The sequence below is a fragment of the Phyllobates terribilis genome, unplaced genomic scaffold, assembly GCF_046119375.1.
Source record: "Phyllobates terribilis strain yellow unplaced genomic scaffold, ASM4611937v1 Scaffold_11__3_contigs__length_659146591, whole genome shotgun sequence".
Taxonomy (NCBI): Eukaryota; Metazoa; Chordata; class Amphibia; order Anura; family Dendrobatidae; genus Phyllobates; species Phyllobates terribilis.
Window position 1 is genome coordinate 629,408,331 of NW_027362771.1, and position 121,366 is coordinate 629,529,696.

Consider the following 121,366-nt stretch of genomic DNA (forward strand, 5'->3'; position numbering starts at 1 on the left):
ACACTTTTCTTAGCCTGGCCTGCTTTAGAGCAGCATTGGATGAGCCCACCAGACAACCAGAGACTCCTCCGGTGGGCCCTGGTTTCTCCTTCAGGGGAGTTAAGAGTGCCAAGGTGAGGAGCATGATGATGATGATAGAAGTTAGCATCTGCTTTGATTTCTTGGAATGCAAGTGTAATTGTGCAGCCTGCCACCCACCCACCCCCAGACTGCAATACCATACTGCTAGCTTGCACTTGAAATGTGGCCTTTTAGTTTGGAGGAGGCCAAAGCTGGCCAATACCTCATGGCTGCGTCGGCAGCGAGATCTCAATACTCAGTCCCCAGCCGCCACTATTTGTCCTGGTAACCTTCCCCACACTTTTCTTAGCCTGTCGTGATTTAGGGCAGCATTGGATGAGCCCACCAGACAACCAGAATTCTCCGGTGGGCCCTGGCTTCTCCATCAGGGGAGTTGAGAGTGCCAAGGTGAGGAGCATGATGATGGTGATAGAAGTTAGCATCTGCTTTGTTTTCTTGGAAAGCAAGCGTAAGGATGCAGCCTGCCTCCCACCCACCCCCTGGCTGCAATACCATACTGCTAGCTTGCTTGCACTTGAAATGAGGCCTTTTAGGCTTGTGGAGGCAGACACTGGCCATCATGTCATGGCTGCGTCGGCAGCCTGGTATCCATACTCAGTCCCCAGGTGCCCGGCGGCAGGGTGTCCACACTCGGTCCCCAGCCACCATGGGCGGCCGGGTGTCCATACTCGATCCCCAGCCGCCCCTATTTGTCCCGCTGTGCCTGATACAGAAGCGCGCATACCAAAACATTAACTGTGCCCTCCCCAGTGCATTTAGTGGGAAGGACAGCCTAACCACAAACACGTGGACAAGTGAATGTGGCCAGGGATGGTCCATCTCACTGACGCCTTCACACTGGGTTAATATTGTGGAAACCGAGACACAGTTGGACACTGGGATGCGACAAGTCCTCCAGACATAGAGGATTGCGGGTCCTGGGTCAATTAGGCTTCAAACACAAAGTTCAGAAGGTAGACAGCAGCAGTGGTTGGCCTCCTACACAACGAGTAAATTATTCATGATCTTGAGGCCATCCATCTCCTTAGCTTTCTGTGCCTTGGAATGCAAGCGCATGTATGTAGTAGCGGCTAGACCTGAGGTGGTCAGCGTTTTGGCGCATATCCTACCTCCTCCGAGAATTGCTGGATGTTTTCCTGCTACTATACCAGTTGTATGACTCCCATTAAAACAAAGCTTCAGTTGATGAATATTGGATGAGGTGGTGGCAAAGGAGAAAGAGCAGGAGGAACAGGGACCGTACACTTCAATATCAGGCCAGTCAACCACACATGTCTTGTAGGATATGTTTCTGTACCAAAAGGAGCGGTTCGGCTAAAAAGTTATAGGGCATACAGTGAGTGCAATGCCTACCAAAAATTTTGAGGCACTCCAATGCCCCCTGGAAGTGACATGGAGGTCAGCAGGCCTTAACTAAACCGTTTTTTCCATTTATAGCAACTGGGTCTCCGGTACACTGTTGGCCTAAGGAGTGAATGGAAGGCTTTCCAAAAATTATGAGGAACTGCAATGCCCCTTGAAACAGACGTGGAATACAGCGTACTAAAAACCTTCTACCCATTATTGGGGAGTGGGTCTCCCTTAGTGTTCACCTATGCATTGAAAAGCAAAAGCTGACTAAAATTAGGAGGAAATGCAATGCCCGTTGGATGAGTCGTGGAGGTTAGAGGTAATTAAAAACAATATTTCAATGCCCCTTGGAAGAGCTGTGGAGTTCAGAGTGGTTTAACAAGACGGTTTTAATGCCCCTTGGAAAAGACGTGGAGGTCACAGTAGCTTAACAAGACGGTTTTAATACCCCTTGGAAGAGACGTGAAGTTCAGAGTGGTCTAACAAGACAGTTTTAATGCCCCTTGGAAGAGATGTGGAGGTCCCACTGGAATAAAGAGACAATATTAATGCCCCTTGGAAGAGTGGTGGAGGTCCCAGTGGAATAAAAAGACAAAATCAATGCCCCTTGGAAGAGTGGTGGTGGTTACAGTGGACTAAAAAGACAATATCAATGCCCCTTGGAAGAGTGGTGGAGGTCGCAGTGGAAAAAAAAGACAATATCAATGTCCCTTGGAAGTGTGGTGAAGGTCACAGTGGAATAAAAAGACAATATCAATTAGTGTTGAGCCACCCCCGTAGTGTTCGAGTTCGGTTCGGTTCGTCGAACACCCGTGTGTTCGCCGAACTGTTCGTCGAACTGTTCGTCAAACACCTTCGAACACCGTTAAAACCAATGGCAGGCAAACAAAAACACATAGAAACACATAGAAAACACGTTCAAAGGTGTCCAAAAGCTGACAAACTGCTCAGAAGACATAACTAACACATAGAAAAGTGACAAGTACATATAGTCATGCGAAAATAAAAGAGGTGGAGGAGTAAAAGGAGGGGGAGACACAGATATAGGCATGTCATGCCCTTCTAAAATCCAAAAAGTGAGAAGCCGACACGGCCAGTCCGCTCCTGCCCGTGCCACCTCCGTGTCGCCGGGTTTGTGCCAGAGCCGCGGTGAACCCTGATGGCCAGCCCCCCTCTCCCAATACTGGTGCCTGTCCGCTGGTGGGTCGAGCGAGCCCCCCTGTGGTGGAGGCAGCTCTAAGATTTTTAATTTAAATTGTCTCTCTAATTTGAATGAATACACTTTAAATCCATTTACAAGGATCTATTGGAGGGCAAGTCTCATGCCAGCAGCCGCGTAATTCCAGCTCCAGTAGCGTCCACTAAAGCTGCTGCAGTTAAAAAGCTTTTATAAGGATCAAGCTCGGCTGTCCACCGCAAGGCATCCTACTGCCAGTCCCAGCCCCTATGCCTTGGGGTGCCTCCTGATGCTCTTCACTGAGTATCCCGTGGTCCCGAAGCATTTCCTTTGAAGAAATGAAGTGTCCAAACTACAGGTGGTGTAGCTTGCTTAACAGCCGGGATAATCCGCTGACTAGCAGACACTGCTACTAGGCACAAAATATTTCCTGGGCTATATGCAGTTAAAAATTTGTAATTAGATACTATCGTTGGATGCTGAGAAAGCATTCCATAGAGTCTCCTGGCACGCCATATATGATTCTCTTAAAAATCTTGGGGTAGGGGTCTAGGGGACCCTTTTATAGCCAAAATCACAGCCCTGTATCACAATACGTCACCTAGGCTGAAGATAAATGGAACTGTAGCACCCTGAGGGCTCGGTTGCTACAGAGGTATTGCACCTCACCCAGAGGTGTGATATCTCACTCTCAGGTAAGGATGTAGTGTGGATCAGGACCCGACACCTGCATGCATTACACCACATTGCCGTGGGGCAGGGCGACCAATATGCCCCTGAGATGGGCACGACAGTCCCTGTCCCTGGCTGGAGTGGGGGGAGGGAACACTGAGGAAGGGGAACCCTGTAGTGCAGGAGCAGGGAGGAAGCAGTTCCTGGGTGCATTGAGAAGGGAGTATAAAAGGTGGGCACCATCTTAGTTCAGTGCAGAGAAGTCTGAGCAGAAGTGGCAGGGAGCAGGGGCTCTGCATGAGCTCTGCTCCGGAGGCGGGCCTAGTAACAGAGGCCCAGGCCTGAAAGAGGGAGAAGGAAGGAAGAGGATCGGAGAAGGCTCCAGGAACGAGGAACGAAGGGATCTCAGGGGTGCGGACGGGCGAGTCGCCACCGCACGCCAGAATCCACCTGCGTGGAGGGGTCAGGCCAAAGGGGGAGACCGGTCCCCGAAACTAGTGGAGGCAGGAAACTACCCTCAGCTAGAAACAGGAGGCTGTGACATTTTATGTGGCGCAGCCTCTCGCTACACCCGCTAGGAAGGCACCACATAGGGTCAGGGAAACTGGCGCCAAGTTTACCAAGAGGAGGCCCGAGGCAGCCGGACAGAAGGGTTGGTAAGAAAGGCCAGACAAAGGACACACAAAGGGGGACCTGTGAAGCACTCCAAAGTTATCTGGGAGTTGTCTGAGCCCCTCACCTGGTGAGCACAGTACAACGTGGGCAGCCGTTACCTGCAGACGTGGTCTGGATAATAAGAACTGTGAGTAAAGGCCCTGGACTGCATCACTGACTCTGTGTCATTACTGCTGCTGCCCTGCACCATCACCCCCATCCTCCGCATACACTGCTCTGAGGCTATACTCCTCCCGTGGGGAGTTATGCTACGCTCTGCTGCACCCACAACACCAGCTTCAGCGGTCTGCCCTGGAGCGGCGGTTCACTCTGACCACAATCCACGGGTGGCGTAGTCGGACATTTAAACATCAAAACCACATAAATAGTTCCGCCACTGGTTTGACCGCCCTGAGCCACGGAACTGGGTTGCCGCCACGGAGACTACAAACATTTTTCCCCTTCCCAACACGCCTATTCCCCTTTCCACCAGCAGCAGGCCTTTTTCCACTCATTTTGGTGGTTAACTAATTCACAACTCTGGAGTTGTTTGCACAAAAAAACAATGGATGGTAACCGAGCAGAGCTGAGTGGCCAAACTGTGGTATTAGGCCAAAACTATTGGCTGGGTTAGATGCAGAAAAAAATATATTCAGTTTGCAACCTGATGGAGGTCAGTATAGATGGACTAATACAACAAGTCCCACACACAGCTAGAAACCCAAATATTTTTTCAGAGGTACTGTAGATGCAGATAAAAATTAGTTTTAATTTGCAACCTGATGGAGGTCAGTATAGATGGACTAATAGAGAAAGTCCGACACACTGCTAGAAGGCCAAATATTTTTTCAGAGCTAGATGCAGAAAAAAATATATTTAGTTTGCAACCTGATGGAGGTCAGTATAGATGGACTAATACAACAAGTCCCACACACAGCTAGAAGCCCAATATTTTTTCAGAGGTAGATGCAGAAAAAAATATATTCAGTTTGCAACCTGATGGAGGTCAGTATAGATGGACTAATACAACAAGTCCCACACACAGCTAGAAGCCCAATATTTTTTCAGAGGTAGATGCAGAAAAAAATATATTCAGTTTGCAACCTGATGGAGGTCAGTATAGATGGACTAATACAACAAGTCCCACACACAGCTAGAAGCCCAAATATTTATTCAGAGGTAGATGCAGAAAAAAATATATTCAGTTTGCAACCTGATGGAGGTCAGTATAGATGGACTAATACAACAAGTCCCACACACAGCTAGAAGCCCAAATATTTTTTCAGAGGTACTGTAGATGCAGATAAAAATTTGTTTTAATTTGCAACCTGATGGAGGTCAGTATAGATGGACTAATAGAGAAAGTCCGACACACTGCTAGAAGGCCAAATATTTTTTCAGAGCTAGATGCAGAAAAAAATTATATTCAGTTTGCAACCTGATGGAGGTCAGTATAGATGGATTAATAGAACAAGACCCACACACAGCTAGAAGCCCAATATTTTTTCAGAGGTAGATGCAGAAAAAAATATATTCAGTTTGCAACCTGATGGAGGTCAGTATAGATGGACTAATACAACAAGTCCCACACACAGCTAGAAGCCCAATATTTTTTCAGAGGTAGATGCAGAAAAAAATATATTCAGTTTGCAACCTGATGGAGGTCAGTATAGATGGACTAATACAGCAAGTCCCACACACAGCTAGAAGTCCAATATTTTTTCAGAGGTAGATGCAGAAAAAAATATATTCAGTTTGCAACCTGATGGAGGTCAGTATAGATGGACTAATACAACAAGTCCCACACACAGCTAGAAGCCCAAATATTTTTTCAGAGGTAGATGCAGAAAAAAATATATTAAGTTTGAAACCTGATGGAGGTCAGTATAGATGGACTATTACAACAAGTCCCACACACAGCTAGAAGCCCAAATATTTTTTCAGAGGTACTGTAGATGCAGATAAAAATTAGTTTTAATTTGCAACCTGATGGAGGTCAGTATACATGGACTAATAGAGAAAGTCTGACACACTCCTAGAAGGCCAAATATTTTTTCAGAGCTAGATGCAGAAAAAAATTATATTCAGTTTGCAACCTGATGGAGGTCAGTATAGATGGATTAATAGAACAAGACCCACACACAGCTAGAAGCCCAATATTTTTTCAGAGGTAGATGCAGAAAAAAATATATTCAGTTTGCAACCTGATGGAGGTCAGTATAGATGGACTAATACAACAAGTCCCACACACAGCTAGAAGCCCAATATTTTTTCAGAGGTAGATGCAGAAAAAAATATATTCAGTTTGCAACCTGATGGAGGTCAGTATAGATGGACTAATACAATAAGTCCCACACACAGCTAGAAGCACAAATATTTTTTCAGAGCTAGATGCAGAAAAAAATTATATTCAGTTTGCAACCTGATGGAGGTCAGTATAGATAGATTAATAGAACAAGACCCACACACAGCTAGAAGCCCAATATTTTTTCAGAGGTAGATGGAGAAAAAAATATATTCAGTTTGCAACCTGATGGAGGTCAGTATAGATGGACTAATACAACAAGTCCCACACACAGCTAGAAGCCCAAATATTTTTTCAGAGGTAGATGCAGAAAAAAATATATTCAGTTTGCAACCTGATGGAGGTCAGTATAGATGAACTAATACAACAAGTCCCACACACAGCTAGAAGCCCAAAAATTTTTTCAGAGGTAGATGCAGAAAAAAATATATTCAGTTTGCAACCTGATGGAGGTCAGTATAGATGGACTAATACAACAAGTCCCACACACAGCTAGAAGCCCAATATTTTTTCAGAGGTAGATGCAGAAAAAAATATATTCAGTTTGCAACCTGATGGAGGTCAGTATAGATGGACTAATACAACAAGTCCCACACACAGCTAGAAGTCCAATAATTTTTCAGAGGTAGATGCAGAAAAAAATATATTCAGTTTGCAACCTGATGGAGGTCAGTATAGATGGACTAATACAACAAGTCCCACACAGAGCTAGAAGCCCAAATATTTTTTCAGAGGTAGATGCAGAAAAAAATATATTCAGTTTGCAACCTGATGGAGGTCAGTATAGATGGACTAATACAACAAGTCCCACACACAGCTAGAAGCCCAAATATTTTTTCAGAGGTACTGTAGATGCAGATAAAAATTAGTTTTAATTTGCAACCTGATGGAGGTCAGTATAGATGGACTAATACAACAAGTCCCACACACAGCTAGAAGCCCAAATATTTTTTCAGAGGTACTGTAGATGCAGATAAAAATTAGTTTTAATTTGCAACCTGATGGAGGTCAGTATAGATGGACTAATAGAATGATGCTATGCCCAAAAGATTTTACTTCACTAGGTGCAGTAAAAAAATTGGTATTCTATACACAGGTGGTATATCTTGCAACACAGATAGGCTACTCCACTGACTAACACACTCTGCAATAGGCCAAAAAGGATTAGCTTTGCTAGATTCAGCCAAATGCTGTGAAAAAAACTTGCACAGCACTGGCACAGACCTGCCTGGCAAAAACTGATAGGAACTGATGTAACCTAGTCCTGAAAAGGACTCCAATTACAATTAGCCTTTACTCCCACAACCTATTTATTTAAGAGCACAGACCTCCCTGGAAAAAAGTCGTAGGAAATGCTGTAACCTAGTCCTTAAAAGGACTGCAATCACAACTATTCCCTACTCCCAAGCTATCTGTATATTTGTGCGAAAATTGGCTTGAAATTAACAAGGTATAGCGCACACAGCAACAGCGGTGCCGTCTAACATGCAGCTGCAGCAGTGAGAAAATGGTGGCGACGGGGAAAATGGCTTGGTCTTATAGGGCAAGGACATGTGACATACACTGCCAATGACACATGCCCTTGCTTGTGTGAAAAAAAGCACTTCGCTCCGTGTGTGCGCTGCTGATAGGCTGACAGATTGCACCTCCCCACTGCAAATGCGGGAAAGAGAAAAAAAAATGGAGATCTTCATTGTTCCTGCAGAGATCCATCCCCTGCCCCTCCCCCCACCCCGCTGTACACTCAAACTGCGTATTAACATTAATTTTCATCATTACTGAGAAAAAATCCAGTTATGATTTTGGTGCACGAACAGTTATCGAACATAACCTCGAACAGCCGAATTTTTATCAAGTTGTTCGTGCTCGCCGAACGGCTCGAACACCGCCCAAAACAGCTCGAATTTGAGATTGGCGAACAGTTCGAGTAGAACAACGCTCATCTCTAATATCAATGCCCCTTGGAATAGTGGTGGCAATTGTGTATCGTCATCGTCCATGTCTTGTGACAAATTGCCAGCGTCACCTTCCTGTGGCCGTGGCTGTTCAAATATTTGGCCATCGCTACATGGGATCTCCTCTTCCACCACTTCAAGTAGAGCACGCGAGGGACCCAAGTATCGAAATGGACCAGTGAACAGCTCTTTAGAGTATCCAACTGTGGGATCAGTTGCTGTCTGACGACACTCAGCATGGTGGGAGGAAGGAGCATCAGGGTGAGGAGGAGTATGCAGTCGAGACTCATGGCTACTAAGACTTGACCATGTGGAAGACAGACCGGAGGTGGTGGTGCCTAGGAGACTGGAAGTATTATCTGCTATCCAATTAATGACCTGTTCACACTGGTCAGTTGCCTATAGTGGTGTTGTTGTGTGCTTCCCTAGTAGTGTTGAGCCACCCCCGTAGTGTTCGTGTTCGGTTCGGTTCGTCGAACACCCGTGTGTTCGCCGAACTGTTCATCGAACTGTTCGTCGAACACCTTCGAACACCGTTAAAACCAATGGCAGGCAAACAAAAACACATAGAAACACATAGAAAACACCTTCAAAGGTGTCCAAAAGCTGACAAACTGCTCAGAAGACACAACTAACACATGGAAAAGTGACAAGTACATATAGTCATGCGAAAAGAAAAGAGGTGGAGGAGTAAAAGGAGGGGGAGACACAGATATAGGCATGTCATGCCCTTCTAAAATCCAAAAAGTGAGAAGCCGACACGTTCAGTCCGCTCCTGCCCGTGCCACCTCCGCGTCGCCGGGTTTGTGCCAGAGCCGCGGTGAACCCTGACGGCCAGCCCCCCTCTCCCAATACTGGTGCCTGTCCGCTGGTGGGTCGAGTGAGCCCCCCTGTGGTTGAGGCAGCTCTAAGCTTTTTAATTTAAATTGTCTCTCTAATTTGAATGAATACACTTTAAATCCATTTACAAGGATCTATTGGAGGGCAAGTCTCATGCCAGCAGCCGCGTAATTCCAGCTCCAGTAGCGTCCACTAAAGCTGCTGCAGTTAAAAAGCTTTTATAAGGATCGAGCTCGGCTGTCCACCGCAAGGCATCCTACTGCCAGTCCCAGCCCCTATGCCTTGGGGTGCCTCCTGATGCTCTTTACTGAGTATCCCGTGGTCCCGAAGCATTTCCTTTGAAAAAATTAAGTGTCCAAACTACAGGTGGTGTAGCTTGCTTAACAGTCGGGATAATCCGCTGACTAGCAGACACTGCTACTAGGCACAAAGTATTTCCTGGGCTAGATGCAGTTAAAAATTTGTAATTAGATACTCTCGTTGGATGCTGAGAAAGCATTCCATAGAGTCTCCTGGCACGCCGTACATGATTCTCTTAAAAAGCTTGGGGAAGGGGTCTAGGGGACCCTTTTATAGCCAAAATCACGGCCCTATATCGCAATACGTCACCTAGGCTGAAGATAAATGGAACAGTAGCACCCTGAGGGCTCGGTTGCTACAGAGGTATTGCACCTCACCCAGAGGTGTGATATCTCACTCTCAGGTAAGGATGTAGTGTGGATCAGGACCCGACACCTGCATGCATTACACCACATTGCTGTGGGACAGGGCGACCAATATGCCCCTGAGATGGGCACGACAGTCCCTGTCCCTGGCTGGAGTGGGGGGAGGGAACACTGAGGAAGGGGAACCCTGTAGTGCAGGAGCAGGGAGGAAGCAGTTCCTGGGTGCATTGAGAAGGGAGAATAAAAGGTGGGCACCATCTTAGTTCAGTGCAGAGAAGTCTGAGCAGAAGTGGCAGGGAGCAGGGGCTCTGCATGAGCTCTGCTCCGGAGTCGGGCCTAGTAACAGAGGCCCAGGCCTGGAAGAGGGAGAAGGAAGGAAGAGGAGCAGAGAAGGCTCCAGGAATGAGGAACGAAGGGATCCCAGGGGTGCGGACGGGCGAGTCGCCACCGCACGCCCGAATCCACCTGCGTGGAGGGGTCAGGCCAAAGGGGGAGACCAGTCCCCGAAACTAGTGGAGGCAGGAAACGACCCTCAGCTAGAAACAGGAGGCTGTGACATTTTATGTGGCGCAGCCCCTCGCTACACGCGCTAGGAAGGCACCACATAGGGTCAGGGAAACTGGCACCAAGTTTACCAAGAGGAGGCCCGAGGCAGCCGGACAGAAGGGTTGGTAAGAAAGGCCAGACAAAGGACACACAAAGGGGGTCCTGTGAAGCGCTCCAAAGTTATCTGGGAGTTGTCTGAGCCCCTCACCTGGTGAGCACAGTACGACGTGGGCAGCCGTTACCTGCAGACGTGGTCTGGATAATAAGAACTGTGAGTAAAGGCCCTGGACTTCATCACTGACTCCGTGTCGTTACTGCTGCTGCCCTGCACCATCACCCCCATCCTCCGCATACACTGCCCTGAGGCTATACTCCTCCCGTGGGGAGTTATGCTACGCTCTGCTGCACCCACAACACCAGCCTCAGCGGTCTGCCCTGGAGCGGCGGTTCACTCTGACCGCGATCCACGGGTGGAGTAGTCGGACATTTAAACATCAAAACCACATAAATAGTTCCGCCACTGGTTTGACCGCCCTGAGCCACGGAACAGGGTCGCCGCCACGAAGACTACAACCACCAGCATCCACCAAAAAGGGTCCGGCTCCGGGTGTCCCAAGGCCCAGGGGGTGCATCAGAACATTTTCTTCACCTTTCACAATCACCAATGGGACAAGGCAGGGATGTCCTCTGTCCCCTCTCTTATACATCCTAGTGACGGAGCACCTGCTCTCATCAATTCGCCATAACCCCAATATTAGGTGGATTGAGGTGGGAGGCACCGAGGACAAGTGCTCTCTATTTGCTGATGATGTCCTAGTATATATCACTCAATCACATATATCCATCCATGCTGTTATGGCTGAAATAGATCACTTTGTTACATGGTCAAATTTTAAAATCAATGCAGCTAAGTCTGAGGCCCTCGATGTCTCCCTCCCCAAATCCATATAGGATTCCATCCAGTCCAACTTTCCCTTTGCCTGGCCCTCACAGGGTATCAAATACTTAGGAATTCCTATTCATAGAGACCTCTCCCATCTATGTTTTCTTAATTTTGGGCCCTTTATTGAACAACTCCATACAGACCACGGTTGGCAAGTTAGAACTGTAAGATTCACTACGTGAACCACTGGTGTTTTGTGGAAAAGCACATGTACACTGTGTTCCAAATTATTATGCAAAAAGTGTTTAGTAGTGATAAGGGAAGAATTTGTTTGTTTGTCAGTTAAACTCATTGATGGTGATGTGTGTCAGGGCTCTTTATATCACTGTAAGCAATTGCAGACACCTGTGCTAATTAGTTTGGCAGGTGTGTCCAATGAAAGGCAAGACTACTTAAGAATTCTGTCTCACATTATTAAGCAGCCTACATTTTCTGCCAAAATGGGAAAGAAAAAGGATTTGTCGGCTGCTGAGAAGCAACAAATTGTGGAGTGTTTAGGTCAAGGCATGACTACAATCAACATTGTGCGATGATCAGGATGAAGTGTCTTGGCAATCAAGAAGTATGTAGCTGATTCACAGTACACACGTGTGCGTGCTGATAAGGGCAAATTGAGGACTCTTTCCTACAGGCAATTACGTCAGGTTGAAAGAGCAGCGGCAAAAAAGCCTTGTCATAGCAGCAGACAAGTTTTTGAAGCTGCTGGTGCCTCCAACGTCCCCCAAACAACAAGATGCAGGGTCCTTCAGAGGTTTGCAGCTGTGCATACGCCATCCTGTCGACCTCCTCTATCCACTTCACACAAGAAGAAACGGCTCCAGTGGGCCAAGCATTACATGAAGACTGATTTCAAAACTGTTTTATTCACGGATGAGTGCCGTGCAGCGCTCGATGGTCCAGATGGATGGAGTGGAGGATGGCTGGTTGATGGACACCCCACGCAAACACGGCTTCAGCGCCAACAAGGAGGAGGTGGAGTAATGTTTTGGGCTGGAATCATGGGGAGAGAGATTGTCGGCCCCTTTAGGATCCCTGAAGGCGCTAAAGATGAACTCCATAATGTATGTGGATTTTCTCAAACAGCACTTCCTGCCATGGTTCAAGAAGAAGAACCGTGTATTTCACAGCAAGATCATTTTTTTGCATGATAATGCACCATCTCATGCTGCACATAAAACATCTGCATCTCTGGCTGATATGGGCATAAAAGGGGACAAACTTATGGTGTGACCCCCATGCTCCGCTGACCTCTACCCCATTCAGAACCTTTGGAGCATCATTAAAAGGAGTGTCTATGATGGCGGGAGGCAGTTCACATCTAAGCAACAGCTCTGGGAGGGTATTCTGTCCTCATGCAAAACAATTGAAGCAGAAACCATCCAAAACCTGACAAATTCAATGGACGAGAGAGTTCAGAAGCTCCATTCGAACAAGGGGTCCTATGTGAAAATGTAACATCACCTAGAATAACGTTTTGAGTTGAAAACTGTTTGATTTCAGTTTCTAACAACCTGCTAATGCTTATAATTTCAAAAATGACCATTTTTTTGGTCTTTATTAAAATGAAAAGGTTGATCGAAAAGTTTGGGGGATCTAAGAGTGTGGCAACCCAGTAGTCATGATTACTTCGAATTCTGACAATATGAGGGTCATGCTGCAGGTAGTGCAGCAAGAAGGCACTTATGTGTCTTGCGCATCTCGGAGCCCCAAAATTATTATCCGGGCTAGATGCAGCTAAAAATTATTATTAATTTTAAATCTGGTGAAGCTTTAGTATAGATGGCCTAATAGGATCAGTGCTGCACACTGCTACAAAGCCCAAATTATTTTCCAGTCAAGATACAGATAAACATGTTTAGTAATTTTAAATCTGGTGGAGCTTATTATAGATGGCCTAATAGAATCAGTGCTGCACACTGCTACAAAGCCCAAATTATTTTCCAGCCAAGATACAGATAAACATGATTCGTAATTTGAAAGCTTAAAACGGTTGGTAGGGTGATTTTAACCAATCATCAAGCTTTTACTCTCCCCAAGATGACACAGGGGTAGAAAAGTCGTTTCGGATCCATGATTTGTTCATCTTTATGAACGTGAGTCTGTCTACATTATCAGTGGAGAGCCGCGTGCGCTTATCTGTCAGCACACCACCAGCAGCGCTGAACACACGTTCAGACAGAACGCTGGCTGCGGGGCATGACAAGATCTCCAAGGCGTAAGTGGCTAGCTCCGGCCATTTATCCAGATTGGAAGCCCAAAAAGAGCAAGCGTCCAGTGACACAGTCATGGCTTCAATGTTTACTTGGAGATACTCCTGTACCATCGTCTCTAGGCGTTGACTATGTGTCAGACTTCTTGTCTCCTGTGGCCTTGCAAAGGATGGGCTAAAAAAGTGGTGAAATGATTCCACAAAATTGATGTTACCAGCAGATACTGTGGTTCTGTTACGGTTTGAGTGCTGAACACTTGACGGTCCCACGGTTGGCAAGTTGGAACTGTGAGATTCACTACGTGCACCACTGGTATTTTGTGGAAAAGCACATGTAAGATTCTGCAACAGTCTCTGCTGATACTCCTGCATGCGTGCATCCCTTTCTATGGCAGGAATAATTTCTGGAAATTTACTTTTGTACTGGGGATCTAACAGTGTGGCAACCCAGTAGTCAGGATTATTTCTAATTCTCACAATTCGAGGGTCATGTTGCAGGTAGTGCAGCAAGAAGGCACTCATGTGTCTTGCGCATCCAGGAGCACCAAGTCCCTGTTGTGTTGGTGGTGAGGTAACAATCATGCTTCCTTCCTCTGTCCTCTCCCCCCAACCTCGCACAACAGAAATGTGATCAAGGTCTCCCTCATCTGATGAGTCTTCCATCAGTTCTTCCTCCACTTCTTCCTGGGCTCCTGCACCTTCCTCACTAGTTTGGCTGCTACCATGCGCCCTGGTAAAACCATCTCCCCCACCCTCACATGCCTGCCGCCTTGGTGCTGCCGACCGTCTGGACCTTACAGATGTTAGCCCTTCCGCATACAACTCCTCCTCCTCTACTTCCTCCACCTCCTCTTGTGCCACCACCTGACTCCGAATTCTGTTTAACATGTGCTCCAGCATGTAAATCACCGGAATAGTCATGCTGATAATGGCATCGTCAGCACTAAACATCTTCGTCGCCATTTCAAAACTGTGCAGAAGGGTGCATAGGTCCCTGATCTGAGACCACTCCTCCAGCGTGATTTGCCCCACCTCTGGATCTCGTTGGCCCAGGCTATACGTCAGAACGTATTGCACCAGGGCTTGTCGGTGCTGCCACAGTCGCTGCAACATGTGCAGAGTTGAATTCCACCGGGTAGGCACATCGCATTTTAGCCGGTGAAGTGGCAGGCCCAACGACTTCTGTAGAGATGTAAGTCGCTGAGCTGCAGGATGCGAACGGCGGAAGTGAGCACACGGCGACCGTGCCCTCTGCAGAATACCATCTAGTCTGGGATAGTGGGCTAAAAATTGCTGGACAACCAGGTTCAACACGTGAGCCATACAAGGCACGTGTGTGACATTGCCCCGGCGAAGGGCCGCACCCAGGTTTGCAGCATTGTCGCACACGGCCTTCCCTGGTTTCAGGTCCAGTGGAGACAACCATTCATGAAATTGGTTCTCCAGAGCTGACCACAACTCCTCAGCTGTGTGACTCACATTTCCCAGACATTTCAATGTAAAAACCGCCTGATGACGTTGAGCCCTACTGCCAGCATAGTAAGGAGGTGTGCAGGATCCCTTCTGCGCAGTTAGAAAGCTTGTGGCATGACCAGACAGGCTTTGGGTGCAGGTGGAAGACCGAGAGGAGGTTGAGGAGGCAGAAGCAGTGGAGGAACTTTGACATAAAGAGGATTGACGCACAACTCGTGGGGACGGCAAGACTTGGACAGCAGCCCCTTGTCCTGCTGTCACCATAGTTACCCAGTGCCCAGTCAGCGACATGTAACGCCCCTGTCCATGCCTACTCGTCCAAGTGTCTGTGGTGAAATGCACCCTGTCACACACAGAGTTTCTCAAAGAAGCGGTGATGTTGTGTGCGACATGCTGGTGGAGCGCAGGCACACCTTTCTTTGAGAAGTAGTGCCGACTGGGCATCTGGTACTGGGGCACTGCGACGGACATAAGGTCTCGAAAATCCTCTGTGTCCACCAGGCGGAAAGGCAGCATTTCTGTAGCCAAGAGCTTGCAGATGGTGAAATTCAACCTCTTAGCTTTCTCATGGCTAGGAGGAAATGGTCTTTTACTTGTCCACATCTGAGGGACCGAGGGCTGGCTATTGTGCTTAGACGGGGTTGATAAGGGTGTCCCCGGCAAACTACCGGTCTGTGAGGAAGATGCAGACGGACATGTTAGGTTGCCTTGATCCAAAGGTGGTGCTATCGATGTCGGACAGCGCTCAACACCAGCTGGTGTTACCACCTCCAAAGAAAATGATGACCTGCCAATCACGCTGGCTGTTGCGGGTAAAGAGGTGGCAGGTCTGCGCCCCAAAACAGGTGTGACTACTGTCCCCCCAGTCACAGAGGATGAAGAGGCCGCGGATGCACAAGATACGGCAGACGGTGGTTGGCCCGGCCGGCTAGGCCGCATTGTAGCACACTGAGCTTCCCACTGCAACTTATGCTTCATGTCCATGTGACGGTTCATACATGAAGTACTCAAACTATGTATTTTTTGGCCTCTACTTAGCTTTTGCTGACAAATGTTACAGATAACACGAGTTGGGTCATCTTTATCTATCTGAAAAAATGCCCAGGCTATGCAAGGCTTAGCACCCATGCGACCTGAAGAGCCACCACGACTTGTGGTGAGAGGCAGAGTTGTGTTTGAGGATGCAGTTGTTGACGTGCTTCCAGTACTACGTCTCTGTCCAGGAAGGCGCAACCTGACCTCGTCGTCACTAGCATCTTCCTCCACCTCCTCTGCTGACCTCATCTCTTGGCTGACTGTGGGTTGACAGTAAGTGGGATCTCCATCCTCATCATCATCACCCTGTGCGTTATCACACCCGTCGTCCTCAGAGCCAACCTGTTCCTGCCCTGACAAAAAACTAAAGTTGTTGCTCCAATCAGGTATTTGAGTCTTATCATCGTCTTCCTCATTGTCTCCACCAACAGGAGTTACAGTTTGGGAATGAGGGTCTACATTATGGTCAGAACCTTCTGCGTCTGGTCCTGGATCTGACTCATAAAGATTCTGGGCATCAGTGCAGATCATTTCCTCGTCTGGATTCACAGAAGTGCTGGAGTCGACCTCTGATTCCCAGGCTATAGTATGAGTTAACAGCTCAGCAGACTCAACCATCTGTTCTACCTCATACTCAGACGGGCAGCTGGAGATTTGGGAGCTGTGAGGAAGCAAGTGCGATTGGGGTGACACCTTTGAGGACTGGAGTATTTGTGATGTTGAAGTTGATGTGGAGGAGAGCCCACTTAAAGGAGCACTTGATATCTGTTGAAGCACCTGCTGTTTTTGTGCCTCATCTGGAATTTTTAGCGATTGGCGTGGCCGTAAGAAAGGGATCTTATCACATTGTCCGCTAAAAGAAGTAGACATTTTAGTTTGGCTGGAATATAGTCTTTCTTCTGCAGATGTTTCTGTTGCTTAAACACCTACCCCACGGACACAACCTTTTTTCCCCTTCCCAACACGCCTATTCCCCTTTCCACCAGCAGCAGGCCTTTTTCCACTCATTTTGGTGGTTAACTAATTCACAACTCTGGAGTTGTTTGCACAAAAAAACAAGAGATGGGAACCGAGCAGAGCTGAGTGGCCAAACTGTGGTATTAGGCCAAAACTATTGGCTGGGTTAGATGCAGAAAAAAATTATATTCAATTTGCAACCTGATGGAGGTCAGTATAGATGGACTAATAGAACAAGTCCCACACACAGCTAGAAGCCCAAATATTTTTTCAGAGGTAGATGCAGAAAAAATTTTTTTTCAGTTTGCAACCTGATGGAGGTCTGTATAGATGGAATAATAGAACAAGTCCCACACACAGCTACAAGCCCAATATTTTTTCAGAGGTAGATGCAGAAAAAAAATATATTCAGTTTGCAACCTGATGGAGGTCAGTATAGATGGACTAATAGAGAAAGTCCCACACACTGCTAGAAGGCCAAATATTTTTTCAGAGCTAGATGCAGACAAAAAATTATTTTGAATTTGCAACCTGATGGAGGTCAGTATAGGTGGACTAATAGAACAAGTCCCACACACTGCTAGAAGGCCAAATATTTTTTCAGAGTTAGATGCAGAAAAAAATTATATTCAGTTTGCAACCTGATGGAGGTCTGTATAGATGGATTAATAGAACAAGTCCCACACACAGCTAGAAGCCCAAATATTTTTTCAGAGGTAGATGCAGATAAAAATTATTTTTAATTTGCAACCTGATGGAGGTCAGTATAGATGGACTAATAGAGAAAGTCCCACACACTGCTAGAAGGCCAAATATTTTTTCAGAGCTAGATGCAGATAAAAATTATTTTTAATTTGCAACCTGATGGAGGTCAGTATAGATGGACTAATAGAACAAGTCCCACACACAGCTAGAAGCCCAAGTATTTTTTCATAGGTACTATAGATGCAGGTAAAAATTATTTTTAATTTGCAACCTGATGGAGGTCAGTATAGATGGACTAATAGAGAAAGTCCCACACACTGCTACAAGGCCAAATATTTTTTCAGAGCTAGATGCAGATAAAAATTATATTCAATTTGCAACCTGATGGAGGTCAGTATAGATGGACTAATAGAACAAGTCCCACACACAGCTAGAAGGCCAAATATTTTTTCAGAGGTACTGTAGATGCAGATAAAAATTATTTTTAATTTGCAACCTGATGGAGGTCAGTATAGATGGACTAACAGAGAAAGTCCCACACACTGCTACAAGGCCAAATATTTTTTCAGAGCTAGATGCAGAAAAAAATTATATTCAGTTTGCAACCTGATGGAGGTCAGTATAGATGGACTAATAGAACAAGTCCCACACACAGCTAGAAGCCCAAATATTTTTTCAGAGGTACTGTAGATGCAGATAAAAATTATTTTTAATTTGCAACCTGATGGAGGTCAGTATAGATGGACTAACAGAGAAAGTCCCACACACTGCTACAAGGCCAAATATTTTTTCAGAGCTAGATGCAGAAAAAAATTATATTCAGTTTGCAACCTGATGGAGGTCAGTATAGATGGACTAATAGAACAAGTCCCACACACAGCTAGAAGCCCAAATATTTTTTCAGAGGTACTGTAGATGCAGATAAAAATTATTTTTAATTTGCAACCTGATGGAGGTCAGTATAGATGGACTAATAGAGAAAGTCCCACACACTGCTAGAAGGCCACATATTTTTTCAGAGGTAGGTGCAGAAAAAAATATATTCAGTTTGCAACCTGATGGAGGTCTGTATAGATGGATTAATAGAACAAGTCCCACACACAGCTAGAAGCCCAATATTTTTTCAGAGGTAGATGCAGAAAAAATTATATTCAGTTTGCAACCTGATGGAGGTCAGTATAGATGAACTAATACAACAAGTCCCACACACAGCTAGAAGCCCAATATTTTTTCAGAGCTAGATGCAGAAAAAAATTATATTCAATTTGCAACCTGATGGAGGTCAGTATAGATGGACTAATAGAATGATGCTATGCCCAAAAGATTTTACTTCACTAGGTGCAGTAAAAAAATTGGTATTCTATACACAGGTGGTATATCTTGCAACACATATAGGCTACTCCACTGACTAACACACTCTGCAATAGGCCAAAAAGGATTAGCTTTGCTAGATTCAGCCAAATGCTGTGAAAAAAACTTGCACAGCACTGGCACAGACCTGCCTGGCAAAAACTGATAGGAACTGATGTAACCTAGTCCTGAAAAGGACTCTAATTACAATTAGTCTTTACTCCCACAATCTATCTATTTAAGAGCACAGACCTGCCTGATAAAAGTCGTAGGAAATGCTGTAACCTAGTCCTTAAAAGGACTGCAATCACAACTATTCCCTACTCCCAAGCTATCTGTAGATTTGTGCGAAAATTGGCTTGAAATTAACAAGGTATAGCGCACACAGCAACAGCGGTGCCGTCTAACACGCAGCTGCAGCAGTGAGAAAATGGTGGCGACGGGGAAAATGGCTTGGTCTTATAGGGCAAGGACATGTGACATACACTGCCAATGACACATGCCCTTGCTTGTGTGAAAAAAAGCACTTCGCTCCATGTGTGCGCTGCTGATAGGCTGACAGATTGCACCTCCCCACTGTAAATGCGGGAAAGAGAAAAAAAAAATGGAGATCTTCATTGTTCCTGCAGAGATCCATCCCCTGCCCCTCCCCCCACCCCGCTGTACACTCAAACTGCGTATTAACATTAATTTTCATCATTACTGAGAAAAAATCCAGTTATGATTTTGGTGCACGAACAGTTATCGAACATAACCTCGAACAGCCGAATTTTTCTCAAATTGTTCGTGTTCGCCGAACGGCTCGAACACCGCCCAAAACAGCTCGAATTTGAGATTGGCGAACAGTTCGAGTAGAACAACGCTCATCTCTATTCCCTAGTAATTCGGTCAAGAACTGGGAGCGAGAAGTTGTGGCTGTTGGTTGTGGCACATTTTCACCTTGGCCACGGCCCCGTCCTTTGCAAGCAACATCACCAGAACATTCAGTTCCACGTCCCTTGCCACGCGCCTTGCCCATTGTAAATGAAGTAAAATAGCTTACACTCGCACTTTCAATGGCAAAAGGGTAAAAGAAAGGAGATTCGAACCGTGAAAGAGGAAAACCACAGTTCTAGTTCTCTGGCCTACACCAGAATCTTTTAAACAGATATATTTGTGTCTGAACAGTCAGCGAGACACTCAAACTGTTTTTTTTTATGGAAAAAAGGCAAAAAGGTGGATAACACCCAGATTTGAAACGTGGAAGAGGAAAACCACAGTTCTAATTTCCTGGCATACACCAGACTTTTTTAAACAGATATATTTGTGTCTGAACAGTCAGCGAGACACTCAAACTGTTTTTTTTTTATGTTAAAAAGGCAAAAAAGTGGATAATACCGAGATTTGAACCGTGGAACTGCAAAACCACAGTTCTAGTTATTTGGCCTACACCAGACTCTTTTAAACAGATATATTGTGTCTGAACACTCACAGACACCCTCAATTTTTTTTTTTTGGGGGGGGGGGATACCAAAAGGTTAATAAGACGGGCATTTGTCCAGTCTGACTGAGAGAAAAAAAGAGGATTTAGATGAAAAAAAAGGATTTTTCCTGGCCCCTGAGACTTGGAGCTAAGTCTAGCAATTTGAGCAGCAGCAGCAGACAGGACTGTAATGCAATGTTTGTTGGTATAACTTTTGCATCTCCTAAACAGCCTGCCTGCCTGCCTGATATCTGGGATGGATATTAGTCCTCAGAAGGACTGTTTGTTTGATTTTGCAGGCTTTAGAGACCCTAAACTACCTATCTTGCAGTATAATTCTCTCCCTAGCTCAGCAGCACTCTCCCATACACTGTCTGATCCAGAGCGACTGTGTCCTAGATAGCGGCGCCCGATTTTAAATACTCGAGGTTACTCTGTGCGGCCAGCCAATCACTGTAATGCCCACAACCAACATGGCTGTGGCATTACAGTGACTGGCTGGCAATCCCTGCATGTTCATTGGCTCTGTAAAGAGCGGCAAACATGCAGGGCGGAGACCCAATGTTAGGAGGGCGGTTGCAGACAACTTTATTAAAATGGAACGCAACCGACCCCGGGGTCCGCGATGCAGCCTGGAGGGCTGCTGTCGTACACTTTCCGGGTAGAAAGTAAAGTAACCAACTTTAATGTTAAACCCTTCCGTGTTTCAGCACACAGGAACGTGTATAGCGGTTCGCTCTAACTCCGCTAACTTCACGGGAGAAGAGTGACCGGGATAGCACCTACTTAACTGAAGAACCACTCTGAGTTAATGCACACGGAGTGGGATTCAGCGGTTCACACAATCTCCAAGAACCACAGGGAGACGTGCGACCGGAGGGAAAGCAGTTGCCCTGTCTTCGATACAGGCGCTACGCTGTAGGGATTGGCGCTAAGATGCGTGTGTGACTACGTGACGGGTACACATGCCTCCAGCCGGCGTGCCACCGGACTGAAGGTTACTACTCCACGTAGCTGACAGGCGATAGCCGTGGACAGGGTGTCAGCAGGCTGCTCGAGGTGTTAGGCGACCCCTTTGGCTGAGCCAGGCTGCAAGACGTAGCTACGTGCCTAAGCAAATCTAAGCCTGCCTGAGTGACCTGTGCTAATCAGTCGAGCTAACTCTGGCATCGGCAGATCACGGAGAGAGCAGCTAGAGAGCACGTGGAATACACTCGTCCACACAACAGCACACTTGCAAAATGATCTGAGCGCGTCGCCATGTTTGTGGGCGGGCCTTTTAAAGACTAAGCCCTGCCCACCGACTCGCCATTGGTGATGCTACCCGTGAACCAATCAGGCGGTGCCAGGTCTCCGTGTCAGGTAGGTGCCAACCCACCAATCATGATCCGCCAGGTCACGGACACGCTCAGTTCGGCAAATCCTGGACTTAGATTCCACAAGCTCTGTCTCCTTCTGCAACCCAGGCTTAACATTGCAAGGCACAGCTACCTGGGAGATAAACAGTGCTCGCGGACCAGCTAGGCATTAAGGCTGACGGTGATGCTGAGCAGCATCAGCCTTGGCTGGACTGAAATGGGAGACTACAGAAGATCCTGGACCCATTTTGAATCCAGCACCAGACCTACGCCTAACATTACCCCCCCCCCTCTAACATCCCCCTCCACTTGACGCTCATTTTCCTCCATGAGCCGGGAGGCAAGGATGTGGTCCAACAGGTCACAGAGAGGATTCACGAAACAGTGACCCCTCCAGTTTACAGGGTACCCTCTTTAGGACGGAAAGCAGAATGGCAAGAGGTGACAACTGGTTCTCTATGTGTGGGATCCTTCATGGGTGACAGGGAAAAAGGACCCGCTGGTCTCTGGCGAAAAGATTTATCTCTCGCACAGATGGGACACGCGAGAACAAAGTCCTTGATGTCCTGGAGCCACAGGGGCCACCAGTAGGACAGTTGAAGGGACTTAGTGGTACGTTTGACCCCCAGGTGTGCTCCGGACTTAGGGGCATGAGCCCAGGAGAGCACAATACTTCGTAGATTAGGGGAAACAAACGTCCTCCCCGATGGAACCGGGTTGAAGGACACTGCAGCCACCCTCTCCTCCTGAGAGTTCTTTGCGACATAATCTGACAAGATCCGGGTCCTGGAAACAGACAAGGAATCTGTACCGGATGTCGCAAGGAAAGGAGGATCAGAGACTACCCTCCGGGTGACTTTGACCAAACACTGAGATGCACAATTCTCACTCCAGGAAGAAATTCTCCCCATCTTCCAGTCAATGTGTGGAGTATGACAACGTAACCAGGGGAGACCCAGTAACACCTCATCTAATCCACCGGGAATAATAAGAAATTAGATAACCTCCCGGGGGCCCTGAGGGAATGACATGGAGAGAGGGATTGACTGATGGGTGATTTGCACATCCAGGAGTGAACCATTGACAACACTAATGTTCATTGGACTAGAGAGTAGCTCAATGGGGATGGCATGCCTCTGGGAAAATGTAGATGATAAAAAATTGCCATCAACACCAGAGTCCACCCACGCCTTGGCAGTAACTGTAGATCTACCAAAGGACAATGTCACATTGTATGCTAATTTGGAGAAAGAAGCCCCGGACTCTAATAAACCTCCTCCAAAGGTGGTAAGGCCTACTCGTTTCACTGACTGCTTTAACCCCTTATTTACGGGGTGCTCCAAGAGATGTGCGGGTCGGGAGCGAGAGAGACTAGACTCAGTCCAGGATATATCCATAGCCTCAGGCTCCGGGTCTAAAGACGCCTGGTGCCAACAGATGCTGAGGTCTCCATGTTTGTGGGCGGGCCTTTTAAAGACTAAGCCCTGCCCACCGACGCACCATTGGTGACGCTACCCGTGAACCAATCAGGCGATGCCAGGTCACCGGGTCAGGTGGGTGCCAACCCACCAATCATGATCCGCCAGGTCACGGACATGCTCAGTTCAGCAAATCCTGGACTTAGATTCCACAAGCCCTGTCTCCTTCTGCAACCCAGGCTTAACATTGCTAGGCATAACTACCTGGGAGATAAACAGTGCTCGCGGACCAGCTAGGCGTTGAGGCTGATGTCGATGCTGAGCAGCATCAGCCCCAGCTGGACTGAAATGGGAGACCCCAGAAGGTCCTGGACTTATTTCGAATCCAGCACCAGACCGACACCTAACACCCGAGCTCCTGCCTGAGTAACCCAAAAATGCTCAGTGCTCGCCAAACATCCCGAGTAGTGAGATGCTCGGGCAAGTACCGAGCACTGTCAAGCATGCTCGCTCAACACTAATAATGATCACAAATCGACTCCCTTATATTGATGCTCTAAAGCCCCATTTATGCAAGAAAATGGCAACCATAGGCACCCATACACAGTATGATGGCCCCCACAGATCCCCACACAATAAAAAAGTCTCCATACCACTCCATACACATTATGATGAACTCTACAGCTCCCCTATACACAGTATGATGGCCCCCACAACTGCCAGCACAGTAAGATGGCCCCACATACATAGTATAATGTATCATAGCCTCCTTATACATAGTTAGTTGCTCAATAGCCCCATGGTAACACCTTTCTTGCCTTTATTGACATTGAAATATTAAAAGCAGCATCCTTCATTATGTGGGGACTAGTGCAATGTCCTTTTTTTTAACTTTGCGTCAGGTGCAATAGGCCTGACCGGCAAAGCCCACACATTTTTGTTTCCCCCTTCTCTCCAAGGCAGCAGGGGATCTTGTCCCATCCAGTACCTCCCTATCTTTAGGTGCTACTTGAACCTCCCCTACACACTCAATTTTACCTTCGTCTTTGTAGAGAGCAGTTGTGACCTCCATGGCCTCTCAGGCTCATTGTGCCTGAAGGTTCTCAAGTTTGAAGGTTTGTACTTTTTGGCGGTTTTTCATCACAATTGTTTATTTTGCTCATTTTATGAATGAATAATGCAAAGTTTGTGGATATTTCACAGAAATAAGTAGGGTTTTCTTACAAATAAGTGGGTTTTGGTAGAAATGGCCTCTCAGGTACAATGTGCCCGAACACATAATACTAATCTCTAATATGATATGATATGATCTGCCAATCTTGCTTTTCTCTCTGCCAATGTGTTTCTTCTGCTGAACATTTAACATCTCAATCTGTGTGCATGTGACTCCAGTAGCTTCTAAGTGCCTTACAATTAATTTTTTTTCCTAATTTTAATGTTTAGTAATAGTTATGTCGTAAAAACTGGAGACTATTTTATGGTAGTTATGAAATGTGAGAACTTTTTGTTTTATTACGTTTGCTTATTAAATGTTTTTTTTTTGCATCTGATTTTGTATACTCTCTTAATACATTTTTATGAAGGTCACTGGTTACTTTTAGTGCCCAGAAATTAAGATAATTAGATATTATAGGTAGTTTTCTAACCTGTGCCTGTCAGACGCTCTGCTCCTGAACTCAGAAGTGCAAGCGATGCGCCTGACCCAGGGTTAAACTAATGATATTTAACTTGATTCACACAACTCCTTTACACTTAGACTTTTGGACTTCATTTTGACTTATCCATATTTATTCTTTAATAAAAGTTCTTCTAGCAGCTCAGGGTCACTGTGATGAGGATCTCCAGTGCTCCATTGTATAACAATTTGCTCCAGTGATGACAGAACGACACCGTGGAATTTTCTGACAATTATTCTGTAGTGCCATAAAAAAAATTTTTGGGGGTGCTACATCAACAACATTTTTTTTTTGGTCTGTTCAAAAGTCAGAATTTTGGGATTTTGTCTCCAATTTTAATATTAAATTGATTGGTTTCAGGTTTACGTTTGAGATCTTGAATAGCATTACCCAGAAGGGTCAAAATTGCAAATTACATATTGTTACATAACATAAGCCTACAGCATCTACACATGTTTTACGATGAGAAAGTTACCATCAATTTCCCCTCAGAAAGGGGTATCCCTGCACATTAGATGCAATTGTTCCTCTAATGATGACTTTCATTCTCAAGCAAAAGATCTTCAAAAATATTCTGCGAAAAAGGTTACCCTGCACCAGTTTAGAAAAAAAGCTTTTAATATAGCCAGGTAAAAACAACTTTCTGACCTCCTTACAACAAATACTTGACATTCAACTGAACATTCAACTTAGTATTGGTACTTTTGATAATCAAATACAAAGAGTCATTAAAATTCTAAAAAAAATTGGGCGATCCATTTCATGGATCCTGACCTTGGGGGATATACTTTCCCATTATCTAGCAATGACTTATCGCAGGGGTAGATCACCGCCTGATTGCCATATGCATAGGCATTTTACTGACCCTAAAAAAATTGGATACCTGATAGGATAGAGAAGAAAAGGGCCATATTAGATGTGGTGACTCTAGGTTTTGCACTTGTATAGAGCTGTAATAGTCCAAGGGGCTTGAATTCTTTGGTTTTGCTTAGTGACATTGACTCTAAATAGGTCAAATCCATTGTTTATCTTAATAGTAACACAATTTACTTATGTCACTTATATATGTCTTCCATTGTTGCACATATTTAATCTTAAAAAAAATTCCTCTTGTGATCTGGTTTTAAGTGATTTCCATCAAGAAAATAATATTGGCATGACATTAGGTCATTTTATCTTAATATACTGTGAATGGCAGTATAGACTGTCTATGATTTTGACTTCTGATTGAATGCTAATGTAACTGTGTAGAGAGAATCCAGCTCTGTTTTTTATACTTCCATATTCAGTACTAGCGTCAGCGCTGCCAACTACATTACCTGCCACAGACTGCAGGAGGGAGCTTAGGAAACATAGCTGTCACGCACAGTATAGAAAAGTCTAATTGAAACATGAAGGGATGAGGGGAAGGGAGCCCACACACTAGGGAAAGGGGGAGTGGGAACCCCCAGGCAGATCCAATAACACCCTGCCTCCCCTAAAGTCCCTATATTGGTTCCACACCAATTGCCGAGCAGGAAACCTAAGCCCTGTATATCTCCAGAGCTAGGCCCAGTATAGGAAGGGGGAGGGGAAGAGCACTGGTCAGTCCCAACTATAAACTAAAGACAACAAGGGAGACAAACAAAGTGGGAGAAACTTAGCTTGAGCAGACTCCAGAGAGATAACACCAAATGTCCTCCAACCACAGCACGGAGGAAGTAAGCAGAAAGCTATAGCTCCAAGCCTTCACAAGGGAACATGTGAATATTACCGGTGATCTCTTGCAGCAAATTGACAGTTGTTAACTCCCATGCATGGGTGTGTCAATTTACTACAGGAGGGAAGTAGCTACTGGGTCCTAAAGGCAGAAAGGTTAAGAAGGCTTTCACAATGCCATGGGCAGCGACCGTCTACAGACAGATCCAGAGCGACTGTCTGTTACACCTCACACACCCGTAAAAATAGCATGATATAGAGTTAAGAGCTGAACAATAATCGTTATCTTTATATTGACCTAAGAGCTAACATTTCTTCATTAGAAAGTGACATGCCTAGACTTGCATGCCAATGTGAGGAGGCTTATAAGCCATGCAATACTCCTCTGGGAAAAAAATATGCATATTGCCTCCACAGAGAGGAAGAGGATTTGAACTCTAGTGCCACCTATTGGAAGTAGTCGCTATAGACCATTTGACAAAACTTGTCAAATGACTTAATATAAAAGCCAGACCAGAACTTAATGTCTTCAACTTGTGATTTTGGTTTGGCTTTTATCCTAAGTCATATGGCAAGGCTCGTTAAAGGTCTATAGTGACTCATAGGATTGCATATGACTTTATGCTAAAACCCTGTACTAGGCAACAAGAGACATTTAAGATGCCTCTGAAAAAAAAGTATTTCATAAATAGGTGACAAAAAGCAAAAAGATGGCAAATATTTACAACTTTTCATTTACCCCTTAATTTTCTGATGTTATCATATTTCCTCCTCTTCTTCCAAGAGCCATAATGTTTTAATTTTTCCATCAACTTAGTATAAGTTTTTTTTTGGAAGAACATCTCTAGTTTTAAAATCAGAAATGTCTGATAGAACACCACCTGATTTGTGATGCCACAGCCAGCTGGAATTTAATTTCTGAATATGTTGGAGTGTCTACTCAGCAGACTCCATTCCCAACAGCCAAACAGCACAGCACAGCATCGATTCCACACACAGCCCTCATTTTTTTAGTTCATGCAAGGTAAAGTGCTGCAAGTTTTACTGCTTAAAAGCAGTCTGGTCTAATGTCACCCTATCTCAACTATCATCCCTATATTAACTCCCCAGCAATCGCCGCAAGCATGCCTCACCCTACTCTCCCTGGCGTAAGGCTACGGATAGGGATGGAAGGAGATGAGCACTAGTCAACCTCAACTAAACTCTATAGATAACAAGGGTGGACAAAACAGGGGAAACAGCTTAGCTATAGATGAACTCCAAATAAGCACATGGCCTCAAGCTCCAGAAAGGACGAAGTACTGCTCCTGCTAAGCTTCACAAGTAGAAATGGATGTAGTCGGCGAATCCCTATCAGACACACCAGGTATATATACACCCAGGCCAGAGAGCTAATTAGCAAGAGAGAGGTAGCTACTCGGTCCTAAACACAGCCTCTTATCTAAGAAGCTGTCTGCAATGCCAAACGTAGAAAACTCCTGCAACCCACTGCAGGGCAACTGTCTGTCACCTCTGACACACTCGTGACATGGGGTTGGGGTTCATGTCAGCCTTGTATTGGTGGCTGATGTTAAATCTAGGTTAGTAATGGAGGGCGTCTATAAGATGCCCCCATTCCTAACTGCGTAGTAAAGTGGTAGGCTCTTTTTCAATAAAGAATTTTAATGAACTAAAACACCCACGGTTCTACAATTTTTTTTATCACCCTCCGTTCGTGAAGCCCTCGATCTCCTGAAAAAAACTTAAAAAACAAACAACCATTTTCCTCCACTGTCCTCCGTCAATGACACAGTCCACGATTACGCCGTGTGTCCCGCTACGAACTGGGTCACTTCTACAGCAGTGACATCAGCAATCATTGATGTCACTGCTGTAGAAGACAGCAATGTACATTGACAGGCGTGCAAAATTACTCCCTGTCTGTGTACATTGCTGCAGGAGGTCACTGGGCTTGATCAGCTAAAGATCAGCTGATCAGCCACGGTGAACGTAACACCCTGGGAACATTCTTGTGAATGTTCCTAGGGTGAGCATCAGCTGATCGGTCACGTGACCGATTAGCTTTTCAGTGTCAGCATTGATCAGCTGATAGTCACGTGACTATCAGCTGATCGCTGTCAACACCGAACAGTAGATAGTCAGGTGACCGATCAGCTGTTCAATACCGGCAGCGATTAGCTGATGGTCACGTGACCATCAGCTGATCAGTGATGTCACTGCAGGACCTGGCAGCTCGGTACATAGCAGGGCGCGAGCCCATGCCCCGCAGTGTACCGCTGGCTTCTTGGGAGATAGCATCGCCGCCGGGGACCAGGAGGACTCCGGGGGCCACCGGACAGGTGAGTATAAAGGTTTATTTTTTTATTTTAACTTTTTTTTTCTTTTTATTACTGCGGGCATGCGGGATGGGCAGAAAAGACTGGAGCTACTCCCATCCACATCGCTCCCGCTGTTATCAGTGTGAACGGTGGTCTGATGAGAGGAGTAGCAGTCTATTCTCATGACCTGGGTACCACCCGCACCGTTAATCCAGCGCGATTTCGCGTCTATTGATTTTCATTGAAACCCAGCAAATCCGCATATATAGATATTCTACCTGCAGGTTTGCTGAGATTCAGTGCAAGTCAATGGGCACAAATTCGCTGCGGAATCACGCTAGAAATGGTCTTGCTGCATTTTTTACCGCAATGGTAATCCGGAGCAGAAATTTCCCCATCATGTGCACAGCACATCCGGATTACCATTGCTATACATGGCAGACCTATTAACAAGTGTTTTTGTCCGTGGTGGAAAATCCGCCACGGAAATGCATTAAAAATGCATCGTTTGCACATAGCCTCAGTGAACATGGTAAATAAAAAAAAATAAAAAACAATTGTGGAATTGCACTATTTTTGCAATTTCACCGCACATAGAATTTTTTTCCAGCACAATATATGGTAAAATGTATTGTGTCATTCAAAAATACAACTCATCCCGCAAAAAACAATCCCTCATATGGCATAATTGACAGAAAAATAAAAAAAAGTTATTGCTCTGGGAAGATGGGGAGCAAACACAAAAATTGCAAGGTGTTGAAGGGGTTAAAGTAGGGGTAATGTCAGGAGAGGAGGTGTATGACTTGGTATTATCAGCATAGAGATGATACTGGAAGCCAAATCTGCTGATGGTTTGTCAAATAGGTGCAGTGTATAGAGAAAAGAGAGGGGAGCCTAGGACTGAACCCTAATTAACCCCAATCATAAGGGTCAAAGGAAGGGAAGAGGAAACAGCAAATGATGCAGTGAAGGAGCAGTAAGATAGGTAGGAGAAAAACCAGGAGAGAACGGTGTCCTTAAGGCTGATAGAGAGGAATATAGTGCGAAGGAGCTGGTGATCTACACTGTTGAACGCTGCACACAGATCCAGGGGAATCCGAAGGGAGTAATGACCATTAGATTTCACAGTTAGTAGAACGTTAGAGACTTTAGTGAGGCTAGTTTCAGTAGAGTTTAAAGAGCGGTAACCAGATTGCAAAAGGTCAAGAAGAGAGTGGGCTGAGAGATAGCAGATTGAATGAGAGGGAACCAAGTGTTCCAGAAGTTTAGAAATCAAGGGATGATTGGAGACCGGTCTATAGTTAGCAGTGCAGTTTTGAATAATGGATGTTGTTTTAAGTATAGGGGTTATGACTAGTGTTGAGCGAGCATGCTCGACACTGCTCGGTACTCGCCCGAGCATCTCACTACTTGGGATGTTCGGTGAGCCCCGAGCATTTCCGGGTTACTTGGGTGGGAGCTCGGGTCTCCGCTCTGCACGTTTGCCGCTCTTTACAGAGCCAATGAACATGCAGGGATTGCCAGCCAGTCACTGTAATGCCACAGCCATGTTGTTTGTGGGCATTACAGTGATTGGCTGGCCGCACAGCGTCACCTCGAGTATTTTAATCCGGGTGCCGCCATCTTGGACACAGTCTCTCCGGATCAGACAGTGTAGGGTCAGTGCTGCTGAGCTAGGGAGAGATTTATACTGCAAAATAGTTAGTGTAGGGTCTCTAAAGCCCGCCAAATCAAACAAACAGTCCTTCTCAGGACTAATATCCATCCCAGATATCAGGCTGGCAGGCAGGCTGTATAGGAGACGCAATGGTTATACCATCAAACTCTGCATTACAGTCCTGTGTGATCCTGCTGGTCAAATTCCTAGACTTAGTCTCAGGGGCCAGGAAAAATCCTTTTTTTCATCTAAATCCTGTTTTGTTTTGTTTTTCCTCTGTCAGACTGTACAAATACCCGTCTTATTAACCTTTTGGTTCCCCCCCCCCAAAAAAAAATAATTGTGTTTGTCTGTGACTGTTCAGACACAAATATATCTGTTTAAAAGAGTCTGGTGTAGGCCAGAGAGCTAGAACTGTGTTTTCCTCTTCCACGGCTCAAATCTGGGTGTTATCCACCTTTTTGCCCTTTTTCCATAAAAAAAAACAGTTTGAGTGTCTCGCTGACTGTTCAGACACAAATATATCTATTTTAACAAGTCTGGTATACACCAGGAAATTATAACTGTGGTTTTGCAATTCCACTGTTCAAATCTCTGTATTATCCACTTTTTGTTTTTTTTTTATAAAAAAAAAACATTTTCAGTGTCTCGCTGACTGTTCAGACACCAATATATCTGTTTAAAAGAGTCAGGTGTAGGCCAGAAAACTAGAACTGTGGTTTTCCTCTTCCGCGGTTCAAATCTTGGTGTTATCAACCTGCTTGCCTTTTTTCCATAAAAAAAACAGTTTGAGTGTGTTTGCTGACTGTTCAGACACAAATATATCCATTTTAACAAGTCTGGTATACACCAGGAAATTATAACTGTGGTTTTGCAGTTCCACAGTTCAATTCTCTGTATTATCCTCTTTTTTTTTTGCATAAAAAAAACATTTTCAGTGTCTCGCTGACTTTTCATACACCAATATATCTGTTTAAAAGAGTCTGGTGTAGGCCAGAGAACTAGAACTGTGGTTTCCTCTTACACGGTTCATATCTCCTTTTTATTACCCTTTTGCCAGTGATAGTGCGAGTGTAAGCTATTTTCCTTCATTTACAATGGGCAAGGCGCATGGCAAGGGACGTGGAACTGGACGTTCTGGTGATGGTGCATGCAGAGGATGGGGCCGTGGCCAAGGTGAAAATGTTCCACAACCAACAGCCACATCTTCTCGCTCCCAGTTCTTGAGCGAATTACTAGGAAAGCACACAACAGCACCACTATTGCGAACTGATCAGTGTGAACAGATTATTAATTAGATAGCAGATAATACTTCCAGTCAGCTGGGCACCAGCACCTCCGGTCTGTCTTCCACACTGTCAAGAGTTAGTAGTCATGAGTCCCGTGATGCTCCTTCCTCCCACCATGCCGAGTGTCGTCAGACAGCAACTGATCCCACACTTGGACACGCTGAAGAGCTGTTCACTGGTCCGTTTCCATATTTCTGCCCCTCGCCTGCTCTGCTTGAAGTGGTGGAAGAGGAGGATCCCATGTAGTGTTGAGCCTCCCCCGTAGAGTTCGAGTTCGGTTCGGTTCGTCGAACACCCGTGTGTTTGCCGAACTGTTCGTCGAACTGTTCGTCGAATACCGTCGAACACCATTAAAACCAATGGCAGGCAAACAAAAACACATAGAAGCACATAGAAAACACCTTCAAAGGTGTCCAAAAGCTGACAAACTGCTCAGAAGACATAACTAACACATAGAAAAGTGACAAGTACATATAGTCATGCGAAAAGAAAAGAGGTGGAGGAGTAAAAGGAGGGGGAGACACAGATATAGGCATGTCATGCCCTTCTAAAACCCAAAAAGTGAGAAGCCGACACGGCCAGTCCGTTCCTGCCCATGTTACCTCCGTGTTGCCGGGTTTGTGCCAGAGCCGCGGTGGACCATGACGGCCAGCCCCCCTCTCCCAATACTGGTGCATGTCCGCTGGTGGGTCGAGCGAGCCCCCCTGTGGTGGAGGCAGGTCTAAGCTTTTTAATTTAAATTGTCTCTCTAATTTGAATGAATACACTTTAAATCCTTTTACAAGGATCTATTGGAGGGCTAGTCTCATGCCAGCAGCCACGCCATTCCAGCTCCAGTAGCGTCCTCTAAAGCTGCTGCAGTTAAAAAGCTTTTATAAGGATCGAGCTCGGCGGTCCACCACAAGGCGTCCTACCGCCTGATGCTCTTCACTGAGTATCCCGGGGTCTCGAAGCATTTCCTTTGAAAAAATTAAGTGTCCAAACTACAGGTGGTATAGCTTGCTTAACAGCTGGGATAATCCGCTGACTAGCAGACACTGCTCCTAGGCACAAAGTATTTCCTGGGCTAGATGCAGTTAAAAATTTGTAATTATATACTCTCATTGGATGCTGAGAAAGCATTCCATAGAGTCTCCTGGCACGCCATATATTATTCTCTTAAAATGCTTGCGGTAGGGGTCTAGGGGACCCTTTTATAGCCAAAATCACGGCCCTGTATCGCAATACGTCATCTAGGCAGAAGATAAATGGAACTGTAGCACCCCGGGGGCTCGGTTGCTACAGAGGTATTGCACCCCACACAGAGGTGTGATATCTCACTCTCAGGTAAGGATGGAGTATGGATCAGGACCCCGTCACCTGCATGTATTACACCACATTGCCATGGGGCAGGGCGACCAATATGCCCCTGAGATGGGCACGACAGTCCCTGTCCCTGGCTGGAGTGGGGGGAGGGAACACCGAGGAAGGGGAACCCTGTAGTGCAGGAGCAGGGAGGAAGCAGTTCCTGGGTGCATTGAGAAGGGAGTATAGAAGGTGGGCACCATCTTAGTTCAGTGCAGAGAATTCTGAGCAGAAGTGACAGGGAGCAGGGGCTCTGCATGAGCTCTGCTCCGGAGGCGGGCCTAGTAACAGAGGCCCAGGCCTGGAAGAGGGAGAAGGAAGGAAGAGGAGCGGAGAAGGCTCCAGGAACGAGGAATGAAGGGATCCCAGGGGTGCGGACGGGTGAGTCGCCACAGCACGCCCGAATCCACCTGCGTGGAGGGGTGAGGCCAAAGGGGGAGACCGGTCCCCGAAACTAGTGGAGGTGGGAAACGACCCTCAGCTACAAACCGGAGGCTGTGACATTTTATGTGGCGCAGCCCCTCGCTACACCCGCTACGAAGGCACCACATAGGGTCAGGGAAACTGGTGCCAAGTTTACCAAGAGGAGGCCCGAGGCAGCCCGACAGTAGTGTTGGTAAGAAAGGCCAGACAAAGGACACACTAAGGGGGTCCTCTGAAGCGCTCCAAAGTTATCTGGGAGTTGTCTGAGCCCCTCACCTGGTGAGCACAGTACGACGTGGGCAGCCGTTACCTGCAGAAGTGGTCTGGATAATAAGAACTGTGAGTAAAGGCCCTGGACTGCATCACTGACTCCGTGTCGTTACTGTTGCTGCCCTGCATCATCACCCCCATCCTCCGCATACACTGCCCTGAGGCTATACTCCTCCCGTGGGGAGTTATACTACGCTCTGCTGCACCCACAACACCAGCCTCAGCGGTCTGCCCTCCAGCGGCGGTTCACTCTGACCGCAATCCACGGGTGGCGTAGTGGGACATTTAAACATCAAAACCACATAAATAGTTCCGCCACTGGTTTGACTGCCCTGAGCCACGGAACCGGGTCGCCGCCACGGAGACTACAACCACCAGCATCCACCAAAAAGGGTCCGGCTCCGGGTGTCCCAAGGCCCAGGGGGCGCGTCAGAACATTTTCATCACCTTTCATAATCACCAATGGGACAAGGCAGGGATGTCCTCTGTCCCCTCTCTTATACATCCTAGTGACGGAGCACCTGCTCTCATCAATTTGCCATAACCCCAATATTAGGTGGATTGAGGTGGGAGGCACCGAGTACAAGTGCTCTCTATTTGCTGATGATGTCCTAGTATATATCACTCAATCACATATATCCATCCCTGCTGTTATGGCTGAAATAGATCACTTTGTTACATGGTCAAATTTTAAAATCAATGCAGCGAAGTCTGAGGCCCTCGATGTCTCCCTCCCCAAATCAATACAGGATTCCATCCAGTCCAACTTTCCCTTTGCCTGGCCCTTACAGGGTATCAAATACTTAGGAATTCCTGTTCATAGAGACCTCTCCCGTCTATGTTATCTTAATTTTTGGCCCTTTATTGAACAACTCCATACAGACCATGGTTGGCAAGTTAGAACTGTAAGATTCACTACGTGAACCAATGGTGTTTTGTGGAAAAGCACATGTACACTGTGTTCCAAATTATTATGCAAAAAGTGTTTGGGAGTAATAAGTAGTGTTGAGCATTCCGATACTGAAATATCGGGTATCGGCCGATATTCGCGGTATCGGAATTCCGATACTTAATTCCGATACTTTTGCAATATCGTATACTGGAATCGGAAGTTCCCATAATGCAATGAGCCATTTTCATTTTATTCAGCCAATGAGGATCCTAATAAGTGTGGGCACATCCTGTTAGGCATGTAGGCATCTTAACTAATGGCATGGCTGTGATTGGCTGCTGAAATGATGTCATGATGCACTATAAAAGCCGCCGCTGCCATTTTGAGCTCACTCTGCTGTGAATTCAGTTAGGGATAGGATGCTGTTGTTCTGAGGGACAGTTTTAGCTACCTATTTGGTCTATTCTGCTTTAACCAAGCTACTTTATAAATCGCTGTGCCTTGCAGTGCTAGTGCACAGTTCTCTGTGCTGTTCACCACTTTCTGCAAGGTCTCTGTGTGTGAGTGCAGCTCACCCTGTAGTGTGTGCTTCAGCGACGTCTGGTTATAGTTCACTCAGTGTGTGTCACTGCCTCATACATTGTCCTTTTTTGCCAATTCATAATTTTTCCTGATATCTCCTATTAGTGTGGTGGTTCCATCCGTATTCAGCTAAATTTGTTCCAAACACACTATATAGGAGTAGATAGAGAAATTTTTTTGGTCTTGCAGCGCTAGTGCACAGTGCTCTGCATCTGTACTGTTCACCGCTGTCTGCAAGGTCTGGTGTGTGAGTGCAGCTCACCCTGTAGTGTGTGCTTCAACCACGTCTGGTTGTAGTGCACTCAGTGTGTGTCACTGGCTCATACATTGTCCTTTTTTGCCAATTCATAATTTTTCCTGATATCTCCTATTAGTGTGGTGGTTCCATCCGTATTCAGCTAAATTGGTTCCAAACACACTATATAGGAGTAGATAGAGAAATTTTTTTGGTCTTGCAGCGCTAGTGCACAGTGCTCTGCATCTGTACTGTTCACCGCTGTCTGCAAGGTCTGGTGTGTGAGTGCAGCTCACCCTGTAGTGTGTGCTTCAACCACGTCTGGTTGTAGTGCACTCAGTGTGTGTCACTGCCTCATACATTGTCCTTTTTTGCCAATTCATAATTTTTCCTGATTTCTCCTATTAGTGTGGTGGTTCCATCCGTATTCAGCTAAATTGGTTCCAAACACACTATATAGGAGTAGTTAGAGGAGCCTTTCTGCAGCATTGGGCCCTGCAGCCATAGCCAGATTAGTATTAGCCTATTTTTTGCAGCCTCATCTATTGCATTGTAGGTTGCCTTCCTACATTGTAATAGCTACAAAAAGTTTGTGATACTATCGTTATTACATCTTTAGGCACATCCAGTGTCTTTTTGTGACAAAAAAAACCTAAATAAAGTTCACCAAACACTCCACTTTACAGTTGTGTTGGCCACATTAGCTCATATTAAAGTCTAGTCCACACTTTATAAAATTAGTGTTTCTTATACCTGTTAGCAGCTGTTCAGGAATAAGCACACTAAACCCTTAGTACTTTTCTGCCTATCTTTATCAGTCTACCAAGATGAAGAAGGCAGGGAGTAAGGCATGTGGTCGTGGGCGTGGGCGTAGGTGTGGAGTTTCTGCCGGGAGAGGAAGTGAGGATTCTGTGCCTGCAGGGAGAGGACGTGGGGATTCTGTGCCTGCTGCGGGCACCAGTGACTCAGCATCCCCCAGTTTTACCAGGGAACAGTCCTTTATGCGCAGCTTTGTAGGAGCTAGCCGTACCCCACTGCTGCGGGAGGACCAAATTGAAGCCATTGTCGGATGGATGGCAGCTAACGCATCGACTTCAATTAGTTCCAGATCCTCTCAGGTCCTGAGCACTGAAGAGCACCCATCTGTCTCTTCACCACCTGCCAAATTGCCCAGGCAGTCAGAGAGCCCTGGACAGGAGCCATCTCTACTTCTGTTCTCTGAATCTCTTGGCTTGGAAAGAGGGGGCCAGCCAAGCAGAATTCGAGAATTTGAAGAAGAGGTAGTATGCAGTGATGCGCAACCGTTTTGTCTCTCTGAATCTGAAGAGGCGGGTGGGCCAGTGCCTATGGTCAGCAGCACACCTCAGTACGCATCTGATGATGAGACTCAGGTGCCACTTTCTGGTGCGTACTGTGCTGTCGAGACTACCCAGTAGAAGCAGTTGTTTGAAGAGGGTGGTGTAGATGATGAGGCCCTTGACCCATCATGGCGTGAGGGACAGGAAGGTGGTGGGAGCAGCTCTGAGGAAGAGATTCCCCGAACAGCCCAAAAAGGAGGGAGAGGGAGGGGGCAGACTTGGTTGCCTGTAGCCTCCACTTCGGCACCCATTAGGAGCATGGCTCTTCCAAAATCCAAAGCGGGCGCTCCCAAGACTTGCAGTGCCTGGTCCTTTTTGGACACAGTTACAGATGACATTTGCTTTGTCAAATGCAAGCTGTGTAATCAGAAGGTGAAAAGAGGGAAAAGCGTCAGCAACCTCAATACCACAAATATGTGGAAACATATGCGGACCAAGCACGTGGTGGAGTTACAAAAACACACTGAAGACCTAGGCCAACCTACAGCGCCACCTACCACCTCTTCAGCTCGTGTTGTAGCCTCTTCCTCCAGCTCACACACAGCTGGTTCGGCTTCCTCACAGGATCGCCATGGAAGAATCTCTGGCACTGTTTTACAGAGACACAGTGTAATTTCACCCACAGCACCACTTTCCCAGTCATCCTCACACTCCCAGGCCAGTCTACAGCCATCGTTAGCACAGGCATGGGAGAAAAGGCGCCCAGACCCGGCAAACCACCCCCGAGCACAGGCTCTGAATGTTGGCATTGCTAAACTACTGGCCCTTGAAATGCTATCATTCAGGCTGCTGGAGACTGACACATTCCGTAACTTTATGGCATTGGCAGTCCCACAATACAACGTGCCCAGCCGATTTTATTTCAGCAGGCAAGCCGTCCCTGCCCTGCAACATCATGTGGGTGGAAAAATTAAACATGCGCTACAAAACGCCGTCAGTAGCAAGGTCCACCTGACCACCGATGTGTGGAACAGTAAGCATGGACAGGGACGATACCTTTCCCTCACTGCCCATTGGGTAAATGTTGTGGAGCCGGGTACATATCTTGAGAGTGGCGCTGTACATGTTCTGCCAACTCCAAGGATTGCAGGAATCCAGTCTGTACACATTGACTCCTCCTCATACTCCAGTTTCTCTGAATCAGCGCTGCAGGAGCCGTCACGGTCTACCTCCACATCGACCAGTGAACGGTTACCTGTTATGGTGACCAATATGAGCACAGCCATGGCCAAACGTCAACAGGCCGTATTAAAATTAATTTCTTTGGGGAATCAAAGCCACACAGCGCAGGAGCTCTGGAATGCCATCAAGCAGCAGAGCGACGTGTGGTTTGTGCCAGCGAATCTCCAGCCAGGCATGGTAGTGTGTGACAATGGCCGAAATCTGGTGGCAGCTCTGGGCCTAGGCAACCTCACTCACATCCCATGTCTGGCACATGTGCTCAACTTGGTCGTGCAGAATTTTTTGAGGGACTATCCGGATCTTGATGCACTGCTTCACAAGGTCCGCATAGAGTGCGCTCACTTGCGGCGTTCCAGCAATGCAAGATCACGCATTGCAGCTCTGCAGCGCTGATTACGTCTTCCGGAACATCGCATCATATGTGACCTACCCACCAGGTGGAATTCAACGTTACATATGTTGTGTGAGCAGCAGGCAGCAGTAATGGAGTACCAGCTGCAGCAGGCGCAAACAAGTCGCAGTGCGCACCGTTCACACTTCACCACCACTGAGTGGGCCTCTATGAAGGACATTTGCCACGTTTTGCATGCCTTCGATTATTCCACGCGGATGTCGAGTGTAGATGATGCACTAGTCAGCATGACTATCCCCCTTATCTGCCTGCTTGAAAAAACACTGCAAGCACTAAGGGACGAGGTTTTGGAAGAGGTGGAGGATGAGGAGTCACAAATGCCATCTGCTTCTCTACAGTCTGCGCAACGTGGTTCCTCACAAAGGCCTAGGCAGGGGACACTTTGTGAGGAGGATGAGGAGGAGTCAATGGATGAGGAAGACATCTGTCCAGAGGAGGGAGGTACACAATGCTCTAGTAGTCAGTATCTAGAGCGAGGGTGGGGTGATGCAGAGCAGGCAGAGATCACGCCTCAAGCAGGGGACAGCGTTTCTTGGCCAGTTGGCAGTCTGCAGCACATGGTTGATTTCATGCTGCAGTGCCTGAGAAACGACCGCCGCATCCCCCACATTCTCAACACGGCTGATTATTGGGTGTCCACCCTCCTAGATCCTCCCTACTGGGACAACTTACAAAGCCTCATAACACCGTTGAACCGGGAGCGTAAAATGCGGGAGTACCAAGACGCACTGGTGCATTCCATCATGTTCTCCATTCCAACCAAGAGCAGTGCTGCTAGTGCTTTACAAAGCAGCTCAGTGCGTCGAGGCAGTGGAGGAAGCTCTGCACAAAGAGGGAGCAGAAGCAGCGCCTCAGCACAAGGCAAGACCAGTATGGCCGAAATGTGGCAAAGTTTTGTGTCCCCGCCGCCACAAATGTCTACACCATCACAGACGGCTCCAGTCAGCAGGAGGCAACGTTTCCGTCAGATGGTGACAGACTACATGTCTTGCCCTCTTAGTGTACTCCCAGACGGCTCTTCTCCCTTCAAGTTTTGGGTCTGTAAGCTAGATACATGGCCAGAGCTAAGTCAGTATGCATTGGAGGTGCTAGCTTGCCCTGCTGCTAGTGTATTATCGGAACGCGTCTTTAGTGCCGCAGGTGGTGTACTAACAGACCGTCGCATGCGACTATCCTCCGATAACGTTGACCGGCTTACTTTTCTCAAAATGAACAAGGCCTGGATCTCTCATGAATTTGCCAGTCCTCTTCCAGAATAAATTATTGTTGGCAAAAGTATCCAGGTCTCCTGTTCTGTTAATGTTTCTACCACCTGAACTGTAATCCCTGAGCTCCAACACTGCCAGTTGGCGCTCGGAAGTGCCGTCTGCACAGTCAACACTTGCTGCCGTGTTATTGGGGTTCAGTAACGTCAGCTGTTCCCTGCTGTGCGGACGGCACTTTCTCCTGCTCTGTCCTCATCCACTGTACTACTGATTTAAAACCTCCTCCAAATACACCTCTGGCTCCTCTGTTTTCAGTATTATCCCTGAGCTCCAACACCGCCAGTTGACGCTCGGAAGTGCCGTCTGCACAGTCAACACTTGCTGCCGTGTCATAGGGGGTTCAGTAACGACAGCTGTTCCCCTGCTGTGCTGACGGCAATTTCTCCTGCTCTGTCCACATTCTCACTACTACAGATTTTAAAGTTTCTCCAATTACACCTCTGGCTCCTCTGTTTTCAGTATTATCCCTGAGCTCCAACACCGCCAGTTGGCGCTCGGAAGTGCCGTCTGCACAGTCAATACTTGCTGCCGTGTCATTGGGGTTCAGTAACATCAGCTGTTCCCCTGCTGTGCTGACGGCAATTTCTCCTGCTCTGTCCACATCCACTGTACTACTGATTTAAAACCTCCTCCAAATACACTTCTGGCTCCTCTGTTTTCAGTTTTATCCCTGAGCTCCAACACCGCCAGTTGGCGCTTGGAAGTGCCGTCTGCACAGTCAACACTTGCTGCCATGTCATTGGGGTTCAGTAACGTCAGCTGTTCCCCTGCTGTGCGGACGGCAATTTCTCCTGCTCTGTCCACATTCTCACTACTACAGATTTTAAAGTTGCTCCAATTACACCTCTGGCTTCTCTGTTTTCAGTATTATCAGTGAGCTCCAACACCGCCAGTTGGCGCTCGGAAGTGCCGTCTGCACAGTCAACACTTGCTGCCGTGTCATTGGGGTTCATTAACGTCAGCTGTTCCCCTGCTGTGCGGACAGCAATTTCTCCTGCTCTGTCCACATTCTCACTACTACAGATTTTAAAGTTGCTCCAATTACACCTCTGGCTCCTCTGTGTTCAGTATTATCCCTGAGCTCCAACACCGCCAGTTGGCGCTCGGAAGTGTCGTCTGCATAGTCAACACTTGCTGCCGTGTCATTGGGGTTCAGTAACGTCAGCTGTTCCCCTGCTGTGCGGACGGCAATTTCTCCTGCTCTGTCCACATTCTCACTACTACAGATTTTAAAGTTGCTCCAATTACACCTCTGGCTCCTCTGTTTTCAGTATTATCCCTGAGCTCCAACACCGCCAGTTGGCGCTCGGAAGTGCCGTCTGCACAGTCAACACTTGCTGCCGTGTTATTGGGGTTCACTAAGGTCAGCTGTTCCCCTGCTGTGCGGACGGCAATTTCTCCTGCTCTGTCCACATCCACTGTACTACTGATTTAAAACCTCCTCCAAATACACCTCTGGCTCCTCTGCTTTTAGTATTTACCCTGGGCTCCAATACCACTAGTTGCTGCTCAGAAGTGCCGTCTGCACAGTCAACGCTTGCTCCAGTGTTATTGGGGTTCAGTAACGTCAGCTGTTCCCCTGCTGTGTGTCCGGCAAATTCCCCTGCTTTGTCTACATCCACTGTATTTCTGATTTAAAACTTGCTCCAATAACACCTCTGGCTCCACTCTGTTTTTAGTATTCACCCTGGGTTCCAGCACCGCCAGCTGGTTCTCGGTAGTTCCATTTGCTCTTGTACCTTCTACTACCCATCCGGGTTCCAATACCGTCAGCTGGTTCTCGGCAGTGCCTTTGGATTAGGTGCCTCCTTCTCAGTATCCAAGTTCCACCAATGTCTGCTGGTTCTTGGTAGTGCTTTCTGGCACAGGTACCTCCTGCTTTGTAAACGAGTTCCAGTACCGTCAGCTGGTCTTCGGCAGTTCCATTGACTCTTGTACCTTCTGCTACCCATCCGGGTTCCAGTACCGTCAACTGGTCCTCAATTTGCTCTTGTACCTTCTACTACCCATCCGGGTTCCAGTACCGTCAGCTGGTTGTCGGCAGTGACTTTGGCACGGGTACTCCCTCCTGCCCAGCCTGGTTTCAGCACGCCAGCTGTTTCCGGGTAGTGTCAACGTCACTTTGCCTCCAATGCGTTGTCCTGTCGTGTTGTGGTCGGGTTAGCCGACTCTATGGTGCCTGCAGTTTAAGTGACTCCTATGTGGGCTGCGGGATCTGGCAATGAAGGCTGGTTCCATAGTGCCAATAGGACAAGCACCCCCTGTAGGACTGTGGGTTTTGGTAACTGCGGCCGGCTCGCGGCCTTGAACTTTTTTTTACATGGGTACCTTCTGCTACCCATCCGGGTTCCAGTACCGTCAGCTGGTTCTCGGCAGTGCCTTTGGATTAGGTGCCTCCTTCTCGGTATCCAAGTTCCACCAACGTCTGCTGGTCCTTGGTAGTGCTTTCTGGCACAGGTACCTCCTGCTTAGTAACCGAGTTCCAGTACCGTCAGCTGGTCTTCGGCAGTTTCATTGGCTTTGGTACCTTCTACTACCCATCCGGGTTCCAGTACCGTCAGCTGGTTCTCGGCAGTGTCTTTGGCACAGGTACTCCCTCCTGCCCAGCCTGGTTCCAGCACGCCAGCTGTTTCCGGGTAGTGTCAACGTCACTTTGCCTCCAATGCATTGTCCTGTCGTGTTGCGGTCGGGTTAGCCGACTCTATGGTGCCTGCAGTTTAGGTGACTCCTATGTGGGCTGCGGGATCTGGCAATGAAGGCTGGTTCCATAGTGCCAATAGGACAAGCACCCCCTGTAGGACTGTGGGTTTTGGTAACGGCGGCCGGCTCGCGGCCTTGAACTTTTTTTTACATGGGTACCTTCTGCTACTCATTCGGGTTCCAGTACCGTCAGCTGGTTCTCGGCAGTGCCTTTGGATTAGGTGCCTCCTTCTCGGTATCCAAGTTCCACCAACGTCTGCTGGTCCTTGGTAGTGCTTTCTGGCACAGGCACCGCCTGCTTAGTAACCGAGTTCCAGTACCATCAGCTGGTCTTCGGCAGTTTCATTGGCTCTTGTACCTTCTGCTACCCATCCGGGTTCCAGTACCTTCAGCTGGTCCTCGGTAGTTCCATTTGCTCTTGTACCTTCTACTACCCATCCGGGTTCCAGTACCGTCAGCTGGTTCTCGGCAGTGACTTTGGCACGGGTACTCCCTCCTGCCCAGCTTGGTTCCAGCACGCCAGCTGTTTCTGGGTAGTGTCAACGTCACTTTGCCTCCAATGCGTTGTCCTGTTGTGTTGCGGTCGGGTTAGCTGACTCTATGGTGCCTGCAGTTTAGGTGACTCCTATGTGGGCTGCGGGATCTGGCAATGAAGGCTGGTTCCATAGTGCCAATAGGACAAGCACCCCCTGTAGGACTGTTGGTTTTGGTAACTGCAGCCGGCTCGCGGCCTTGAACTTTTTTTTAACATGGGTACCTTCTGCTACCCATCCGGGTTCCAGTACCGTCAGCTGGTTCTCGGCAGTGCCTTTGGATTAGGTGCCTCCTTCTCGGTATCCAAGTTCCACCAACGTCTGCTGGTCCTTGGTAGTGCTTTCTGGCACAGGTACCTCCTGCTTAGTAACCGAGCTCCAGTACCGTCAGCTGGTCTTCGGCAGTTCCATTAGCTCTTGTACCTTCTGCTACCCATCCGGGTACCAGTACCGTCAGCTGGTCCTCGGTAGTTCCATTTGCTCTTGTACCTTCTACTACCCATCCGGGTTCCAGTACCGTCAGCTGGTTCTCGGCAGTGCCTTTGGATTAGGTGCCTCCTTCTCGGTATCCAAGTTCCACCAACGTCTGCTGGTCCTTGGTAGTGCTTTCTGGCACAGGTACCTCCTGCTTAGTAACCGAGTTCCAGTACCGTCAGCTGGTCTTCGGCAGTTCCATTGGCTCTTATACCTTCTACTACCCATCCTGGTTCCAGTACCATCAGCTGGTTCTCGGCAGTGTCTTTGGCACGGGTACTACCTCCTGCCCAGCCTGGTTCCAGCACGCCATCTGTTTCCGGGTAGTGTCAACGTCACTTTGCCTCCAATGCGTTGTCCTGTCGTGTTGCGGTCGGGTTAGCCGACTCTATGGTGCCTGCAGTTTAGGTGACTCCTATGTGGGCTGCCGGATCTGGAAATGAAGGCTGGTTCCATTGTGCCAATAGGACAAGCACCCCCTGTAGGACTGTTGGTTTTGGTAACTGTAGCCGGCTCGCGGCCTTGAACTTTTTTTTAACATGGGTACCTTCTGCTACCCATCCGGGTTCCAGTACAGTCAGCTGGTTCTCGGCATTGCCTTTGGATTAGGTGCCTCCTTCTCGGTATCCAAGTTCCACCAACGTCTGCTGGTCCTTGGTAGTGCTTTCTGGCACAGGTACCTCCTGCTTAGTAACCGAGTTCCAGTACCGTCAGCTGGTCTTCGGCAGTTCCATTGGCTCTTGTACCTTCTACTACCCATCTGGGTTCCAGTACCGTCAGCTGGTTCTCGGCAGTGTTTTTGGCACGGGTACTCCCTCCTGCCCAGCCTGGTTCCAGCACGCCAGCTGTTTCCGGGTAGTGTCAACGTCACTTTGCCTCCAATGCGTTGTCCTGTCGTGTTGCGGTCGGGTTAGCCGACTCTATGGTGCCTGCAGTTTAGGTGACTCCTTTGTGGGCTGCGGGATCTGGCAATGAAGGCTGGTTCCATAGTGCCTATAGGACAAGCACCCCCTGTAGGACTGTGGGTTTTGGTAACTGCGGCCGGCTCACGGCCTTGAACTTTTTTTTACATGGGTACCTTCTGCTACCCATCCGGGTTCCAGTACCGTCAGCTGGTTCTCGGCAGTGCCTTTGGATTAGGTGCCTCCTTCTCGGTATCTAAGTTCCACCAACGTCTGCTGGTCCTTGGTAGTGCTTTCTGGCACAGGTACCTCCTGCTTAGTAACCGAGTTCCAGTACCGTCAGCTGGTCTTCGGCAGTTCCATTGGCTCTTGTACCTTCTGCTACCCATCCGGGTTCCAGTACCGTCAGCTGGTTCTCGGCAGTGACTTTGGCACGGGTACTCCCTCCTGCCCAGCCTGGTTCCAGCACGTCAGCTGTTTCCGGGTAATGTCAACGTCACTTTGCCTCCAATGCGTTGTCCTGTCGTGTTGCGGTCGGGTTAGCAGACTCTATGGTGCCTGCAGTTTAGGTGACTCCTATGTGGGCTGCGGGATCAGGCAATGAAGGCTGGTTCCATAGTGCCAATAGGACAAGCATCCCCTGTAGGACTGTGGGTTTGGTAACTGCGGCCGGCTCGCGGCCTTGAACTTTTTTTTACATGGGTACCTTCTGCTACCCATCCGGGTTCCAGTACCGTCAGCTGGTTCTCGGCAGTGCCTTTGGATTAGGTGCCTCCTTCTCGGTATCCAAGTTCCTCCATCGTCTGCTGGTCCTTGGTAGTGCTTTCTGGCAAAGGTACCTCCTGCTTAGTAAATGAGTTCCAGTACCGTCAGCTGGTCTTCGCCATTTCCATTGGCTCTTGTACCTTCTGCTACCCATCCGGGTTCCAGTACCGTCAGCTTGTCCTCGGTAGTTCCTCAGCTTTCTTGTACCTTCTGCTACATTTCCAAGTTCAAGCTTTTTGAAATGGTTCTTGGTAATCACTCTGGATCTCCCTGACGAGGACCCTGAAGATGAGGACCCTGAAGACCAACCCTAAGAAGACGAGGACCCTGAAGACAATGACCCTGAAGACGAGGACCCTGAAGACCACCCCAAAGAAGACGAGGACCCTGAAGACCACCCTGAAGAAGACGAGGACCCTGAAGACCACCCCGAAGAAGACGAGGACCCTGAAGACCGCCCCGTAGAAGACGAGGACCCCGAAGACGAGGACCCAGAAGACCAACCCGAAGAAGACGAGGACCCCAAAGACAAGTACCCCCGAAGACGACAACCCTGAAGACCACCCCGAAGAAGACCAAGAAGATGACCCTGAAGAAGTTGACCAAGAGGACAAAGAAGAGAAGACAAGCACCAAGATACAGAAGAACAAGAGACAGAAAACCAAGAAGCAGAAATACAAGAAGCTGCAGAACAAAAAGCAGAAGAACATTAAGCATAAGACTAAAAATCAGAGCAAAAGATAATATCTAAATTATAAGCAGAAGATGACTAAGCAGTGTATGGGGGTGAGTCCGTTCCTCCTCGTGGTGCCCCTGGAAAAGACCTGCTGCTGCAGGCCAAACTGAACGCGGACAAATCCTGCTGTAAATCTTTTGTGACAGGCAGAACGAAAGGTGTAATGTCCAACCTTTTATAGATAACAACTACAGGAATGCCTGTCACAAATAAGAATATGATGAAGAAGAAGAATATGAAGAAGATGAAGAAGTAGAATATGAAGAATGTAAAAAAAAAGAATAATACGAAGAAGGTGAAGAAGAAGAAGATGAAGAAGGTGAAGAAGAAGAGGATGAAAAAGATGCTGAGGATGATGAAGGAGAAAATGTGGGAGAAGTAAAAAAGAAGGTGAAGAGCATGGAAGTAGTGAAACATAAATATCTGACAAAATATAAAAATACTTAACATAGTCAATATTTCCGTAACTCAGAACGTCTTAAAAAAAATATTAATTCCTGCTATTCCATTTGACTGGGCTAAACCTCTATGCCTTTATTGTCTCCCCCACCTTCCCCAATACATTCTACATTATTCTTAGTTGTTTTCCTTCATGTAGAATTAACCTACAAGGAAAGAAAGTGTTTATTTTCATTCCGATATTTCTGTCCCATTGACTTGCATTGGTTTCCGGTATCGGAATCGGCGATATCCGATACTTTTTCGGTATCGGTCCGATCCAATCCGATCCGATATTTCCCGATATCGGAAGGTATCGCTCAACACTAGTGATAAGGTAAGAATTTTTTTGTTTGTCAGTTAAACTCATTGATGGAGATGTGTGTCAGGGCTCTTTATATCACTGTAAGCAATTGCAGACACCTGTGCTAATTAGTTTGGCAGGTGTGTCAAATGAAAGGCAAGACTACTTGAGAAGGCTGTCCCACATTATTAAACAGCCTACATTTTCTGTCAAAATGGGAAAGAAAAAGGATGTGTCGGCAGCTGAGAAGCAACAAATTGTGGAGTGTTTAGGTCAAGGCATGACTACAATCAACATTGTGCGATGATCAGGATGAAGTGTCTTGGCAATCAAGAATTATGTAGCTGATTCACAGTACACACGTGTGCGTGCTGATAAGGGCAAATTGAGGACTCTTTCCTACAGGCAATTACGTCAGGTTAAAAGAGCAGCGGCAAAAAAGCCTTGTCATAGCAGCAGATAAGTTTTTGAAGCTGCTGGTTCCTCCAACGTCCCCCGAACAACAAGATGCAGGGTCCTTCCGAGGTTTGCAGCTGTGTGTAAGTCATCCTGTCGACCTCCTCTATCCACTGCACACAAGCAGAAACGGCTCCAGTGGGCCAAACAATACATGAAGACTGACTTCAAAACTGTTTTGTTCACGGATGAGTGCCGTGCAACGTTCGATGGTCCAGATGGATGGAGTGGAGGATGGCTGGTTGATGGACACCCCACGCAAACACGGCTACAGCGCCAACAAGGAGGAGGTGGAGTAATGTTTTGGGCTAGAATCATGGGGAGAGAGATTGTCGGCCCCTTTAGGATCCCTGAAAGGGGTAAAGGTGGACTCCATAATGTATGTGGAGTTTCTCAAACACCACTTCCTGCCATGGTTCAAGAAGAAGAACCGTGTATTCCACAGCAAGATCATTTTCATGCATGATAATGCACCGTCTCATGCTGCACATAACACATCTGCATCTCTGGCTGATATGGGCATAAAAGGGGACAAACTTATGGTGTGACCCCCATGCTCCCCTGACCTCTACCCCATTCAGAACCTCTGGAGCATCATCAAAAGGAGTGTTTATGATGGCGGGAGGCAGTTCACATCTAAGCAACAGCTCTGGGAGGGAATTCTGTCCTCATGCAAAACAATTGAAGCAGAAACCATCCAAAACCTGACAAATTCAATGGAAGAGACAGTTCAGAAGCTACTTTCAAACAAGGGGCCAAATGTGCAAATGTAACATCACCTAGAATAAAGTTTTGAGTTGAAAACTGTTTGATTTCAGTTTCTAATAACCTGCTAATGCTTCTAATTTAAAAAATGACCATTTTTTTGTTCTTTATTAAAATGAAAAGGTTGATCGAAGAGTTTGGGGATCTAAGAGTGTGGCAACCCAGTAGTCAGGATTACTTCGAATTCTGAGAATCTGAGGGTCATGGTGCAGGTAGGGCAGCAAGAAGGCACTCATGTGTCTTGCGCATCTAGGAGCCCCAAAATTATTTTCCGGGCTAGATGCAGCTAAAAATTATTATTAATTTTAAATCTGGTGGAGCTTAGTATAGATGGCCTAATAGAATCAGTACTGCACAATGCTACAAAGCCCAAATTATTTTCCAGCCAAGATACAGATAAACATGATTGTTAATTTTATATCTGGTGGAGCTTAGTATAGATGGCCTAATAGAATCATTACTGCACACTGATACAAAGCCCAAATTATTTTCCAGCCAAAATACAGATAAACATGATTAGTAATTTTAAATCTGGTGGAGTTTAGCATAGATGGCCTAATAGAATCATTACTGCACACTGCTACAAAGATCAAATTATTTTCCAGCCAAGATACAGATAAACATGATTAGTAATTTGAAAGCTTAAAATGGTTGGTGAGGTGATTTTAACCAATCATCAAGCTTTTACACTCCCCAGGATGACACAGGGGTAGAAAAGTTGTTTCGGATCCATGATTTGTTCATCTTTATGAACGTGAGTCTGTCTACATTATCAGTGGAGAGCCGCGTGTGCTTATCTGTCAGCACACCACCAGCAGCGCTGAACACACGTTCAGACAGAACGCTGGCTGCGGGGCAAGACAAGATCTCCAAGGCGTAAGTGGCGAGCTCCGGACATTTATCCAGATTGGAAGCCCAAAAAGAGCAAGGGTCCAGTGACACAGTCATGGTTTCAATGTATACTTGGAGATACTCCTGTACCATCGCCTCTAGGCGTTGACTATGTGTCAGACTTCTTGTCTCCTGTGGCCTTGCAAAGGATGGGCTAAAAAAGTGGTGTAATGATTCCGCAAAATTGATGGTGCCAGCAGATACGGTGTTTCTGTTACGGTTTGAGTGCTGAACACTCGACGGTCCCACGGTTGGCAAGTTGGAACTGTGAGATTCACTTTGTGCACCACTGGTGTTTTGTGGAAAAGCACAGGTAAGATTCTCCAACAGTCTCTGCTGATACTCCTGCATGCGTGCATCCCTTTCTATGGCAGGAATAATTTCTGCAAATTTACTTTTGTACTGGGGATCTAACAGTGTGCCAACCCAGTAGTCAGGATTATTTCTAATTCTCACAATTCGAGGGTCATTTTGCAGGTAGTGCAGCAAGAAGGCACTCATGTGTCATGTGCATCCAGGAGCACCGAGTCCCTGTTGTGTTGGTGGCGAGGTAACAATCATGTTTCCTTCCTCTGTCCTCTCCCCCCATCTGCGCACAACAGAAATGTGATCAAGGTCTCCTTAATCTGATGAGTCTTCCATCAGTTCATCCTCTAATTCTTCCTGGGCTCCTGCACCTTCCTCACTAGTTTGGCTGCTACTATGCGCACTGGTAAAACCATCTCCCCCACCCTCACATGCCTGCTGCCTTGGTGCTGCTGACCGTCTGGACCTTGCAGATGTTAGCGCTTCCACATACAACTCCTCCTCCTCTACTTCCTCCACCTCCTCTTGTGCCACCACCTGACTCCGAATTCTGTTTATCATGTGCTCCAGCATGTAAATCACCGGAATAGTCACGCTGATAATGGCATCTTCAGCATTAAACATCTTCGTCACCATTTCAAAACTGGGCAGAAGGGTGCATAGGTACCTGATCTGAGACCACTCCTCCAGCGTGATTTGCCCCACCTCTGGATCTCGTTGGCCCAGGCTATACGTCAGAATGTATTGCACCAGGGCTTGTCGGTGCTGCCACAGTCGCTGCAACATGGGCAGAGTTGAATTCCACCGGGTAGGCACATCGCATTTTAGCCGGTGAAGTGGCAGGCCCAACGACTTCTGTAGAGATGTAAGTCGCTGAGCTGCGGGATGCGAACGGCGGAAGTGAGCACACAGCGACCGTGCCCTCGGCAAAAGGCCATCTAGTCCGGAATAGTGGGCTAAAAATTGCTGGACAACCAGGTTCAACACGTGAGCCATACAAGGCACGTGTGTGACATTGCCCCGGCGAAGGGCCGCACCCAGGTTTGCAGCATTGTCGCACACGGCCTTCCCTGGTTTCAGGTCCAGTGGAGACAACCATTCATGAAACTGGTTCTCCAGAGCTGACCACAACTCCTCAGCTGTGTGACTCACATTTCCCAGACATTTCAAAGTAAAATCTGCCTGATGACGTTGAGCCCTGCAGCCAACATAGTAAGGAGGTGTGCAGGATCCCTTCTGCGCAGTTAGAAAGCTTGTGGCATGACCAGACAGGGTTTGGGTGCAGGTGGAGGACCGAGAGGAGGTTGAGGAGGCAGAAGCAGTGGAGGAACTTTGAGATAAAGAGGATTGACGCACTCGTGGGGACGGCAAGACTTGGGCAGCAGCCCCTTGTCCTGCTGTCACCATAGTTACCCAGTGCCCAGTCAGCGACATGTAATGCCCCTGTCCATGCCTATTCTTCCCAGTGTCTGTGGTGAAAAGCACCCTGTCACACACAGAGTTTCTCAAATAGGCGGTGATGTTGTGTGCGACATGCTGGTGGAGCGCAGGCACACCTTTCTTTGAGAAGTAGTGACGACTGGGCATCTGGTACTGGGGCTCTGCGACGGACATAAGGTCTCGAAAATCCTCTGTGTCCACCAGGCGGAAAGGAAGCATTTCTGTAGCCAAGAGCTTGCAGATGGTGAAATTCAACCTCTTAGCTTTCACATAGCAAGGAGGAAATGGTCTTTTACTTGTCCACATCTGAGGGACCGAGGGCTGGCTGTTGTGCTTAGACGGGGCATGAAAAGGGTGTCCCCGGCAAACTGCCGGTCTGTGAGGAAGATGCAGTCGGACATGTTAGGTTGCCTTGATCCAAAGGTGGTACTATCGATGTCGGACAGCGCTCAACACCAGCTCGTGTTTCCACCTCCAAAGAAAATGATGACCTGCCAATCACGCTGGCTGATGCAGGTAAAGAGGTGGCAGGTTTGCGTCCCAAAACAGGTGTGACTGCTGTCCCCCCAGTCACAAAGTATGAAGAGGCCGAGGATGCACAAGATGGGGCAGACGGAAGTTGGCCCCGCTGGCTATGCCACATTGTAGCACAGTGAGCTTCCCACTGCAACTTATGCTTCATGTCCATGTACCGGTTTATGCATGATGTACTCAAACTATGTATTTTTTGGCCTCTACTTAGCTTTTGCTGACAAATATTACAGATAACACGAGTTAGGTCCTCTTTATTGATCTGAAAAAATGCCCAGTCTATGCAAGGCTTAGCACCCATGCCACCTGAAGAGCCACCACGACTTGTGGTCAGAGGCAGAGTTGTGTTGAGGATGCAGTTGTTGACGTGCTTTCAGTACTACGTCTCTGTCCAGGAAGGCGCAACCTGACCTCGTCGTCACTAGCACCCTCCGCCACCTCGTTTGCTGACCTCATCTCATGGCTGACTGTGGGTTGACAATACGTGGGATCTCCAACCTCATCATCATCACCCTGTGTGTTATCACACCCGTCGTCCTCAGAGCCAACCTGTTCCTGCCCTGACAAAAAACTAAAGTTGTCGCTCCAATCAGGTATTTGAGTCTCATCATCGTCTTCCTCATTGTCTCCACCAACAGGAGTTACAGTTTGGGAATGAGGGTCTACATTATGGTCAGAACCTTCTGCGTCTGGTCCTGGATCCGACTCATAAAGATTCTGGGCATCAGTGCAGATCATTTCCTCGTCTGGATTCACAGAAGCGCTGGAGTCGACCTCTGATTCCCAGGCTATAGTATGAGTAAACAGCTCTGCAGACTCAACCATCTGTTCTACCTCATACTCAGACGGGATGCTGGAGATTTGGGAGCTGTGAGGAATTGCGATTGGGGTGACACCTCTGAGGACTGGAGCATTTGTGATGTTGAAGTTGAGGTGGAGGAGAGCCCATTTAAAGGAGCATTTGATATCCGTTGAAGCACCTGCTGTTTTTGTGCCTCATCTGGAATTTGTAGCGATTGGCGTGGCCGTAAGAAAGTATCTTTTCACATTGTCTGCTAAAAGAAGTAGACATTTTAGTTTGGCTGGAAGATGGTCTTTCTTCTGCAGTTGTTATGGTTGCTTTAACACCTACCCCACGGACACGACCTTTTTTCCCCTTCCCAACACGCCTATTCCCCATTCCACCAGCAGCAGGCCTTTTTCCACTCATTTTGGTGGTAAACTAATACACAACTCAGGAGTTGTTTGCACAAGAAAACAATGGATGGGAACCGAGCAGAGCTGAGTGGCCAAACTGTGGTATTAGGCCAAAACCATTGGCTGGGTTAGATGCAGAAAAAAATTATATTCAATTTGCAACCTGATGGAGGTCAGTATAGATGGACTAATAGAACAAGTCCCACACACTGCTAGAAGCCCAAATATTTTTTCAGAGGTACTGTAGATGCAGATAAAAATTATTTTTAATTTGCAACCTGATGGAGGTCAGTATAGATGGACTAATAAACCAAGTCCCACACACTGCTAGAAGCCCAAATATTTTTTCAGAGCTAGATGCAAAAAAAAATTATATTGAATTTGCAACCTGATGGAGGTCAGTATAGATGGACAAATAGAACAAGTCCCACACACTGCTAGAAGCCCAAATATTTTTTCAGAACTATATGCAGAAAAAATTATATTGAATTTTCAAGCTGATGGAGGTCAGTATAGATGGACTAATAGAACAAGTCCCTCACACTGCTAGAAGCCCAAATATTTTTTCAGAGCTAGATGCAGAAAAAAATTATATTGAATTTGCAACCTGATGGAGGTCAGTATAGATGGACTAATAGACCAATGCAGACAAATATTATATTGAATTTCCAACCTGGTGGAGGTTAGTATAGATGGACTAATAGAATGATGCTATGCCCAAAAGGTTTTACTTCACTAGGGGCAGTAAAAAAATTGGAATTCTATACACAGGTGGTGTAGCTTGCAACACAGATAGTCTACTCCACTGACTAACACACTCTTCAATAGGCCAAAAAGGATTTGCTTGGCTAGATTTAGCCAAATGCTGTGAAAAAAACTTGCACAGCACTGGCACAGACCTGCCTGGCAAAAAACTGATAGGAACTGATGTAACTTAGTACAGAAAAGGACTGCAATTACAATTAGTCTTTACTCCCAACCTGTCTATTTAAGAGCACAGACCTGCCTGATAAAAGTTGTAGGAAATGATGTAACCTAGTCCTTAAAAGGACTGCAATCACAACTCTTCCCTACTCCCAAGCTATCTGTAGATTTGTGCGAAAATTGGCTTGAAATTAACAAGGTATAGCGCACCCAGCAACAGCGGTGCCGTCTAACATGCAGCTGCAGCAGTGAGAAAATGGTGGCGACGGGGAAAATGGCTGGGTCTTATAGGGCAAGGACATGTGACATACACTGCCAATGACACATGCCCTTGCTTGTGTGAAAAAAAGGGCTGGATTGGGACAGACTTCTCTTCACCACCAAATGACAGCAGAGTAACATAAAGTCAAATCCACTGTGTTGTTTCGGGAGGTGTTTTTCCATGCACCGCTTCACACCCACACATCGGTATACGCTTCCTCATTTCGGCTGTTTTTTGCTTTTCTCCTTATCCTCAGCCTCCACCACCAATATACCAGCAGGGTGACCATGGTCCATGTTGCCAGCATTGCAAGTTCCTCCGTCCTCATTTTTGGCAGCTTTTGCTTGGAAGGCATAGGCAAAGACTATGGGAGACCCACTCCCCAATAATGGAAATAATGTTTTTAATATGCTGTACTGCATGGCTCTTGTAAGGGGCATTAAAATCGTCTTGTTAAGCTACTGTGACATCCACGTCTCTTCCACGGGGCATTGTTATTGTCTATTTATTTCACTGCGACCTCCACCACTCTACCAAGGGGCATTAAAACCATCTTGTTAAGCTACTGCGACCTCCACCACTCTTCCATGGGGCATTGATATTGTCCTTTTATTCCACTGTAACCTCCACCACTCTTCCAAGGGGCATTTAAACCATCTTGTTAAGCTACTGTGACCTCCACCACTCTCCCAAGAGGCATTGATATTGTCTATTTATTCCACTGTGACCTCCACGTCTCTTCCAAGGGGCACTAAAACTGTCTTGCTAAGCTACTGTGACCTCCATGTCTCTTCCACGGGGCATTGATATTGTCTTTTTATTCCACTGTAACCTCCACTACTCTTCCAAGGGGCATTAAAACTGTCTTGTTAAGCTACTGTGACCTCCACGTCTCTTCCAAGGGGCATTAAACCAACTTGTTAAGCTACTGTGACTTCCATGTCTCTTCCAAAGGGCATTAAAACCATCTTGTTAAGCTACTGCGACCTCCACCACTCTTCCAAGGGGCATTGATATTGTCTTTTTATTCCACTGAGACCTCCACAACTCTTCCAAGGGGCATTAAAACCATCCTGTTAAGCTACTGTGACCTCCACGTCTATTCCATGGGGCATTGATATCGTCTTTTTATTCCACTGCGATCTCAACCACTCTTCGAAGGGGCATTAAAACCGTCTTGCTAAGCTACTGTGACTTCCACGTCTCTTCCAAGGGGCATTGAAATCGTCTTGTTAAGCTATTGTGACCTCCACCACTTTTCCAAGGGGCTTTGAATTTGTCTTTTTATTCCACTGTAACCTCCACCACTCTTCCAAGGTGCATTAAAACCATCTTGTTAAGCTAATGTGACCTCCACCACTCTACAAAGGTGCATTGATATTGTCTTTTTATTCCACTGTAACCTCCACCACTCTTCCAAGGGGCATGAAAACCATCTTGTTAAGCTAATGTGACCTCCACATTACTTCCATGAGGCATTGATATTGTCTTTTTATTCTACTGTAACCTCCACCACTATTCCAAGGGGCATTAAAACCATCTTGTTAAGCTACTGTGACCTCCACGTCTCTTCCAAGGGTCATTAAATCCGTCTTGTTAAACCACTCTGACCTCCATGTCTCTTTCAAGGGGCATTAAAACCGTCTTGAAAAACCACTCTGAACTCAACAGCTCTTCCAAGGGGCATTGAAATGTTGTTTTTAATTAACCTCCATGACTCTTCCAACAGGCATTGCATTTCCACCTAATTTTAGTCAGCTTTTGCTTTTCAATACATAGGCGAAAACTAAGGGAGACCCACTCCCCAATAATGGGTAGAAGATTTTGACTATGCTGTAATCCACGTCTATTTCAAGGGGCATTGCTGTTACTCATAATTTTTGGAAAGCCTTCCATTCACTGCTTAGGCCAACAGTGTACAGGAGACCCAGTTGCTATAAATGGAAAAAACGGTTTAGTTAAGGCCCCCTTACCTCCATGTCATTTCCAAGGGGCATTGGAGTGCCTCAACATTTTTGGTAGGCATTGCACTCACTGTATACCCTATAACTGTGTAGCCAAACTGCTCCTTTTGGTACAGAAACATATCCTACAAGACATGTGTGGTTGACTGGCCAGATATTGATGTGAATGGTCCCTGTTCCTCCTGCTGTTTCTCCTTTGCCACCACCTCATCCATCATTCATCACCTGAAGCTTTGTTTTTAAGGGAGTCATAGAACTGGGATAGTAGCAGGAAAACATCCAGCAATCTTCACATGAGGTAGGATATGAGCCAAAACGCTGACCACCTCAGGCCTAGCCGCTACTACATACATGCGCTTGCATTCCAAGGAACAGAAAGCTAAGGAGATGGATGGCCTCATGATCATGAATAATTTACTTGTTGTGTAGGAGGCTGACCACTGCTGCTGTCTACCTTCTGAGCTTTGTGTTGAAGCCTGATTGTCCCAGAACCCGCAGTCCTCTATGTCTGGAGGACGTGTTGCATCCCAGTGTCCAACTGTGTCCCGGCTTCCACAATATTAACCCAGTGTGAAGGCGTCAGTGAGATGGACCCTCCCTGGCCACATTTACTTGTCCACGTGTTTGTGGTTAGGCTGTCCTTCCCACTAAATGCACTGGGGAGGGCACAGGTAATATCTTTGTATGCGTGCTTATGTATAAGGCACACCGGAACAAATAGGGGCGGCTGGGGACCGCTTATGGACACCCGGCTGCCCCCAGGCGGCTGGGAACCGTGTGTGGGCACCCGGCCGTCTGGCGGCTGGGGAGTGAGTATGGATACGAGGCCTCCGACGCAGCCATGATGTGGTAGCCAGATTCCGCCGCCACATGCCTAAAAGGCCTAATTTCAATTGCAAGCAAGCAGTATGGTATTGCAGCCTGGGGGTGGGTGGGTGGCAGGATGAATACTTGTTCTTGCACTGCAAGGAATGGGGGAGGTACAATTGAACACTGCTCTGCGACAAGGACTTGCACTGGGATAGTTGCAAGTCTGCATCTTCTAATGCGGCAAGGATCACTTCTGCTGGGCACACTTTTAGGCAGTGACCTGGGTGTCAGTAATGCTTCCAGGGGTCTTCCCCATGCTGTTCCCATGTCTTTTCAGCACTGAATGCATGTGTCACACAGCACATGGCCAGATAAGGTTGTAAAATGTTAAAATGACATTTCCCAGTAAATGCATTTGTCACGGTTGAAAGCAATACAGAAGTGCAAAAACGCATAAAAAATGCTACTTGTGAACATAGCCCAAGGTGTGGAGGAGTATTTTTGTTTTTGGTTATTTATTTTACCTTATACACAAGTCTTTACTCTGGAAAGTTAATTCCTTAATATATTTCACAGGAAAACCGTTTCAGTTTACACTGTGTTCCAAATTATTATGCAAATAATATTTTCTCAGATTTTCCCAAATTACCTATATGAATTGCAGTCATTGTAATTTCCCAGTCAAATAACTATTAGAGTACAATTGAAAGGTTTTTGTACAAACTGCCTATGATAACAGTATATTTTTAAAAAAATGAAAAACTCAAACTGCACTCAAAATGCATGTTCCAAATTATTATGCACAGCAGAGTTTTCAACCTTTTCATTTTAATAAAGAACAAAAAATTGTCATTTTTGAAATTATAAGCATTAGCAAGTTATTACAAACTGAAATCAAACAGTTTTCAACTCAAAACTTTATTCTAGGTGATGTTACATTTGCACATAGGACCCCTTGTTCGAAAGGAGCTTCTGAACTCTCTCATCCATTGAATTTGTCAGGTTTTGGATGGTTTCTGCTTCAATTGTTTTGCATGAGGACAGAATACCCTCCCAGAGCTGTTGCTTAGATGTGAACTGCCTCCCGCCATCATAGACACTCCTTTTGATGATGCTCCAGAGGTTCTCAATGGGGTTGAGGTCAGGGGAGCATGGGTGCCACACTATAAGTTTGTCCCATTTTATGCCCATAGCAGCCAGAGATGCAGATGTGTTATGTGCAGCATGATACGGGGCATTATCATACATGAAATGATCTCGATGGTCCAGATGGATGGAGTGGAGGATGGCTGGTTGATGGACACCCCATGCAAACACGGCTACGGCGCTAACAAGGAGGAGGTGGAGTAATGTTTTGGGCTGGAATCATGGGGAGAGAGATTGTCGGCCCTTTTAGGATCCCTGAAGGGGTAAAGATGAACTCCATAATGTATGGTGAGTTTCTCAAACAGTACTTCCTTCCATGGTTCAAGAAGAAGAACCGTTTATTCCGCAGCAAGATCATTTTCATGCATGATAATGCCCCGTCTCATGCTGCACATAACACATCTGCATCTCTGGCTGCTATGGGCATAAAAGGGGACAAACTTATGGTGTGGCACCCATGCTCCCCTGACCTCAACCCCATTGAGAACCTCTGGAGCATCATCAAAAGGAGTGTCTATGATGGCGGGAGGCAGTTCACATCTAAGCAACAGCTCTGGGAGGGTATTCTGTCCTCATGCAAAACAATTGAAGCAGAAACCATCCAAAACCTGACAAATTCAATGGACGAGAGAGTTCAGAAGCTCCTTTCGAACAAGGGGTCCTACGTGCAAATGTAGCATCACCTAGAATAAAGTTTTGAGTTGAAAACTGTTTGATTTCACTTTGTAATAACCTGCTAATGCTTATAATTTCAAAAATGACCATTTTTTTGCTCTTTATTAAAATGAAAAGGTTGAAAACTCTGCTGTGCATAATAATTTGGAACATGCATTTTGAGTGCAGTTTGAGTTTTTTATTTTTTTAAAAATATACTGTTATCATAGGCAGTTTGTCCAAAAACCTTTCAATTGTACTCTAATAGTTATTTGACTGGAAAATTACAATGACTGCAATTCATATAGGTAATTTGGGAAAATCTGAGAAAATATTATTTGCATAATAATTTGGAACACAGTGTAGTTTTTGAATGTTTTATTGTGAGCCCGAAAATGTGGCTTAATATCTCTGACCCCGTTGTTAACAGCAGTGACCTGGGGGTCAGAAATGCTTCCTAGAGCGATCCCCATGCTGTCCCCATGTCATTTGAGCACTGTCACTATCGTTTTGGGCACTTTTTAGGCTTTCTACAGACTGCAGGGGGTGCGCCGCAAAAATGCTCTGGTCTCCCATAGACTTACATTGGGCTCGTTGCTCGGGTCGAGCACCCGAGTATCACGGTGAGCTCGGCCCGAGCTTCGAGCACCCGAGCATTTTAGTGCTCGCTCAACACTAGTTATGACGGTTTGTTTGAATGAAGAGAAAAAGATACTAAAAGAAGAAAAGAGGTTAAATATTTTATTTAGGTAGGTAGTGATACCAGGGGAGAGAGATTTTAGTAGAAGTGAGGAAAAAGGATCACTGGTACAGGTCATAGGGCATGTTGAAGCAAGGAGTTCTTCTTCTGTGAGAGGCTCGAAGGTGGAAAGTGAGCTTCAGGTGCGTGAAGGGACCCAGGCTCTGAGGGGATTGTGAAATTTATTTTTTCATTTTCTGTCAAGAACTGTCACCCTGTACCGGTCACCTCCACTTATTAAACTTATAGGAATATACGTGCTATTAATACTCAGAAACCTACTGTATGAATATTGGCAGTCATCATTGGCCTCAATCTCATCTCTCTCATATCCTGATTTAGCTCTGAAACATAATAAAACACTGGATAGTGCTCTAATCAAGCTTCCCCCCTACACATAACAGCCTGAGACTAACAACAGCAACCCTGCAACACATTCTCTATAGTGGTACTGCAAGGCAGGTGTGTTGAATGTCTGCGGACTAAAAATGTAATCTATTATTAGTTTATGCTTAAAACCAAAAACTCTGCCCTTCACCTCTCCAAACAAGCCTACCTCCCCACTCTAATAAGATAAGATAAGATAAGATAAGATAAGATATACTTTATTTATCCCGGAGGAAATTGCGGTATCACAGCAGCAGAACACAGATCTCGAACATGACACATATGATAACATAACATTTGGAATGCTTTAGACATTGCTTTTCAGACATTTGTTAAACACCCCCATAGCTGTTGGAACAAACGATCTCCTGTATTTTTCCTTTTTACACCTTAGTTGTATTAGGCGATTGCTGAATGTGCTCTTCTGTTTCGCAAACAGTTCATAAAGCGGGTGTGTGTTGTTGCCCATTATAGCTCTGCACTTCTTCTTAATCCTATCCTCTACCACCTCTTCAAAAGTCCCAAGCTGTAGGCCCACCATCGCGCTAGCCTTCTTTATAAGTTTGTTGAGCTTGTTGGCGTCAGCAACACGCACACTGTTACCCCAGCAAATTATTGCCGCAAAGGTGGCACTAGCCACAATGGATTGGTAGAACACCTCAAGCATTTTGCCACACACATTAAAAGACCTTAACTTCCTTAGGAAGAACAATCTACTCATCCCCTTCTTGTAGACCTTCTCCATGTGGCACTTCCAGTCTAGCTTGCTATCCAGGTAAACCCCCAAATATTTGAAACTGTCCACCATCTCCACATCCTGACCGTCAATGGTAACAGGTAGGCATACCTTCTTGCACCTTCCATAGCTCATCACCAACTCCCTGGTTTTCTTAACATTTAGTTCTAGATGGTTAGCCTGGCACCATACTACAAAGTCCGCAACCACCCTTCTATATTCCTCTTCATCCTCGTCCTTCCCAATACCGCCAACTATCACAGAGTCATCCGAGTACTTCTGGAGGTGACAACGGTCTGATTTATACTGAAAGTCAGCTGTGTACAAAAAAAAGAGGAATGGCGACAGCACTGTTCCCTGCATGGCTCTGACACTGCTCAGTACACTATCTGATGTAGCCGTCCCCCACCTAACAAACTGTGGCCTATCCGACAGGTAGTCAATTATCCAATTCACAAGTCCCTCATCCACCGCCATTTTAATCAACTTTCCACGCAGTAACAGTGGCTGTAATGTGTTGAACGCACTAGAGAAATCAAAGAACAAAGCACGCACAGTAGAGATGAGCGTTGTTCTACTCGAACTGTTCGCCAATCTCAAATTCGAGCTGTTTTGGGCGGTGTTCGAGCTGTTCGGCGAACACGAACGATTTGAGAAAAATTCGGCTGTTCGAGGTTATGTTCGATAACTGTTCGTGCACCAAAATCATAACTGGATTTTTTCTCAGTAATGATGAAAATTAATGTTAATACGCAGTTTGAGTGTACAGCGGGGTGGGGGGAGGGGCAGGGGATGGATCTCTGCAGGAATAATGAAGATCTCCATTTTTTTTTCTCTTTCCCACATTTACAGTGGGGAGGTGCAATCTGTCAGCCTATCAGCAGCGGACACACGGAGCGAAGTGCTTTTTTTCACACAAGCAAGGGCATGTTTCATTGGCAGTGTATGTCACATGTCCTTGCCCTATAAGACCAAGCCATTTTCCCCGTCGACACCATTTTCTCACTGCTGCAGCTGCGTGTTAGACGGCGCTGCTGTTGCTGTGTGCGCTATACCTTGTTAATTTCAAGCCAATTTTCGCACAAGTCTACAGATAGCTTGGGAGTAGGGAATAGTTGTGGTTGCAGTCCTTTTAAGGACTAGGTTACAGCATTTCCTACGACTTTTATCAGGCAGGTCTGTGCTCTTAAATAGACAGGTTGTGGGAGTAAAGACTAATTGTAATTGGAGTCCTTTTCAGGACTAGGTTACATCAGTTCCTATCAGTTTTTGCCAGGCAGGTCTGTGCCAGTGCTGTGCAAGTTTTTTTCACAGCATTTGGCTGAATCTAGCAAAGCTAATCCTTTTTGGCCTATTGCAGAGTGTGTTAGTCAGTGGAGTAGCCTATCTGTGTTGCAAGATATACCACCTGTGTATAGAATACCAATTTTTTTACTGCACCTAGTGAAGTAAAATCTTTTGGGCATAGCATCATTCTATTAGTCCATCTATACTGACCTCCATCAGGTTGCAAATTGAATATAATTTTTTTCTGCATCTAGCTCTGAAAAAATATTTGGCCTTCTAGCAGTGTGTGGGACTTTCTCTATTAGTCCATCTATACTGACCTCCATCAGGTTGCAAACTGAATATATTTTTTTCTGCATCTACCTCTGAAAAAATATTGGGCTTGTAGCTGTGTGTGGGACTTGTTCTATTAATCCATCTATACAGAGATTCATCAGGTTGCAAACTGAATATAATTTTTTTCTGCATCTACCTCTGAAAAAATATTTGGGCTTCTAGCTGTGTGTGGGACTTTCTCTACTAGTCCATCTATACTGACCTCCATCAGGTTGCAAACTGAATATAATTTTTTTCTGCATCTAGCTCTGAAAAAATATTTGGCCTTCTAGCAGTGTGTGGGACTTTCTCTATTAGTCCATCTATACTGACCTCCATCAGGTTGCAAACTGAATATAATTTTTTTCTGCATCTAGCTCTGAAAAAATATTTGGCCTTCTAGCAGTGTGTGGGACTTTCTCTATTAGTCCATCTATACTGACCTCCATCAGGTTGCAAATTAAAAATAATTTATATCTGCATGTAGCTCTGAAAAAATATTTGGGCTTCTAGCTGTGTGTGGGACTTGTTCTATTACTCCATCTATACTGACCTCCATCAGGTTGCAAATTGAATATAATTTTTTTCTGCATCTAGCTCTGAAAAAATATTGGGCTTCTAGCTGTGTGTGGGACTTGTTCTATTAATCCGTCTATACTGACCTCCATCAGGTTGCAAACTGAATATAATTTTTTTCTGCATCTAGCTCTGAAAAAATATTTGGCCTTCTAGCATTGTGTGGGACTTTCTCTATTAGTCCATCTATACTGACCTCCATCAGGTTGCAAACTGAATATAATTTTTTTCTGCATCTAGCTCTGAAAAAATATTTGGCCTTCTAGCAGTGTGAGGGACTTGTTCTATTAGTCCACCTATAGTGACCTCCATCAGGTTGCAAATTCAAAATAATTTTTTGTCTGCATCTAGCTCTGAAAAAATATTTGGCCTTCTAGCATTGTGTGGGACTTTCTCTATTAGTCCATCTATACTGACCTCCATCAGGTTGCAAACTGAATATTTTTTTTTCTGCATCTACCTCTGAAAAAATATTTGGGCTTCTAGCTGTGTGTGGGACTTGTTCTATTAGTCCATCTATACTGACCTCCATCAGGTTGCAAATTGAATATAATTTTTTTCTGCATCTAACCCAGCCAATAGTTTTGGCCTAATACCACAGTTTGGCCACTCAGCTCTGCTCGGTTCCCATCCATTGTTTTTTTGTGCAAACAACTCCTAAGTTGTGAATTAGTTAACCACCAAAATGAGTGGAAAAAGGCCTGCTGCTGGTGGAAAGGGGAATAGGCGTGTTGGGAAGGGGAAAAAAGATTGTGTCCGTGGGGTAGGTGTTAAAGCAACAGTAACATCTGCAGAAGAAAGACCATCTTCCAGCCAAACTAAAATGTCTACTTCTTTTAGCGGACAATGTGATAAGAACCCTTTCTTACGGCCACGCCAATCGCTACAAATTCCAGATGAGGCACAAAAACAGCAGGTGCTTCAACGGATATCAAGTGCTTCTTTAAGTGGGCTCTCCTCCACATCAACTTCAACATCACAAATACTCCAGTCCTCAAAGGTGTCACCCCAATCGCACTTGCTTCCTCACAGCTCCCAAATCTCCAGCTGCCCGTCTGAATATGAGGTAGAACAGATGGTTGAGTCTGCAGAGCTGTTTACTCATACTATAGCCTGGGAATCAGAGGTTGACTCCAGCGCTTCTGTGAATCCAGACGAGGAAATGATCTGCACTGATGCCCAGAATCTTTATGAGTCGGATCCAGGACCAGACGCAGAAGGTTCTGACCATAATGTAGACCCTCATTCCCAAACTGTAACTCCTGTTGGTGGAGACAATGAGGAAGATGATGATGAGACTCAAATACCTGATTGGAGCGACAACTTTAGTTTTTTGTCAGGGCAGGAACAGGATGGCTCTGAGGACGATGGGTGTGATAACGCACAGGGTGATGATGATGAGGTTGGAGATCCCACTTACTGTCAACCCACAGTCAGCCAAGAGATGAGGTCAGCAGAGGAGGTGGAGGAAGATGCTAGTGACGACGAGGTCAGGTTGCGCCTTCCTGGACAGAGAGGTAGTACTGGAAGCACGTCAACAACTGCATCCTCAAACACAACTCTGCCTCTCACCACAAGTCGTGGTGGCTCTTCAGGTCGCATGGGTGCTAAGCCTTGCATAGCCTGGGCATTTTTTCAGATCGATAAAGATGACCCAACTCGTGTTATCTGTAACATTTGTCAGCAAAAGCTAAGTAGAGGCCAAAAAATACATAGTTTGAGTACTTCATGCATGAACCGGCACATGGACATGAAGCATAAGTTGCAGTGGGAAGCTCAGTGTGCTACAATGCGGCCTAGCCGGCCGGGACAACCACCGTCTGCCATATCTTGTGCATCCGCGGCTTCTTCATCCTCTGTGACTGGGGGGACAGCAGTCACACCTGTTTTGGGGCGCAGACCTGCCACCTCTTTACCCGCAACAGCCAGCGTGATTGGCAGGTCATCATTTTCTTTGGAGGTGGTAACACCAGCTGGTGTTGAGCGCTGTCCGACATCGATAGCACCACCTTTGGATCAAGGCAACCTAACATGTCCGCCTGCATCTTCCTCACAGACCGGCAGTTTGCCGGGGACACCCTTATCAACCCTGTCTAAGCACAATAGCCAGCCTTCGGTCCCTCAGATGTGGACAAGTAAAAGACCATTTCCTCCTAGCCATGAGAAAGCTAAGAGGTTGAATTTCACCATCTGCAAGCTCTTGGCTACAGAAATGCTGCCTTTCCGCCTGGTGGACACAGAGAATTTTCGAGACCTTATGTCCGTCGCAGTGCCCCAGTACCAGATGCCCAGTCGGCACTACTTCTCAAAGAAAGGTGTGCCTGCCCTCCACCAGCATGTCGCACACAACATCACCGCTTCTTTGAGAAACACTGTGTGTGACAGGGTGCATTTCACCACAGACACTTGGACGAGTAGGCATGGACAGGGGCGTTACATGTCGCTGACTGGGCACTGGGTAACTATGGTGACAGCAGGACAAGGGGCTGCTGTCCAAATCTTGCCGTCCCCACGAGTTCTGCGTCAATCCTCTTTATGTCAAAGTTCCTCCACTGCATCTGCCTCCTCAACCTCCTCTCGGTCTTCCACCTGCACCCAAAGCCTGTCTGGTCATGCCACAAGCTTTCTAACTGTGCAGAAGGGATCCTGCACACCTCCTTACTATGCTGGCAGTAGGGCTCAACGTCATCAGGCGGTTTTTACTTTGAAATGTCTGGGAAATGTGAGTCACACAGCTGAGGAGTTGTGGTCAGCTCTGGAGAACCAATTTCATGAATGGTTGTCTCCACTGGACCTGAAACCAGGGAAGGCCGTGTGCGACAATGCTGCAAACCTTGGTGCGGCCCTTCGCCGGGACAATGTCACACACGTGCCTTGTATGGCTCACGTGTTGAACCTGGTTGTCCAGCAATATTTAGCCCACTATCCCAGACTAGATGGCCTTCTGCAGAGGGCACAGTCGCTGTGTGCTCACTTCCGCCGTTCGCATCCCGCAGCTCAGCGACTTACATCTCTACAGAAGTCGGTGGGCCTGCCACTTCACCGGCTAAAATGCGATGTGCCTACCCGGTGGAATTCAACTCTGCACATGTTGCAGCGACTGTGGCAGCACCGAAAAGCCCTGGTGCAATACGTTCTGACGTATAGCCGGGGCCAAAGAGATCCAGACATGGGGCAAATCACGCTGGAGGAGCTGTCTCAGATCAGGGACCTATGCACCCTTCTGCACAGTTTTGAAATGGCGACGAAGATGTTTATTGCTGACGATGCCATTATCAGCATGACTATTCCAGTGATTTACATGCTGGAGCACATGTTAAACAGAATTCGGAGTCAGGTGATGGCACAAGAGGAGGTGGAGGAAGTAGAGAAGGAGGAGTTGTATGCGGAAGGGCTAACATCTGCAAGGTCCAGACGGTCGGCAGCACCAAGGCGGCAGGCATGTGAGGGTGGGGGAGATGGTTTTACCAGGGCGCATGGTAGCAGCCAAACTAGTGAGGAAGGTGCAGGAGCCCAGGAAGAAGTGGAGGACGAACTGATGGAAGACTCATCAGATGAGGGAGACCTTGATCACATTTCTGTTGTGCGAGGTTGGGGGGAGAGGACAGAGGAAGGAAGCATGATTGTTACCTCGCCACCAACACAACAGGGACTTGGTGCTCCTGGATGCGCAACACACATGAGTGCCTTCTTGCTGCACTACCTGCAACATGACCCTCGAATTGTGAGAATTAGAAATAATCCTGACTACTGGGTTGCCACACTGTTAGATCCCCGGTACAAAAGTAAATTTGCAGAAATTATTGCTGCCATAGAAAGGGATGCACGCATGCAGGAGTATCAGCAGAGACTGTTGCAGAATCTTACATGTGCTTTTCCACAAAACACCAGTGGTGCACGTAGTGAATCTCATAGTTCCAACTTGCCAACCGTGGGACCGTCAAGTGTTCAGCACTCAAACCATAACAGAACCACAGTATCTGCTGGTAACATCAATTTTGCGCAATCATTTCACCACTTTTTTAGCCCATCCTTTGCAAGGCCACAGGAGACAAGAAGTCTGACACATAGTCAACGCCTAGAGACGATGGTACAGGAGTATCTCCAAGTAAACATTGAAGCCATGACTGTGTCACTGGACCCTTGCTCTTTTTGGGCTTCCAATCTGGATAAATGGCCGGAGCTAGCCACTTACGCCTTGGAGATCTTGTCATGCCCCGCAGCCAGCGTTCTGTCTGAACGTGTGTTCAGCGCTGCTGGTGGTGTGCTGACAGATAAGCGCACGCGGCTCTCCACTGATAATGTAGACAGACTCACGTTCATAAAGATGAACAAATCATGGATCCGAAACGACTTTTCTACCCCTGTGTCATCCTGGGGAGAGTAAAAGCTTGATGATTGGTTAAAATCACCCTACCAACCGTTTTAAGCTTTCAAATTACTAATCATGTTTATCTGTATCTTGGCTAGAAAATAATTTGGGCTTTGTAGCAGTGTGCAGCACTGATTCTATTAGGCCATCTATAATAAGCTCCACCAGATTTAAAATTACTAATCATGTTTATCTGTATCTTGGCTGGAATATAATTTGGGCTTTGTAGCAGTGTGCAGCACTGATCCTATTAGGCCATCTATACTAAGCTCCACCAGATTTAAAATTAATAATAATTTTTAGCTGCATCTAGCCCGGAAAATAATTTTGGGGCTCCGAGATGCGCAAGACACATAAGTGCCTTCTTGCTGCACTACCTGCAACATGACCCTCATATTGTCAGAATTCGAAGTAATCATGACTACTGGGTTGCCACACTCTTAGATCCCCCAAACTTTTCGATCAACCTTTTCATTTTAATAAAGACCAAAAAAATGGTCATTTTTGAAATTATAAGCATTAGCATGTTATTAGAAACTGAAATCAAACAGTTTTCAACTCAAAACTTTATTCTAGGTGATGTTACATTTTCACATACGACTCCTTGTTCGAAAGAAGCTTCTGAACTCTCTCGTCCATTGAATTTGTCAGGTTTTGGATGGTTTCTGCTTCAATTGTTTTGCATGAGGACAGAATACCCTCCCAGAGCTGTTGCTTAGATGTGAACTGCCTCCCGCCATCATAGACACTCCTTTTGATGATGCTGCAGAGGTTCTGAATGGGGTAGAGGTCAGGGGAGCATGAGGGTCACACCATAAGTTTGTCCCCTTTTATGCCCATATCAGCCAGAGATGCAGATGTTTTATGTGCAGCATGAGATGGTGCATTATCATGCAAAAAAATGATCTTGCTGTGAAATACACGGTTCTTCTTCTTGAACCATGGCAGGAAGTGCTGTTTGAGAAAATCCACATACATTATGGAGTTCATCTTTAGCGCCTTCAGGGATCCTAAAGGGGCCGACAATCTCTCTCCCCATGATTCCAGCCCAAAACATTACTCCACCTCCTCCTTGTTGGCGCTGTAGCCGTGTTTGCGTGGGGTGTCCATCAACAAGCCATCCTCCACTACATCCATCTGGACCATCGAGCGCTGCACGGCACTCATCCGTGAACAAAACAGTTTTGAAATCAGTCTTCATGTAATGTTTGGCCCACTGGAGCCGTTTCTGCTTGTGTGAAGTGGATAGAGGAGGTCGACAGGATGGCGTATGCACAGCTGCAAACCTCTGAAGGACTCTGCATCTTGTTGTTTGGGGGACGTTGGAGGCACCAGCAGCTTCAAAAACTTGTCTGCTGCTATGACAAGGCTTTTTTGCCGCTGCTCTTTTAACCTGACGTAATTGCTTGAAGGAAAGAGTCCTCAATTTGCCCTTATCAGCACGCACACGTGTGTACTGTGAATCAGCTACATATTTCTTGATTGCCAAGACACTTCATCCTGATCATCGCACAATGTTGACTGTAGTCATGCCTTGACCTAAACACTCCACAATTTGTTGCTTCTCAGCAGCCGACACATCCTTTTTCTTTCCCATTTGGCAGAAAATGTAGGCTGCTTAATAATGTGAGACAGCCTTCTTAAGTAGTCTTGCCTTTCATTGGACACACCTGCCAAACTAATTAGCACAGGTGTCTGCAATTGCTTACAGTGATATAAAGAGCCCTGACACACATCACCATCAATGAGTTTAACTGACAAACAAACAAATTCTTCCCTTATCACTCCTAAACACTTTTTGCATAATAATTTGGAACACAGTGTACATGTGCTTTTCCACAAAACACCAGTGGTTCACGTAGTGAATCTTATGGTTCTAACTTGCCAACCGTGGTCTGTATGGAGTTGTTCAATAAAGGGCCCAAAATTAAGATAACATAGATGGGAGAGGTCTCTATGAATAGGAATTCCTAAGTATTTGATACCCTGTGAGGGCCAGGCAAAGGGAAATTTGGACTGGATGGAATCCTATATGGATTTGGGGAGGGAGACATCGAGGGCCTCAGACTTCGCTGCATTGATTTTAAAATTTGACCATGTAACAAAGTGATCTATTTCAGCCATAACAGCATGGATGGATATATGTGATTGAGTGATATATACTAGGACATCATCAGCAAATAGAGAGCACTTGTACTCGGTGCCTCCCACCTCAATCCACCTAATATTGGGGTTATGGCGAATTGATGAGAGCAGGTGCTCCGTCACTAGGATGTATAAGAGAGGGGACAGAGAACATCCCTGCCTTGTCCCATTGGTGATTGTGAAAGGTGATGAAAATGTTCTGACGCGCCCCCTGGGCCTTGGGACACCCGGAGCCGGACCCTTTTTGGTGGATGCTGGTGGTTGTAGTCTCCGTGGCGGCGACCCGGTTCCGAGGCTCAGGGCGGTCAAACCAGTGGCAGAACTATTTATGTGGTTTTGATGTTTAAATATCCGACTACGCCACCCGTGGATTGCGGTCAGAGTGAACCGCCGCTCCAGGGCAGACCGCTGAGGCTGGTGTTGTGGGTGCAGCAGAGTGTAGCATAACTCCCCATGGGAGGAGTATAGCCTCAGGGCAGTGTATGCGGAGGATGGGGGTGATGGTGCAGGGCAGCAACAGTAACGACACAGAGTCAGTGATGCAGTCCAGGGCCTTTACTCACAGTTCTTATTATCCAGACCACGTCTGCAGGTAACGGCTGCCCACGTCGTACTGTGCTCACCAGGTGAGGGGCTCAGACAACTCCCAGATAACTTTGGAGCGCTTCACAGGACCCCCTTTGTGTGTACTTTGTCTGGCCTTTCTTACCAACCCTTCTGTCCGGCTGCCTCGGGCCTCCTCTTGGTAAACTTGGCGCCAGTTTCCCTGACCCTATGTGGTGCCTTCCTAGCAGGTGCAGCGAGGGGCTGCGCCACATAAAATGTCACAGCCTACGGTTTCTAGCTGAGGGTCGTTTCCTGCCTCCACTAGTTTCGGGGACCGGTCTCCCCCTTTGGCCTGACCCCCCACGCAGGTGGATTCGGGTGTGCGGTGGAGACTCGCCCGTCCGCACCCCTGGGATCCCTTCATTCCTCGTTCCTGGAGCCTTCTCCACTCCTCTTCCTTCCTTCTCCCTCTTCCAGGCCTGGGCCTCTGTTACTAGGCCCGCCTCCGGAGCAGAGCTCATGCAGAGCCCCTGCTCCCTGCCACTTCTGCTCAGACTTCTCTGCACTGAACTAAGATGGTGCCCACCTTTTATACTCCCTTCTCAATGCACCCAGGAACTGCTTCCTCCCTGCTCCTGCACTACAGGGTTCCCCTTCCTCAGTGTTCCCTCCCCCCACTCCAGCCAGGGACAGGGACTGTCATGCCCATCTCAGGGGCATATTGGTCGCCCTGCCCCATGGCAATGTGGTGTAATGCATGCAGGTGTCGGGTCCTGATCCACACTCCATCCTTACCTGAGAGTGAGATATCACACCTCTGGGTAAGGTGCAATACCTCTGTAGCAACCGAGCACTCAGGGTAATACAGTTCCATTTATCTTCAGCCTAGGTGACATATTGCGATACAGGGCCATGATTTTGGCTATAAAAGGGTCCCCTAGACCCCTACCCCAAGCTTTTTAAGAGAATCATATATGGCGTGCCAGGAGACTCTATGGAATGCTTTCTCAGCATCCAACGAGAGTATCTAATTACAAATTTTTAACTGCATCTAGCCCAGGAAATACTTTGTGCCTAGTAGCAGTGTCTGCTAGTCAGCGGATTATCCCGGCTGTTAAGCAAGCTACACCACCTGTAGTTTTGACACTTAATTTTTTCAAAGGAAATGCTTCGGGACCACGGGATACTCAGTGAAGAGCATCAGGAGGCATCCCAAGGCATAGGGGCTGGGACTGGCAGTAGGATGCCTTGCTGTGGACAGCCGAGCTCGATCCTTATAAAAGCTTTTTAACTGCAACAGCTTTAGTGGACGCTACTGGAGCTGGAATTATGCGGCTGCTGGCATGAGACTTGCCCTCCAATAGATCCTTGTAAATGGATTTAAAGTGTATTCATTCAAATTAGAGAGACAAATTCAATTAAAAAGCTTAGAGCTGCCTCCACCACAGGGGGGCTCACTCGACCCACCAGCGGACAGGCACCAGTATTGGGAGAGGGGGGCTGGCCGTCAGGGTTCACCGTGGCTCTGGCACAAACCCGGCGACACGGAGGTGGCACGGGCAGGAGCGGACTGGCCATGTCGGCTTCTCACTTTTTGGATTTTAGAAGGGCATGACATGCCTATATCTGTGTCTCCCCCTCCTTTTACTCCTCCACCTCTTTTATTTTCGCATGACTATATGTACTTGTCACTTTTCCATGTGTTAGTTATGTCTTCTGAGCAGTTTGTCAGCTTTTGGATACCTTTGAAGGTGTTTTCTATGTGTTTCTATGTGTTTTTTGTTTGCCTGCCATTGGTTTTAACGGTGTTCGAAGGTGTTCGACGAACAGTTCGACGAACAGTTCGGCGAACACACGGGTGTTCGACGAACCGAACCGAACTCGAACACTACGGGGGTGGCTCAACACTAACACACAGTGGTTCCATCATTGTCCAAAAAGGAATGTACTGTTTGTAGCAGATACGCTACAGCATCGTCCACCCCCAGTCCCTGCCGGTACGCAAACTGAAGAGCATCAGTATGCGCCATCACCCTCGGACACAAGTGAGCAAGTACTATTCTCTCCAAGGACTTCATCGCATGCGATGTTAAGGCCACCAGTCTATAGTCCCCCGAGGAAGCCGGGAAGGTAGTCTTGGGAACCAGCTAACTATCCTATAATCCTAAATTATTTTTTGACCTTTCATTTCCTTCTCAGTCCTAAAGTGCAAGCCCCAATCACCAACTCAGAAAACATCCATTTAATATTTAATCCAACCTTCATTTCTAAACTTCTGGAATGCTTGGTGCATGCAAGTCTAATCTGGTTTCTCACAGATAACTCTTCTTGACCCTTTTAATCCGGTTTCCGTGCTTTATACTCTAGAGATACTACCCTTACTAAACTCCCTAATGACTACAAAATTCTGAATCAAAGGGCCACTACTCCATGTTGCGTCTGGTTTGACGATTTCCTTCAAGAAGCTTTATCCAGCTACACCCAAAGATCTTCAGACTCGTGGCGACTCTTCAATATTCCCATAAAACACAGGAAATATGCAAATTACCTTCCTCGAGATTCAGTTCCTGGTTTAACCATTTTCTTCAAGCAGATCGATCCAGCTACACCCAAAAATCTTCAGACTCTAGGTGACTCTTCCCAGAATGCAATGCAAATTACCTTCCTCAATCTGGTTTGCGCCACAAGCAGGAAAAACCTTATATTTGTCAAATTGAATTAAGCAAGGATGAGTGCCAATTTTCATAAATGATTAAATTGATTCAACTTGTGTTGTTTTTAATATTAATTCCTTTCTACTATAATGGCTTCTTCTACCTTGTTGGCAGTGCACGGAGACACCGTCCCCATTTTTCTTGTTACTTCTTCACTCCAACCAGCTACTGTTAGGAAGCCTGTAGCGGGCGACGGGTGCAGCAGACGTAGGTGGATTCCAGTCATATTCAGCCAGTGTTTTGCCTGCTTGAGCACAACCATCACTGGTGAGCAGTACCCTAGCACAGTCTTTACATATATGGTTTTACTGATCCACACATAGAGCGCCTCAGTTTTTTCTTTGTTATAATTTCACACAAAACACCAAAAATGGGACGGACACAATTGTTGGAACCCTTAATATTTGGTTGCACACCCTTTGGAATAAATAACTACAATTAATTGTTTCCTATAACAATCAACATGTCCAGGTTTCTCATTTTTGAAGAATGCCTTCTCCCAACAGCAATTTTAAGATCTCTCTACAGGTGTTCAATGAGATTTAGATCTGGACTCAGTGTTGGCCACTTCAGAAGTCTCCAGTGCTTTATTTCCATCTATTTCTGGATGCCTATTGGCTTCTTTAAGTATGTTTGGGGTCATTGTCCTGTTGGAAAACCCATGACCCAGGACTCAAACCCAGCTTTCTGACACTGGGCACTACATTGCTACCAAAAATCCTTTGGCAATCTTCATATTTCATGATGTCTTGCACACAGCCAAAGGACCCTTACCAGAGGAAGCAAAAAAAAAACAAAACATCTTTGAACCTCCACCATATTTGACTATAGGTACTGTGTTGTACTCTTTGTAGGCCTCATTAAATCTTGAGTAAACAGTAGAATGATGGGTTTTCCCAAGAAAGCTCTACCTTGATCTCATCTTTCCACAATTTGGCAAATTGCAGTCTAGCTTTTCTATGTCTTTGTTTCAGCAATGGGGACCTTGTGCGTCTCATGCCATAGCATTTCAATTAATTCAAATGTTGATGATAGTTCACGCTGACACCATTGCACCCTGAGCCTGCAGAGCAACTTTATTTTTTTAGGAATTTGATAGGAGCTGCTAATCCACCATCCAGACTGTCCTGCATTGTAACCTTTCATCAATTTTTCTCTGCCACCAATGTCCTGGGAGATTAGCTACCGTGCCATGGGTTGTAAACTTCTAGATTATGTTTTGGACATTGTAGACAAAGGAACATCAAGATCTCTGGAGATGGAGTTGAGATTGTTGATATTTTCAACAATTTTAAATCTCCAATCCTCAGACTGTTCTCTTCTCCTCTTTCTGTTCTTCATGCTTAGTGTGGCACACACAGACACACAATGCAAAGAATGAGTCAACTTCTTCCATTTTTATCTGGTTTCAGGTGTGATTTTCATATTGGCCTCACCTGTTACTTGCCACAGGTGAGTATGAATGAGCATCACATGCTGGAAACAAAGTTGTTTATCCACAAGTTTGGAAAGGCGCCAACAATTTTGTCTGGCCCATTTTTGGGGGTTTTGTGTGAAATTATGTCCAGTTTGCCTTTTTTATGTGTTGTTTCAATACACACAAAGGAAGTAAGTGTATAACAAAATGTGTAATTGCAGTAATTTTTTGGGATAATTTCAAGGGTGCCAACACTTTTGGCCGTAACTTTATCTAGTAATCACAAATATTGATTTGATTTATATTTCTCTTTTTTCATTCACTTTAAATTTGGTTACTTAGTAAAAATAAACCATTAAGACTTTTATTTCAAAAATCCTTCTTACTTTGCAGCATTTATTCCATACTTGTTTATGTATATACAGAATATATATATATTTTTTACTGTTAAGAATAAAATTAACACACTAAAGAAATTGAATTGAAATTTAATCTTAGGGGAATTTTTACCCTGATAGAAGCAGCCTATTAATGACTTGTTGACTTGTTAATGGGTCTCTGTAGACAGTTCTAAGTGTGCAGTAACTGAATATATAAAGAAAATTTATGAAGGATCATTATCTTATAAAATGACTCTTAATCTATTTAAGTCCTTGGTTTTCTTGCAGTAAGAATATACACTGAAAATATCAAGACATGACCTGTACTATTTTTATACTTTGCTTTTTTAAATGAATGAGACAAATATAATAAATTAAATGAGAGTCAGGAAACAATGGAGCCTGTCGTAGGTGACATTTATTACATTTTCAAAGAATACAATATTAACTAACCAAGAGCAAATCTTTATTTACTTGGATTTTATATATTTAATCACAAGTAAACTTTATTGTATTTACTGCAATGTTTGTAACATTTTAATTATTATTATTAATTGTTTCAAAAACAGGAGACCAACCTGACTGTGGTCACTGAGTTCATCCTTCTGGGATTCGAGGGTGGCAGAACCTTCAGAATTGTGTTCTTCTTTCTTCTCCTTGTCACTTACTGCACAACATTATTGGGAAACCTCCTGATCATCACACTGGTTTTCTACAGTAAGAACCTCCAGTCTCCCATGTACTTCTTCATCACCCAACTCTCTATGAATGATATCTTACTGATCACCGACATTGTACCCAACATGCTTTATATTCAAAGTAATGATAGGGGCACCATTACTTTCTATGGATGTATCACTCAGTTTTACTTCTTCAGCGCCTCAGAAACTTGTGAGTGTTTCCTACTCACCGTGATGTCTTATGACCGATATTTAGCCATATGTAAACCTTTGCGTTACCCTTCTATAATGAATGTTACACATTACAGGACATTAGTAGCTATCACTTGGATATTCAGTTTTTTGATCATATTAGTTGATACAATATCAACATCTCAGTTATCTTTCTGTAAATCAAATATTATTGATCATTTCTTCTGTGATCTCGCTCCTTTGTTAGAAATCTCTTGTTCTGATCGTTACATTCTTCAATTAGAAGTTTCTATCCTTAGCGTTCCTATCATCCTCATTCCTTGTGCGATAATCATATTTTCCTATTCTTATATATTTTTTACAGTCCTTCACATTCAATCTAATTCTGGTAGACAAAAAGTCTACTCCACCTGTAGCTCTCACCTGATAGTGGTCTCCATATTTTATTGGTCGGCATTCAGTGTTTATGTTCTTCCAATAAAAAAGGATTCAATGACCATGGTTAAAGTCCTATCACTGCTGTATACTGTGGGAACACCTTTAATAAACCCCATTATATACAGTCTGAGGAACAGAGATATCAAAATGGCAATGTATAACTACATCAGAAAGCATATCTTTACTTGAGTATGTTGAGGCTCAGGATTTTGCAGCTTGGGGATAAACAAGGTGGAATTATATGTAATGGTTGTGACATCATAAGTATAGAGCTGCTATCAATGGTAAAAAAGCTAAACCTGACACGGAATCACCATGACTCAACTTAAGTAAAAGACCCGTGAAGAAGCTGTTCAGATGTCGATACGCATGAGGACTTGTTGCCCACAAGCATTCAACAGGGATGTTTCTCCTTTTCCATTTTATTGTCTTTTCTATTTTGCTAATAATAAAGGAATATTTAACTGCTTTTATATAATAATTCATAAAAACAATGAAGCTTACATTAAAAGCAATTGTTAAGTTTGTTACATTTGTTAAGTTTGGTGAATCTTTAAGCAACAAACTTCTATCCAGAACCGTTACTCTAAATTTTAATCCATCCCCTCATGCTGGCGAGATTCTGTGGCTTTGGCTTTTTTAAAAGTTCAGAAACCTGTTTAAAAACATCTGGAATGCTGAGGCATGTCCACTTTGATAAAAAAATGGAAAACTCTCAGATGAGGGGAAAATATTATAAATGTGTAGTCTATGCAGCCGGTTTGTGCACATTTCTTTTTGTTTAGCTGTTGCATCCCGTTATTGATTCTGGGATATAGATCCTGAACTGCTAGTGCACCATAAATTGACTTCTTAATGTTATAAAGATTTGTGTTAAGTTCATTTAGCCCTCCATGTTGTTTATTACTATTATTATCATTACTAAAAATTTTTATCCAACACTCACCTCTATGGCCATCCTGCAGCTCGCCATCCTTTCCTCTTCTTTACATTGATTGGTGCCACATCTCCAGCCTCTTCACTATAAGCCAGGACTTCTGATGCTGTCCAGGCCAGAGCTCACTCCATGTCATATGGCAGCGATAGGAGTACAACCTAATGACGTGCAGTGAGCTAAGGCCGGGATACGATCAGAAATCCTGGTCTAAAGTAAAGAGGCTGAAGATGCAGCACGTGACAGTGGTAAGAAGGAGAGGTCAGTGGAGAGGTAAGTATTGTTTTTTCGTTTTAAAGTCCAACGTTCATACATAAATCAGATGATTGTAAGTCGGAGACTGCCTGTAACAAACGTAGAGATTTTATTAAAAATACCAAGATTAGACCAAAACATACAAAAATGTTTTTTGGAATCTTTAGTTCTTCAAATTTATAAATGGTGTGATGAAATTATAATAAAGTAGGGAAATTTTCAGCTCACTGGTCCGTTGTAGCTTATAAGTATCCAAAGAATCCTGATTTCAGCAATGAATATGCAATATGACATATTTCAAGCAAACAGGGCAACTTAGATAAAATTTATTTCTTAATTGTCTGTCTGTAAAATTGTGGATACACTTCATATATCTATAAAAACAGCAGATGTGTTTTGGATATCTGTCATTAATTGTTGCATATACTGTCTTGGCTAAAAGTGTTGGCATCCTTGAAATTGTTCCAGATAATGAAATATTTCTCCCAGAAAATTATTGCAATTACACATTTTGTTATACACATGTTTATTTTCTGTGTGTATTGGAACAACAAAAAAAAACAGAGGAATAGAAGACAAATTGGACAGAATTTCACACAAAACCCCCAAAATGGGCAAGACAAAATTGTTGGCATACATACGAGGAGAAATGCATGGGGTGGCACTCTGTTAGAGGTGAAATCTTCTTTTATTCATGTACGAAGAAAACCATGGATCCAGGGATGTGGGCCCTTCACAGGATGATGGCTATTTTGCGTGGAATGCAAGTTTCTATGGGTCCAGGTGTCTCACAGTATGTTCAGCATACGTGGTGCCGGTTCCTGACTTTTGTACCAAAATTGTTGCCATCTTTCCAAACTTGTGGGTAAACAACTTTGTTTCAAGCATGTGATGCTCATTCACCTGTGGCAAGTAGCAGGTGTGGGCAACATGAAAATTACACCTGAAAGCAGGTAAAAAGGGGAGAATTTGACTCAATCTTCACATAACGTGTCTGTGTGTGCCACACTAAGCATGGAGAACAGAAAGGGGAATAGAGAACTATCGGAGGACCTGAGAACCAAAATTTCTGAACAATATCAACAATTTCAAGGTTACAAGTCCATCTCTAGAGATCTTGATGTTCCATTGTCCACGGTGCACAACATAATGAAGAGGTTTACAACCCACAGCACTGTAGTTAATCTCCCTGTTCATGGACGGCAGAGAAAAAGTGATGAAAGGTTAGTCTGGATGGTGGATAAGCAGCCTCAATGGAGTTCCAAGGACATTCAACTGTCCAGCAGGCTGAAGGTGCATCAGTGTCAGCGAAAACTATCTGTCGACATTTGAAGGAAATTAAACAAAACATGTGTAATTGCAATAATTTTCTGGGAGAAATACTTAATTTTCTGGAACAATTTCAACCATGCCAAGTCTTTTGGCCATGATTGTATGTAAATGAACTACTTGCGTATTAATGTCATATCCTGAACTATCATATGACAATTTTGACCAATCTGCAACTTGAGTATATTGAACATATAATAATGCGAATAAATGATGACATATAATGTCTGATCTTATTTTTAAATCTCTTAACACCTTGGTTTGGAGATGATATATTCTCCATGATTCTCTATTTAAAATTTGCATCTGTGGTCACCACCCCTTACTGATTTGTATTCTTGCGTCACTCCTACAACTTAAGGATCCTTTTTATTACCTGCATGTAGTTCGGCTCAATGACATGATGCTACTGACTTGTTAAATTTGATGCTAGTTGCATCGGAAAGATGCCTTCTGATACGTTGTTTTAATGTTCAACAGTGTTCCACAGTGTGCATAACTATTCAACCCCCTAAAGTCCATACTTTGCAGAGCCTCCTTTTGTGGCAATTAAAACTGCAAGTCACTTTGGATAAGTCTGTATGAGCTTTCCACACTTGCCACTTAGATTTTCCATAAAGACCACCTCTATGGAGTTTACAACTTACTGTGGTCGCATGGACAGATACTCCAGTCTCTGCTTTAGAACTCTACAGCTCCTTCAGGGTTACCTTTCATCTCCCTGCTGCCTCTCTGATTAATGCCCTCTTTGCCCGTGCTGAGAGTTTTGGTGGGTGGCATCCCTCTCTTGGCAGATTTGTTGTGGTGCTATGTTTCTTGCTGATAATAGATATGTTGGTGCTCCGGAGACAACTATCTATTACTAATCCTACAGTATAGTCAATTTTTTATTAATGATTCCTAATTTAGCAAAAAAAAACTTAGATAATGCCTATTCCATTGAAGCTCTCGTCTCCTGTAAGAAAAGAAAAATAAAAAAACACCGTATCCTTCATCTGTCCAAAGTTCTGTCTCATGCAGTAATTCAAGTCTGGGCTAAATAGTTTTCAACCAGGAAGGTGCCAAGATGGGACCGTCCTAGCTGAAAACTATTGAGGAATGAGCTGCCGTGAGCTCAGCATCACTGACTAGCGGTGACGTCATCGAGTTCACTGCCAGTCATTGAGGCCGAGTACTCAGCAGCGCCGCTAGCGGTGATCTCACCACAGTTCATTGATGTGGCTGGGAACATTCTATGATGTCACCGCTAGTCAGTGAGGCTGAGCTCGCTGCAGCTCATTCCTCAGTGGTTTTCAGTCAGCATCTTGGCAATGTCCTGGTTGAAAACTATTTAGCAAAGCCTTGGTGAGGGATATGGTGGTTTTTTAGTTTTCTTTTCTTATAGGAGATGAGGGCTTCAGTGGAATGGACATTAGGTAAGGTTTTTTTTTGGTAAATTAATAGTTTTTAATAAAGGATTGTGTCATTATTTCAAATAAAGGATTTTTTTTCTGGCTGTGTCTTTATGTCTGAAATTTTACTGTGGGGTTACTAATGCGGGCATCTTATAGACACCTCTCCAATACTAACCTGGGCTTCATGTCAGCTGCCAATACAAAGCTGACATGAACCCCAACCCTATTACCCCACTTGCCAATGCTATAGGGTAAGTGGAAAGAGTGAGGCTAAGCACAAGATTTGGCATACCTTCTGGGGCTGCTGAAGGCTAATATTAAAGTCATGGAGGGGGCCAGCATACAAGGCCCCTTCCCTGGCTATTAATATCAGCTCACAACAGTCTACCTAACCTTTGCTAATTAGATTTTGTATGGGACCCCACGTTAGTTTTTTTTCTGGGGTCCCCCTGTAATCTAACCAGTAAAGGCTAAGCAAACAGCTGGGAGCTGTTATTATTAGCCAGGGAACATTTTGGGCTAATTGCCACTACCCAGGCTAGTGAAATCAGCCCCCGGTGGTTGACTTTCCTTCTCCTGGTTATGAAAATTACCCAGGAGCGCACACCACCTTTTTATTTTTTTTTATTTATAAAAAAGTATAGTATAATACACAACCAAGGTAACCTTGGTTCACAGCCTCCAGGTGTTCCAGCAGCTGGAAATTTCAGTGAACTTTAAAAGTCCCACAAAGTTTCCCATAAGTTTTCCAGGCATCGTAGCTGCCGAGAGACCTGGTAGCTCTGAACTCTGATAACCTGATTTACCTGAGTTCAAGCCACCGTGTCTCACGGTAGCTCTAGTGCCGGACTGCTGAGTGCCGAGTACTGAGTACAGCTCACATTAATGTTACCTGGTCTCCCTTTGATCAGCGCAACCTGGTGACAATGATGGAAGATGCAGAAAGCACCCACAGTGTACATTAGGTGGAAAATATTGAATAAAAAAAAAATATGTGGGCTCTCGCGTCATTTTCTTAACCAGCAGAGGGAAAATTCACCACTGGGAGCTGATATTACTAACCAAGGAAGGGGCCATTAGCCCAAAATGTTCCCTGGCTATTATTAACCATTTCCAGCTGTTTGATTAGCCTTTACTGGCTAGATTATAGGGGGACTCCAGAAAATATTGACGTGGGGTCCCCCTGCAAAATCTAACCTGCAAAGGCTAGACAGTCTGCTTTGGGCTGATATTATTAGCCAGGCAAAGGGGCCTTGTATGCTGGCCCTCACCAAGGCTAATAATATCAGCCCCAGAAATGGCGCATCATTAAGATGCACAAAATCTGGCTCTTAACCTCGCTCTTTCCACTTGCCCTGTAGCGTTGGCAAGATGGGCAATAGGGTTGGCAGCTGACATACCCCTTAACCCCATGGTAAAATTTGAGGTATAAAGACACAGCCAGAAAAAAATCTTTTGTTAAAAATAACGACACAATCCTTTATTAATCATTTTTAATTTACAAAAATATAGTTACCTAATGCCCAATTCATTGAAGCCCTCATCTCCTGTAACAAGAATAAAATAATAAACAACAAAAATACTCACCTATTGCCTAATCCGTTGAAGCCATTGTCTCCTGTAAGAAAGCAAAAATAGAAAACCACCATATCCCTCACCTGTCAGATGTGATGACATAATCCCGAGGGTCCCACGGCAAACGGATCATTTGTAGGACAGTTACATCAGCAGTCACTGACGTGACAGCTCTGCAAGAGTGTAATCAATCAAGTGTCAGTGTATAGCACTGAGCTGCTGTGAGTGAAATCACTAGAGTTCAATCAGCTGATGTGCCCCAGTGACCTCACTTATTTCACCAATGCTGCATGAGAATTTTCCCAAGCAGCACTAGTGCAGTAAGTGAGGTCACCGAAGCTTCATCAGCTGATGTACTACAGTGACCTCACTCTCAGCAGCTCAGCACTATAGATTGGCTGGAGCGATCACGCTCCGGTCATTGTATCGCCAGCTGCTGAATAGAGTGGTCATATCTAAGGATGTGGCTGTCCTATTCATGAGATTGCCGTGAGACACTCAATATTACCTGGACTACAGCGGATAGATGAGAATTATGGTAATTTATTATTTTTTATTTATTTCAGGAGACATTCGCATCAGGGTGAGTATAAGGTGAGAATACTCATAAGGTGTTTTTTTATTTTTTATTTTTTTGCAGGGGACGAGGGCATCGAGAACAAGGTGTAGGTGAGTATACTGGGTTTTTTATTTGAATTTTTTTTAAAAATATTTTTAGATATTTTTTTTACTTTCAGCATGGGCGCTGGCAGATAAGATACTACTGCTCCCATCCAGCGGTGTCTGCACTCACTATTTACAATTACAGCAGGCGCCGGCTGATGGGGGTAGTAGTCCCATCAGCCTTGGCTTATGACCCATGGTGAACTTTTTACGATGGATCACTGTCACACCTGCAGGATCATGCTGATATCTGAGAGCGTGATCTCGCAGTGCCCTGACCCACGATAATGATGTTATTGCCAATCAGAGCCTGTGTTCCCTGCGCTGTCATGCAGATAATAGTGCGGTAAACACCCGAACCCGAACAGTAACATGGACTTCTTGAGGAAGTCCATGTTCGGGGTCTGGAAATAGGTGTTCGGTACGGACCCTGAACTTTACTGTTTGGGTTCGCCCATCTCTATTGCTGATGCATCACACGCAAATCGGATTACAGAAATAATTACACATGTTGTGAAGTAACAATATAAGTAAAAATTTAAAGGGGGTGAATACTTTCGCAAGCTACTGTACCGTATTTTTTGGAGTATAAGACGCTCTGTACCTTAAGACGCAACATTTACAGGAGGAAAATGGGAAAAAAATGTATGTGAAAATGAGGGTCTGTCTTATAGTCCAAATTTAGGTTACCGGTGGGGGTGTTGGTGTGGGGTCACAGGAGGCAAAAGCAGACTCGTCGCTGCAGTGACTACATGAGGATTGACTTTTGCCAGTGCTACTTGGTGCTTGGTTAATATGGTCATTTCCTCCGGCCATGAAATTGGTAATTTGACTATTTCTTGACTCAAAGGCTGCATACCACCCCTGCCCAATATTTGTAGTGGACCACTAGCTATAAACACCTGTGTCCTTGCTACCTTATGACTGTATTTATATTGTCTAATATTATATGTTGTTGGCCGATTTTTGTTTCATTTTTGTAGTAATAAACTTTAATATTGATCAGTTTCTGGACAATGACTCCATGTCTCTTATGAGAATTAACTATTGAGGAGTGTCCTAGTGGTATATCCACTACAGCCTGCATTATTTTGGGCTATAGGCTGTATTAATTTACTTTTGACAACTATGTGTGTGTTTTGGATGATATTGATCCATAGGTGCAGTAAGTTGGCTGCAGGAGTGCGGCGATGCTGCGGACCATGAGCTGGGAGGTTGCATGCTGCCTTTGATATCTCAGCGGTGCACACATTGATCTCCCAGCAATGGGTTACAGAAAAATGGAGTTAGAGACAGAGCATGTGCAGATTGAGATCTCATCATTGAGCCGAGATTTAAATCTGCGCATGAGCCAACAAATGGTGCCATTTTCCTGTATCCCACTGCCTTGACACCCCCTCCTCCCAGCCCAGTGCCTGGAGCATCGCCCCATTCTTACCTTCACTGGCTTGCTGCAGTGGTGACTCTGCCTCCTGTGACCTCGCTCCACCGCCCCTGCCTACCCTGGTAAGCTACATTTGGACTATAAGACGCAACCCCATTTTTCTCTCAAATTTTTATAAAAAAAGTGCTTCTTATAATCAGAAAAATTCAGTCGTTTCTCCTAGTATCTGCTTCTGGAGCTTATGTATGATGCTGTTTTGTGGTACAGTATCAAATGGCTTTGCAAAGTCCAGAAAAATTACATCAGCCGCATTACATACATCCAGATATGCACTTACCTCCTCATAAAAACCCGACTTGTTGGTTAGGCACAACTTATCTTTCGTGAATCCATACTGGTTGTCATTTATCATATTCTCTGCCAATTATTTCTGCAGGTCATCTCTGATAATGCCCTCAATAACTCTGTCTGATGTCAAACTTAACAGAAAATAGTTGCCTGAATCCTTTTTACCTTTCTTAAATAACGGTATCATGTCGGCCATCCTCCAATCCTGTGAATAAATGGCATCTGAGCCGGGGAATTTGTCAATGTTTCATTTTTTCAGACACAGGCGTACTTTTTCTTGTGTTAAACTAGTTATATCTGGTGGTGAACATTGATTTTTTTTCAGTTCATTGGTGAACAAAACATTGATGAAAAGTTCCGGTTTCATATCTCTGCCTTTTCTTTGTCCTCTATAATTATCATTGTTATTATCATCTTTTAAGGGGCCGATATCATCTGTTTCTTTCTTTTTGCCATTTGATATATTTATAAAGTATTTATTTTTATGTCGCTAGTGATTTGTATTTCAGTAGCTAACTTTGCTAGCTTGATTTCTTTTTTACGTTTGATAAGTTGCCCAGTTGTAGTTGACAATGAGACATCCAGACTGACATTTTATACAAAATTCTGCCCTGTTACAGCTGGGGATGGGGAGATGTCCATTGAGGAAGATGTGGAGAAAGTGATAGAGGTGCAAAAGCATTGTTTATTGTGCTGAAATGACCAGTGAGGACCTGACCTGCTTACGGTAGTGCATCTATATAATTTAAAACATTGATTAAGTGGGCCACACATAATGATAATTATTAATGCAGTGAAGGAAGAGGAGGAACAGTATGAAAAGCACTAGATGATTATGACGACCTCGACCAGGCACTACTTGAGGATGCTGCCTGGCTAGCAGAAAGACAATCACAATAAGAAGTAGGAGAACAAATTGAGGCATGCTGACCTTGCTAGCCATTTTTCTTTTGAAACATCTCCAAAATCTTCTATCATAATGGCTAAACTGGAACCTATAGAAATCAGTCAGAACAGATTATCTTCAGCTGATTGTGTGGCAGACAATCCTGCTATATTATTTTTCTCACTTGAATTTTTCAACACAATTCCTATCTTCCAAAAACAATTGACAAATAAATGCTAGGTACTTGCTACCAAAACATTGGCGTCAACAGACTGAAGTATTGGAATGATGTGTATGTACATCAAATTACACTAGGACAAAAGGTTGGTAAAAATCTGTTGCTTGTGACACACACATTTTGTTAAGGAGACAGTCATGATTATTTTTTTCAGTTACATTGATGGCCTACTTAAGCATTACTGGGACTCTTCTTTCTGTAATCACAACTCCAACTTGTTCACCTGTGACTTTTAGCAGCAACCAGGTTTCAGAGGCAATAATGCATTGCATGTCCATGATGTCATGACGCGTGACACACAGTGACTACTGAGGCCTGGTTGTTTCTGGAAGTAATTGATTGAAAAAAATTTAAATTTTATTCAAACAATAAATAAAAACAATGAGTGCAAGTAAACACCAAGATACAGGTAAATAAGCTAAAATTTGGTGGGTAAGCAAATGTGGGAGAAAACAGCTTTGAAGGCTTAAATACCTATATAAGCACATATATACACAAAATACATTGATATGTATAATCACTGCTCAACAAAATAAAGGGAACACTTAAATTACCACATTCTAGATATCACTGAATGAAATATTCCAGTTGCAAATAATTTATTATATAGTGGAATGCATTGAAAACAATAAAACATAAAAATGATCAATGCAATTCAAAATTAAAATTTTGAATCCTGCTCAAAATCATAGTGGAAAATCAAATTACAGGCTGATCCATCTTTAGTGGATATGCCTAAAACAAGGAAATGATGGTCAGTAGTGTGTGTGGCCTCAATGTGCCTCTATGATCTCCTTGCAATGCCTGGGCATGCTCTTGATGAAGTGGTAGATGTTCTCCTGAGGGATCTCCTCCCAGACCTGGATTAAAGCATCAGTCAACTCCTGAACAATCTGTGGTGCAACGTAGCACATGTTCTCAATTTTATTCAAGTCTGGGGAACTGGTAGGCCAGTGGAAAGCATCAATGCCTTCATCATTCAGGACCTGCTGACACACTTTAGCCACATGAGGCCCAGCACTCTCATGCATTAGAAGGAACCCAGGGCCTACTGCACAATGGGCTCTGGGTTCACAATGGGTCTGAGGATCCTCTCAAAATGGGTCTGAGGATATCATCTCGGTACCTAATGGCAGTCAGGGTACTTATGGCTAGCACATGGAGGGCTGTGTGGCCCTCCAAAGAAATGTCTCCTCACACCATTACTCACCCACTGCCAAGCTGCTCATGCTGCAGGATGTTGTAGGCAGCAGAACATTCTCCAGACTCTGTCGCATCAGTCACATGTGCTCAGTGTGAACCTGCTCTCATCCGTGTAGAGCACAGGTCACTAATGTCAAATCTGCCAATCTTGGTGTTCTCTGGCAAATGCTAATCACCTTGCACGGTGTTGGGCTGTAAGCTCAACACCCACTTGTGGATGTCAGGCCCTCATACCACCCTCATGAAGTCTGTTTCTGACAGTTTGAGCAGACACATGGATGTCAGTGGCCTGATGGAGGTCATTTTGCAGGGCTCTAGCACTGCTCCTCCTTGCACAAAGGAGGAGATAGCAGTCCTGATGTACTGGCCTGTCTTTTGGTATCTGCTCCATGCTCTGGACACTGAGCTGACAGACACAGCTACTAGTGATGAGCGAGCACTAAAATGCTCAGATACTAGTTGCTTGGGTCGAGCAAATTGGAATGCTGGGTGCTCAACCCAAGCAACGAGCCCAATGTAAGTCTATGGGAAACTCAAATATTTTTCAGGCAGCTCCCCCCGGCGGTCTGCAAAGAGCCTAAAAATTGCCCAAATCGATGGGAATAGTGCTCAAATGACATGGGAACAGCATGGGGAAGACCCCTGGAAGCATTGTTAGAGTATTACGCCACTTTTACGGACTCACAATAAAACATGCAAAAATATAACCAAAATGGATTTTCCTGGGACACATGTTAAAGAACATCCTTTCCAGGGTAATATCTTGTATATAAGGCAAAATAAATAACCAAAACCAAAAATACTCCTCCTAACCTTGAGCTTTGTTCACACGTAGCGCTTTTGATGCGTTTATGCACTTTTGCATTGCTTTCAACCAAGACAAATGCATTCACTGGGAAATGTCATTTTAACATTTTACTACCTTATCTGGCCATGTGGTGTGTGACACATCATCAGACACATACATACAGTGCTGAAAAGACATGGGAACAGCATTCGGAAGACTCGTGGAAGCATTTCTGACTCCCAGGTCACTGCCTAAAAGTGTGCTCATCATAAGTGATCCTTGACGCATGCGAAGATGCCTCCCGCCATGCACCTGTCGTTGCAGACTTGAAAAAATCACCGTCCACATCCTTGTCCCAATGCAACATTCAGTTGTCTCTACCCCATTCCTTGGAATGCAAGCTCAAGTATGCAGCCAGCCACCCACCAACAGGCTGCAAGACTATATTGCCAAAATTTTGACAGCTGCTTGCACTTGAAATGTGGCCTTTTAGGTTCATGGAGGCAGAACCTGTCCACAGTCTTATGGTGGCGGCAACCGGATATCCATTCTGGGTCCCCAGCCGCCTGTATTTTTCCCGGTGTCATCTCCGCCTTCCACAAGCATGGCTCCCACAACATTACCCGTGCCCTCCCCAGTGAACTTACTGGGAAGGACCGCCTACCCACAAACACATGGTCAAGTGAATGTCGCCAGGGACGGTATGGAGACGGTCCACAGCTATTTCTGCTGAGTTGTATTTCACCACAGCCATATGCTTTAGCTTGGTGAAAGGACTTGGGAAAACCATATCAACTCCAGCTGTCATTTCTCCCAGGAAGTTCTATAAAGCTGCTTTTGCTTTAAATGTGGCATTTTAGGCTCGTGGAGGCGGAACGTTTTCACAACCTCATGCCGGCGGCTGGGTATCCATACTTGGTCCCCAGCCTCCACTATTTCTCCCGATGTTGTCTCCGCCTTCCACAAGTGTGAGTCACTGAACATTACTGCTGGTACTTTTCTGTGGGAATCTGCTTATCTCATACCAGCCTGGAATATTTCCAGTAAACTATGGTACGACGCCATGGTATTAGCACTGCCCCAGTACCAGTAGTGAAGCCATCCCCAATTTCCTTCTCAGGAATTTTATTTGGTAGACTGAGTGGCTGCCCAAATACATTGGTTTCTCACAAAGGAGCTGAAGAAAGAGTGGCAGTAGGTGCAAGTTTCTCCAGCCTGTTAGATATCAGAGGGTGAACGGCAGCACATTGGATCAGTGGTTAGCACTGAAGCCTTGCAGCGCTGGGATCCTGGGTTCAAATCTCAGCAAGGACAACATCTGCAAGGATTTTGTATGTTCTCCCCGTGTTTGCGTGGATTTTCACCTCAGTAAAAAAGCAGCCATAGAGTGTCCGGGAACCATAGCACACACTTTTCTTAGCCAGGACTACTTCTCGGCAGGGTTGGACAATCCTTCCAGAGAATCCTCTGGTGTGCCCTGGCTTCTACCTCAGAAGAGTTCATGATAACACTTACTTTGCAGCTGCTATGGGGTTCTTGAGCGGGTTAGAAAGGGGAGCTCTCAGAATCAAATCTTCTGGTGGGCCCAATGTTTTTCATTCTGAAATAGCTTCAGTGGGAGTTGTATTTCTCCACAGCCATATTCTTTAGCTCGGTGAAAGGACTGGCATGGAGGGAAACCGTATCTACCCCGGATGTCATTTCTCCGTCACCAGGTTCCGCCCATTGTCACACACGACAATGCCTGGCTATATATTCAGCGGTGAGAGCCACAGATCAAGCTTTCAACAACTCTGCAGAGCTGGGCAGTTTGTCACCTAAGCATTAAGCATGTTATCTTCAGCACAACCTGCTGCCACTTGGCCAAGGCAGTGCTGCAGTGCTGTCAGCTTGTGACTGATGTGGTCATTTTGGAGATGGATTAGGAGGTGCAGGAGGTGAACAATGTGAATACATTGAGGTTACATTGGCGACGCTGTTATAATAAGAACTAAAGAAAGATCCTACTAGTTTTTTTTATGTTATTTTTTGAGACAAATGCATTCACCGGGAAATGTCATTTTAACATTTTACCACCTTATCTGGCCATGTGGTGTGTGAGACATCATCAGACACATCCTGTTTCATTTATGATGGAGGGACTCTGAAAGTCACAAAGCCTATTTTTATAGGGCCATCAGGTGGACCTTACTATTTTTAAAAGGCCAGCAGTCTGCCCTCACTATTGGTAGAGAGCCATCAGCCGGCTATGCTTTGTTTTTCCCATTATTAACGAGTGGGTCACCTATACTGTTATTGCGTATGCACTGACGACAAGTGCTGCCAAAAATTTGGACACAACCCAATACCCCTTTGAAGAGACAGAGAGGAGGGTCTCAGTAAAAAAAATGTTCCCATTATAAAGGAGCAGGTCTCCTATAGTGTTAATTCCCATGCTGTGATTGCAAGGGCTGCAAAAAGGTGGGAAAAACCCCTCTAAGAATTTAAAGACACATGGAGCAGGGCCACAGTAATGAGTACGACATGTTCCCATTAGAAAGGAGAGAGTCGGCTATACAGTTATATGGTATGCAGTGAGTCCAACGGCTGACCCAATTTAGGAAAAACCCCTGTAAGAATTTAAAGACACATAGAGCAGGGCCACAGTAACGAGTACGACTTTGTCCCATTACAAATGAGCAGGTGTGCTATACAGATATAAGGTATGCAGAGAGTCCAACGGCTGAGTGAATTTAGGAAAAACATCACTAAGAATTTAAAGACACATAGAGCAGGGCCACAGTAACAAGTTCGACATGTTCCCATTAGAAAGGAGAGAGTCTGCTATGCCGTTATAGGGTATGCAGTGAGTCCAACGGCAGACCAAATTTAGGAAAAACCCCAGTAAGAATTTAAAGACACATAGAGCAGGGCTACAGTAACGAGTATGACATGATCCCATTAGAAAGGAGAGGGTCTGCTATACAGTTATATGGTATGCAGTGAGTCCAACGGCTGACCGAATTTAGGAAAAACCCCACTAAGAATTTAAAGACACATAGAGCATGGCCACAGTAATGAATGCGACTTTGTCCCATTACAAATGAGCAGGTATGCTATACAGTTATAGGGTATGCAGTGAGTCCAACGGCTGAGTGAATTTAGGAAAAACACCACTAAGAATTTAAAGACACATAGAGCAGGGCCACAGTAACAAGTACGACATGTTCCCATTAGAAAGGAGAGAGTCTGCTATACCGTTATAGGGTATGCAGTGAGTCCAATGGCTGACCAAATTTAGGAAAAACCCCAGTAAGAATTTAAAGACACATAGAGCAGGGCCACAGTAACGAGTATGACATGATCCCATTAGAAAGGAGAGGGTCTGCTATACAGTTATAGGGTATGCAGTGAGTCCAACGACTAACAAAATTTAGGAAAAATCACACTTAGAATTTAAAGACACATAGAGGGACACAGTATTGACAAATTCCCATTAGAAAAGAAAGGGTCTCCCATTATGTTGGCCTATGCAGTGAAAGCAAGGACTGCCAAAAAAATTCGGAGGCACTCCAATGCCCCTTGGAAGAGACATAGAGGGCCTCATGAAAAAATGTTCCCATTCGAAAGAAGCGGTACTCCTATACTTGTAATGTCCATGCACTAAGTGTATGAGCTGACAAACATTTATCCCTGGGGGGTATACATGAACATACTGTATACATTTTTTTTTTACGGGCATCATAAAAACCATTTAAAAAAATTATGTGGTTGTTGCATCACTGACCCCTGGTGATATCGTGGTGGAGGATGAGGGTGAGGAGAAGGAGGAGGACAAGAGCAAATAGCCAAAATCAGGAAGCGTATACCCATGTGTGGGTGTGAAAAGGTGCATGGGAATACACCTCCCAAGAAAAGACACTGGATTTGAGTTTGTTACGCTGCTATCATTCTGTGGTGTTGAGAAGTCTGGCTTGTACCGTGGGTCTAGAAATGTCACCAACCAGTAAGGACTGTCACCCAAAATTTTAAGAACGCGAGGGTCATGGGAAAGGCAGCTTAACATAAACTCAGCTATGCGTCCTAGACTGCTAACAGGCAAGACTTCCCTGACGTCACCCAGAGGACGAGTGACCATGCTCTCCTTCTCCTCTCTGTCCTCAGGCCATCCGCGCAAAGCAGACGGTATGACAGTTGTGCAGGTAGTACCGTCTATAGCGCATGAAACTAGCTCCTGTTCATCCTCCTCCTCTTCCTCATTGTCACCCAATCCACATTTGGATGAGATGAGGCTGGGCTATGTATTATCACCCTGTATGGTTCCTTGCTCCATCTTATCATGCTCTGCCTGCAATACATCCTCTTTGATTGTGAGTGGAGAGCATTTCAGAAGACAGAGAAGCGGGATGGTGTTGCTAAATATGGTGTCATCGCCACTCACCATCTTGGTGGAGTCCTCAAAGTTTTGTAGGATGGTAGATAAGTCAGACATCCATGTTCACTCCTGAGGTCTTATGTGTGGAGTCTGAAATTAATACCGAGGGCCTTGTCGATGCTGGTACTCAACAACTACCCTCTTCTGCTCACAAATCGTTCCCAATATCTGCAGTGTAGAGTTCCAACGCGTGGGGACATCACACACCAGTCTGTGAGCTTGAAGCTGCAAACGCTGCTGAAACACGGCAAGGGCGGTGGAAGCTGTAGCTGACTTTCTAAAATGGGCACACAGGCGGCGTACTTTGACCCGCAGATCCGGCAGCTCCAGGTAGGATTTGAGAAATCGCTAAACCACGAGGTTAAGCACATGGGCCAGGCATGGTACGTGTGTGAGCTCTCCTCAGATTTGCCACCAGGTTCCGGCCATTGTTACACACGACCTTGTCTGGCTGTAGGTTCAGCAGTGTGAGCCACAGATCTGCCTGCTCTTTAAGAGCTGTCTACAACTCTTCAGCATTGTGCGGTTTGTCACCTAAGCATATTAGCTTCAACACAGTCTGTTGCCGCTTGGCCAAGGCAGTGCTGCAGTGCTTCCAGCTTGTGACTGATGTGGTAATTTCAGAGATGGAGGCTGAAGAGGAGGAGGAGGCTGAGGAGGATGGGGTGCAGAGCAGTAGGCTGTGGCGGCAACCCTGATTGACCTAGGGCCTGTGATTCTTGGCATCGAGAGGACGTGCTCTGTCCCAAGGTCTGACTGGGTCCCGGCTTCCACGATGTTAACCCAGTGTGCCATCAGCGAGATGTATCATCCCTGCCCACAGGAACTTTTCCACGTATCCGTGGTTAGGTGGACTTTCCCAGTAACTGCGTTTTTGAGGGCACGGCCAATGTTTTGGGACATGTGCTTGTGTAATGTGGGGAGAGCACACCAGGAGAAATTGTGGTGGCTGGGAATCGAGTACGGAGGAACGGTTGCTGCTATCAGGCTTCGGAATGCTTCCATCTCCACAAGCCTAAAAGGCAACATTTCTAGCGCAAGCAGTTGTGAAATGTGGGAATTTAGTAGTGTGGCCTGTGGGGCGTTGGCTGCATATTTGCGCTTGCATTCCAAGGACTAGGATATGGACAACTGAATGATGCGCTGGGACAAGGATGTGGACGTGCTTCCTGATGCTGGTACTTGAGAGTGTGCAATATCAGGTGCAGGACAGGAGGCATCTTCGCATGCACCATGGACAGGGGATTAGCTTGCATGCACAACAGTGGAAGAAGCAGTGGTGAAACCCGCAGACACTGTTCCTGGACCCTGGGGTTTGGCTCACAAAGTCGGGTGCTTTGCTGCCATGTGCGTGATCATGCTGGTGGTGGTCAGGCTGTTCGTTTTGCCACCCCTGCTGATGCTGGCCTGACAGGTGGTGCAAATGGCCTTTTTGGGGTTATCAGCGGAGTCTTTAAAAAACAACCAGACTCGGGAAGACCTAACAGTTGTACTGGCAACTTCCTTCATGTTGATGTTACGGGGAACGGTTGCCCACCTTCTTTCTGCGGACACCACACTGCTTCTTCTTGCCTGTTGGGGTGCTCTGCCTCCCTCCCCCTGTATGCTGCTCTACTCGCTCTGCATGTCCTCCTGCCAGGTTGGGTCAGTTACTATATCATCTGCCACCTCGTCTTCCACTTCCACTCTCTCGTCTTCCTCCTGACTTTCTGGCAATTATCCACCTCTTGTGACACTTTGCCACCATCGCCTTTGTGTGACCGTGGCTGCTCAAATATTGGGGCATTGCTGCATGCGATCTCCTCTTTCCCCGCTTCAAGTGGGCCAGGCGAGAGGCCCGAATCTATAAATGGAAAAGTGAACAGCTATTCGGAGGGTCCAAGTGTAAGATCAGTTGTTTCTGGGCACTCGGCATTGTGGGAGGAAGAAGGTTCAGGGTGAGGAATATGCAGTCCAGACTCACAACTACTGTGACTTGACCGTGTGGAAGACAAGGTGGTGGTGGGGGTGGTGGCTAAGTGACTGGAAGCATTTTCTGCTATCCAACCCATAACCTTTTCACACTACTCTGTGTTCAATAGTGGTGTTCTGTGGTCCCCTATTAATTGGGACAAGAAGGTCGAGCGAGAAGATGTGGGTGTTTGTTGTGGCACAATTTCAGCTTGCCCACGGTCTTGGCCTCTGCATGCACCATCACCATCACGTCAAGTTCCCCGTCCGTTGCCACATGCCTTGCCAATTTTAAATGGAAGGCAATATTTTCCACGTTCACTATCAATAACTGAATTTGGAGCGAACTTATATGTGATCCGTGTGACGGACAAACCACAGTTTGCCTGTAGGTAACTATTTTGAACAGCAAACTAGTGTCAATTGCTTTGCTTGACACACTGAATTTTTTCTTAATGGAGATCAGAAATGGCATTATTTTCTGAAAACGTATATGTAATCCATGTGTTGGACGATCCACAGTTTTAAATACCTGGCCCATAAGTGACTATTTTGAACAGCAAACTGGTGTCAATTGCTTCACTGACACACCGAAACAAATTTTTAATGGATGCCAAGAATGGCAGTATTTTCAGCGCAATTATATGTGATCTGTGTGACAGACAAACCACGGTTTTAAATAGGATTTTTGGTGCTGCAGTATGGAAAGGACCTGGCTGTATTCTGCAGTGCCAACAAGCAAATGGCGCAGAAAAACTGTGTTCACTGTATTGCTTTTTAAGCAAATAATGAGGATTAAGATCCAAAAAAAAATTATTCCTGGCCCCTGAGACCTGGGCCTATTTCTATAAATATCTAACAGCAGCAGAAGGCAGAACTGGAATGCAGCCTCTTGTGCTATATGCACTGCAGTCTGCAATATACACTGCCTGCCTAAATACACTGCCTGCCTGATATCTCTGCAGATGGATTAGTCCTCAGAAGGACTGTTTGTTGAGATGGATATATGTCTCTAATATAGTCTGTATACCTACACTAACAAGAAACAAGCAAATCTCTCCCTAGCTCAGCAGCACCTCTCCCTACCCTGTCTGATTCCGGAGTGACTGTGACGAGCATGGCGGCGCCAGGTCTGATATAGACCTGATGACGCTGTGTGGCCATCCAATCACTGTAATGCCACATCCAGCATGGCTACAGCATTACAGTGAGTGGAAGGCAATCCCTGCATCTTCATTGGCTCTGTAAAGAGCACCAAACATGCAGGGAGGAGACCCGAGCTCCCCCTGAGCAACCCTGGAAATACTCGGCGAGCGGCAAGCATCTTGAGCAGTGAGATGCTCGGACGAGCATCGAGCAGTAGCGAGCATGCTCGCTCATCACTAACAGCTACCCTTCTTGCCACAGCTTGTATTGATGTGCCATCCTGGGATCAGAAGCAAAAGCAGGAACTGTTGATTGTAGAAGAGGACCTGTTGAGGGAAAGAGGAAGACCTGCAGATTGAGAGTTGGAAAAGAAAGAAGTAGAAGCAAAAATACATTAAGCTTTAGTTACATCTTCTCTGTGGTTCTTCTTGGCTCCATTCTTGGGAAAGACCTCTACGTATTTCTGATAGGAGGCAGGAATATTAGAAGCTGATATTATCTGATTTTTATTGCAGTGCTTGAGACCAGTGATTAGACTAATAAAAGTTAATGTCGCACAGAGGGACTAAGTAAAAAAGTTAAGATGATTTAAAAAATTATTAAAAAAAACAAAATAAAACACAAAATTAAGAACAAAAAATATTACACCAATGAAAATACATATTTGTGTAAAAAAATGAACAAAAAAGCACGATCTAAAAGACAAATGTAAATAAAATTAACATCACTGAAAACGTCATCTTTCACGCAAAAAAAAAAAAGCAGTCACACTGCTCCATCAGCGGAAAAATAAAAAAGTTATAGTTCTTAAAATAAAGCAATGCAAAAACAATATTTTTCTATAAAATAGTTTTTATTGTGTAAAAGAAACAAAACATTAAAAAATTATCAGTCGTATCGCTGTAATCGTACTGATCCGAAAAATAAAGCTGCCTTATCAATTTTACAACACGGTGAATGGCATGAAAAAAAAAAAAAATCTCTGAGTTACTGTTTTTTGTTCATTCTGCCTCCCAAAAATTGGAATAGAAATCGATCAAAAAATGCTTTGTGCCCAAAAATGATACAAATATAAACGTCAACTCATCCAGCAAAAAACAAGCCCACGCATGACTGTTGGTAGAAATAGAGAAAAATTATAGCCCTCCAGTAAAGCGATGCAAAAACTTGTTTTTAAGAAAAAACACAATGTTTTTAGTGTGTGACAGTAGAAAAACAAATAAACCGATGTACAGGTGCATCTCACTAAATTAGAATATCATCAAAAAGTTAATTTATTTCAGTTCTTCAATACAAAAAGTAAAACTCTGATACTGTTTCATATAGAGTCAATACAAACTGAGTGATCCATTTCAAGTGTTTATTTCTGTTAATGTTTATGATTATGGCTTACAGCCAATGAAAACACAAAAGTAATTATCTCAGTAAATTAGAATACTTTATAAAAACAGCTTGAAAAATGTTTTTAAAATCCGAAATGCTGTCCTACTGAAATCTATGTTCAGTAAATGCACTCAATACTTGGTCGGAGCTCCTTTTGCATTATTTACTGTATAAATGTGGCGTGGCATGGAGGCGATCAGCCTGTGGCACTGCTAAGGTGCTATGGAAGCCCAGGTTGCTTTGATAGCAGCCTTCAGCTCGTCTGCATTGTTGGGTCTGGTGTCTCTCATCTTCCTCTTGACAATACCCCATAGATTCTCTAAAATAGATTCTCTGTGGGGTTAAGGTGAGGTGAGTTTGCTGGCCAATCAATCACAGTGCTACTGTTGTTTTTAAACCAGGTATTGGTACTTTTGGCAGTGTGGACAGGTGCCAAGTCCTGTTGGAGAATGACATCTCCATCTCCCCAGCGCTCTGCCGACAGGCAGAGTGAAGTATGAAGTGCTTTAAAATTTCCTGGTAGACGGCTGCGCTGACTTTGCTCCGCAAACCATCACTGATTGTGGAAACTTCACACTAGACCTCCTGCAGCTTGGATTGTGGCCTCTTCACTCTTCCTCCAGACTCTGGGACCTTGATTTCCAAATGAAAATTGGAGCTCTGGGACCTTGTGAAGTATGTCAAAGACTGCCTTCTGGACATCTGTCAAGTCATCAGTCTTCCCCATGATTGTGGAGCCTACTGAAACAGACTAAGGGAACTTTTTAAATGCTTAGGAAGCCTTTACAGATGTTTTTTATTAATTATTCTAATTTACTGAGTTAATGATTTTTGTGTTTTCATTGGCTGTAATCCATAATCATTAACATTAACAGAAGTATACAGTTGAAATAGGGAGTGTCCACGTTACTGGTAGCACTGGAAAGGCTTTGGAAAAGAGCGAGTGCTTCCACCATAGGAAATACAACTAAATCTGTGCTCCCAAATCCACCTGCTGAGCAACACAGTGTTCTTAAACCACATTTACCATTACTGTAGCAAGAAGAACTCAAATAATTTAGTGGTTGCGTGTCTCCAGAAGCACTACAATGAACTGGGCACAACAATGGCATATTTGCATTTTCACTTTGCAATATCCATTGCTATTAAATCATCATTATACCTGTAAATGAATTCCTAGAGTGGTGCAATTTCCAAAATCGGGTCACTCGAGACAGGATTTTGCTCATCTGGCACTTAGGGCTTTGTCCACAAACTATTCTACTAAAATTGGTTCTCCAAGTGTCAAATAGTGCTCTGTCCCTCCGGGGTCTTGCTTTTTGGCCAAAGTGTACTGTACAGCCACATATGGAGTATTGCTACGTTCATGAGAAATTGAATAATAAATTATTTTGTCATTTTTACTCATTCCCTCTAGTGAAAATGTAAATTCTGGGGAAAAAACTATAGTGGTAAAACATTTTTTTTTCTTCTTAACCACTAAATCGTATAACATTTTGTGAAACACATGTGGAGTAAATGTGATCACTGCACCCCTAGATGATTTCATTAAGCATTGTAGTTTGTAAAATGGGGTCACTGCCATTCTGACATCTCAGAAGCTTTGCCGACGTGAGATGTCACCCTCAAACCATTCCAGACAATTTTGCACTCTGATATGGCGCTCCTTCTTTTCTGAGCTTTGTACTGTGCCTTATAAAAAGCTTTTTACCACATATAGGGCATTGCCATACTCAGGAGACATTGTGTAAAAAATTTTGTAGTCCATTTTAACCTATTAACCTTTTTGAAAAATAAAAACTTTGAGCTAAATCATTATTTTAATGGAGAAAAAATAACTTTTCATTTTCACAGCCCAGTGTTATACAATTTTGTTAAATACCTGTGGGTTAAAAATGATCACTACATCCCTAAAGGAATTCTTTGAGAGGTGTAGTTTCCAAAATGTGGTCCTTTGTGGTGGGGAGGGGTTTATGCTGTTTTGAAACCTCAACGGCTCTTCATGACATCTGCAATCAATTCCAGACAATTTTGCACTGCAAAAATCGTATAGCGCTCCTTACCTTCCATGCCCGGCTGTTTGTCCAAACAAGAGTTTCTGAACATATATTGGGTATCCTTGTACAACAAATTATATGGTCCATTTTCTCCTGTTACCTTTGTGAAAATGAAAAATTTGAGGCTAAAACAACATTTCTGAGTAAAAAACGTATATGTAAATTGCCTCTTCAGAGATTTAAAGGACTTGAACTTTATAGCGCTACCTATTGGAAGTAGAAATCCTACAAGTCACAATCGACTCTTTAACAAGTCTTGCAATATGACGTAGAATAATAGCCACATCAGAATCTAAATTTGCAAACATGGTGTGTCGGGCTATTGGCCCTTGTTAGTTCAAAATATGAGAACTGATTTTGCTAAGTGAAAGGCTCTGGACTAAGGTCTAATTGGTAACGTTTCATATTGTGGAGCAAAAAGAAAAAAAATTTTTAATTTTCACAGTCCAATGTTTTAAAATTCCATGAAGCACCTGTGGGTGTTGAGGGTGGCACCTGCGGGTGCTTCACATCCTTGAAGGGTGTAGTTTCTAAATTGTGATCACTTTTGGGAGGTTTCCACTGTTTAGGCACATCAGAGGCTCTACAAATGCTACGTTGCATCTGTGAGGAGCAGATTCTAATCTTAATTAGCGAGACGTCTAGATTTGTTAGGCCAAAAAAAATACACTATTGTGTTTGTGTTGACTTTTGAATGTATGTGTTTCTTTGGCTGGTCAAGAAGGCCAACAACTCAGTGTTGGAGAACAATGTTTGTTAATATGCTAATTACATATTGTACTACATATTGTACTTAGCCAGCTAGTTGCTTATTTAAAGAATAAAGGGATACAAAATATGTAAATTGATTAAATGTTCAAACAATGAGACCTGAGTACTGCAGCTTTCCCACTGACCTATGAATAATGATCTGAGCCACAGAAAAATATAAAAAGGAATTTTCTATCATGCTTCACAGATAATGAGAGAATCAGAGGAGATTCATAGAGACGCTTCAAGACAGCAGATTGGTAGCATGGCTCCATGCAGCGAGACACAGATTTGGATTCTGCAGGATTCCAGGCTAAGAATACACAGCCCTCATTGTAAGGATGCAGATCTTCTCCATTGACCATCAGAGAACTCATGGATACATTTGGGGAAACTAGGTTGGGACAATATGGTCACCTTTTTCCATGGATATGTTGTTTGAGGTTGCCAGGTGGGACCCTCTAGTCGCCTGGCCCCATGGAATCTTTTGGAGAGGACAGGGTGGGACCCTCGGGTCTCCTGGCTTTGTACCTTGATGGACTGTCAGCTTCCTAAGTTTGCCGCTACCTCATATCTGTGGGGGTCCGCCAAAACCAGGGGGCCACTTGTTGAGTAGTTGGCCCTGGATCTCTCAAAGTCACAGCTGTTTTATTCCCGGTAGACCAGCGTAAGTGTGAGACTGTGTAATTTTTCACCAACTTGGGTATTTGCTGAGGCTGCTCTATGTATTATTGTCATTTGTGCACAAATAGTAGTTTTCCTCCACATATGGGGTATCAGCATACTCTGGAGAAATTGAACAACAAATTGTTTGGTCCACTTTTACCTGCTACCCTTGAGAAAATGAAAAATTTGGGGCTAAAACAACATTTCTGGGGAAAAAAACATAATTTTTAATTTACAGGGTCCAAAGTTTTAAAATTATGTGAAGCAGCGGTGCAAGATGCTCATCCACACCTCTAGATAAATTCCTTGAGGGAAGTAGTTTCCAAAATGGGGTCACTTGTAGGGGGGGGGGTTCCACTGTTTAGGCACCACAGGGGCTCTGCAAACTCGACCTGGCATACTCTATCTATTCCAGAACATTTTTCAAAAAGTCAAATGGCGCTTTTCCCCTTCTATGCCCTGCCATGCTTCCAAACAGTAATTTCCCACCACATATGGGGTATTTGTGAACCCAGGAGAAATTGCACAACAAATATTATGGATAGTGTTGAGCGATACCTTCCGATATTGGGAAATATCGGATCGGATTGGATCGGACCGATACCGAAAAAGTATCGGATATCGCCGATTCCGATACCGGAAACCAATGCAAGTCAATGGGACAGAAATATCGGAATGAAAATAAACCCTTTCTTTCCTTAGAGGTTAAATCTACATGAAGGAAAACAACTAAGAATAATGTAGAATGTATTGGGGGAGGTGGAGGAGACAATAAAGGCATAGAGGTTTAGCCCAATCAAATGGAACAGCAGGAATTAATATTTTTTTTAAGACGTTCTGAGTTACGGAAATATTGACTATGTTAAGTATTTTTATATTTTGTCAGATATTTATGTTTCACTACTTCCATGCTCTTCACCTTCTTTTTTACTTCTCCCACACTTTCTCCTTCATCATCCTCAGCATCTTTTTCATCCACTTCTTCTTCACCTTCTTCATCTTCTTCTTCTTCACCTTCTTCGTATTATTCTTTTTTTTTACATTCTTCATATTCTACTTCTTCATCTTCTTCATATTCTCCTTCGTGATAGGCATTCCTGTAGTTGTTATCTATAAAAGGTTGGACATTACACCTTTCGTTCTGCCCGTCACAAAAGATTTACAACAGGATTTGTCCGCGTTCAGTTTGGCCTGCAGCAGCATATCTTTTCCAGGGGCACCACGAGGAGGAACGGACTCACCCCCATACACTGCTTAGTTATCTTCTGCTTATAATTTAGATATTATCTTTTGCTCTGATTTTTAGTCTTATGCTTAATGTTCTTCCGCTTTTTGTTCTGCAGCTTCTTGTATTTCTGCTTCTTGGTTTCCTGTCTCTTGTTCTTCTGTATCTTGGTGCTTGCCTTCTCTTCTATGTCCTCTTGGTCAACTTCTTCAAGGTCATCTTCTTGGTCTTCTTCGGGGTGGTCTTCAGGGTCGTCATCTTCGGGGGTCCTCGTCTTTGGGGTCCTCGTCTTCTTCGGGTTGGTCTTCTGGGTCCTCGTCTTCGTGGTCCTCGTCTTCTTCGGTGTGGTCTTCAGGGTCCTCGTCTTCTTCGGGGTGGTCTTCAGGGTACTCCTCTTCTTCGGGGTGGTCTTCAGGGGCCTCGTCTTCAGGGTCGTCGTCTTCGGGGTCCTCGTCTTCTTCGGGTTGGTCTTCAGGGACCTCGTCTTCAGGGTCCTCGTCAGGGAGATCCAGAGTGATTACCAAGAACCATTTCAAAGAGCTTGAACTTGGAAATGTAGCAGAAGGTACAAGAAGGCTGAGGAACTACCGAGGACCAGCTGACGGTACTGGAACCCGGATGGGTAGCAGAAGGTACAAGAGCCAATGGAACTGCCGAAGACCAGCTGACGGTACTGGAACTCGATTACTAAGCAGGAGGTACCTGTGCCAGAAAGCACTACCAAGGACCAGCAGACGTTGGTGGAACTTGGATACCGAGAAGGTGGCACCTAATCCAAAGGCACTGCCGAGAACCAGCTGACGGTACTGCAACCCGGATGGGTAGTAGAAGGTACCCATGTAAAAAAAAGTTTCAAGGCCGCGAGCCGGCCGCAGTTACCAAAACCCACAGTCCTACAGGGGGTGCTTGTCCTATTGGCACTATGGAACCAGCCTTCATTGCCAGATCCCGCAGCCCACATAGGAGTCACCTAAACTGCAGGCACCATAGAGTCGGCTAACCCGACCGCAACATGACAGGACAACGCATTGGAGGCAAAGTGACGTTGACACTACCCGGAAACAGCTGGCATGCTGGAACCAGGCTGGGCAGGAGGGAGTACCCGTGCCAAAGACACTGCCAAGAACCAGCTGACGGTACTGGAACACAGGGTAAATACTAAAAACAGAGTGGAGCCAGAGGTGTATTTGGAGGAGGTTTTAAATCAGTAGTACAGTGGATGTGGACAAAGCAGGAGAATTTGCCGGACACACAGCTGGGGATCAGCTGATGTTACTGAACCCCAATAACAATGGAGATATCATTGACTGTGCAGACGGCACTTCTGAGCAGCAACTAGCGGTATTGGAGCCCAGGGTAAATACTAAAAACAGAGGAGCCAGAGGTGTATTTGGAGGAGGTTTTAAATCAGTAGTACAGTGGATGTGGACAAAGCAGGAGAATTTGCCGGACACACAGCTGGGGATCAGCTGAAGTTACTGAACCCCAATAATACTGGAGCAAGCGTTGACTGTGCAGACGGCACTTCTGAGCAGCAACAAGCGGTATTGGAGCCCAGGGTAAACATAAAAACAGAGGAGCCAGAGGTGTATTTGGAGGAGGTTTTAAATCAGTAGTTCAGTGGATGTGGACAAAGAAGGAGAATTTGCCGGACACACAGCTGAGGATCAGCTGACGTTACTGAACCCCAATAACACTGGAGCAAGCGTTGACTGTGCAGACGGCACTTCTGAGCAGCAACTAGCGGTATTGGAGCCCAGGGTAAATACTAATAACAGAGGAGCAAGAGGTGTATTTGGAGGAGGTTTTAAATCAGTAGTACAGTGGATGTGGACAAAGCAGGAGAATTTGCCGGACACACAGCTGGGGATCAGCTGACGTTACTGAACCCCAATAACACTGGAGCAAGCGTTGACTGTGCAGACGGCACTTCTGAGCAGCAACTAGCAGTATTGGAGCCCAGGGTAAATGCTAAAAACAGAGGAGCCAGAGGTGTATTTGGAGGAGGTTTTAAATCAGTAGTACAGTGGATGTGGACAAAGCAGGAGAATTTGCCGGACACACAGCTGGGAATCAGCTGACGTTACTGAACCCCAATAACAATGGAGATATCGTTGACTGTGCAGACGGCACTTCTGAGCAGCAACTAGCGGTATTGGAGCCCAGGGTAAATACTAAAAACAGAGGAGCCAGAGGTGTATTTGGAGGAGGTTTTAAATCAGTAGTACAGTGGATGTGGACAAAGCAGGAGAATTTGCCGGACACAAAGCTGGGGATCAGCTGAAGTTACTGAACCCCAATAACACTGGAGCAAGCGTTGACTGTGCAGACGGCACTTCTGAGCAGCAACAAGCGCTATTGGAGCCCAGGGTAAATACTAAAAACAGAGGTGCCAGAGGTGTATTTGGAGGAGGTTTTAAATCAGTAGTACAGTGGATGTGGACAAAGCAGGAGAATTTGCCGGACACACAGCTGGGGATCTGCTGACGTTACTGAACCCCAATAACACTGGAGCAAGCGTTGACTGTGCAGACGGCACTTCTGAGCAGCAACTAGCAGTATTGGAGCCCAGGGTAAATACTAAAAACAGAGGAGCCAGAGGTGTATTTGGAGGAGGTTTTAAATCAGTAGTACAGTGGATGTGGACAAAGCAGGAGAATTTGCCGGACACACAGCTGGGGATCAGCTGACGTTACTGAACCCCAATAACAATGGAGATAGCGTTGACTGTGCAGACGGCACTTATGAGCAGCAACTAGCGGTATTGGAGCCCAGGGTAAATACTAAAAACAGATGAGCCAGAGGTGTATTTGGAGCAACTTTAAAATCTGTAGTAGTGAGAATGTGAACAGAGCAGGAGAAATTGCCATCCGCACAGCAGGGAAACAGCTGACGTTACTGAACCCCAATAACACGGCAGCAAGTGTTGACTGTGCAGACGGCACTTCCGAGCACCAACTGGCGGTGTTGGAGCTCAGGGTTAATACTGAAAACAGAGGAGCCAGAGGTGTAATTGGAGCAACTTTAAAATCTGTAATATTGAGAATGTGGACAGAGCAGGAGAAATTGCCGTCCGCACAGCAGGGGGACAGCTGACGTTACTGAACCCCAATAACACGGCAGCAAGTGTTGACTGTGCAGACGGCACTTCCGAGCGCCAACTGGCGGTGTTGGAGCTCAGGGATAATACTGAAAACAGAGGAGCCAGAGGTGTAATTGGAGCAACTTTAAAATCTGTAGTTGTGAGAATGTGGACAGAGCAGGAGAAATTGCCATCCTCACAGCAGGGGAACAACTGACGTTACTGAACCCCAATAACACGGCAGCAAGTGTTGACTGTGCAGACGGCAATTCCGAGCGCCAACTGGTGGTGTTGGAGCTCAGGGATTACAGTTCAGGTGGTAGAAACATGAACACAACAGGAGACCTGGATACTGTTGCCAACCAATTATTTATTCTGGAAGAGGACTGGCAAATTCTTGAGAGATCCAGGCCTTGTTCATTTTGAGAAAAGTAAGCCGGTCAACGTTATCGGAGGATAGTCGCATGTGACGGTCTGTTAGTACACCACCTGCGGCACTAAAGAAACGTTCCGATAATACTCTAGCAGCAGGGCAAGCTAGCACCTCCAATGCATACTGACTAAGCTCTGGCCATGTATCCAGCTTACAGACCCAAAACTTGAAGGGAGAAGAGCCGTCTGGGAGTACACTAAGAGGGCAAGACATGTAGTCTGTCACCATCTGACGGAAACGTTGCCTCATGCTAACTGGAGCCGTCTGTGATGGTGTAGACATTTGTGGCGGCGGGGACACAAAACTTTGCCACATTTCTGCCATACTGGTCTTGCCTTGTGCTGAGGCGCTGCTTCTGCTCCCTCTTTGTGCAGAGCTTCCTCCACTGCCCCGACGCACTGAGCTGCTTTGTAAAGCACTAGCAGCACTGCTCTCGGTTGGAATGGAGAACATGATGGAATGCACCAGTGCGTCTTGGTACTCCTGCATTTTATGCTCCCGGTTCAACAGTGTTATGAGGCTTTGTAAGTTGTCCCGGTAGCGAGGACACCCAATAATCAGCCCTGTTGAGAATGTGGGCGATGCGGCGGTCGTTTCTCAGGCACAGCAGCATGAAATCAACCATGTGCTGCAGACTGCCAACTGGCCAAGAAACGCTGTCCCCTGCTTGAGGCGTGATCTCTGCCTGCTTTGCATCACCCCACCCTCGCTCTAGATACTGACTACTAGAGCATTGTGTACCTCCCTCCTCTGGACAGATGTCTTCCTCATCCATTGACTCCTCCTCATCCTCCTCACAAAGTGTCCCCTGCCTAGGCCTTTGTGAGGAACCACGTTGCGCAGACTGTAGAGAAGCAGATGGCATTTGTGACTCCTCATCCTCCACCTCTTCCAAAACCTCGTCCCTTAGTGCTTGCAGTGTTTTTTCAAGCAGGCAGATAAGGGGGATAGTCATGCTGACTAGTGCATCATCTGCACTCGCCATCCGCGTGGAATAATCGAAGGCACGCAAAACGTGGCAAATGTCCTTCATAGAGGCCCACTCAGTGGTGGTGAAGTGTGAACAGCGCGCACTGCGACTTGTTTGCGCCTGCTGCAGCTGGTACTCCATTACTTCTGCCTGCTGCTCACACAACCTCTCCAACATATGTAACGTTGAATTCCACCTGGTGGGTAGGTCAAATATGATGTGATGTTCCGGAAGACATAATCGGCGCTGCAGAGCTGCAATGCGTGATCTTGCATTGCTGGAACGCCGCAAGTGAGCGCACTCTATGCGGACCTTGTGAAGCAGTGCATCAAGATCCGGATAGTCCCTCAAAAAACTTTGCACGACCAAGTTGAGCACATGTGCCAGACATGGGATGTGAGTGAGGTTGCCTAGGCCCAGAGCTGCCACCAGATTTCGGCCATTGTCACACACTACCATGCCTGGCTGGAGATTCGCTGGCACAAACCACACGTCGCTCTGCTGCTTGATGGCATTCCAGAGCTCCGGCGCTGTGTGGCTTCGATTCCCCAAAGAAATTAATTTTAATACGGCCTGTTGACGTTTGGCCACGGCTGTGCTCATATCGGTCATCATAACAGGTAACCGTTCACTGGTCGATGTGGAGGTAGACCGTGAAGGCTCCTGCAGCGCTGATTCAGAGGAACTGGAGTATGAGGAGGAGTCAATGTGTACAGACTGGATTCCTGCAATCCTTGGAGTTGGCAGAACACGTACAGCGACACTCTCAAGATCTGTACCCGGCTCCACAACATTTACCCAATGGGCAGTGAGGGAAAGGTATCGTCCCTGTCCATGCTTACTGGTCCACGCATCGGTGGTCAGGTGGACCTTGCTACTGACGGCGTTTTGTAGCGCATGTTTAATTTTTCCCTCCACATGATGTTGCAGGGCAGGGACAGCTTGCCTGCTGAAATAAAAGCGGCTGGGCACGTTGTATTGTGGGACAGCCAATGCCATAAAGTTACGGAATGTGTCAGTCTCCACCAGCCTGAATGATAGCATTTCAAGGGCCAGTAGTTTAGCAATGCCAGCATCCAGAGCCTGTGCTCGGGGGTGGTTTGCCGAGTATGGGCGCCTTTTCTCCCATGCCTGTGCTAGCGATGGCTGTAGACTGGCCTGGGAGTGTGAGGATGACTGGGAAAGTGGTGCTGTGGGTGGAATTACACTGTGTCTCTCTACAACAGTGCCAGAGATTCTTCCATGGCGATCCTGTGAGGAAGCCGAACCAGCTTTGTGTGAGCTGGAGGAAGAAGCTACAACACGAGCTGAAGAGGTGGTAGGTGGCGCTGTAGGTTGGCCTAGGTCTTCAGTGTGTTTTTGTAACTCCACCACTTGCTTGGTCCGCACATGTTTCCACATATTTGTGGTATTGAGGTTGCTGACGCTTTTCCCTCTTTTCACCTTCTGATTACACAGCTTGCATTTGACAAAGCAAATGTCATCTGCAACTGTGTCAAAAAAGGACCAGGCAATGCAAGTCTTGGGAGCGCCCGCTTTGGATTTTGGAAGAGGCATGCTCCTAATGGGTGCCGAAGTGGAGGCTACAGGCAACCAAGTCTGCCCCCTCCCTCTCCCTCCTTTTTGGGCTGTTCGGGGAATCTCTTCCTCAGAGCTGCTCCCACCACCTTCCTGTCCCTCACGCCATGATGGGTCAAGGATCTCATCTACACCACCCTCTTCAAACAACTGCTTCTCCTGGGTAGTCTCGACAGCACAGTACGCACCAGAAAGTGGCACCTGAGTCTCATCATCAGATGCGTACTGAGGTGTGCTGCTGACCATAGGCACTGGCCCACCCGCCTCTTCAGATTCAGAGAGACAAAACAGTTGTGCATCACTGCATACTACCTCTTCTTCAAATTCTCAAATTCTGCTTGGCTGGCCCCCTCTTTCCAAGCCAAGAGATTCAGAGAACAGAAGTAGAGATGGCTCCTGTCCAGGGCTCTCTGACTGCTTGGGCAATTTGGCAGGTGGTGAAGAGACAGATGGTTGCTCTTCAGTGCTCAGGACCTGAGAGGATCTGGAACTAATTGAAGTCGATGCGTTAGCTGCCATCCATCCGACAACGGCTTCAATTTGGTCCTCCCGCAGCAGTGGTGTATGGCTAGCTCCTACAAAGCTGCGCATAAAGGACTGTTCCCTGGTAAAACTGGGGGATGCTCAGTCACTGGTGCCCGCAGCAGGCACAGAATCCCCACGTCCTCTCCCTGCAGGCACAGAATCCTCATGTCCTCTCCCTGCAGAAACTCCACGCCCACGCCCACGACCACATGCCTTACTCCCTGCCTTCTTCATCTTGGTAGACTGATAAAGATAAGCAGAAAAGTAGTAAGGGCTTAGTGTGCTTATTCCTGAACAGCTGCTAACAGGTATAAGAAACACTAATTTTATAAAGTGTGGACTAGACTTTAATTTGAGCTAATGTGGCCTACACAACTGTAAAGTGGAGTGTTTGGTGAACTTTATTTAGGTTTTTTTGTCACAAAATGACAATGGATGTGCCTAAAGATGTAATAACGATAGTATCACAAACTTTTTGTAGCTATTACAATGTAGGAAGGTAACCTACAATGCAATAGATGAGGCTACAAAAAATAGGCTGATACTAATCTGGCTGGGGCTGCAGGGCCCAATGCTGCAGAAAGGTTCCTCTAACTACTCCTATATAGTGTGTTTGGAAACAATTTAGCTGAATACGGATGGAACCAACACACTAATAGGAGAAATCAGGAAAAATTATGAATTGGCAAAAAAGGACAATGTATGAGGCAGTGACACACACTGAGTGCACTACAACCAGACGTGGCTGAAGCACACACTACAGGGTGAGCTGCACTCACACACGCAGACCTTGCAGACAGCGGTGAACAGTACAGATGCAGAGCACTGTGCACTAGCACTGCAAGACCAAAAAAATGTCTCTATCTACTCCTATATAGTGTGTTTGGAACCAATTTAGCTGAATACGGATGGAACCACCACACTAATAGGAGATATCAGGAAAAATTATGAATTGGCAAAAAAGGACAATATATGAGGCAGTGACACACACTGAGTGCACTACAACCAGACGTGGTTGAAGCACACACTACAGGGTGAGCTGCACTCACACACAGAGACCTTGCAGACAGCAGTGAACAGCTCAGAGAACTGTGCACTAGCACTGCAAGGCACAGCGATTTATAAAGTAGCTTGGGTAAAGCAGAATAGACCAAATAGGTAGCTAAAACTGTCCCTCAGAACAACAGCGTCCTATCCCTAACTGAATTCACAGCAGAGTGAGCTCAAAATGGCGGCGGCGGCTTTTATAGTGCATCATGACAACATTTCAGCAGCCAATCACAGCCATGCCATTAGTTAAGATGCCTACATGCCTAACATTATGTGCCCACACTTCTTAGGATCCTCATTGGCTGAATAAAATGAAAATGGCTCATTGCATTAAGGGAACTTCCGATTCCGATATACGATATTGCAAAAGTATCGGAATTAAGTATCGGAATTCCGATACCGCGACTATCGGCCGATACTCGATATTTCAGTATCGGAATGCTCAACACTAATTATGGACCATTTTCACCTGATACCCAAGTTAAAATGAAAAAAATGGGGCTAAAGTAATATTTTTGTGGGGAAAAGTAAAATGTTAATTTACTGATTGAATGTGGTTTTGAGCACCTTGAAGGCTTAAATTTTAAAAATAGTGCCTCTTTTGTATATTTTCTGTCACATAGTCCCCAAAAGTCTCTTCAAATGTGATGTGGTCCATATAAAAATTAGTTTTGTAAGTTTAATGGAAAAAATTAGAAATTGCTCATGAAATTTTAAACCCTTCTAACTTCCTAAAAAAAAAAATTATGCTTCCAAAAGTATGCTAATGTAAAGTAGACACGTGTAATTTCATTTATTAACTATTGCGAGTGGTACGACTATCTGATTTAAGGGCATAAAAATTCAAAGATTGATAATTGCAAAATTTCCATAAATAAACACAAGTAATTTTGACCAAATAAAGTACAATGTGTAACAAAAAACATGCTCAGAATCACTGGGGTACGTTGAAGAGTTTCAGAGTTATTGTTCCATAAAGTGACATGTCAGATTTTAAAAATGAGGCTCAGTCATTAATGTACAAAGTGGCTCTGTCCTTAAGGTGTTAAGAGTTTTTTTTTCCCTGCTTTCATGTGTTCTGAATGCCCGCAGACTGCAGTGATTCAAGTCTTTTTACCATACTTGCTTTTCTGCGTCCTGTCAGCCTGCGGCTTCCAGCGCTTACAGTCCTCACCCCAAACGTGTCTTTCTGCTGTTGCATCAACGCTGTGGATCCTTGTGCCCTTTCAGACATGGGTTTAAATGATTCACTTCACAAGGTGAGCCTTTAACAATTACCATCATAAAAAATAACTGCTGGGATTATTTTTTCAGATACAGTATTTAAAGTGAATGTTTTGGAATGAAAATTGAAGGACAAGGGTCTTTTGTTCCCAAATAGCTCCAATGAAAATACATTAAACTTGTTATGTTTTACTATTATTTTTGAAAAATAGAATAACACCTGTTATTTTTCTTTGTGTTTCCAAATTCAGTGACTATGCACATTTTTTTCTTTGTACCATCAATGGATTCGTATGTGGGCTTGTGTCCCGCAGTGCCTTTGAACTGTGGGTGCTAACCAGGTCCCTAGAACTAGAGGTCCCCTAGCTTATCCCTGTCCCCCAGATTACTGCTGAAGTTGGACATGCCAGGTTCACGTGCCTTGTTACGCTCCTATATCAACCCTTTTCTGGCCCCACCTCAACCCAAGGAGGTGGGAAGCCAAAGTGAATAGAAATACACTAATGAGAAAAACAGAGCTAGAATAAATTCCTCAACTGTCTGAAGTGACTGAAAGTCCAATTGGAGAGAAAATCCCCAGGCTTGAGGGTCACCCTGGACGAGGGAAATTATGATCCTCACCCATTGATCTTTGGTACCTGTTTGCAGGCCTCCCAGAAAGCAACAAACTTATCCCTACCCAAAGAGAACCTGTCCTTTAGAGTGATCTTGAGCTCCTCCAGGGGTTGCTTGGGAGCTGTGGGCCCTAAGCCTGAAATGTTTGGACCAGCAAAACAACTGTACGCATGTCTACCACCTAAAGATTGAGTTGCTGCAGTTCCCGTGCCAGAGCAGCCTCTGGACCCATACTGGATCATTAAAGGTATGGGCCAGTGTTAATGTCACGCAGTGCCTTGGTACTGTGGAAGCTAACCAGGTCCCTATAACTAGGGGCGCCCTAGTGTATACCTGTCCCCGGAAGGTGGAGATGTCTTGCTCTTTGCTTATATCAAGCCTTATCTTCCCCTCCCCCATCTAGGGAGGTGGGAAGCTGAAGTGTATAGGAATACAATAACCAGACAAACAACGAAATCCAGACAGGGAAAAAATAATAGCAATCATTCAAAATGTACTCACCAAACAACAGAGTGGGACACAGGGGAATTAAAAGAAGGGAAACCAAATAGGAAAAGATGAGGATGTGCACACAAACAAAACTCCAATCAACAGTCTCCTAAACAAATCTCCAAACGCCAACTCCAACCATAAACTACACCTCCAACTCCAAACCAGACAGTAAGAACTACCACTGGCAATTCCTAAATGCCAGTGGCAAGCACATACAGCAGAGGAGAGTGGCCCACACCGAACAGCTGAGACAATCCAGGTTGGAAACCTCCAGGAGCTTCAACTTAACAGATTAACCTATGCACTACTGGCAAGGAAAAAAACTGCAGTGTATAATAAGATGGTGAAGTACTTCTAGCCAATGCAGGAGTTTGTGAAACATGACGCCGCAATATTCTGGCCCCTCACTATCGTGGTATGCCTTTGACAGCTTTTATTTTGAGAACCAGACGTAGTTGTTCTTGATACCATTTTGGCCTGTTTTCAACCTTTTGATCTCTTTTTATTGCATTTTTAGGGGTGCAACTGTACTGAAAAATGGGAAATTGTATTTATTATCTTTCTGGTATTCACAGGATACATTAATGTGAATATTTAGACGTTATATTTTGCATTTATTTGTTTAAGTTTATTTATTACTGCATTTTACATTATCTTTGGAATAATACAATAATTAATAATAATGTAATTTCTAGATGCCTCTTTGGACTGCACCTTGAGAGATATGGGAACAACACCAACTCTATAGAGGCAACAGCACAAAATATATATATAGGTAGTTGGAGTCATGTCATAGTTTCTGTTCTATGGGTAAATGTTAATGCATCTGATCATGTCATATTATTTTACAGAACCTGACCAGGCTGATGAAGATCTTCTCTTGGAGTTGGTGATTTACTACTTCTTACTTCAGGATGGAAAATAAGAGGAATATGGAGATGCCTGATGTAAGGGCAAAAAGCTATCACTGATGTAGTGATAAATGATTATTCTGATTTCATTCACTTTTAGACCAAGGAAATAAGAATGGTAATTTTCAAAACAAAGTTACTAATTTATTTTTCTAAGAATTAATATCTGTATGCAGCTGAACATTGATCATAATTTAATTAAGTGTAGATAGAAATTGCTATTGATCAGAAGACATTTGTCTCATTACATAAAGAGAGGAGATGTTGAAGACAGGTATCTAACTGTGCAATGATTACCGCTCCAAATACCACATGATATTGCAACTTGAACTTTACTTCCAAGTGTTGTTAAGGAATAAATTCTGTAGTAATGATCACTGGTGTTTGCGAGCATTTTGGCTAAGATATGTCAACTAAATCCTTAAAGAGAACATTGTAGAGATCAAGCTTTCCATCAGCAGTGAGGGGTACACATAGGTACTTGGCTTTACTGCAAAACAATCTCTGGTTTATTGCCTCTTATATACTTCGAAAGTAAACAAAGTGGTTTCTCTTCAGCCAAAAGAACAAAATATATAGTCTTTCTCAGGATAGGCACAGTAAAATTATTTGGTCTTATCTTCATGTCAAGTCAGGTAATGCTATGGTAACAGGCACGATCATTCTACCATTAGAGCTCTCACTCCAGCTCTACTCCCTCAGACACACCTGAGCCAATTCAACTGTCTTTCATAAGCCCTGCAAGGCCCAGAAAAGAGATATGGGAGCCACCATTTTCACCAAGTCTCTTCTGATCGCTCCTAAATCCCAGACCAAAAATACGTTTCATTTCCATAAACCTCTCCGTAACCTGCTGTTAGTATAGCCTTCCATTCTGGGACTTACATCACCGAGGCCAGCCTCTTTGGTGATACATACCTGCCATCCAGAACTTTCCCTCCTGTTTTCCTACAAAATTAATAACTCCAGTTCCTTTATCTTATTATAATAGTAATGAATATTATTGACTTTCAAATTTCTTATATTAATATACTTTTTTTGCAGGTGAATAATCTGACTGATATTAAAGAGTTTGTGCTCTTGGGTTTTCAAGGCAGTGCACAGCTAAGAATTCTACTCTTCTGTCTGCTTCTTGTAATATTCTGTGTCACAATATGTGGGAACCTCCTGATCATCACCCTGGTGTCCACCAGCAAGAACCTCCACACCCCAATGTACTTCTTCATCTCACAACTGTCCATCAGTGACATTTTGCTGATCTCAGATATTGCCCCCAACATTCTCCATGTTTTACTGAATAATGGGGGAACCATTAATTTTATTAGTTGCATGACCCAAATTTATTTCTTTAGTGCCACAGAATCATTTGAATGTCTTCTCCTCACAGTGATGTCTTATGACCGATATGTGGCCATCTGTAATCCTCTCCGTTACCCCTCTATAATGACAAGTGGAAATTGTATGATATTGTCCATCAGTTCTTGGTTGCTCAGTTTCTTTGCGTCACTCATTTTCATAATAATAATATCCAGGCTAAAGTTCTGTGGGCCTAATGTCATTGACCATCTGTTCTGTGATCTTGTTCCCTTACAAGACATTGCCTGTTCTGATACATTTCCTATAAAACTACAATGGTATTTATTAAGTATTCCACTGCTGATTATTCCCATCATAATAATTGTTGTTAGTTATGTGAAGATTATCCGTGCCATTTTACAGATTTCAGCTAATGTCAGCAGACAGAAAGCCTTCTCCACCTGCAGCTCCCACCTCACTGTGGTCTCCATATTTTACACAACTCTTTTCAGTGTTTATATTCTTCCAACAAGTGGACAAACATCAGATATTAATAAAATTACATCCCTGCTATACACTGTATTTACTCCCTTGATTAATCCCATTATATATAGTTTTAGAAATAAAGACATTAAAGGTAATATTCAACTTCCCAAATGTTTTTTCAAATGGCAAGGATGGTTATAAAAATAAAATCAGATTTACTTACAGACTCTGGCCGCTGTCACTTCTGTGCTAACTAGTCTACTGATGTAAGAAAATAGATTTGGCACTCCAAGATTTCATGCAGAAAAAAATTATTTATTGTGCAAAATAATCCGGATTGTTGCAAATATATGTTAACGTTTGGGCCTATTTATTGGAGTAAATGTGATTACTGCACCCCTAGATGATTTCATTAAGTATTGCAGTTTGTAAAATAGGGTCACTGCCATTCTGACATCTCAGATGCTCTGCCAATGTGACATGTCACCCTCAAACCATTCCAGACAATTGTGCACTCTGATATGGCGCTCCTTCTTTTCTGAGCTTTGTACTGTGCCTTATGAAAAGCTTTTTACCACATATAGGGCATTGCCATACTCAGGAGACATTGTGTAAAAAATTTTGTAGTCCATTTTCTCCTATTAACCGTTTTGAAAAATAAAAACTTTGAGCTAAATCATTATTTTAATGGAAAAAAAAAAAACTTTTCATTTTCACAGCCCAGTGTTATACAATTTTGTTAAACACCTGTGGGTTTAAAATGCTCACCACATCCCTAAAGGAATTCTTTGAGAGGTGTAGTTTCCAAAATGTGGTCCTTTGTGGGGGGGAGGGGTTTATGCTGTTTTGAAACTTCAACGGCTCTTCATGAAATCTGCAATCAATTCCAGACAATTTTGCACTGCAAAAATCGTATAGCGCTCCTTACCTTCCATGCCCGGCTGTTTGTCCAAACAAGAGTTTCAGAGCACATATTGGGTATCCTTGCACAACAAATTATATGGTCCATTTTCTCCTGCTACCTTTGTGAAAATGAAAAATTTGAGGCTAAAACAACATTTCTGGGTAAAAAACGTATATGCAAATTGCCTCTTCAGAGATGAAGAGGACTTGAACTCTATAGCGCTACCTATTGGAAGTAGAAATCCTACAAGTCACAATCGACCCTTTAACAAGTCTTGCAATATGACTTAGATTAATAGCCACATCAGAATCTAAATTTGCAATCATTGTGTGTCGGGCTATTGGCCCTTGTCAGTTCAAAATATGAGAACTGATTTTGCTAAGTGAAAGGCTCTGGACTGAGGTCTAATGGGTAACGTTTCATCTTGTGGAGCAAAAAAAAAAAAATTTAAAATTTTCACAGTCCAATGTTTTAAAATTCCATGAAGCACCTGTGGGTGCTGTGGGTGGCACCTGCGGGTGCTTCAGATGCTTAACACATCTCTAGATAAAATCATTGAAGGGTGTCGTTTCTAAATTTTTGTCACTTTTGGGAGGTTTCCACTGGTTAGGCACATCAGAGGTTCTACTAATTCTACGTTGCATCTGTGAGGAGCAGATTCTAATCTTAATTAGCCAGACGTCTAGATTTGTTAGGCCCAGAAAAATACACTATTGTGTTTGTGTTGACTTTTGAATGTATGTGTTTCTTTGGCTGGTCAAGAAGGGCAACAACTCAGTGTTGGATAACAATGTTTGTTAATATTCTAATTACATATTGTACTACATATTGTACTTAGCCAGCTAGTTGCTTATTTAAAGAATAAAGGGATACTAAATATGTAAATTGATTAAATGTTCAAACAATGAGACCTGAGTCCTGCAGCTTTCCCACTGACCTATGAATAGTGATCTGAGCCACAGAAAAATATAAAAAGGAATTTTCTATCATGCTTCACAGATAATGAGAGAATCAGAGGAGATTCATAGAGACGCTTCAAGACAGCAGATTGGTAGCATGGCTCCATGCAGAGAGACACAGATTTGGATTCTGCAGGATTCCAGGCTAAGAATACACAGCCCTCATTGTAAGGATACAGATCTGCTCCATTGACCATCAGAGAACTCATGGATACATTTGGGGAAACTAGGTTGGGACAATATGGTCATCTGCTTCCATGGATATATTGTTTGGGGTTGCCAGGTGGGACTCTCCAGTCACCTGGCCCCATGGAAACTTTTGGAGAGGACAGGGTGGGACCCTCCGGCCTCCTGGCTTTGTACCTCAATGAACTGTCAGCTTCCTAAGCTTGCCACTACCTCCTCTCTGTGGGGGTCCGCCAAAGGCAGGGGGCCACTTCTTGAGTAGTTGGCCCTGGATCTCTCAAAGTCACAGCTATTCAATTCCCGGCAGACCAGCGAAAGTGTGAGACTGTGTAATTTTGCACCAACTTGGATATTTGCTGGGGCTGTTCTATGTATTATTGTCATTTGTGCACAAACAGTAGTTTTTCTCCACATATGGGGTATCAGCATGCTCAGGAGAAATTGAATTACAAATTGTTTGGTCCACTTTTACCTGCTACCCTTGAGAAAATGAAAAATTTGGGGCTAAATCAACATTTCTGGGGAAAGAAACGTAATTTCTAATTTTCAGGGTCCAAAGTTTTAAAATTATGTGAAGCAGCTGTCGGTGCAAGATGCTCATCCACACCTATAGATAAATTCCTTGAGGGAAGTAGTTTCCAAAATGATGTCACTTGTAGGGGGGGTTCCATTGTTTAGGCACCACAGGGGCCCTGCAAACTCAACATGGCATACTCTATCTATTCCAGACAATTTTTCAAAAAGTCAAATGGTGCTTCTCCCCTTCTATGCCCTGCCATGCTTCCAAACAGTAATTTCCCACCACATATGGGGTATTTGTGAACCCAGGAGAAATTACACAACAAATATTATGGACCATTTTCACCTGATACCCAAGTTAAAATGAAAAAAATGGGGCTAAAGTAATATTTTTGTCTGGAAAAGTAAAATGTTAATTTACTGCTTGAATGTGGTTTTGAGCACCTTGAAGGGTTCAATTTTAAAAATAGTGCCTCTTTTGTATATTTTCTGTCACATAGTCCCCAAAAGTCACTTCAAATGAGATGTGGTCCCTATAAAAATTGGTTTTGTAAGCTTAGTGGAAAAAATGTGAAATTGCTCATGAAATTTTAAACCCTTCTAACTTCCTAAAAAAAAAATATGTTTCAAAAAGTATGCTAATGTAAAGTAGACATGTGTAATTTCATTTATTAACTATTACGAGTGGTATGACTATCTGATTTAAGGGCATAAAAATTCAAAGATTGATAATTGCAAAATTTCCATAAATAAACCCAAGTAATTTTGACCAAATAAAGTACAATGTGTCACAAAAAACCATTATCAGAATCACTTTGATACGTTGAAGAGTTTCAGAGTTATTGTTCCATAAAGTGACATGTCAGATTTTAAAAATGAGGCTCAGTCATTAATGTACAAAGTGACTCTGTCCTTAAGGTGTTTAGAGTTTTTTTTCCCCTGCTTTCATGTGTTGTGAATGCCTGCAGACTGCAGTGATTCAAGTCTTTTTACCATACTTGCTTTTCTGGGTCCTGTCAGCCTGCGGCTTCCAGCGCTTAAAGTCTTCATCCCAAACGTGCCTTTCTGCTGTTGCATCAACGCTGTGGATCCTTGAGCCCTTTCAGACATGGGTTTAAATGATTCACTTCACAAGGTGAGCCTTTAACAATTACCATCATAAAAAATAACTGCTGGGATTATTTTTTCAGATACAGTATTTAAAGTGAATGTTTTGGAATGAAAATTGAAGGACAAGGGTCTTTTGTTCCCAAATAGCACCAATGAAAATACATTAAACTTGTTATGTTTTACTATTATTTTTGAAAAATAGAATAACACCTGTTATTTTGCTTTGTGTTTCCAAATTCAGTGACTATGCACATTTTTTTCTTTGTACCATCAATGGATTCGTATGTGGGCTTGTGTCCCGCAGTGCCTTTGAACTCTGGGTGCTAACCAGGTCCCTAGAACTAGAGGTCCACTAGCCTATCCCTGTCCCCCAGATTACTGATGAATGTGGACATGCCAGGTTCACGTGCCTTGTTATGCTCCTATATCAACCCTTTTCTGGCCCCACCCCCACCCAGGGAGTTGGGAAGCCAAAGTGTATAGAAATACACTAATGAGAAAAACAGAACTAGAATAAATTCCTCAATTGTCTGAAGCAACTGAATGTCCAATTGGAGAGAAAATCCCCAGGCTTGAGGGTCACCATAGAGGAAGGAAACTATGATCCTCACCCATTGATCTTTGGTACCTGTTTACAGGCCTCTCTGAAAGCAACAAACTTATCCCTGCCCACAGAGAACCTGTCATTTAGAGTGATCTTGAGCTCCTCCAGGGGTTGCTTGGGAGCTGTGGGCCCTAAGCCTGAAATGTTTGGACCCAGCAAAACACCTGTACCCATGTCTGCCACCTCCAGATTGAGTTGCTGCAGTTCCCCTGCCAGAGCAGCCTCTGGATCCATACTGGATCATTAAAGGGATGGGCCAGTGTTAATGTCACGCAGTGCCATGGGACTGTGGAAGCTAACTGGGTCCCTATAGTTAGGGGCGCCATAGTTTATACCTGTCCCCGGAAGGTGGAGATGTCTTGCTTTTTGCTTATATCAACCATTATCTTCCCCTCCCCCATCTAGGTTGGTGGGAAGCTGAAGTGTATAGGAATACAATAATCAGACAAACAAGGAAGTCCGGACAGGGAAAAAATAATAGCAATCATTCAAAATGCACTCACCAAACAACAGAGTGGGACACAAGGGAGTTAAAAGAAGGAGAAACCAAATAGGAGAAGATGAGGATGTGCACACAAACAAAACTCCAATCAATAGTCTCCTAAACAAATCTCCAAACGCCAACTCCAACCACAAACTGCACCTCCAACTCCAAACCAGACAGTAAGAACTACCACTGGCAATTCCTAAGTGCCAGTGGCAAGCACATACAGCAGAGGAGAGTGGCCCACACCGAACAGCTGAGACAATGCTGGTTGGAAACCTCCAGGAGCTTCAACATAACAGATTAACCGCTGCACTACTAGCAAGGAAAAAAACTGCAGTGTATAATAAGATGGTGAAGTACTTCTAGCCAATGCAGAAGTTTGTGAAACACGACGCCACAATCTTCTGGCCCCTCACTATCGTGGTATGCCTTTGACAGCTTGTTTTTTGAGGACCAGACGTACTTGTTTTTGATACCATTTTGGCCTGTTTTCAACCTTTTGATCTCTTTTTATTGCATTTTAGGTGTGCAACTGTACTGAAAAATGGGAAATTGTATTTATTATCTTTCTGGTATTCACAGGATACATTAATGTGAATATTTACATGTTATATTTTGCATTTATTTGTGTAAGTTTATTTATTACTGCATTTTACATTATCTTTGGAATTATACAATACTTAAGTATAATCTAATTTCTAGATGCCTCTTTGGACTTCACCTTGAGAGATATGGGAAAAACACCAACTCCATAGAGGCAATAGCACAAAATATATATATAGGTAGTTTGAGTCATGTCATAATTTCTGTTCTATGGGTAAATGTTGATGCATCTGATCATGTCATATTATTTTACAGAACCTGACCAGGCTGATGGAGATCTTCTCTTGGAGTTGGTGATTTACTACTTCTTACTTCAGGATGGAAAATAAGAGGAATATGGAGATGCCTGATGTAAGGGCAAAAAGCTATCACTGATGTAGTGATAAATGATTATTCTGATTTCATTCAGTTTTAGATCAAGGAAATAAGAATGTCAATTTTCAAAACAAAGTTACTAATTTATTTTTCTAAGAATTAATATCTGTTTGCAGCTGAACATTGATCGTAATTTAATTAAGTGTATATAGAAATTGCTATTGATCAGAAGACATTTGTCTCATTACATAAAGTGAGGAGATGTTGAAGACAGGTATCTAACTGTGCAATGATTACCGCTCCAAATACCACATGATATTGCAACTTGAACTTTACTTCCATGTGTTGTTAAGGAATAAATTCTGTAGGAATGATCACTCGTGTCTGCGAGCATTTTGGCTAAGATATGTCAACGAAATCCTTAAAAAGAACATTATAGAGATCAAGCTTTCCATCAGCAGTGAGGGGTACACATAGGTACTTGGCTCTACTGCAAAACATTCTCTGGTTTATTGCCTCTTATATACTTTGAAAGTAAACAAAGTGGTTTCTCTTCAGCCAAAAGAACAAAATATATAGTCTTTCTCAGGATAGGCACAGTAAAATTATTCTGTCTTATCTTCATGTCAAGTCAGGTAATGCTATGGTAACAGGCACGATCATTCTACCATTAGAGCTCTCACTCCAGCTCCACTCCCTCAGACACACCTGAGCCAATTCAACTTTCTTTCATAAGCGCTACAAGGCCCGTAACAGAGCTATGGGAGCCACCATTTTCACCAAGTCTCTTCTGATCGCTCCTAAATCCTGGACCAAATTCCGTTGCATTTCCAAAAAACTCTCCGTAACCTGCTGTTAGTGTAGCCTTCATTTCTGGGACTTACATCACTGAGGCCAGCCTCTTTGGTGATACATACCTGCCATCCAGAACTTTCCCTCCTGTTTTCCTGCAAAATTAATAACTCCAGTTCCTTTATCTTATTATATTATACGTGTAAAAGGCGCTTATCAGGCTAACTACTACCAATGGCAGCGATAATTGTGGACAGGGAACCACTAATGTCCGTAGTAGATACACTACAATAAAATAACTGTTCTATAGTAAAAATCGCGCTATCGGTAGTGAAAAAGAGATCAGGAGAAGAGTACTATTATTTTATAAAAATAAGATTTATTTGTTTGGATGCTAGCAATAAAAACTTAATAAAATGCAGGATTTAATACAGGATTTAAAAGACGACTGTAGACAACAATATTTCGATTGGGGTAAAAGAACTAATGGTATACAAGGTGTAATAAATAGTAAAATCCAGCGGTTAATCTGGTGTGGTAAAATGCCTGTGGTGGCTTGGTACCTGGAAAGAAGAGGAGTTTGGTTAGGGCTATTGTTCTCTAGTAATGAATATGCTTAGCTGGCTGTGGATCTGTTACTCACCAGGTATCAGAGTGGGTAAAGTGCAGGTGTGCACTAGGGCTGTGGTCCGTCAGGATTCTTAGAGTGGGGCGTGGTCCTGAGCGCTTTGTTATGCTCCTGGAGATTTAATGATATGGGGTTAGTGCTGTTAGCTCTGGGTAGGTAGATAGTGGGGTTAGCGACTTACCCACGGAGGAGCTGTTCTGCTTTTGGAGATTGCTTGTTAGCACTCCCTCAGTGGGGGGTGCAGCAGGAGGCTCTGGATTGTATCTCACTTTGTTGCAGAGATGTGACAGGGGGGCTTTTTGATTGCCAGTAGGCGTAGTAACGCTTGAGGATACTCAATGTCCTGTATATAGATATGGAGGAAGGGTTAGGAACTGAGGCATACAGGAATAGTCCACAGTGTGGTAAACCTAGATGTTTACCTGTGCGTGATTATCAGTAATCCAGGGGTGCAACAGGAGGCTCTGGATTGTATCTGTCTCTGAGCAGAGATGTAGTAGGAGGCTACTGGTTGCCGGGTGATAGGGGGCGTTGTGGCACTCAAGGATAATTGATGTCCTGTATATAGATGGGGAGGGAGAGTTAGGAGCTGAGGTATACAAACAATAAGCCACAATATAAGTAAGCCCGGGTGATTACCTGTTTAGGGTCCAGGTGTGAAATGGTCAGTCACCTTCTTTATCTGTGGCTGAAGGCCTAAATCAAGGGAAGGTGTTCAGGAGGTTCTGCAAGAGGGTTCAGCCTAGTGGTAGGTGCAGCAGGAGGCTCTGGCTGAGTAATTTACTGGCTAAGTAGCAGTGGGTCTTGTCCCTGGATGCTGAGGTGCAGCAGGGGACCGGCTGCAAATGTGGCAGGAGGCCTGGTCTGGATAAGTATATTCAAGTAGGTGGAAGGCTTTGGTGGCAGGCTGTGTAGTAGATATCCGGGCAAGGTCTATGGTTATGCGGAGTCCGGTTTTTCAGGCACAGTCCCTACTCGTGTGGAGTCAGGCAGGCCGCGTTCCTGGAATCCTGTCGGTAATAAAGAGGTGAGTATGTGTGGTTTTGGTCCTTGTGGTGGCGTGTGTCACAAGCGGTGGGGGCCGTGGCCCAGAGTACTTACGGTCCGTAGTCCTGCAGAGATGTCAAGGAGTTGTGGGGCCCGGGGCGAGAGCGGGGTCCCGGCCGGTGACCGCCGCTACTCGCGGGCTTCCGGGTAAGTGGAGCAGGAGAGGAGGGGCGGAAAAGGTGAGGGGGCGCGTTCTATTGGAAGCGCGCGAGAGGCAGAGAGACGCGCCCCCTCACCTTTTCCGCCCCTCCTCTCCTGCTCCACTTACCCGGAAGCCCGCGAGTAGAGGCGGTCACCGGCCGGGACCCCGCTCTCGCCCCGGGCCCCACAACTCCTTGACATCTCCGCAGGACTACAGACCGTAAGTACTCTGGGCCACGGCCCCCACCGCTTATGACACACGCCACCACAAGGACCAAAACCACACATACTCACCTCTTTATTACCGACAGGATTCCAGGAACGCGGCCTGCCTGACTCCACACGATTAGGGACCGTGCCTGAAAAACCGGACTCCGCATAACCATAGACCTTGCCCGGATATCTACTACACAGCCTGCCACCAAAGCCTTCCACCTACTTGAATATACTTATCCAGACCAGGCCTCCTGCCACATTTGCAGCCGGTCCCCTGCTGCACCTCAGCATCCAGGGACAAGACCCACTGCTACTTAGCCAGTAAATTACTCAGCCAGAGCCTCCTGCTGCACCTACCACTAGGCTGAACCCTCTTGCAGAACCTCCTGAACACCTTCCCTTGATTTAGGCCTTCAGCCACAGATAAAGAAGGTGACTGACCATTTCACACCTGGACCCTAAACAGGTAATCACCCGGGCTTACATATATTGTGGCTTATTGTTTGTATACCTCAGCTCCTAACTCTCCCTCCCCATCTATATACAGGACATCAAATATCCTTGAGTGCCACAACGCCCCCTATCACCCGGCAACCAGTAGCCTCCTACTACATCTCTGCTCAGAGACAGATACAATCCAGAGCCTCCTGTTGCACCCCTGGATTACTGATAATCACGCACAGGTAAACATCTAGGTTTACCACACTGTGGACTATTCCTGTATGCCT

The 121,366-nt window shown here is 45.0% G+C and overlaps 1 protein-coding gene across 1 annotated transcript; it reads left to right on the plus strand.

The window, feature by feature from the left end:
- The first annotated feature begins 75,976 nt into the window (after positions 1 to 75,976).
- On the plus strand, positions 75,977 to 117,828 carry LOC141167480 (olfactory receptor 6B9-like). The gene is made up of 7 exons (XM_073654881.1): positions 75,977 to 76,060; positions 80,932 to 80,948; positions 81,006 to 81,034; positions 110,286 to 110,323; positions 110,446 to 110,463; positions 111,390 to 112,278; positions 117,755 to 117,828. Exons 1-7 carry the CDS (start codon positions 75,977 to 75,979, stop codon positions 117,826 to 117,828), a joined length of 1,149 nt encoding a protein of 382 aa, XP_073510982.1.
- The last annotated feature ends 3,538 nt before the right edge of the window (positions 117,829 to 121,366 follow it).

Bases quoted from the DNA above. Each gene is read 5' to 3' on its own strand.
- LOC141167480 (XM_073654881.1), top strand. From the start codon at position 75,977: ATGACGTGCAGTGAGCTAAGGCCGGGATACGATCAGAAATCCTGGTCT. The intron at 81,035-110,285 runs GTGAGTATACTG...ATTATTTTACAG, and splicing joins GCATCGAGAACAAGGTGTAG to AACCTGACCAGGCTGATGAA. The intron at 112,279-117,754 runs GTAATATTCAAC...ATTATTTTACAG, and splicing joins TAGAAATAAAGACATTAAAG to AACCTGACCAGGCTGATGGA.